Here is a 142,388-nt window from a genome sequence, read left to right on the forward strand (position 1 = left end):
TTGGCCAATAGAGGCAGGAAGATAGGTGGGGCTAGGAGACAGGAGGATTCTGGGAAAGGTAGGCAGAGAGAGACCAGAAGGAGGCGCCAAGTAGCCGCCAAAGAAGTAACAGGTGCAAGCATTCTCTGGTAAGTCAAGACCACATGGAAATACATAGATTTATAGAAATAGGTTAATAATTAAGACAGAGCTGCCAATATGAAGCCCCAGCAATCAGCCAACAGTTTATAATTAATATAGCGTCTGTGTGTTTATTTGGGACTGAAGTGGCAGAACCTGGCAGGACAAGAAAACTCCAGCAACAATACTTTGTCTGAACATTTTTCTTTAATCTTGCAGATCTTTTGTTTATATATTATGGTTTCTGATTTTGTTTTTATAGGTTTTCTGTGTGTGCGATATGTGTGTGCCTCAGTGTCTATATGTGTTGTTTTTTTTTGTACTTATTCTTTAGCTCTTTTTTTCCTGTTGTTTGTTTGCTTGTTTTGCCCTATTCTGGTTTGTTTTTATTTCCTATTATTGTTGTTTGTTTGTTTTCTAATGAGAGAGAGAAAGAAAGGGTGTGGATTTACAGGGAGTGGGGAGGATCTGAGAAGTGTTGGAAGAGGGAAAACCTTAATCAGAATATATTATATGAAAGGAAATCTACTTTCTTTTTCTGAGACAGGGTTCTGTGAGAGCCAAAGTTACATCTTAAGTTTTAATTACTGTGCCTAAGAGCTCCATGCAATAAAAATGCCTCTGATCTTTGAGCCCCTTGCCCGAGGACAGATAGTTCCGGAACGCTATTGTTTATGGAGGTAACAAGCCATACATTTTTCATTCCCCTAAACAAGTTTCTTTTTTTTTTAAAGATTTTATTTATTTATTATGTATACAACATTCTGCTTCCATGTGTATCTGCACACCAGAAGAGGGCACCAGATCTCATAACGGATGGTTGTGAGCCACCATGTGGTTGCTGGGAATTGAACTCAGAACCTCTGGAAGAGCAGTCAGTGCTCTTAACCTCTGAGCCATCTCTCCAGCCCCACCTAAACAAGTTTCTTTGGCTCATCTGCATCAGATGTGCTTGATCACATGTGGGCAGGAGGTTCACAGGTTTAAAGACACATGCTGTCTCTAGTGCACGCCTCTGCTTTGTGCACACTATCCAAGGTGTCACTCTTGTGCCCCTCTCGCTGCTCCAGCTGCCATGCCTGCCACTTGCTGTCATGCCTCTCCATCATGACAAAGGCTTCTCCCTCTGGTACCTAAGTTCCTCCTATAAGTTAACTTGGTCGTGGTGGTTTAGCACTGCTAGAGAGCAGTAACTATAACAGACGCTGGTGCCTGGACTGGGTCACTGTTGTCAAGAAACTGACCAGTCAAGCCAGGCGTTGGTGGCACATGCCTTTAATCCCAGCACTAGGGAGGCAAAGGCAGATGGGTCTCTGTGAGTTCGAGGCCAGCCTGGTCTACAGAGATAGTTCCAGGACAGCCTCCAAAGCCGCAGATAAACCCTGTCTCAAAAAACCAATAAATAAATAAATAAATAAATAAATAATGGCCAGTCTGTGTTTTGGAGGCATGTGGAAGATTTTGGAACTTTGAACTAAAAAAGTGGTTGAACACTGTAAGTTGAACATAATGGACCATCCTAGTAGGATCCAGGAAGACGGTAGTATAGAGAGCCATGAGGACTGTGGAGGTCCAGCCCAAGACGTTCCAGAAAGGAATGATATTAGCAACTAGGCTAGAGGCCATTCTTGTGATGTTTTGGCAAAGAATGTGGCTTCTTTCTGTCCTTGTGCCAAGAACTTGCCTGAGGTTAAATTTTAAAGTAATGGATGAATTTATTTAACAGAAGATATTTCAAGGCAGGCTAATATTGACTCTATTTGCTGTTAAATTAATTAATGATCACTCTTATTCAGGTCTGTAATGAAAAAGAGCAAATGGGGAAGGAAAAAAAAAACACAAAATGTAATTTGGATAGAAAAGCGATGCTTGCAAGCTAAGTGTTACAACCAAGGCTTATGCTTAGAGAGATGTTTTAATTGTTAAGTAGATTGGCACCTTTTTCAGGGGGGATGAGATGGGGGAGTGTTTCAAGACAGGGTTTTGCTGTGTATCCTTGGTTGTACTGGAACTTGTTCTGTAGACCAGCCTGGCCTCAAACTTATAGATCCACCTGCCTCTGTCTGCTGAGATTAAAGGCGCATTCCACTACTGCCCTGGCAAGATTGGCGCCTTTTAGAAGCCTGATCTTCATTAGAATAAAGGGAAGGGTGTCCTCAGGACAAGATGAACACCCACTAAGACTCCAATTTATGAAAGAGAGCAGGAGGCATCTTCTGCCTCTGGGAAGCAACTGTGTTCAAAAGCTGCTGTTAATGTAGTACAGGGGGGCCAGACTCCATCCCACGCTGGCAGCCAAATTTGTCAATGTGGTCCATGTAGCGTTAAAGTTACGAAGGATTCGTGAGAAAAGGGTTTGTGGAATCTTTGTCTGAGGTTTCAGAGAGCCACTGAGGCCAGGCCAGGCAATGTACGGAAGAGGAGCCCAGGGTGAAGGGCTGAGAGGACAAGTCATTGTGTGAGTCTTTGTGTGAAACTGTGAAAGTGAAACCTAGGTTGTGTTGGAGACTTCAGGATATTGGAGATCCCAGAGCTGTGAGACATCTGCCCAAGAGAGCTGCATTCGAGGAGTGGAACCAGCCCGAGAGAGAGAAGTATGTTACAGGTAGCAAAGCTGGAAGGGCAGCAAAGACCTCGGAGTTGGCACAAAACACACCCAGACAGCAGATATTCAGCACAGAGGAGATTTATGACTCTAGAGGGACAAGTTCGTTGCCTCGGGACTGGACACAGACAACAGCAGCTGGCCCAGGGGCGACGGTTTTATGGATCCAGAGAGGGGAGGAAGGGAAGTGGGAAGAGTAGAAGCCCAGCAGGGTCTAAGTGGCAAGATGCCCTTGGCCATGAGAATTGTCACAGGAAGAACCGGAACATAAACCCAGGTGCATTGTGGGAAAGGCAGGAGGGCGCACTCAGGTGCATTTTGGGAAGGAGAAGCAAGCTCACTGCCATTTTAGTGGCCTGAAGCTGTTTAAGGGTCGGGGCTGATACCAAAAAGCAGAGCCATCTCAGCCTTCTGACACTGAACATAGGGTTTGCCCTGCTGGGTTTTAGTCTTGCTTTAGTCTAGTATTTTCTCAGTATGCCACCATTCCTCCTTTGGGGCATGATAATGAATATTCCGTACCATTATATGTTGGAAGTATATAATTTGCTTTTTTATTTTACAGGGAGTTTCAATTAAGAGGTTTCCCTGAGTCTCAAAAGAGACTTTGAACTTTTTTTTTTTTTTTTTTTTTTTTTTTTTGGTTTTTCAAGACAGGGTTTCTCTGTGTAGCTTTGGAGCCTATCCTGGAACTCGCTCTTGTAGACCAGACTGGCCTCGAACTCAGGCTGGCCTTGAACTCACAAAAATCCACCTGCCTCTGCCTCCGGAGTGCTGGGATTAAAGGCATACGCCACCAATGCCCGGGGAAGACTTTGGACTTTTAAACAGTGTTGAAACTATTATAATTTTAAAATGGCGGGAGAGACTCATGCCACCCGTGGAGCTTTTTACTGGTGGAGGGGAATGGGAAATCTGTGTGTGTGTGTGTGTGTGTGTGTGTGTGTGTGTGTGTGTGTGTGTGTGTGTGTGTGTCTGACCTCTGGAGAAGGGAGTAGTGAAAGAGAAGAGAGACTGCTTTTTATGAGGGGACCTAGCACATGTGTACAGAGGCTACCTAGAGATAGCAGGTGATATTGTCAGGACACTGAGCAGGCCTGAGTACTAACAAGTAATGCACGAAGGGATGAAGCATCCTGCCAGGTTCCCAAGGGGCAGGCCAACATAATGCCTGAATGCTAATAGAAACTGTAAAAGACTAGGGGAGTTTTGAAATTGGAATAATTTTGTAATATGATATGGCCACAAGACTATGGAGTCCAGGAAACAGGATGTGGTGGTTTAAATGAGGATTGTCCCACTCGGCATTGATGGTGCACGCCTTTAATCCCTGCACTCCAGGAGGCAGAGGCAGGTGGATCTCTGTGAGTTCAAGGACAGCCTGGTCCCTGGTAGTCTCAGGCATTTGAATAGTTGGTTCCCAGTTGGTGGTGCTGTTTGGGGAACATTTAGGAGGGTGGCCTCCGCTGGGGAAGTATGTCACTAGAGGTGGACTTAGAGTTTAGAGACTTGGGCTTAGAGTTTAGAGACTTGTGTCATTTCTTTTTTTCTCTTCTCTCCTTTTACTTTTATTTAACATATATAGCTGTTTTTGACTGTGTGTATATCTCTCCTTCCCCTTTTATTTTTGTCTTATGTGTATAGGTGTTTTTGACTGCATGTATATCTGTATACCATGTTGGTCTAGTGCAGGCATAGCATGAACAGGGCCTTGGATTTGATCCCCAGTACCAAATAAATAATGCAAAGTGGGATATATCTATACTCTTAGCACTAAGGAAGGTGAAGACAGGAGGACAATTCCCTAAGGAGTTGGAGGTCAGGCCAGGGTACATCATAAAATCCTGTCTGAACATATAAATATTATATATATGTATAATTATAAATATATAATATATATATATTTTTTTCTGGGACTGGAGTTATGGCTCAGTATGTGCTAGAGTTGGGGTTGTCAATACCCACATAAATGCTGGTGGTATGATGACTGATCTGTAATCCTGAGCCTTGAAGGTGAAGACTTGATCCCCAAAGCAAAATGACTACCTAGACTAGCCATATAATGTAGGTTTGGACTGAGGAAGACATCTAACACCAACTTCTTCTAGATTCACCTGACACCAGGCACACATGAGGTGCACATACACATATGCAGCCACTCACACAGACACACAAAATAAAAATAAACTTGGGCCTGGTGGTGGTGGCACACGCCTTTAATCCCAGCACTTGGGAAACAGAGGCAGGCAGATCTCTGTGAGTTTGAGGTCAGCCTGGTCTACAGAGCAAGTGCCAAGTCAGCCAAGGCTACACAGAGAAACCCTGTCTCCAAAAACAAAATAAAACAAACAACAAAAAAAATTGGGGCTGGAGAGATGGCTCAGCAGTTGAGAGCACTTGCAATTCTTACAAGAAAGCCCAAGTTCAGGTCCCAGAACCCACATCTGGCAGCTGACAAAAGATGGTTATTCAGCGCAAGGGGATATAATGCCCTCTTCTAGTCTCTGCAGACATCCACATACACATAATAACTGAGTAAATGTTGTAGAATATTATTTTAAGGTGTGTTACATTTGTTTATGCAGTGGAACATTTGTTTAATGATGCAAAGAGGTGTTGCATTCTTTTAGGTTGCATTTGTTTAACTCTGTGAAACTATGCTACTTTGCATGTCTAAAACACCTGATTTGTCTAATAAAGAGCTGAATGGCCAATAGCTAGGCAGGAGAAAGGATAGGTGGGGCTGTCAGGCAGAGAGAATAAAGGAGAAAAAGAGAGAAAAGAGATTGCGGAGGAACAAGAAAAGGAGAAGGGAGGCAGTAGAGATGGCTCAGAGGTTAAGAGCACCAACTGCTTTTCCAGAGGTCCTGAGTTCAATTCCCAGCACCCACATGGTGGCTCACAACCATCTGTAATGAGATCTGGTGCCCTTTTCTGGTGTGCAGATATACATGGAAGCAGAATGTTACATACATAATAAATAAATAAAATCTTTAAAAAAAAACTAAAATCTTTTTTTAAAAAGAGCTAAAAAAAAAAAAAAAAGAAAAGGAGGAGGACACTAGGTGCCTGCTACACAGCCACATAGCCAGCCACGGAGTAGGAGTGAAAGTAAGATATACAGAAGTAAGAAAAGGAAAAAGCCCAGAAACTAAAGGTAGAAGGGATAATTTAAGCTAAGAAAAACTGGATAGAAACATGCTAAGCTAAGGCTGGGCATAAGTAATAATAATCTTCAGTGTGTGTATTTATTTGGTAGCTAGGTGTGGGCCCCCAGAAGAGTAAAGAGTGAAATAACAGCAACAAGTAAATCTTTAAAAAACAATCATTAAAGTACCTTGTGGTTTCTGGCTAGTGAATAGTTGTAAGTGAAGGGAAGAATGGTTTTCAAACCTAGGGACTGCTAGTCTCTATTTCCTGCTGGTTTGAAGAATGTGTTACAGAAAGTGAGAATAGTAGCAGAAGAAACCTAAGCTAGACCTCAGAAAACCTGTCAAATGACACTCTTCAATGTAAATGTGGGGTGGTGTGAGAGGTTCAGGGTCTAGAGAGGGGAGGCTCCAGTTTCCGGCTCAACATCTACCCTTCCATTCTTGTATTTTATTTTATGCACTCATGTGTTTTGCCTCTGTGTGTGTGTGTGTGTGTGTGTGTGTGTGTGTACCAGACACGTACATGCAGTGCCAGAGGAGACCAGAAGAGGGTGTAACTGCAGTTACTGTATTGTTTTTTTTTTTTTTTTTTTTTGTGTGTGTGTGTGTGTATAAGGAACTAGCCATACCTGCCTCTGCCTCCTGAGTGCGCCACCACTGCCCATTGTTTTTAAAAGGCTGATTTGCTGGTCCTGGTGGTACACACTTGGAACTGGGAGGAAGGAGTAGGTGGCTTTCCCTAGTTCCTGGTACCCTGTCTAAAAAGAAAAAGGAAGACTGATTGTGTTCAGAACTCTCCCCTTCTAACGTTGCCTCCTCCTTTTTGCTATAGGAGATCGGGAGTTGGAAACCTAATCAACAAAGAGCTGGAAGAAGCCTGGGTCCCAGCTGAGATGAAAATCCTCTGCCAAGTTGGCTTGCCTGTTTCAAACATCTCTCATGAAAAGGGAATCATTTTTAGTTTCTTTAAAACTATTCTTTAATTTTGTTAAAAAAAATCAGCCAGTGGTAGTAGTTTATTTTTATTTTTAAGAGCATAGTGTTTTGCTTGCATACAAGTCTATGTACCATGTATGTGACTGGTGCCCAATGAGAAGAGGGGTTAGATCCCCTGGAATTAGAATTACAGACAGTTGTGAACTGCCATGTGGGAGCTAGGATTTGAACCTGGGTCCCCTGAGAGAGCAGTGTTCTTAACCACTGAGCCATTTCTTTACCCCTAAACTAATTTTTGATTAGATTTTAAGTTTAATTTGTCCAAACCTAATCTTAGTGGGATTTACATAGAGCCTTCTTATGCCTTGGGTGTTTGCAGAACGCCTTCCTGTCAGGCATTGTACGTATGTTTTTCCTTTTTATCTTTGTGACATGCAGAAAAGTAGGACAGATTGTTCCTTACAAGATAGATGCCACTAGTAGCTAAGTTACTTAACCTTCGTATCCCTCAGTTCCTTTATCTGTAAAATGAAGACAACAGTAGCTCCTGTTCATATAGCCATAATTGTAATTGTACATATATACACAGTTTGCTAAAACTGGGCTTGGCATACATTGGGTGACCAGTGTTAGCCATTGTTGTATTAGCAATAGCACAGTCATGGTCAGAGGCCTGGCTGTGGCTCAGAAAGCTTCAGCAACTTGTTTAAAGTCACATAGTAGAAGTCAGTGAGATGGCTCAGGGGGTAAAGGCACTTGCCACCAAGTCTAATAGCCTGAGTTCGTTCCCCAGAAAGAAAGAGAGAACTGGCTTGTCCCCTGATCACCACATACTAAGTAGGGCAAGATTCAAACCCTGTATGATGTTTGAGAGTAAGCATTGCCACAGTGCATCCCAGAAGAACCTGATGCAAGGTAGCGAGACAGTGCAAGATGAATGAACAAACAAAAACAAAAAAATGCCAGTACCTCTCATTCTAGTACATCAACAAGCATTTGGAACAGAAGAGCTTCGTGTCTCGCCCTCTTGTGGTCATAGGGCTCGTTGTAGAATCTAGGTTTTTAGAGAAAAGCCAGAAGGGATAGCTAACCCTCCTATCTCTTTGCTCCTCTCTTGGTGAGCTGGCGTATAAGAAGAGAGGGGAAGTTCAAGGGGACCATGCAAAATGCCTACTTCTTTTCTCTCTCTCCCTCTTTCTGTTATACTGGTGACCCAGCCCAGGGTATCACACATGCTAGGCATATACTCGACCAGTGCTTGCCCTCAGTGTCCAACTGCTGAGTCCCAAGTTCATTTACAGGGTAGGAATGTCAAGTCAGCCTGTCATAAAAATGAGGCCCAGAAAATTCTAGGCAGTTGATAAGATTTTCTTAAGGATGATATGGGGTTCTCAAGAGAAGAAATTAGTACTGCCCACCCCCCACCTCACCACATAATGAATCTGTTTGCAAAATCAAGGGGCAGAATGACATGTGGCTAAAAGCAGATTCGAGGGCCAGACTTTGCTTAAATCCTGTTCTCTGTGTGGCCTTGGGCAGGCACCTGTTTCTTCACCTAAGGGCTGGGGATGTAATTCAATGGCTATTAAGGGCTGGGTGGTTCTAGGCTTTCCCTGAGGCCCTGATGTATGGAGAAAGAACACAGTTCCTTCTCTAAATACAGGAATCTGTACATCCAGGCCGGTAATGGCCTGGGGCCAGGGCCTTTGCGGGGGGGGGGGGGGGGGGGCGCGGGGAGGGGGAGCTATGGTTTCAGATCCTAAGAACACAAGGCTTCCCACTGTATGAAGATACAGCTATCAGTCCCAAGGCTGCTGTGTACTCAGTCTGTAACGTTCTTGAGATATCCCACACTCCCTCTGTGCAACAATGTTTGATTAACTTCCTTTGGCGTGGTCCCATTATGTGATAATTTCTGCTGACTCTGTCCCATTTCTCCACTGGAAAGAGTAAATAGGCTGCTGGCCTTCTTAATAAGCTTGCTTGGCATAAGGCATAGCTTGTGCAAGACCTCCCATCCCAACTTATCTATTCCCTTGTCTTCTGATTTCCTGGTCCTCTCTCTCAGGACCTGTCACTGAAGAATGTCCTGCTCATCGAGGTCAAATGGCAGAGTACTTGCCCACATGTACAAGGCTCTGGGTTCAATCCTAGCATCATACATACATACATATATACACACATTCTTCTTCACTTAAAATGGGGTTAATACAGCGGGGCATGTTGGTACATACCTTTAATCTCAGGAGGCAGAGGCAGTTCAAAGCCAGCCTGGTCTGCATGATGAGTTCCAGGATGACCAGGACTACATAGTGAGACCCTGTCTTTAAAAAAAAAAAAGTGGGGGGGGATGTTGGGGGCTGGTGAGATGGCCCAACAGTTAAGAGCACTGGCTGCTCTTGTAGAGGACCGGGGTTCAATTCACAGCATCCACTTGGTGGCTCACAATCATCTGTAACTCCAGTTCCAGGGGATCTAATACCAACTTCTGACTTCTGTGGGCACTAGGTACACAGATATACATGCATGGAAAACACCTATAAATATAAAAAACATAATTAAAATCAGGTGGTAGTGGTGGTGCACACCTCTAATCCCAGCACTTGGGAAGCAGAGGCAGGTGGATCTCAGAATTTGAAGCCAGCCTTATCTAAAGAACAAGTTCCAGGACAGCCAGGGCTATACAGAGAAACCCTGTTTTGAAAAAACAAAAATATGGGCTGGAGAGATGGCTCAGTGGTTAAGAGCACTGACTGCTCTTTCAGAGGACCTTGGTTCAAATCCTAGCACCCAGGTGGCAGTTCACAACTGTAATTCCAGTACCAGAGGACCTGACACTCATGGCAAAGCACCAATGCATGTAAAGTAAAGATTAATAAATTAAAAAAGAAAAACCAAAAATAAATATAATGATGATAATAACAAATAAATAAACTTCCTTAAAAAAGGAGTTAATATTACCTACCTCAAAAGGTCATTAAGAAGATCAAACAAGGTAGAATTTATAAAGTAATTAGAATTGTAGTTAAAATAGCAAGTGCTTTACTTTTAAATAAGTAAGCACAGAGCAATTAGAGATGTTAAAATAACATTTACCAGGTGGCTTAGCTCACAAGGAACTCAGAAATGAGTAAGTGGGGGCTGTGGGTTCAGTACTCAGGTGTAGGAAATGACAGAGAAAAAGAGTGTAACCGATGCAGTGAAACTAAGCGATAGAAGGACAGGGTTGGGCCAGAGGTGAAGGTGAGGACCCATCCTGGAGGCAAATGCAGAGAGGCAGAAACGAGCATGGCTTAGGCATAGATAGCAGATGAACACAACGGGGCTTGCAGAGAGCAGTAGGAAGAAGTCCTTACATTGAGACCCTGCAGATGGGGAAATGGTGATGCATTCCAGAGGGAAGCGACACGGTGGAGGTGGTGTTTTAGGGAGATCCACCTGGTAGAAGCTTCTGGAGAGAATAGAGAAAAGATGAGAAGGGAGGCGGTTAGGAGGTTGCTAGTAATTCTGGTCTGAGGTAGCTGGGACCTTATTTAATGCTGCACAGACATAAGGGAGAGGGAAAGAATTTGGTAAATACATACCTTTTTTTTGTTTTGTTTTTTTTGTTTTGGTTTGTTTTGTTTTTCAAGACAAGATTTCTCTGTGGCTTTGGAGCCTATCCTGGAACTAGCTCTTGTAGACCAGGCTGGTCTCGAACTCACAGAGATCCGCCTGCCTTGGCCTCCCAAGTGCTGGGATTAAAGGCGTGCACCACCACCATCTGGCTAAATACACACTTTTATACTCATGTTCAGAAAATAAGTTTTACTTAGAGTAAAAACATCGAATAGCACATTAAGGTATAAAACGGAAAACAGGGTTGAAGAATTGCCTCAGCAGTTAAGAGAACTGGCTGATTTCCAGAAGCCTGGCCCTGTAACTTCAGATCCAGGGGACTCACATATCCTCTTCCGGCTTCTATGGGCACACTCACACACATGACTTACATTCTCTCCCCCTAGTTCACACACACAAATGCATGTAAATAAAAACATAAAAATAAGCTAGGTCTGCTGGCACATGACTTTAATCCCAGCACTTGGGAGGCAGAGACAGGTGGATCTCTGTGAGTTCAAGACTGACCTGGTCTACACAGAGAAAGTTCCAGGACTGGCTCCATTGCTACTGAAAAACGAAGCAAAACAAAACGCAAAAACTCTAGTCATTAAATTAATTATGGCTGGTGAGATGGCCCAGCAGGTAAAGGTGCTTGCCTCCCAGCTTGGTAACCTAAATTGGGTACCTGGAACCCCTAGGGTGAAAGAGAAAACAGACTCTCTCTGCTCTCCCACACGTGTGCAGCCGTGGGTATGTACCTGCACATGAAAAAGTATTGTGGTACAATTTTTGATTAGGTTTGTAGCTCAGGCTGGCCTTGAACTGGAGGCCCTTTGTAGGTACAAGTATTTCCCAACTGGTCAGCACGTAAGCCGTCCTGTGTATGTTTCTCTCTACATTCCCTTCTATAATGCATTTTGCTGCTTCTCTGACCTCACAGGTAACTCATGCCCGAAGGAAGCTTATCCAACAAATTGAATGAAGCCTTCTTGGGCTCAGGAGCTCTATCTAGACAGCACTTCCACAGGATCGTGAGGATCATTTTAAATAACAGCCCTGCCAAGCATGTGTCACACTAAATATAATCCCTCAGAGAAAGAGATGCTTATTTATGGAGTAAGCCAGGGGCCGAAATGAGGAGCAGAGTTGCCTCATCTGACCTCAGCTGGTAATATAATAGCCGGTGACATTTTTTTTTTCTGCTCTGTACATGTCTATTAATGACCAATCAAGCACTCTGGCACTTGTTTTGGGGGTTTACAAATTTTAGCAAGTTAGATGAATTGGCAAATAGCACGTGACCTGTGACATATCATAGAAGCCCTACTCCAAAGGGTTCCGGGTTTGTCTCAGTGCTTTACCTGTGTTCATATGGGAATTCTTGTGAACAAGGGGCTCCTGTCATGGAGTTTTGCACTGAGCTATAAACTATGATACTATTCTGATCTATCTTTAATGTCACGAATGAGATCATATACATAACACACTGAACTTTGCTTCTCTTGTCTGTTCTTCTGTCTTCTCCTTCTTCAAAGGACTCTGGAGAGCTTCTCTTATTGACAAATGAAAATCTGCTTCCTTCTAGCAGCCGACACCCACAGCACAGGAGCCTTACCATGTATTATTGACTCTCCTGTTATGACTCTGACTCACAGATTTGTTTTTATTTTAGAAATTATGGAGCTGGGCAGGGAAGCATACGCCTTGTGATTCCAGCACTTTAGAGGCAGACAGCAGGATCAGTACAGTCTCAAGGCAGTCTAGTATGTGTAGCCAGCACCATGTAAAGACATACCAACTTAAAAAAAAAAAAAAAGTGGAGCTGCAAAGATGGCTCTGCCGTTAAGAGCATTTGTTACTCTTGCAGAGGACTCAGGGTTGGTTCCCAGCACCCACACAGCTGCTCACTATAGTCTGTAACTTTAGAAGGTATCTGATCCAGTCTTCTGACCCCCACAGGCAACTGGTACACACATGGTACACATGCATGCATGCAGGTGAAACACCCATACACATAAAGTAAAAATAAATAAATCTTTTCTTTAAAAAAAGAAGAAATTACTCTGAAAAGACCACATATCTTCACACACAGTGTGCACTTTGTCATGCCTCAAAATTATATTCATCCACTACTCTAGAAATGGAATTTGTCACTGAGTCAAAACATAATCGTATTTCAAATGAAAGTTACAGCATTGTTGCTCACCAACATTGTGATTTTTCACTCCTACCGAGAATATTTGAGAATGCCTATGTTCTCACAGCTTGCTAACTCCAGAAATTTCCAAACCTAACCCCCCCAAAAAAACTTGCCAACCTGATAGACAAAAAAATGAAAATTTCTCTAATTTGCATCTATTTGATTATTTGTGAATCAGAATGTTTCCCCCTGTTTTTCTGTATTGGCTGTGTTCTTTTTGTGGAACTACTGGTAGGAACAAAACCCCCATCTTGTTTCTGTTCTCTGCTCATTCTCTTGTTAGATTCCTTGTCTTTAGATGTCGGTGTTGCTGGTGCCAGGGACTGTACCCAAGGCCTCGTGTACAACAGGCAGGGACTCTACCACTGAGCTTCAGTGGATGTGACAACAGCAACACCTTGATCAGGCTCCTTCAGCAAGAATGTGAGTAGTGGCAGGTCCTTTCTTCCCTTCCCTTGAACTTAGGGTGACAAAGTCTCACAATCAATAATTCATTAGGGGCTGGGTGATGGTGACAAAAGCCTTTAATCCCAGCTCTCGGGAGGCAGAGGCAGGCGGATCTCTGTGAGTTTGAGGTCAGCCTGGTCTACAGAGTGAGTTCCAGGACAGCCAAAGTTACACAGAAAAAAATCTTTCTCAACTCTCCCCCACTACACAAAATCCTTAGGAACTGGATGGAGCTGGTAGCCCAGGCTGTCCTCAAACTCCCTGTAACTGAGGATTACCTTGAACTCCTGACTTTCCTACCTCTGCTTCCCAAGTGCTGGGATTATAGGTAATAATAACCACCAGGTTATTATCATTTTGTGGTGTGTGTTCTTTAGATGGCTATAGTAGGAAATTACCAATACGGAGTCAGGTAGAAATATAAGGGTATTTAATAGGGAAAAGCCTTACTTACAGAGCGAACCAGCCAGCCGGTGGTAGTCTGTACAACAAGAAACAAAGAGAGACCGAAACCAAAACACAGTCCCCCTACTCACTCTGACCACGCCCTCACAAGCCCTCAGGTACTCCTGTAGCCAGCCCTTAAGAAGGCGTGGCTACAGCTTCCCCTACAGATGGCCTCATTATTAAACCCAATATTGCCCTGAATTCATGAAAATTCTCCTTTCTTGGTCTCCCAAATGCTGGTATTACATCACGCACCATCATGCCCAGCTCGGTTTTCCAATTATTTAATCTTAATCGAATGGCACATTGTAAACAATTACTACTATAAGATAAAGGCCAGCCTGGAGGTGGTGGCGCATGCCTTTAATCCCAGCACTCGGGAGGCAGAGGCAGGCGGATCTCTGTGAGTTCCAGACCAGCCTGGTCTACAAGAGCTAGTTACAGGACAGCCTCCAAAGCCACAGGGAAACCCTGTCTCGGGAAAAAAAAAATAATAAAGGCCAAACTTTATTTTCTTATTATAGTTTTATGTGTTTTTCCTGCATGTATGGCTATGCATCCCTTGTGTGGAGACCAGAAGGCAGCACTGGATTCCTTGAGACTAGAGTTACAGATGGTTTGAGCTGTCGTGTGGATACCATGAATCAAACTCGGGTCCTCTGGAGCACAGCCAGTGCTCTCAGCCCCAGAGCATTTCTCCAGCCCCCTTCATTTCTAACTTAGTGTCTTTTTTCTGTTCCAGGATCCTATCTAGGACATCAAAGTTTCTCATTTTACTGATTTACATTTGTTTCTACTGCTCGGTTGCACAGATGAATTTCTGCTGCTTGTGGACAGTTGTCATTTCCCATCAGCTCACTGAGTGGCCAGAGCAAAAGCCCTTCTGTGCCAGCCCTGTCCAGGACCCAGAATCAGCCGGAGCTTGAGTCCAAGCTGCCAGCCCCATGCCACCTCCGGCCTCTCTCTAGGTTCCCAGAGACTCCCTTCCTCCCTCTCCTCTTGCCCTACAGCCTGACCTATCTGTAGCAGCCGAAAATCTTCCGCCAAGGTCCATGTTACTTCCCAGCCTGCTTTGCCCAAGGTTGGGACTACTCCACACAGTTCATAAAGTTTCACAGCATCAAGCATTTGTTTGTTTTAAATGCCCCATATTTGGGGTAGCTAAGGTTTGGTTTTATTCTTTGATTTTTAAACTTATTTTTTATTTCGTTTGTGTGTGTTTGTGTGCCTTTGAGAGAACATGCATGTTGGGAGTGGGGCATATGCTCATAGGTATGTAGGTGCCCTCAGAGGCCAGATAAGGGTGTCAGATCCCTTGGAGTTATAGTTATAGGTAGTCTGTGAGCTGCTAGATGTAGGTGCTAGGATTCAAATTCCTGTCTTCATGATTGAGTGGCAAGCTCTTTGAGTTACTGAGCCATCTCTGCAGCCCTGGTTTGGTTATTCTTTTGTTTGTTTGTTTGGTTGGTTGGTTTCTTGTTTGTTTGTTTTTTTGAGGCAGGGTTTCCTGTGGCTTTGGAGGCTTTCCTGGAACCAGCTCTTGTAGACCAGGCTGGTCTCGAACTCACAGAGATCCTCCTGCCTAGGCCTCCCCAGTGCTGGGATTAAAGGCGTGTGTCAACACGGACTGGCCTGGTTCTTCTTATCATCACTATCTTGTTTTATGTGTATGGTGTTTGCTTTCATATATGTCTGTACACTGTAGCACGAATAATAGAAACCCAGAGACAGATATTGGGGTTTAAACTGAAGGTCAGAGAAGCAAAGCAGCCAAACCACCAGAGAGCTGTTACCTCTACCAAGGCTGAGGTGATCCTGTCTTGTGGCTGAAGACTAGTTGCCTGGTCTGAGACCCTGTTCCTTTCTTACATATCTCTCTTCTGCTGGGACTAAAGTTATGTACCACCACTGCCTGGCTTCTATGACTGTGACTAGATTTTCATTCTGATCTCCAAGTAAGCTATAGATCATAAACAATATATCACTTCATACCTACCTGGTACCCTCAGAGGTCAGAAGAGGGCACTGAATCTTCTTGAACTGTGGGTAGGTAGTTCATAAACATGAACTGAATTAGTGGATAAATTTATATTGTCAAAGAAAGAACTCATAAGACTTTGTCACCGGGCAGTGGTGGCGCATGCCTTTAATCCCAGCACTCGGGAGGCAGAAGCAGGCAGATCTCTGTGAGTTCGAGACCAGCCTGGTCTACAAGAGCTAGTTCCAGGACAGCCTCCAAAGCCACAGAGAAACCCTGCCTCGAAACTTCCCCCTCAAAAAGAACCCCCCCAAAGACCATCCAAAAAAGACTTTGCCATCTTAATTACTGTTATAGTTGATTTTGTTGTTGTTGTATTTTATTTATTTTATGTATATGCATGTTTTGCCTGCATGTATGTATGTATGTGTGCCACATGAATGCCTGGTACCCAAGGAAGTCAGAAGAGGGCATAAGATCCTCTGGAACTGGAGTCCCAGATGGTTGTGAGCCACCATGTGGGTGTTGAGGAGAGAACCTGGAAGTCCTCTCAAAGAGAAACAAGTGCTCTTAGCTACCGAGCCATCTCTCCAGCCCCTCGGTTTCGTATTTGAGACAGGGCTCCACTCTGCAGCCCAGGCTGCTGTAACTCACAGCAGTCCTCCGATGTTACAGGTGTGAGCCACAATGCCCATCTGGTTTTCCTAATTGCTAGTCTCTAATATAATTTTAACCAAAGAATCACTACTCATATTTGGGTGAGGGTTAGGAGAAGTGGAGACAGAAACTTTGGGACAGAGGGCTAATGCACTGGGGAAGTTCCTGCACCTAGTTTGTGCCCTAATGAGAGGTGAGATGCACAGGTGTGGAGACCCAGAGAAAGTGGGAAACAGATTTGGTTTGTGGATAGGAGTCGAGGTTGAGAGCCATCTTGATTTAGAAGCAAGAGTAGAAAGTATGAAAGTGAATGAGCCCCCGAGGGAAGCACAGACAGAGGAAAAATGTTTCCCATGGTTGGAGAATAGGGAGAGACATCCACGGATGGTTCGGGGACAGCATGGAGCTGGAGAAGATCATAGACACAGCAGCAGTTGTAAAGCCAAGGAGAAAAGATGACAGACACCTGGAATAACCCACAAGTTACCTTTGACAGGTGAAATCAAGAGTCTAGCTTTTGCCAAGTGGTAGTAGGCATGCCTTTAATCCTAGCACTCAGATCTCTGGGAAGCCAGCCTGGTCTACTGAGTGCTGGGATTAAAGGCATGCCCCACTACCATTTGGCAAAAGCTAGCCTCCAAAGCTACAGAAAAACCCTGTCTCGAAAAACAAAACAAAAACAAACCAACAAACAACAACAAAGTCTAGCTTTTAGTTTTCTAGCAAAGGGAAGCCCAAAAGCTCCGTTCAGGCAGGCAGACAGCACTCTCTGTTTTAACTTCTGCTCTATATCTTGATCCTGAAACAGAGTGGCACCTGTCAGGAATTCAGTAAATTCTGCTGAATGATGGAGAAGAACAGGAGTTAAATCTAGACACTAGAAGGGTAGGCTGATAGCATGATAGAAGTCCTTTTCTCCTAGTCCATGGGGAATATTGAACAGCAATATTGACAGGAAGATCTCATGCCTAGCAGACTCTCCCCAAGGGCCAGAGCTATTGGGGAGCCAAGGGCAGAAATCCCTCCTGCGTCCACACTGAGCAGCCAAGAGCTGGCCCGGGATTCCCACTGAGAACTTTCTCAGCCTTCTGCATTCCAGCTGAGCCCTGTGTACAGTGAAGACAGAGAAATGACAGTGTAGTGACAAGATTGTGGTTAATGAGCTACCAAGCACCTGCCAAGTGGGTGGGTAGGAAACAGCTTTGCTTTCCTGACTGCTTGGGCAGAAAAATTTTTTGTAAGTGACTCATCTTGTTTCTTTACTCAGAGTACAAATTTTTAAGCTGATAAGAGGTCAAAACCCAGGGAAAACAGATCCCACCCTGCACTTCCAAATTCTACACTTGTTGTCTGGCGTGTAGGAGGGATTCCATAGATGTATATACATGGGAACTTTCCCACAGTACACTTTTACACTTGAAGTTTTCCAGATGGCAATCATACCTTAACAAGCTATTTTCTAAAAGAAAAAAAAAAAAAAACTATGTAAAAATTTTATATCTTGGATTTCTAATTTATATATGCTTATAATTCATGTTGCACAAACAGAGATTTGTTTTGAAATAAGTTTTTTTTTATGGTGCAAAGGAAGAAAGTGAGAGCTTTTCTCATAGTAGACAAGTGCTCTACCAATGAACACCATAGCCCTAAAATTAAATAATTATTTGGGGGAAAACAAAGGACGGCCCAGAGAGACAAGACACAAAGCATGTCATTGTGGAATTTCTAGCCACATACCAGGATAAGGACCTCTCCCTCCTCCGAGAAGAGAACCAAAGAGGAAAAGTATTTTGTTATTGGGGTGAGAATGTTGTGTTCTTTTTGTAAACTTTTTGTAATTTTTCACTTAACTGGTTAGCCTCCTCTTTGATACCAGTCTTTTCTTTAGGCTACAGGAAGCCCTCCCTTTCAGAGCCCCAAGGGAAGGACAACTTTCCCCTGGGAAAGCCAGACACCCTGCCATTCAGTCACCCCTAGTACTGTTGCTTAGTCCTGATGTGCTGCTGTTGAATGTGAAAGACCAGTGTTGCCTACCCACCTCCTAGAAGGTCCAGGACCCAGGTGTGCCCAGGATGTAGCAAGCAGTCAGACCTTGGCTGAGGAAAACTCACTTTAGACTCTGAAGAGATTTTATAAATTATTGTTCCCAAATTTAAACCCCGGTGACCAAGGATTTAAATGGCTCCTGGTTGGGTCTCCATCATTGTGGTTGTCAGTGTTTTATGCCAGATCACAAATACAAACACTTCTGGGTTCTGTTTTTGTTTTGATTTGTTTAATTGTTTATTTATTTATTTATTTATTTATTTATTTATTTATTTATTTTGGTTTTTCAAGACAGGATTTCTCTGTGCAACAGCTCTGGCTGTCTTGGAACTCAGTTTGTAGACCAGGCTGGCCTCTAAGTCATAGAGATCCTCCTGCCTCTGCCTCCTGGGTGCTGGGATTAGACATGCCCTTCTGTTTCTTGGTTTTGACTTGAAATTTGAAAAGGCGAGAGAAACTCAGCTTCCTGAGGAGATAGGGTAATAAGGCAACATTTACCTTGTGCGTTGGCACTTGTCTGTTTCACATAGCTCATTCACAACTGTGGAGGGTAAAGCTGAGCCCTAGGTAAAACTAATTTCTTGAATCAACAGGCTAAATTTAGCAAATGTACAAAGAATTCCAGGAGGCACAGGGCCAAAGGTGCCTGTCATTATCTTCAGATCTTACAGGCTTTGGCTCAAAAGCCAACTCCACAAAGTGACAGTTCTCCAAACCCCCCCCCCCCCAATATCTAGTCCTCCTGATTTAAGATGCCTTCATTGCACTTATCGGCCTCTGTAAGGATTAATTATATACCTGTGTTTCTGTCTTGCCTATTATAATACAATCTCCACGTGACCTCTAGGAATTCCAGGCTATATAATGAGACCTGACTGAAAAAAACAAAAACAAACAAACAAAAACCCCCAAAACAAAGAAGGAAGCAAGAGAGAAGCTAGCATTGAACTTGCCATAATTGTCCTGCCTCTGCCTCCCTGGTGTTATGATTACAGGTTGCACCCCTACACTAGGCCAGGAACTGAGATCTTACCTCCTGTATCACCTTGGTAGTGCAAAATATTGTCCTCCCAAAGATGTCACTACCCTAAACTCAGGGGGCTCTTCATCTATTATCTTACAGGACAAAGGTATTGTCTGGGTGTGGTTAAGTTAAGGACTTTGAATCTAGGTGTGGTAGCCCATGCCTATAATCACAGTGTTTGAGAGGCTGAGGCAGGGGTATTGCCACAAATTCAATGCCAGTCTGGGAGACATGGTGGGTCAAGGCAACCCTAGGCGACATCTGAAACTCTATCTAGAAAGTTAAAAGGATCTTGAGACGAGGAGGTTATTCCGGAAGCAGCTTCACACTCAGTGACTTCTAGACGCTCCTGAAGCTCTTAGACAAATTAAACTTAGCAGAGTTTATTTGAGCAAAGACCAATTTATGAAGAAGGAAGCACTCAGGACTAGAAGACATTCAAGCTTTTATAGGCTACTCCCAGAAGCAAATTAGAAAAATCACCTGATTGGTCAGAGGCAGGTGTCGGTGTCTACCTTATTTGGGTATGGTGTGACAAGTTGGTAGCCTATGATTAGCTAAGACTGGACTGTATACTCCTAATTTAGGATTCAGTTTACCTAGGCACTAAATTAGGTTACTATTTGTCACTATGTAGATACTCGGAATATGGAGATGGCCTGAGGCTAATGACCTCCTACTTAATTTAACAATGCTTCCTTGATAGATTTAACGATGTTTAAAAGGGCCAGGAATCAAGGAATGCAGGAAGCCAATCCTCCCCAAGAACTTCCAGACTGCACCAAGCCCTGCTGAAAGTGGGGTTTAGGATTCTTGGTCAGAAATGTATGATAAATTTGTGCTTTCTAAGCCACTAAATTTGGCATGATTTGTTGTAGCAACTAAAGAAAACTAAAGCAAATGGACAGTGTTATAAGACGGTGTGAGAGGGACCTTTTGGGGAGCCCCACAGCAGGTGGGGCAAATAGGCCATGCAGACAGAGCTTAAGTGGGAAGTTTTATTGGGGGAAGGGAAGAGAGTGGGGGAAGGAAAAGGAGGGGGGGAGAGAGAGAGAGACAGGCAGAGCTTGTATCTTAAGGGCTGCCTAGAGAGCCAGGATACTGCTTGCCATGCAAACAGGGAGGAGCCACGGTGTTCCTGGATGCTAATAAATGGAGCTTCATGAACACATATTTGTGTTTCTTGACTAACTGTATTATATCTAGGACCTCAGTCAATATTTTAAAGATTATTTTTCATTTCATTTCTTCCCTCCCACACATACAATCAGACAAGGGGGCTTAGGTGTAGCTGTGGCTGGCTTGGAACTCTTCATGTAGACCAGGCAGGCCTCAGGCTCACAATAAGGGTATGTGCCACCACAACTATTTATTTATCTGTCTATCTGTCTGTCTATTTATTTATTTTTAGCCAGGATCTCCTGAATGTTCTGGGACTCACTATGCAGACCAGCCTTGAACTCAGAGGTCTTCTTGCTTCTGAGTCCCAAATTCTGGGATTAAAGGCATGCTCCACCATGAATGGCAATATTTTTAAGAGTGTGTGTGTGTGTGTACACAGAAGATTGTCCCAGGGACTTAAATGAGCGTACTTTCTGGGAGGCAGAAAGGAGTTTTTTGTTTTTGTTTGGTTTTTGTTTTTGTTTTTTGGTGTGGCATGTCTAGGATCCCAGAATTTTGGGGAGACACTGCAGGAGAATCACAAATTCAAGGCCAGCCTTTTGTCACCTCAAAACATCAACAATAAAATAAAAAAGCTGTGTGGCATTGGTGGTGCACAGGAGGCAGAGGCAGGCTGGTCTACAGATCAAGTTCCAGGATGGCCAGGCTGTTAACATAGAGAAACCTGTCTCAAAAACAAACAAACAAACAAACAAACAAAAACCATATATATATATATGATTCTCTCTCTCTCTCTCTCTCTCTCTCTCTCTCTCTCTCTCTCTCTCTCTCTTTCTCTCTCTCCCTCCCTCCCTCCCTTCCTTACTTCCTTTCTTTCCTCTATCTTTTGAATTACATTACTTTTTCACTGGGACACTGGAACACAACAAGAGTTTTATTAGAGGTCATGGGATGACTGCTAAAAGCAGAAGCAGCTAGACAAGGCAAAGACTAATCTTTTGGATCTAACAAGGTCTTAGACAAGGTCTCAGTCAACCCCATGAGAAGTGGTGCAAAAATTGCCAGAGTGGTCTCATGGTGCGCACACCAGGTCCACTTGTTTCTTGGGGGCTAGTAGGAAGAATGCCGTCTTGACTTGAATGTGACAGAGTGGATAGAGTTGCTCTGGAAGAAGTGAGATAAAGACATTCCTCAGAGTTGAACAAAGAGTGCTGTTCTCCGTGTGTGTGTGTGTGTGTGTGTGTGTGTGTGTGTGTGTGTGTGTGTGTGTGTGTGTGTGTGTATGTATGTGTGTGTGTGTGTGTTTCTGGCTTCACCGTCCTCCTGTTTCAAACACTGAGGTGCTAGCTAGAATTACAAGTGTGTACAAGTGTGTGCCACCACATCGAACCCCAAAACACCTCCCCCTCCCCCCTTCCTTTCTCTCTCTGTTGTTTTTTGGAACACAGTTTTTCTGTATAGCCCTGGCTGTCTGGCTGTCCTGGAACTTGCTCTGTAGAACAGGTTGACCTTGAATTTACAGACATCCATCTGCCTCTGCCTCCCAAGTCCTAGGATTAAAAAAAAAAAAAAAAAAAGGCATGTGTCACCACTGCCCAGCAGGATTAAACTTCTAACCCTGAAGAACCATGAAGCACGAGGTCCTGTAGGAAGGAGGTCATCAGGAGTGGTGAAAATGGGTTCACTTTTTTTCTGCACCAGGCCCCCACTTAAAGTGGTAGACTCTTTCTTTTCCTCCTCCTCCTCCTTCTTTTTTTTTTTTTTTTTTTTTTTTTTCTGAGACAGGATTTCTCTGTGCAGCCCTGACTGTCCTGGAACTCACTCTGCAGACCAGACTGGCCTCAGATTTACAGAGATCTGTCTGCCTCTGCCTCCCGAGTGTTGGGATTTTTTTTCCTCATCTCTTTTTATTTAAGATTTATTTATTTATTATGTATATGGTGTTCTGCCATATACACCAGAAGAGAGCGCAGATCTTGTTACAGATGTTTCTGAGCTACCATGTGGTTGCTGGGAATTGAACTCAGAATCTCTGGAAAAGCAGGCAGTGCTCTTAACCTCTGAGCCATCTCTCCAGCCCCCAAGTGCTGGGATTAAAGGTGTGCGCCACCACCACCTGGCTGGTAGGCTTTTTCTTTAATACCTATTTCCTTAGCATCTATTAATTATTATTATTCTGCATCTACACATAATGTCCATATGTGGGTATGATGCTATGACACTCATGTGGATGTGGAGGACAACTTCATGAAGGGTTCTCTTCATCAACCTTTATGTGGGTTCTGGGAATTGAACTCAGTTTGCCAAGCTTGAAAGGCAAGCAACTTTACCCACACAGCTGTTTCCCTGGTCTCAGAGTGACAATCTTTTGGGTGACCAGTTGGGTATATGAGTCAGAGCAGTGTTTATGGTGAGGAAAAGGTTGTCTACAGAACCCAAAGGGCCCTACCAGGTACTGCCATTCTTCTTTGTGGCAGGGACTAAAGGTGCAGCAGTTTGTTTGTTTGAGACAGGGTCTCACTATGTAGCAGTGGATGACCTAGAAATTGCAGAGATCTTCCTGCCTCTGCCTCCCAAGTGTTGAGATAACAGGCATGTACCACAATACCTGGCAGCAATTGTCTTTTACTTTGGAACAGATGTCCCAGCATGTTTCATAAGCACTGGATCCTTAAAAGCTTGGCGAGCATTGAAGGTCCCAATTACTCTCATGCTCAGAAGTCATGTCTTTTACAATGCCAACTACTTTTGCTCAGCCTGACTCATTAGTATGATGCCATCCACAGATGTCCTAACAAGATTGTTCTAAGTAGGGTGACCTCCCTGGCAGCTGGTCTTTGGCTAGGGCACTGTTTGTTACCTGGCCCAATAGGGCTCTAGGTATCAGTGACAGTTTAGATTCTGTGTTCAACAACCTCAAAATGCCTGTGTATCCGCTGCTCTGTGTATAATCAAGAGGAAATATCACAAGCCCCATTCTGGTAGGATGGTGATCAAATCAGTAATTCATTGCTCATACATTGTTAGTGTGACCAGTCTTCATAAACAGTCTATCGGTCAAGGAGTGTGGGGTCTGAAAAGTGGCTCAGGTCAGGAAACTAGTCAAACGGGTATGATTTAAAAAATCAACAAACAGGCTGGAGAGATGGCTCAAAGCTTAAGAGCACTGGCTACTCTCCCAGAGGACCTGAGTTCAATTCCCTGCAACTACATGGTGGCTCACAACTATCTGTAATGAGATCTGGTACCTTCTTCTGACCTGCAGGCATAATATCATATACATAATAAATAAATCTTTAAAAAAAACCCACAGGATCTTTCCTTAGCTTTCTGCCCATCCATCCTTCCTTGCTTTTCTTTTAATTTGTGTGCTTGGCGGCACACACACACACACACAAGTGGAGGCAGAAGTTGACATCAGGTGCCTCCCTCAATTGTTCTTCACCTTATATATTTTGAGACACTGTCTGTCACTGAAACTAGGCTGACTGACCAGCAAGCCTCCAGGCTGCTCCTTGTCTCAGCTTCCCCAGTGCCAGGATAAGTGTCTGCTGCTGTGCTCATCACTATACCGCTGTACCCAGGTTTGTTTTGTTTTCCTTTTTTGCTGGGTGCTAGGGATCCAAACCAAGGTCCTCAGGTTTTTGTAGCAAGCACTTTACATATTCAGCAGTATCCAGCAGTGTATGTTTTCCTGTGAGGGATGCCGTGTTCCATTGCCCATCTATTCCCACTCCTAGTGTCAAACCCCTTTGGCTGTCACTGGTCTTACTAATCACTATAGTAACTGTCACTCCATCCCCAGGATTCTGGTAATTAAGTGCTGTAACCAGCTTCTACCACACCTTTACTATCTCTGTTGGTACACAAGGGCCAGGCTATGATATATATAGTGCCTCCTCCTCTTTGCCCTGGCTCGTAGAGTCTACTGCAAGCTTCTTGGTGCTGTTGACACTTCTCTTACCAGCACATTCCTGGGGCACTAGTAATCAGGATTCTACTGGGCTGTCTTTGGAACATTCTTTGGTAAGGTTTCTGGTCTCTTAAGATCAACTCTGGTTCAAATACTTCAATAGGGTACAATAGGGTCCCCAGTTACCAGGCAATTCAGGTGTTTGACTTTCACTCAGTGAGGGCTTCCTCTATTGGTAGGAGTCACCGAGACATGTCCTTACCAGGATGTTAATTCTATTCCAAGAAATTAATATTCCCCAAACCAGGGTTGGTGATGTGACAGTGTACCCGAGAAGCAGAGGCAGGAGGATCAGACCATAGCTGCATAGTAAACTTGAGGCCAGTCTGGTCTACATGAAACCCCGTCTCAAAACCCAAAAACAAACAAAAGCTCCAACAACAAAAGAAAATGATGTCTACACAAATGTCAGTTCTCCCTTATGCACTCATATTTCATTTTCTATATATTAAGCTCATCAAAATCTAGTCCCTGGGATGCTGGAGAGATGGCTTGGTGATAAAGAACCATCTTAACCTGATACCTATATGGCATCTGTACCCCAGTTCTAAGGCATCTGACGTCTCTTCTGGTGCACAGACATACAACATGCATTCAAGCACACACACACATGCACATTAAAAATTATATGTATGTGTTAAATTATATATAAATAATTAAATTATATAAACTTAAAATCATACCTCATGGCTTTAGTGAATAAACAAAAACAAACAAAGGACAGGATGCTCTAAGGTGTGGTGGAGGAGGAGACTTATTATAGATATGAGGGAGAAAACAGCCAGAGACATCAGGACCGACTGGTGATAAGGACCTCTTTGTAAGCCCTTTGTAAGCCCTCTGGCCCTCACAGTTAATTTTCGATGTTTGTTAACTGCTCTCCTCAGCATTTTATTATCTCGTGGCAAAGCAACTTAATAACAGACAGCCAGTTCCATGGTCTCTGCTATCTCTCCGCTTAGCTCATATGCCTGAATGGCGGCAGGATAGAGAGGGCTCTCCCACTTTACTTCAGGGACAGGGTTAGCACGTGGGCCAACTTCCTCCCAGAGACTATCTGTACCTCACACCATCCAGGAGGCTTTTTGTGTTTTGTTTTCTGGAATCTATGTTGCTTAGCCTGACCCTGAACTCCTAGTCTTAAGACATGCTCCTGCCTCAGCCTCCTTGAGTAGCTGAGACAATAATTGTATTCCAGGAGCTGTCCTGGAACTCACCAGGTAGTCCAGGTGAGTAATGCTCTTTTAGACCTTTCCCAAAACAACTGAATCCATTCATGTGGTCTTTGGAAGCAAGTGCTGAGGCAAAACTAGGGATGAAAAAGCTGTTTGGGCAATAATGTCTGTGTTCATCAGGGAGGAAGCAGAAACAGAGTAAACCTGTGGGTGGCGGCACAGACCCGACACCTGTCATAGGACACCGGAAGCAAACAAAACCAGGCCAAGTGGACCTTAAGACGCGGTGCAGATCCTATCGATGGAAAGCTTTAGAGCAAAGAGAACTGTTGAGGGGTCCAGCAGTGGGCAGAAACCGCCAGGTCCCTGGCAACCATGTTGTGCTCGCTGACTAGAGAGGTCTGGGAAGGTATCTGCCTTTGCTCTGACACTGTAGTAGATCCCAAAGCCAGTGAAGCTGGAGCTGATGGGCAGATTCTCTCTTAAAGGAGCAGTCGCTGCTCTGTCAGGTGTTTCCTCTCTGAGTCCAGTGTCCTCCCAGTGCCCCCACCCCCACCCTGACCCCGCTCTCTTGTGTTATTTGTGTACGTGCACATGTGTGCTCATGGATTTGGAGCTTGCAGGACCTCTCTGGGTATAGTTCTTCAGGAAGCTTCCTCACCTCTTCTTTTTTTTTTTTTTTCTTTTGAGACAAAGTCTCTCATTGCCCAGGAACACCTGGAACACCAGGTAGTCCAGGCTAGTTTCGTCTCCCATATTTCCATCGCTGGGATTATAAAGTATACACACTACTGTACCCAGCTGTTTATCTGGGTTCTGGGGATCGAACTTGGGGCCTCACACTTGCAAAGTGAGTGCTTTACTGACTGGGTTATCATCTCCTCAGCTGGCATAATGTTATTTCTGTATGCCATCTTGCCTCTGTACTATAAAACATAAACTTTGAGAAGGATTCAGATCCAAGCAAATCAAACAAGCAGCATGATTCTGCTAAAACTCTTTGACATAGTGGACAGGGAAGGCTGGAGCAATCCCAAGACTTTGGGAATGTGTGTAAAGGTTTAAGCGGCCAAGCTTGTCTCCTCCACTGACAGAAGGGAAGAGACTGGAGGTGGAATCAGCTGTTGTTTGGGTGTGTGTGGGAAAGCTGGCTCTCTACTCAGAATGTTGTTTTAACAACTCTGAAAAAAAAATGATGTGGAAAGAGCCGGTTCCTTTTAATTCCATCAGAATTGAAGATATATGGTTTTCTTACAATCCTTTTCCTTTCAAAGGACACCCTTATTTTCAGTTTGTACTGGAAACTTTGAAGATACTGGATCTGGTTGCCCAGTGTATTAGTGATGCCTTGGTAGGTGCTGGAGGACAGAGTGGTTAGAGGATGCAAGGCAATGCAAGGAGCTTCCAGATGGGTCTTCACAGGGATTAGGGTGGAAAAAGTGGCTTGGAGGTCTTTGTGCAAAGAGTAATCCTGTTGTGGTTGTATTTACTCATGCTAGCTGAAGGAGGAGCTAGGAAAGAACACATCATACAGGCCCCCAGGAGTTCATAAGAACAGTGTGACTATGAGCTTGGTATGCTTGCACAAACTGACATACTGGCACTTGGGAGATGGAGACAGGGGGATGGCCCAAGACACCAAAATTAAGGAAGTAAATAAATAAAAATATGGATATGAGTTCCAGGACATCAAGGGCTACAAAGAGACACCCTGTCTTGAAAAAACAAAGAACAGCTGAGCAGTGGTGGCTCACAACTTCAGTCCCAGCATTCAGGAGGCAGAGGCGGGCAGATCTCTGTGAGTTCATGGCTAGCCTGGTCTACAGAGCTAGTTCCAGGACAGTACAGAGAAAACCTGTCTTGAAAAACAAAAACAAAAAACAAAGAGAAGAAAAGAAAAGACAAAGAGCAAAGGCTGGAGAGATGGCCCAGTGGTTAAAGAGTACTGGATGCTCTTTCACAGGCCCCGGGTTCAATTCCCAGCACCCACTTGGCAGCTCACTCCAGTTCCAGGGGACCTGACACCTCACACAGAATATTTACCAGCAAAACACCAGTGTACACTAAATAAATAAATCTTAAAAGAAAAAACAAAAAATGGATATGAAATCTTTTTTTTTTTTTGAGACAGGGTCTCACTGTGTAGTCCTGGAACTCACCAAGACCCACCTGCCTCTTCCTCTGGAGTGTTGGAACTGAGGGAGTGTGCTACCACACCCAGCTTGGGCTCATCTTACTTCTCAGAGGAAGCTGAAGATGGCAGAATTTAAAGAACTGTGATGGTTTGACTGGACTATAGCTCTCTGGAGGTAAGTTAGAATATGGGTCTCTTGACTCCAGACTCAGCATTCTTCGTGGTGCTGTCACAAACTGCCACAGTTGGAAGAGTATATGAAGTATTACTATGGGCATTCTCTCTTCCTTCTCCCTCCCTTCCTTTCTTGTCCCCTTTATCTCCCTTCCTCTCTCCCTTATTTTTCCAGACAGTGTCTCTGTCTCTCTTAGTTACATTTCTATTGCTATAAGACACCATGACCAAGGCAACTTATAGAAGAAGAGTTTATTTGGGGCTTACGGTTTCAAAGGGTTAGAGTCCATGACCATTATGGAGAGGAGCACGGCAGCAGGCAAGACAGCATCATGCTGGAACAGTAGCTGGCATCTTGATGTAGAAGTGTACCAGACATTTTCTTTTGGGCCACAAACCAGCTTCCAAATCATGACATAGATGGAGACTTACTATTAGTTTTGAGTGCTTGGCCTTAGCTTTTTTATTGTGGGAAATTACATGAGAAACCGAAAACCCAAGTTAGTCTCTGCAGCCTTTCAAGACCTGACTGGAACCCCAAAAGAGAGCAAGTGCCCCCCTCTCTCAGCCCTTTATTCTGCACGCCCAAAATGGATGTGGTTAGTGGCTCAGGTGCGTAGATCTCTCCCTACAGAGCGATACTGGGAGTGACCAGAGTCTTTTGAAACTTCTGCCCCCAGTGACACACTTCCTCTAGCAAGTCCACACCTCTTAATCCCTCCCAAACAGTTTCACTAACTGAGGATCAAGTATTCAAATATACGAGCCTATTGAAGCCATTCTCATTCAAACCACCACGTTCTCACTCTATAGCCTAGGCTAGCCAAGAACTCACTGTGTAACCTAGGCTAGCCTTGAACTTTTGGCAATCCTCTTGCCTCAGTCTCCTGCATGGTAAGGATATAGACATAAAAAATCATGCCTCCCTCATTTTTTAAAAATATCTTTCCTAGCCACACCCAGAATAAAAATTCAATTCAGTTGGGACAAGCCCATGTGTTAGTTAGTGTAAGTTATTATTGTTAGAGACAAAGTGTTTAGCAGGGCATGATGGTTCACACCTGTAATCTAAGCACCTCTGAGGGAGAGGCAGGAGGATTGTTATGAATTCTCAAGGCCTGCCTGAGCTACATAATGAGTTTGAGTTTTGCCCTGGCTACATAAAGACACTGTCTCCAAAAATTAAATAAATAATAAAATATGTTAAGTAAAAGCTCAAGAAACCTTCTGAAAATGCTTCACGGTAGTGGTCACCTGTCCTGAAGAACTGGCCTACCTCCATTTTAAGCCTAAAAGTCTTTTTTTTGGGGGGGGGACAGGGTTTTTCTGTGTAGCCCTAGCTGTCCTGGAACTCATTCTGTAGATCAGGCTGGCCTCGAACTCGCAGAGATCCTCCTGCCTCTGCCTTCTAAGTGCTAGGATTAAAGGTGTGCACACTCCCCCCCCCCCCCAGCTAAAAGCTATTTTATAGTAAATACAAACCATATTCATTCCTGTTTATGATTAAATCTCTATTTCTCAAGGATTGGGCTATGCCCCACCTGTCACTTTAACTACAAATGGTTCTCAACTGCCTGCGCCAGGAATGGAAATCATGTCTTTGTTTCAAGGAGTTTATAACCATCTTGCAACCCTACCTTTGTTTCAAAAGGTGATGTGACCACCTTGTTATGACCACCTGTTGTTATGACTACCTTATTATGCCCACCTTGCAACTATGTCTTTGTTTCAAGAGGGACTAATTTGTTACGCTTATGTTCTGCTCCTGTAACTCTGCCTATTTTGCCTGCCAAATCCCCCCTTTGGGAACCCCCTGCTCCTGAGCTATAAAAGCCCTGTCTTCCTCATATGCAATGCTGACCCCTAGAACTCTACCTTAGTGGGAAGTCGCCCATGTCCAAGAATAAAAAAGCTTGCTTTAATTAATTGTTTGCTTTAATTTGACCATGATGATTTGGTTCAGTAATTTTGCTCCTCCCATCTTGGGGATTAACAGTCCCCTTCCCTTTGTATTGCTCTACTGTACAAGGCAGGCCACCTCCATCAAGTTTTGGTTTTGTATCTGTCATTTAGACCTAGATTAGCCTTCTGCCAGGCCATTGACTTGCTCAAAAGCCTTCAGTAAGTGGGGTGTCTTGGTGTATTCTTGTAATCTCACACTCTGAAGCTGAAGTCGGAGGGCTGAGAGGGCTATATATAAACTGTACAGTTTATATTATTTTTTTGTTTGTTCTTTTCAAGATAGAGTTTGTCTGTGTGTAGCCCTGGATGTCCTGGAACTTGCTTTGTAGACCAGGCTGACCTCAAACTCAGAGATCTGCCTGTCTTGCTTCCCAAGTGCTGGGATTAAAGATGCATGCCACTACTGTCAGGCTAATCTCGATATTTAACACCTTTTAGTTTCCCACTATTTTCCCGTTCCTTTGCTCACTCTATAGGCTTTCTCTCCTACTGGTCCCTTCAGTAGACAAGTTTTTCTGCTCCTGACCTTTGTACGTTTTCTTATTTGCATTCATCCATCTTTCTCCTTCACCTATTTGTTTTCTAGGCAAGTGCTCCTCCATGACACGCTTCTTCCTACTGGTTAAACCTAGAGTCATGGACATGCAAACACCTTTCTCCTCAACCAAATCCCCAGGACATGCTAGGCAAACCCTCTTTTGAAGCACAACCCCACTAACATACCTGTTTTCTTTTTCTGCACATTTAGAGAAATTTCTCTAGAAATGAACTGTAGAAACGATTCTTACCTGTTTTCTAAAGGTTCAGATTAGGTTTCACCTTATTTGGGTTGAAAGAAGACTTTCCCATAAGTAAACCATATGCCTCCCGATTGGCCTCCATCAAACTCCTTTTACAAACTTGCCAATAATTCCAACAGCTCGAAAACTTCAGCCTCAGAGAGAATCTTTTTTTTTTTTTTTTTTTTTTTTTTTGTGGCAGGTCAGGTCAGGTCCAGCCTTATGGTCTCTAAAGTTTTTTTTTTTTTTTTTTTTTTTTTTTTTTTTTTTTTTTTTTTTTTTTTGGTTTTTCAAGACAGGGTTTCCCTGGCACTCACTCTGGAGACCAGGCTAGCCTCAAACTCACAGAGATCCACCTGCCTCTGCCTCCCTTGTGCTGGGATTAAAGGCGTGCGCCACCAATGCCCGGCCTCTGGTCTCTAAAGTTATCTGACTCAATTTCTTCAACTCTGTTCTTTCACCCCTGCTCTTCCAGAAAAGGGGCTTTTCAACTTTCTTTATTTAAGTTCAGGGAATTTGGGCCTTTTTAGAGTCACACTGCCCCCTCCCACCCCCATCCCAACTATGTATCTGTGGTTGGCTTGGAACTCCCAATACAGACCAGGCTAGCCTTAAATGTATAAATGTATGCACCAAGCTAACTTCTCTTTTGAATTCTGGGGAAAATCGTTTTTGTTTTTGTTTTTGACCTGAAGCTGATAGTGATGTCTCTCTGCTTCCCCCAAGGAGCAAAGGTTGATGGTGGGTGACTCAGAGCGGCCCCCCTTTCCTCCTTGTGTTTTAGTGCTTTAGTACTTCTGTTTACTACAAATACACTTAGTATAGTTTAAGGGGTTACCTAGAGAGTTAATTTACCTTCATTTTTCCAGTAACTGGGCCAATTCACCAGTTCTGTCTGTGTATCTATTATCTATCTATCTACCTTCCTACTTACCTACCTATCTATTTTTAAGATCTCTTCTTCAAACCACCCTTTGGTCTGGAAGTAACCTGATCCAGGAGGGACACCATCTCTGCAGAAGGTCGCTCAAACAGCACCTTCTCTCCGTTTCTCCTTAGGGCTCTATCCTTCACAGAAAGCTTCCTTTGGAATGCGGAGACCTAGCAACCCAGCTACAGAACAGGTAGGTGGACTTTCCCCTCCAGGGTCCACGCCCAGCTTCTGAGGGCTGGGGGAGGGGAAGGAAATAAGCTCCAGCGAACGCCATGGGAATGCTGGCTGTATCGAAGATTTCCTCTTCAAACCTAAATATACTAAAATAAATATTTACCGAACAAATAGAGGGGACAACTATTCAGAGCCCAGCAAGGTAAGCTAAGCCAATCTTCTTTTAACGTACCTCAGCGGTTAACACGAGGCTTTAATGTTAACTGCCTCAGTTTTCAGGCAAAGTACCCCAGACTCTTTTGGTGTAGTGGGACCAAAAGCCCTACTTTTTGACAGGCTTTCAAAAAAGGTGAATTTACTATCAGTGATTGAGTTCCTTTCTGCTTAAAACGAAGGTCATTCTGACGCATGTACATTTACAGCACTCGGTTCCCAAGTCATTCATTCATTCATTCTACACATATTTATTAAGAGCCAAATACGTGCTGCTGGCTTCTGTTATAGACGTTTGAGATGAAGCGAACAAAACAAAAGAAAAAGATCCCTGCTCTGGCGGCGCTTATCATGGGGAGACAAAACGATGAAAATGATTTTTAGAATGATGTAAATTAGATGAGAAATATTACAAAGAAAAACAGTTGCAAAAGGATCATGGAGGCCAGGAGCCCGGGGATGAGAATCCACGATTGGGGTTCTTGTTGGGTTTGCCGATACAGCAGGCGAGCAGAGATGCAGGAGGCGCTGACGTCGGGAGACTAGGAAGAAATTTTCCGCAGAAAGTGACAGAACGGTTTGCCTGCTTAAGCGGAGGGAGATGAAGGGCAGACAGGGCTGTGGACCGGGATTTGCGTAGAGAAGAGCACCCAAGAGGCGCTCCCCACAGAGCCCAAGGGATGCTCTGGCGCTAAGATACCCCTGCCCGCAAAACCCCGATGCCCCCCAAAATGGCCTCTCCGGCCCCTTGGCGCCCCGCCAGCCCACGTGACCCCGCCGCCCCTCCCGCCCACCGTGCTGGGGACCCCGGCTCTGGGTTCCCGCGGTGGCTGCCCCGCCCCTTGCGGGAAGCCGACCAATAAAAGGAGGGGTAAGGCGGGGCGGAAGGTGACGGCCAATGGGGGCGGAGCTCCAGGGGAGTAACAGGTTGGTGGGCGGGGGCGGAGGAGGGAGCTCTGAGCTCGGAGGGGCTGGGCTGCAGCCGCGCGTGCAGCGCGGGCTGACGGAGAGCGAGCCCCTGCGGTGTGTGCGAGCCCGAGAGCCTTGAACCCGACCCGGGTGAGTGAGCCTGCCGGGAGCGAGGACACCTGCGAGGTGGCTGGGCCCTCAGGAGTGTGCCTGAGGGGCGGGGTGGAGGCATCAGTTGCCCTCCTCCTGGGCACAGGTGCTGAGTTTAGGAGGAGGGGCGGTCAGAGTGCGGTGGCAGAACTAAGAGCTGGCCCCTACTCCATGGTACCAGAAGCAAGTGACTGGTAAGGAGCCGGGTGTGGGGCACCTGAGGGTAAGGTTATTCCCAGGGCATGCCTGCGTTTCAGCGCTACGATCTCTGGAGGTCAGGCGCCAGCCCTTGGGGCAGAATTTCTCTTGGAGACCAGCGTGGGGGCGGGGGAGGGTTCGTCGTATTGGAGCAAAAGGAAGTGCCGCCATAGGTTCAGAGACTGAAGAGATATCAGCAGGTGCTGGTTTTGGGGGGGATGATCCCCCCACCCGGGTCAGCCCATGCTGGCCTCTGACACCCTTCTTTTGGCTTTGGAAGTTCTCTCTCTGACCGTTTGCCCACAGGTGAAAGCGGTTGCCAGTAAGACACTCAGGTCAGAACATGAGGGCACTCACCGTCTCTTTGCTAGCTGTGAGATTATTAAAGGCTGTTTCTGTCTTTTCATGCCAGGGAGAATTTTTCCTTCTTCCTCTAGAAAGAACTGTGTGTGTTCTCTAAGAGAGGGGCATCAAGAACCTTAAATCTCTGGATCCCCAAGATGGCTGAAAATGTTTGCTTTTTCGGGGGTGTGGAACGTGGATTGATACTGTGTTTCCTTTGGTGCATGCTGGCTTTGAACTTGCTGTACAGCTGAGGCTGACCTTGAACTGTCTGCCTCTAGCTTGTAATGCTGCGATTACAGGCATGTGCCACCACACCCACCTAGAAATTGCCTTCTTTCCTGGGGCTGATGTCAACCATACCTTTCCTACCAAAATCTTTAGCTCTAGATTGGAGGACAACTGGTGGGATTTGGGAGTGCAGCTAATTTCCTTGAGGCCTCACGGGATCCTCTTGATTCCCTGAAACCCTAGCAGGCATCTCTGATTCATGACCTGTGATAGCTGACTGTAGGCACTAGTGGTGCAAAAACATAGGCAGAACTCCCCAGGAGACCAAAAGACTAGGGGAATTACGTCTCCAAATTCCCAGGCCACATGAGAGGTGTATACTGGGCCCCAGACAGCTTCTGAGGTAGATTTCCTTGCCTTAGGCAGCAGTGGAAGCAGAGTCAACCTTACCTTGGCCCCTTTGATGCTCTGTCTGAAGACAGTTGCTGTAATTGGGAAATAATTAGCAACCGCTATGTTTGTAGACAAGCAGCCTGTGTGTTCCAGGGCACCTTTTCTTTCATCCTGGATATTTGGGAGTTTGGGTCTGGCTCCAGGGGCTTGCCCATTCAGAGATTTGCTTGATTCTAAGAGGATTCTGGCTTCCTGTGGTTCCCAGGCAGGCATGCCTGCCATGACCCTTGTGGGAGGAGAGGGGGTAGGGCTGCTTCTCTTTGTGCCACGGAGGGGAGAACCAAGTGCCTGGGAGTTGACGGAAGGTAAGTGTGAGACCAGGAATGCAACATGGGGAACTTGAGAGGGAGTGGTGGAGGGAGACAAAGTCTTCCTGTCACATACTGGCCTGTCACCAAGTTCTTTGTGCATCTGTAACTCCTGCCTCCTCCCTCCCCACCTTTTGCCTCCTCCTCCACAGCCTCAGCCTTGGCATGTAGGCTGGACAGAGTTTCCACTCTTGTCCCTCTCCCTTTGGTGGGGAACCTCTCTGATCTGCTTTGCAAGCTTCCAGTGTAGCCTCCCAGGCCCTCCCTTCCCTTTGCAGCTCAAACCAGTCCAGCCAGTTTGCAAGGGCCCAGTTCTTCATTGTGTTTTTTCACCCCCACTGGACAAGCAGCTCTAGCTTGGCTCTCAGGTTTCTTCTTTTTAGTGGACCTAGTCTGGAGTCCGATTGGGGATGGTGGGGGGGGGGGGATGTTTGGGCCTACAAGGAGCCTTCTTATCAAATGAAAGGTGGCTGCGTTTTCCTTTTTTATTTTGACCATTTATTTGCTTGTTTATCCCCACTGAGGTGGTTCTAATCAGTGTACTTTTAGTTCTCCCACTTTCCAAACGCTCCAGTTATTCAGCATATTGCCTGGCCCTGTGTGCGCCCGAAACCACCCCACCCCCACTTCCTGCCAGAAGTCCAGGGACCCTGTCACTCCTAGTTGGAAGCCAGATGCTATGGCTGGGCCAGAGGTGATGGAATTGGGGCAGGGCAGGCTAATGAGTAACTCAGGGAGAAGTGACTGTCTGGTACAGGTGTACTGTGCCTTCTCCCTCCCTGTGTTCAGGCAGGAATGGCAGAGGCAGGCAGATGGCACTGAATTAACTTCTGTCCTGGCCTTTTCCCAGAGTACAGTTGGTGAGAAATGCCCTGGGCATGTGCCAGGGGAGGGAAAAGAGGTTCAGGCATCTGGTGAGAGCACAGGCCCCGGACTTCATGTTGTTGGTCCAGATCTTTGTTTACCTGCCTAGGGCTTATGCAAGGCCTTGGAGCTGCCCTGCTCTCTTGGCCCCACCCCGCTGTCCTCTGTAACTGAAGGCGGGTAGGTTTCGGGTTTTCCGTGTTGAATCATTTAGAGCTCTATTTTCTGACCCACCCTAAAGATCACTCAGTCCTGGCCCCTGACCCATGTGTCCTGGAACTGATAGCGATTGAGGGTGGGGGTGTCTTTGTAGGGGAACACTGGGTAGCACCCCTGTGTTGTCTGGCACTCTGGGCTAAGGGGTTGGTCACTTTGCTGTGCCTACTTGGGAGCTCCTTGACCTGATCTGGAAGATCTGCAGATATACTGACAGGGCAGATCGTCATCATGAATAACTCATGTGACTTCTGAGAGCTGGCAGTTTAGGGACACCTGATTGTAAGATCAGGACTGTGGGGCAGAGAGTCCAGACCAGGAAGGCGGCCATTACTAATGCACAAAGAATGCTATGAGACCTTCATGGGCATATCTTTCTGTTGCTGGGAGAGTCTGCCTTGGTTCAGGATACAGCCTTGAGAGATTTATTCATTTACATTCTCCATGCTGCTGAGAGTCTTGGTCTTTGCCCTGGAGGAGCTTATTGTCTAGTGGAAGAGACAGGAACTAATCTCTTCAGTGAATGTACAGAGGTAAACTGAGGTAAACCTACTGGGAGTATATGTAAATGATGGAAGCTCTGCAAGAAGCTATCTGCTTTTCCCAGTGAGACCAGCACAATTTTGCATCTTCTGTTTCTTTTTTCCTTTTAGTTATCTGCCAGAGCTTGGGCATACTTTTCCATACACACTGGGCTTTCTCTTTTCCTCTGAAGCCCCTTCTGCCATGCAGCTGCTTGTCTGCCATGTGTTTGGATGCTGCCCTCTGTTACTAAAGCTGCCTTCTTTCTTAAAGGCATGGCTTTCTCTTTTCCCACTTCTGCCAACATATTTCCATTTCCCTCCTCCTGGCAACTGCTGAGATTGACAGTTTGTCTGCCATGTTGTTTTCCCCCTCAAACTCTAATAAAATTGTTTTAAAGCTTCCTTCTGAGTCCATTTATAAATTCTTGTATTAATGAAACTGAAGACCCCAGAGAAGGAACCTCAATTTCCTCAGCAACAATCTTCAGCTACTTAGTGAGTTCAGGACCAGCTTGGGCTACTTAGACCTATGGACCAGCCTGGGCTACTTAAACCCTGTCTCAAAAAACAAACAAACAACAACAAAAAACATGTTATAAGATTATTGCATGTGGAGAAAGGAGGCAAGCAGTTTGTTTACTATGTATTTTTAGTGAGGCAAAGTCTCGCTATGCAACTGAAGCTGATCTTGAACTCATGGCAATCCTCCTGCCTCAGCCTCACAAGAGCTGACTCTAGCACAGTGATTCTCAACCTTCTTAACACTGCAGCCCTTTAATATAGTTCCTCATGTTGTAGTGACCCCCCAGCCATAAAAGAAGTTTCATTGCTACTTCGTAACTGTAATTTTGCTACTGTTATGAGTCAGGATATGCATGTAAATATGTAAATGTCTATGTTTTCTGATGGTCTTAGGTGACCCCTGTGAAAGGGTCATTTGACTCCAAAAGGATCTCCACCCACAGGTTGACAGTCACTGCCCTGGTGCCTTTTCTTTTTCTTGAGTAATTTGGAGCGCCTCTCCCTTCTGCCCTCAAAACCTTAAAAATTTCTGTGTTAAAACTTTGTGTGGGCTGTGTCATGGAGGAGGTGCATTGCTTTACAGTCCCAGGACCCCCAAAGTAAATCATTCTCAATAAAGGCTTTCCCTTCCATTCATTTTCTCCAGTTGGGAAGGTCTGGGAATGCTAAGAGTGCCCTCAGTGTCCATTTCTCCCCCACACCCTTCCCCACCTGGATTCTGTCCCTCCTGCGCATCCCCTCCCTTCAGCTGCCCGGGTTTTCTGGCTTCCTAGAGCTTCTACTATCTCCGAGAGGGACTTTGCCAAGTTTACTTGGCCCAGAGCCCCGCAGGGAGGTTGAATTGGATATGATTGCATTTCTGTCTGGCACACCTGAGGTTCCTCCCACCAGCTCATTGCTGGGCTCCAGTAGAGACCAGCAGAAGGCATGAGGAAGCTGCATTGGTTGTCCTTCAATTTGCTTGGAACAAAAATCTCCCTCCCAAGTTCCAGGAGTCAGAGTACACCTGGAACACATTCCATTTACTGACTCTAAGCTTAGGCGATGTGGCCCAGGAAGTTGGCCTGTGAATGGCCCTGGCTCTATCCCACAGCCTGTCTCCTATGGGTTCTTGGATTGGCACACTAAAAACCTATTTAAAGGTTGCTAATGCTCTGTTGGTAGAGTGCTTGCCTAGCATACATGAAGCCCTGAGTTCCAGCCCACACTGCATAAAACCAGGCCCAGTGGCTAGCCTTTGTATGCAAGAAGTGGAGATAGAAGGATCAGAAATCAAGGTCCTCAGCCGGGCCTTGGTGGCTCACTCCTTTAGTCCCAGCACTCGGGAGGCAGAGGCAGGCAGATCTCTGTGAGTTCGAGACCAGTCTGGTCTACAAGAGCTAGTTCCAGGACAGCCTCCAAAGCCATAGAGAAACCCTGTCTCAAAAAGCCAAAAAAAAAAAAAAAAAAAAAGAAAAAAAGAAAAAAAAAGAAAAAAATCATGTTTAAGTCCCTCCTCCTTTCTTTTCTCTCTTGGTGCTGGGGATTGAATCCAGATCTCACACGTTAGACAAATGCTATACCACCAAGTCACAACCTGGCTAGAAGTCCTTTCTCAAATAGGCAGTACATCTACACAGTATGAAGTTCAGAAGGACAGAAAGCTACACAGTGGGAAGCCCAGAAAGTAAACCTCCTCTGTCTGTCCAGCCCTCAGTACCTTCACTCCAGAGACATGACTGCTGTATCAGTATCAGTTTAAGTGCCCTCCCAGAGATGGATGCCACATTTTGTGATCTATATGTTTTAATAAACTCTGCAATAGGGGGCTTCTTTTTTTAAGGGAGTTGGAGGAATCAGATAGGCAAGGTTGGGCATCCACCTTTACATGGGAGAGACCCTTGGCTGTGTTGTATGTGAAGATCAGTAGACATCCTCAAAGTCTTAATAAGCCACAATCCCCAGGATTACATCACAGGAAATAAATTATTTTGGGTCTGTGGGCCTCAAAGTATATTACCTGTTTTATTTATATTTTTTTCCTTTTATGTTAGAAGGACCTATACATACTAGGCAAGCTGTCTACTAACGAACTACCTTCCTAGCCTTCAAAGTGTGCTATCTGGACTGGGAGTATCAGCATCACCCGAGAGAAGTTGCTGAGGAATTCAAATTCTCAGGTCCAGCTCCAGGACTAATAAGTCAGAAACTGGGGTAGACTCCCATATACTGCATTTCTATAGAAGAAACAGACAAGGTAGTCAACGTCCTTAAAGCTGGGTGTCTACTTCAGGCTCCTCAGCTAAAAACTGTTTTCTTTATCTTCTAGGACCCCTTCTCCTACATGTGGAGCAGGCACACATGATGGCTGATCCTCGGGGTCCTGTAGACCATGGAGTCCAAATTCGCTTTATCACAGAGCCGGAGGGTGCTACTGAGATGGGTACCCTTCGTCGCGGTGGGAGACGCCCTCCTAAGGATGCAAGAGCCAGTACCTATGGGGTCGCTGTGCGTGTGCAGGGCATTGCTGGACAGCCTTTTGTGGTGCTTAACAGTGGAGAGAAGGGGAGTGACTCCTTTGGGGTCCAAATCAAGGGGGGCAACAACCGGGGGTCCCCAGGAACACCGAGCTCTGATCCAGAGATCCCTGAGAACCCCTACTCTCAATTCAAGGGGGTTCCTGCCGCTTCTCAGGGCAGCACATCTGATGAGGAGCTCAAGGACCACTGGAATGGAAGACTGCTCCGATCCCAGTCGCAAGCCTCTCTGACAGGGCTTGCTTCTGTGAGTCCTACCAATAGGAGCACCAGCTTGTTGGAGCTAGCCCCTGAAAAGACTCCCCCGGTTAACACCATTGACACTGCCCCCTTGTCTTCAGTGGACTCACTCATCAACAAGTTTGATAGTCAAATCGGGGGCCAGGGCCGGGGCCGGATTGGCCGCCGCACGCGGACGCTTCCTCATGAACAGCGCAAGCGGAGCCAGAGTCTGGACAGCCGGCTGTCACGGGATACCCACGATCGGGATCGGGAACACCAGTCCCCCAACCACTGGACCCCTGGCACAAAGTATGACAACCAAGTGAACAGTTCAAAGCAGCCATCCAAGAGCCAGAGCCCTCTCAGCAGCTTTAGCCGTTCCCGGCAGACTCAAGACTGGGTCCTACAGAGCTTTGAGGAACCACGGGAGAAAATACCGGATCCCACCACGGTGCAGGTCAGAAGTCATCCCTCCCCACTGCCAACCCTCAGCTTTGCATCAGCCCACGGAATCCTTTGTTAATTCAGGGCAGATAGTCTCTGCCTTTTGTTCTCCATCTTATCCACTTAGGTGACATACATTCATGGGTAAACTTCTAAGGAAAATGGAAATGAGCATGGAGAAATTAGTCATTCTTCAGTCATCGGCAAAGGTTAATTCTTTAGGTCCAGCACCTTTTGTAATGCAGGCTTGGAGGGTATGGAAGCTCCCCTAATAGTTCAAGTCCACGCTTTCTCCTGGTGGGGAGACAAACTTAAGTGCGTTCTGGAACTCTGTGTGCATTTATAAATTCCAGCACATCTGTTGGTGTTAGTGACATAGCTCCCAGCTGGTTATTGAGAAAAGTGATTTGCATTGATAGCACACAGTGTGTCCTGAGCAGCATTGTTAGTTATGCTGAGTTAGGCTTCGCCTCTCCGCTGTCACCTGTGTTCCATTTGAACCACATATGTACTCTGGCGTCTTCTCTCCTTCCTTTTTTCCCCTTCGTTTCTCCTACAGTTCAAATCAACTCCAGACCTTCTCCGAGACCAGCGGGAGGCAGCACCGCCAGGCAGCGCGGACCATGTGAAGGCCACCATCTATGGCATCCTAAGGGAGGGGTGAGTGGGGTCCCCCCGGTAGTGGGACATACACTTCCTTTCTTGTCCCTCTGCCTTCCCTTCCCATCTCTTTCCTCATCTTCCCTCCCCTCTGTTCACTGTTGCTTCTGTCCTTCTGTCCTCCAGAAGCTCAGAAAGTGAAGCAGCTGTAAGGAGGAAAGTTAGTTTGGTGTTGGAGCAGATGCAGCCTGTGGGGGTGAGTGACCTTCCTGGGGTCAAGACTTGGGCCAGGAGGCCTCTAGGGGTTTGGACTCACTTCCCGCCCCCTTGTCTCCTATACCTCTGGCAGATGGTTTCTCCTGCTTCTACTAAGGCCCTGGCAGGGCAGGGTGAGCTTACCCGAAAAGTGGAGGAGCTCCAGAAAAAGCTGGATGAGGAGGTGAAGGTAAGGCAGGCTAGAGGTGTGGGAGAGGTGAAGGGCCACAGGGAAGATGAATGTCCTGGGGACGAGCTAGACTGGCTCTTTTGTATGTGTGTATGTGTGTGTATGTGTGTGGGGGTGTCTTGCTGAGTAACCCTGGCTGTCTTTGTAGTCACAGAGATCTTCTTCGATTTGTGGACTCAGAGGCATGAGCCACCATGCCCATCTGGCCTGGGTCTCCTGAGTCGGTGCTGTCTCTATGTGTGAGACAGGAAGTCAGTGTCCCAGCAAGGCCTTTGAGTTTCTCTGGGACTTAATGGGTGGAACACATTAGAGGTCTAATTACTTCCTTTTCGTTTTCCCTAGGAGTCCTTGTCCAGGGTCTGCTATTGACTGCTTGTAAAAAGCTTAGAAACTTTCCTTTGTTCTCTGTCCAGGGGTGTAGCTGAGTTGATAGAATACTCACTCTGCATGCATAAAATGTCCCAGGTTCAATCCCTAGTGTGACTACAACCAACTGTGGTACTTGCTTATAAGCCCAGCACTCAGGGAGTAAAGGCAGGAGGATCAAAAATTCAAGGTCCTCTCTGGCTATTTATCACATTTGAAGACAGACTGGGTCACATGAAACCATGTCTCAAAAAAAAAAAGAAAGAAAGAAAATTACTTACATTCTAAGTGTCTTGAGTCTTTTTCTCATCATCATTATGATGGTAATGATAATAATGTCATTTTTTGAGTATAATTTTTATGGCAGATGCTGCCCTGGGTAATACATAATCATTACAGTGGCTGTGCAAGTATGCTATGGATCTTTTCTGATGAGAGACCCTGAACATCAGAGATGTTAAGGGAATTGCTTGTGGTAGTAAGCTGTAGAGAAAGGATGAAACAGTGCATCCACTCTTCCTCTAAAACTTATGGACACTTTTTTATTTTTTCTTTTCTTTTTGGGGTTGGAAGGGCAGAGTCTCAAAAAGACTGGCCCTGAGCCGGGCGTTGGTGGCACATGCCTTTAGTCCCAACACTCGGGAGTCAGAGGCAGGCAGATCTCTGTGAGTTCAAGACCAGCCTGGTTTACAAGAGCTAGTTCCAGGACAGCCTCCAAAGCCACAGAGAAACCCTGTCCAAAAAAAAACAAAAACAAACAAACAAAAAAAAAAAAAAAAAAAAAAAAAAAAAGACTGGCCCTGAACTCACTATGTTAGCCAAGAATGACCCTGAACTTTGAATCCTCTTGCCCTGCCTCCTACATTTGGGATTACAGACGTCCATCACCATGCCCAGTTTGTGCCTAGCTGGGAATGAAGCCCATGGCTTTGAATCTGCTAGGCAGGTACTCTACTGTCTAGCTACTCCCACAGCCCCAGACCCTTTATAAATGCTTCTTCCTCCTTTCACAAAGTTGCTGTGCACATAGTTGGAGTTCAGCTCCTGTTGATTTGCAATCCCCTTGTTAAGGAGAAATCAGTGCAGGTTAATAGTTATGTGGAATCAAACTTAATGGGTTCCAACCTTGATTCCAGTAATTGCTGGCTATGTAACTGATCTTAGTTAAGTTCTTTAAGTATTCAAATCCTGTTTCCTTAACACTAAGTGAAGATAATAATATACTATTTATTTATTTGTTACAAAACAGATTACTACAAAACTTAACAGCCTAAAACAAGCCTTTCTTGGTGTCTGAGGACTGAGAATAGGGATCATCTTCGCTGAGTAATTCTGACTCATGGCTGCTATTACTAGAACACTTAGGAGACTTAAGTAGGTTTTGTTTTTTTGTTTTTGTTTTTGTTTTTGTTTTTTTTTTGACATAAGATTTCACTTTGTAGCCCAAACTGCCTGGAATTCACTGTGTAGTTCAGGCTAGCCTTGAACTCATGTTGATCCTCCTGCTTCTGCCTCCCAAGTGTCAGGATTACAGGCATGTGCTTCCATTTGGAGTTATTCTGGATCTGTCTACAAGCTTTTTGTGATCCCCATTTCTTTTCTAGAAGCGGCAGAAGCTAGAGCCATCCAGGATTGGGCTAGAGAGGCAGCTGGAGGAAAAGGCAGAAGAGTGTAGCCGGCTGCAGGAGCTGCTGGAGAAGAGAAAGGCGGAGGTCCAGCAGAGCACCAAGGAGTGAGTGCAGCTGATGGAGCACACGGGTCACATGGGCCGGCTTCAGGGGCCTGAGCTGGACCTAGAGGTCACTCCTCCCAGGCTTGAAGGAGGCAGAGGGGAATCTTGAGATGCTGAAGGGGCCGGGACTGTTTTCTTTTCTATGGTAATGGTGATAGTGCATGACCTGAAGATGGGCTACCTATTTGAAGATTTGTAAAATGGCCCTAAAATGTTGGCCACCTTACAGGATTATTGTGAGGATTTGCTCACTGGTTTAGCAGATGTCTTCTGTCTGTGACTGATGTTGTTTATATGACAGGCCCTGATGTGGGCTCCTGAGGTACATCAGTGAGCCATGCAGGTAGGGCCCTCCTCTCCAGAATCTTAGCTCCCAGAGACAGGGAACAGAGAGTAAACAAGTAGTGTGTGTGAGTAAATTACAATACTTGAGAAGGCAGTGAGTACTGCAGTCTAGCTCATCAAGGAGCAGGTCGCAGTTCTAACTGAAGTAGTTGTGTATAAATGTTCATTTAAGTTTCGAACAGGGGATCCAAAGCTACACAGAGAAACCCCTGTCTCAACGCCCCCCCCCCCAAAAAAAAAAAAAGATTTGAACAGGGGAGCCAGGCAGTGGTGGCATACACCTTTAATCCCTTGGGGAGAAGGTGGATCTCTGTGAGTTCGAGGCCAGCCTAGTCTACAGAGTGAGTTCCAGGACAGCCAGAGCTGCACAGAGAAACCCTCTCTTAAAAAACAAAACAAAAAAGAAAGAAAGAAAAGAGGTTTGAGCAGAGGCCTAGAGATGGCTCAGCTTGGTAAAGGCGCTTACCACAGAATCTGAGGACCTGGGACACATAAGTTGGAAAGAGAGAAATGACTCCTGCAAGTTGTTCTCTGACTGCCACACAAATGTCTCCCTCATACATATACATACAGTAAACAAACAAACAAAATGTAATAAAAGGGAAGAAAAGATTTGTATAGGAGTGGGGTGTAGTTTATTGGTGAAATGTTTGCCTAATTTGGCAAGGCCCTTCTATTCCTAGTACAGCAAAACAAAATATGCAAGAAATAGATATTTAAAGGAAGTTTAACCAGGCGTTGGTGGCGCACGCCTTTAATCCCAGCACTCTGGAGGCAGAGACAGGCGGATCTCTGTAGTTCGAGGCCAGCCTGGTCTCCAGAGCGAGTGCCAGTATAGGCTGCAAAGCTACTCTGTCTCGAAAAACCAAAAAAAAAAAAAAAGGAAGTTTAAATGAATCAATGTATGGCAAGCCTATACTGCCTAACATAGTATCCAGTGATGCTATCTATTGTTAGGCTTCAGAACATGAAGCTCCTCCTGTGCCAGGAAGAAGGGTTACGGCATGGGCTGGAGACCCAGGTGAAGGAGCTACAGATCAAGCTGAAACAGGGCCAGAGTCCTGAGCCTGCAAAGGACATTCTCATGAAGGTAGGAAAACGGGTGTGTGTATTCTAGCCTGGGTTCCCTGCAGCATCCCCAGGTCTGCTCATCCACAGTTTCCTTGAAGTATGGAAAGCAGGCAGCTTTTCACCAGTGCTCTTCAGTGTGCTTCCAGGCAGACTCTCCCCGGATGGTAGTCTTTTTTATACTACAGACAGTTTAGAGGGCAAAAAGCACCCAATACTATACTAGTATCAAGTATAAGTACGTTTTCTTTTTGGATGTGGGACTTCACTAAGATGTCCATTCTGACCTCTCAATTTGTGATTCTTCTGCCTTAGCCTTCTAGTTACTGGAGTTAGAAGCATATGCCACCCTGCCAAGCTCTCAATAAGTATTTTTGGCTAAATGGGTGAGTTTTTTAATAGACAGAATGAGTCCTAATATGGTCACTCCCGAGCTTCCATCTTCCGTTTCTCCAGGATTTGTTAGAAACCCGGGAACTTCTGGAAGGGGTCTTAGAGGGAAAGCAGCGAGTAGAGGAGCAGCTGAGGCTGAGGGAACGGGAGCTGACAGCCCTGAAGGGGGCCCTGAAAGAGGAGGTGGCCTCCCATGACCAGGAAGTGGAACATGTCCGGTTGCAATACCAGAGAGACACGGAGCAGCTTCGCCGGAGCATGCAAGATGTGACTCAGGCATGTGAGAAGAACTAGGGCTGGGAAAGGACGACACTGCCAGGGAATGGGGCTGCCTTATCAATGTGTTTTGGACTTCTCATAGTTGCAATTAGGAATCTTCCCTCAAAGACACATGTGAGATGTAGTGAGACCCTTGGTTAGGAAACCTACCAGAGCAGAGAGAGGGGTTACAGGCTAGAAGTAACTGTAAGGATGTATGGTCAGACTCCATGGGGAAATAATGGAGGGAGCTTCCTGCCGGTCACAGAGAGGCGGACTGTAGCTTCCTAGTGTCATCCTTCCAGGGTGTTGCTGTATGATGCTCTCTGGGCCTCAGCTTCTTCTTCTTCCTTAAAGTGAACTTTGCCCTCTGGACCTCCTGGTACCCATTTTCCTCCTTCCTTAGGACCATGCTGCCATGGAAGCAGAGAGGCAGAAGATGTCTTCCCTGGTACGGGAGCTGCAAAAGGAGCTAGAGGAGACCTCAGAAGAGACAGGGCATTGGCAGAACATGTTCCAGAAAAACAAGGAGGAGCTGAGAGCCACCAAGCAGGAGTAAGACCCCCCTGCGTTTTGCAGGGGCATTTAACCAGACTCTTGTACCCCACTGCCTTTCTCACAAGCTCTTTCTGAAGCTGCTGTTCTTCAGATCCACTCCTCAAGAGTGAGTGTCTGTGGCAGTGGCCTCCAGAGGGCTGTTTCCTTTGTCCTTTGAATCTTCCGTATATGGGAAGTCTGACCTTGATCTTTTATCCTTTGCTTATAACCTTACTGGGCTCAGACTTCTGCAGCTGCGAATGGAGAAGGAGGAGATGGAAGAGGAACTTGGGGAGAAGATGGAGATTTTACAGAGGGACTTAGAACAAGCTCGAGCCAGTGCAAGAGATGTTCACCAGTTTGAGGAGCTCAAAAAGGTACTTGGCACCTGGGGCACAGGTCAGGGTGACTCCTGACTCACTGATGCACCTCTGCCTGGGCTAGTGGGACTGTCTCCAGGAGCATGGTTTTCAGTTTTGACTTTCCAGCTCTGCAGGATGATCTCCTTGTTGGTTATAGGTGGAAGCTGCTACCTAACCTGCTTGAAGACATCATTAATAGCTAAATACATGTGGATTTGTAAAACTCCGGGGTCATTTTTGCAGGCTCAGAACCTTGATTTCTTTCAGAGAGAAGCTCATTAACTACGTGATGAAGCAAATGTTTTGTAAGAATGCCTGTGTATTAATTTACATTGAGAAATATAATCCCTGGACTGGAGTGCTGGTATCAGCTTGGCTGGCTGACCTACTTTTGGAACCAAATTGTAATCTGAAGGCTGTTTGGACATGGTGTTTGATGTGCATCTCCCCAGTGTCCCAAGCCACAGTCTGTGGCAGGATGATAACACAACACTCCAAGATTCCCTCTTTGATTTTTTTTTTTTTAAAGTCAATCCTTTTTTCATCATGCATGGATGATGTTTATTTATTTATTTGTTTATTTATTTATTTATTTATTGGTTTTTCTGAGATAGGGTTTCTCTGTGTAGCTTTGGAGCCTATCCTGGCACTCGCTGTGGAGACCAGGCTGGCCTCGAACTCACAGCGATCCGCCTGCCTCTGCCTCCTGAGTGCTGGGATTAAAGGCGTGCGCCACCAACGCCTGGCTGGATGATGTTTATAAAAGAGTCATGAGGAAGTCATAAAAATGAAATAAACAGTTTCATACTCTTGTAGTTTATGAAGGATAAGAATGCAGCTAATAGGCCAGGTGTTGGTATCGCATACCTTTAATCCCAGCACTTGGGATGGGAGGCAGAGACAGGTGGATCTCTTAGTTAGAGGCCAGCCTGATCTACAGAGGGAGTTCTACAGAGGGACAGCCAGGGCTACAAGGAGAAATTCTGTCTTGAAACCTCCCCCCCAAAGAATGTAGTTAATAGGTTGGGTATAGGGAATACACCTTTAATCTTAGCAGTTGGGAGGCAGAGGCAGGTGGATCTCTGTGAGTTCGAGGCCAGCCTGGTCTACATAGTGAGTTTCAGGACAGCCAATAGAGAGACCTTGTCTCACATCTCTCCCCAGAAAAGAACCCCCCCTCTTCAAAACAAAACAAAATAAAAACAACCAAAAAACAGCTAATTATTTTTGGATGACATAAAATTATGTTGTATTGTTGTGAAGTTACAAATACCAAGGAGAGTCTGAAACCTATTGGTATATTGGCTGACATGGCCCACTTGACAGTCCTCCAGATGATCTCTATTACTATTATTATTATTATTATTATTATTATTATTATTATTATTATTTCCAGACAGGGTTTCTCTGTATTGCTTTGGAGGTTGTCCTGGAACTCGTTCTGTAGATCAGGCTGGTCTCGAACTCACAGAGATCTGCCTACCTCTGCCTCCCGAGTGCTGGGATTAAAGTTGTGCACCACCACAGCATGGCTATAGGAGGTGTATTTTATCAAGCATTTAAACAAAATATAGAGTAGGGAAGCAGACTAACCAAATCCAACACAGACCAGCCAGCCAGCTCTGTTTCCTTTTTCTTGTAGTGAGTGTGTAGTGTCTGCATTGTAGTCACTGCAAGCTCTGTGGCCCTCCAGTTTTATTAGCTTTTCTAAATTTCCAAAGTGTCTAATAACTAGAGAGGACCATAATTAATATTTTAAATGCCCTTAAAAATATAAGATGCCCCCTTTAATCCCAGCACTCGGGAGGCAGAGGCAGGTGGATCTCTGTGAGTTGAGACCAGCCTGGTCTACAGAGCAAGTTCCAGGGCAGCCTCCAAAGCCACAGGAAACCCTGTCTCGGGGAAAAAAAAAAATTAAGATGCATTAGTATTTATTGTTTTGCATTTTGGTGCTTTTTTTTTAGACTGCCAGTCTTGTTTTAGTCATGTGTTCATCTATTCTTCCTCCACATGGTTACTGTTAGTGTTATATTTTATGTACTATAAAATTCCTCTATTTCCAGTTTTTTGAGATCAGGTCATACTATGTAGACTAGTCTGGCCTTGAACTCGCAGAGATCTGCCTGCCTCTGCTTTCCTCCTGCTGGGATAAATACACCACTACCCTTGGCACAAATACCCTCCTTTTAAAATAGTTCAGTGGTTTTTACTATATTCATTGTATTGTGAAGCCATCACGATTATCTAGTTACAGAATATTTTAATCTTCCCGAAAAGCCCTCGTGCTCCTTAGTGGCCATTCTCGCCATGCCCTGACCATTTTTTCACTCCAGATTTGTGTAACCTGACATTTCATGTCATTCTATCCTATAATATGTGGGTTTTAATTTCTGGCTTTTTTCATCTGAAGTAATTTTTTCAAGACTCAGCTGTGCCTTTATCTCTTTCTTTGTTTATGTGTGTTAGGTTTTAGCGGTAGGGTCTTACATAGTCCGGGCTTGCCTGGAACTTACTATGTAGCGGAGGAGGCCTTGAACTCCTGACCCTCCTGCTTCTGCCTTCTGTGTGTTGGAATACAGGTGTATACCACCACACCTGGCTTCATCTAGTTTTATAGATGTGTAATGTCCTATTCTTGATTAGTGTACTTTGTTGTTTTTTTAATTATTTATTTTATGTGCATTGGTGTTTTGCCTGCATGTATGTTTGTGTGAGAGTGTCAGATCTTGGACTTACAGACAGTTGTTAGCTGCCATGTGTTTGCTGGGAATTGAACATGAGTCCTGGAAAGACAGCCAGTGCTCTTAACCGCTGAGCTATCTCTTCAGGCCTGATTAGTGTATTTTGTTCATTTTCCAAATTTAGGACATGTGGATTGCTTCTGTGTTTGACGTACAGTGGCTGATCTTGCTATATGCATTTCTGAACAAGTTTTTGTAAGAACTGTCAGTTTTCATGGGCATATCGCCAAGAATAGGGTTGCTTTGTCCTGCGGTTAGTTTATGTTAGGCTTTTTGTGAATCTGCCCAATTGCTATCTAAAGTGGCCTTATCATTTGTATTCCTTTCCATGATGTGTGAGAATCTTCTTTTCTCCACATACCAGAACCTCCTTATAGCTGTCCCTACTGTTTTCTTTCCCTTCTAGGAGCTAAGACGCACCCAGGGGGAGCTTAAAGAGCTTCAGGAAGAGCGACAGACCCAGGAGGTGGCTGGGCGACAGCGGGACCAGGAGTTAGAGAAGCAGCTGGCCACGCTGAGGGCTGAGGCTGATCGAGGCCGAGACCTGGAACAGCAGAACCTTCAGCTACAAAAGACCCTGCAGAAACTGCGGCAGGACTGTGATGAGGCTTCCAAGGCAAGGGGAGTGGGCCCAGGGCTCAGGAGGTGGAGGCTGAGGGGTCAGGAGGGCTGAGAAGCCAGAGAGCCTGCAAAGTTACTATGATGGGTATGTACTGAGCCATTCTGGAGGCTCGTGTGTGGCGAATATCAGATTTGGCAGAGTGGGGCTGCATCTATGTAGGGATAGGACTGTCGGGGAAGTCCTTGGCTAGGGCCACCCCTCCATGCCTGGCTCCTGTGAGCTTTTGGTGAGTTCCTAGGTGGCCGTTTTCCTGGATATGCATGTTTACCCATCTGAGCCCCCATGGTCTGAGCCGATTCTCCCAACTGTCCGCAGGCTAAGCGGGCATCAGAGGCAGAGGCCAAGTTGCAGGGGCACCGTCGGACAACAGTGGAAACCACACTACGGGAGACCCAGGAGGAAAACGATGACTTCCGAAGGCGCATCCTGGGTCTGGAGCAGCAGTTGAAGGAGGCCCGAGGCCTGGCGGAGGGAGGGGAAGCGGTGGAGGCAAGACTTCGCGACAAAGTGCATCGCTTGGAGGTTAGCGCTCCTGTCTGCCTCCTCGTCTCCCTGTTCTTCTACCCTCAAGCCTTCCTTCCACCTTAAACTCCCATTCTCAGTACTCCGCCATTGGTTTTAGTGTGTCAGCACATACTGCCCCCCACTTAGTGTCTGTCTGTCCCGTCCCCCTGCCCCACCCCACGGGGGCGTGGGCCCCACCCACCCACCCACCCCAGGATGCCACTTTCGGTTTTACCACCAGTGTGTGCTGTTCTTTGCCCTCACTGTTAAGCTTGGGTTTGTTTGCTGGAGTGACTCGGTGTAAAGGTTTTACTTTGCACTGGTATTTTTGTCTCCTCTGTCCCATCCTTTGCATGTTCTGTGCTTTGATTTTTTTTTTTTTCTTTTTTGGCTAGTTCTTCTGAGCCTGTTTTCACTGTCCACTCTTTGTTGTTTTTTGAGACAGGGTCTCATTATATAGCCCCATCTGGCCTGGAACTCTCCATGTAGACCAGGCTGGCCTCGATCTCACAGAGGTCTGCCTGCTTTTTCCCCACAAGTTCCGGGATTAGAGAGGCATGTGTCACCACACCCAGCACTACCTTTCTCATTAAATAACTCCCCTACCTTTCCCATCCACCTACCTCCAATGTCTTCAGCCTAAATTCTGCCTTCTCTCAGCCCAACCTCTCCTCCCTTCCTCTCCCCAGGTAGAGAAAGAGCAGCTAGAGGAAGCTCTGAATGCTGCCCGGGAGGAGGAGGGGAGCCTGGCAGCAGCCAACCGAGCTCTGGAGATCCGGCTGGATGAGGCCCAGAGGGGGCTGGCACGCCTTGGGCAGGAACAGCAAGCCCTGAACCGAGCCCTAGAAGAAGAGGGGAGGCAGAGGGAGGCTCTCCGAAGGAGTAAGGCAGAGCTGGAGGAGCAGAAGCATTTACTGAACAAGACCGTGGACCGATTGAACAAAGAGGTAAACATGGGCTGTATGTACCCTCAGGAAGAGGTATGAGCCCTGAAGAAACCAACCTGGAAGTGGGTCAGGATGTGTGACATTCATTTTTCTCAAATTTTACTTTCTAAAAAAGGCTCTTATTATTATTATTTATCATCATCATCATCATCATCATTATCTTGGTTCGTTTTTTGAGACAAGGTCTTTCTTCGTAACCCCAGCTGTCCTGGATCACTATGTAGACCAGGCTGGCGTTGAGCCCACAGAGAGCCACCTGCCTCTGTCTCTCAAGTGCTGGGATTAAGGGTGTGTGCTGCCATGCTTGGCCCTAATTATTATTTTTAAATTAGGTCTATATATCTGTGTCTGTGTGTGCATGTGAGTGCAGTATCCCAAGAGGTCGGAATAGGGCATCAAGACTCCTGGAGCTAGTTACAGGCAGTGTGGGGCTGCCCAGTATGGGTGCTAAAAACTGAACTCAGGTCCTCTGGAAGAGTGGTATGTACTCTTAACCACTGAGCCATCTCTCCAGTCCTCCCCCCCCTTTTTGGGGGGGGGAGGCAGCTCTCATATAGCTAAAACTAGCATTGACCTCTATAGGTGTGTGCTACCATGCCTAGCCAGAATGTGATATCCTACTTATGTGGCAGTCATTTTGTCCTGGGGCCTTCATTCTTGGAGTTTGCTTTAGGAGTGTAGAAGACCTAAACATAAGAATTGTCCCTAAGCCGGGCGTTGGTGGCGCACGCCTTTAATCCCAGCACTCGGGAGGCAGAGGCAGGCGGATCTCTGTGAGTTTGAGGCCAGCCTGGTCTCCAGAGCGAGTGCCAGGATAGGCTCCAAAGCTACACAGAGAAACCCTGTCTCGAAAAACCAAGAAAAAAAAAAAAAGAATCGTCCTTAGTAAAGGTTTAACTTCAGGGAAAGGAAGAAGAAAAGAGAGATAAGGAAATCAAATTACTTCTGCTGGCAAGGTTCTTCCTCCTGATCTTATTTTTACAAAACAAGGTCAACTACTAGCAATGTCAATTTAGAAAACAAAACATTTTATTTTCTCTGAAATAACAGTTGAGGGTTTGTCATAATTCAGTTGGCAGATGTTCTTTTTCAGTGGCATATCTTATAACTGTGTCACCATGTTTGCAGAAATATGGTCAGTGAAGGTTTACTTAGTACCAGCCACTGTTAAAAGGGACTGGAGAGATGGCTCAGAGGTTAAGAGCACTGATTGCTCTTCCAGAGGTCCTGAGTTCAATCCCCAGCAACCACATGGTGGCTCACACAACCATCTCTAGTGGGATCTGATGCCCTCTTCTGGCCTGCAGGGATACATGCAGACAGAACACCGTATACATATAAACACTGTATACATATAATTAGCATAACTGGTGGTGCACACTAGCACTCGGGAGGCAGAAGCAGGCAGATCTCTGTGAGTTCGAGACCAGCCTGGTCTACAAGAGCTAGTTCCAGGACAGCCTCCAAAGCCACAGGGAAACCCTGTCTCGAAAAAACCAAAAAAAAAAAAAAAATAAAAAAAAATAAAAAAAAATGCATAAGTCAATATCAACTCCACAATGTAAGCACTGTTGTTATCCCATTTTATAGATGGAAAAATGAGACCAGAGATGATAAGTGAGAAAGCTATGATCCATCCAGACATTTGAATATAACCACTAGCCAGGGATCTAGACCAGGAAAGCCAGAGAAGTCTGCTTGGCAGAGAGGAAGCCCTTGGGAGACATCTTGGAGCTGGGGCTAGAGAAGGGACAGAGCATTTGGTATAGAGTGCAGTGTGAAAAAAAAAACCAAACAAAAAAAAAACCCCTTTACTCTGCATTCTAGTTGGAGCAGATTGGGGATGACTCCAAGCTAGCCCTGCAGCAACTCCAGGCCCAGATGGAAGATTACAAGGAAAAGGCCCGGAGGGAAGTAGCCGATGCCCAGCGCCAGGCCAAGGACTGGGCCAGTGAGGCCGAAAAGAATTCAGGGGGGTTGAGCCGGCTTCAAGATGAGGTAGGAGCCTAAGTGACTGGAGTGGCATATGAGGACAGACAAGAGGGGATTTGTCATCCATACAGCAGGGGCTTTCAAACTGTTGCTGCATATTAGAGCCACCTGGGAAGGTTTTTAAGACAGGTTTCTCTGTATAACCCTGGCTATCCTGAAACTCACTCTGTAGGGAGGCCTCTGCCTCCCTAATGCCAGGATTAAAGGTGTGTGCTACCACCTCTCGTCCAAGATTTTTAAAAATTTTAATGCCTAAACATCATTTCATATTACCTAGATCATAATTTGGGACCTAGGATTGATAGTTTTTTGTTTGTTTGTTTTGAGATAAGGTCTCACTGTGGCTAGCCTTAAACTCGCAGAGTTCTGTTTGTCTCTGTCTCCTAAGTGCTAAAGGATTTAAGGCATGCACTACTATATTTGTCAGGATTGGCAGGTGTTTTTGTTTTTCAAGACAGGGTTTCTCTGTGTAGCTTTGGAGCCTTTCCTGGAACTCCCCGTGTAGACCAGGCTGGTCTCAAACTCACTGAGATCCACCTGCCTCTGCCTTCCAAGTGCTGGGATCAAAGTTGTGCACCACTACTGCTTGGTGCATTGGAAGTTTTAAAACCTCTTTAAGTAGGCACAGTGGTGCCTGCTCCCCAGTAAAACTCTCAAGTAATTCCCATTTGTGTAGAAAGTTTTAAGACAATAAAGAAAATGAACTAAAAGCGTTCTTCTGTCACCATGAGCTGGCAGTTCTGGGCAAGCTCTCTACCACTAAGCTGAGGTCCCAGCCTGGCTCTAAAGAATGTCAGTGTGAAATAGTTCTTCCCTTGGGCAGACTGGGCCCACTCTCCACCCCTACATTCCAACTAGGCTGAGCTGTTGTATGTTGTCTTTGGGTCCAGCTGCAAAAGTTGCGGCAGGCCTTGCAGACATCCCAGGCTGAGCGGGACACAGCCCGGCTGGACAAAGAGCTGCTGGCCCAGCGACTGCAGGGGCTAGAGCAGGAGGCTGAGAACAAGAAGCGCACCCAGGACGACAAGGCTCGACAGCTGAAGAACCTCGAGGTAAAGGCACAGACAGGCTGGGTGGGAAGGGGGGTTCTGGGCTGGCACAGGTGACCAGGCTGTAAGCAGGGAAAAGAGCCAGTGTATCCCAAGCTTTTTTTCTATACTAGAGAATGAAATTTGAGAAGCCACAATGGATGGTTTTGCTGGGTTACTGTGTTTTTTAAAGTATGAACTAAATGCAGCTGGTGAAAAATGTATAGATGCCATGTAAAATTTTGGATTTCTGTCATCTTTTGCATTTGGACAGGGTTAGCATTGACCTTCTTAGACCTGAGTTCTGCATGTCACTAGTTGGCAGGAGCTGAGCATGGCTCTCCTCCCTTAGAGTGAATGATAGTCTCCAATTTGCTGTACTTGAAAGTAAGAATAATAGCAACAAGCGTATAACTCACTGTGGGTTAGACCTCAGAGTCTCCCTGTGAGGTAGATGGTCTCATCTCCATTTTACAGATAAGGAAAACTGAGATACAGAGATAAGTAACCTCCCAGTGGAGTGCATTCGGTGTCAGAAGGTGGTAGGTCTGATTCTCAGGCCCAAGTGGTTGTCCCGAACCCATGCTCTTACTTCTGCATGGTACTGCGTGGCTTAAATTTGCCCCACACTGAGGAAATGCTGCTTTGAACGATTCCGTCCTGGCCTCTGCTGGGAACTTGTTTCACTTTCAGTTTTTCCACTAGTTCTTCAAGAAGGAATGGATCCCAGGGTTTGCCTTCCTGGTCAGCAGAGGGCGCTGGCTCCATGGTGGCTTTGAGCATTGAGAAGGTTTCTGGAATGTGCTGGGAGGAATGGGGCCTTGATCTGAGTTTGTTGTTCTAGGGCCCAGAATTTGGGACAGAGTTGACCTTTTGTCCTTCTGCCTCAGGAGAAAGTCTCACGGCTGGAAGCAGAGTTAGATGAAGAAAAGAACACAGTGGAACTGCTAACAGATCGTGTGAACCGTGGCCGGGACCAGGTGACACCCCCTGAGCCCTCACTGTGCCTACTCCCCATTCCCTACACCCTGGCTCTCTCAAAGACAGCTTTGCTCTCCTGTCTTTTATAACCTGGACGGTTCTGGCAAGGCAGTGTGCTTCAGGTTCTCATTGGCTTTGGAAAGAGTAGACAGGTTTCCTTAGGTGAAAGGAAGCGGAGAATTAGAGTTGGCTACAGTCCTGATGGCCCAGACTGTGCTGACCCTAGTGAAGACTATTTTAATTCAGAAGTGCTGGTTGTGGGATTTGGGGAGCCTTCTTTCTAATGATTCTTCCCATTTGAGTAGCTATAATTTCTTCTTTTAACATGACACCCAATCATCACTTTTTTGTTTGCTTTTGTTGTTGTTTTTTTTTTAAGACAGGGTCTCCAATGTAGCTCTGGTTGGCCTTGGAACATGCTATGGGGATCAGGCGGGCCTCATACTCACAGATCTGCTAGCCCCTGCCTCCCAAGTGCTGGGATTAATCTATATTATTCTACTGTTTCCCCTCCCATAAAACTATCAATATCATAATACAAAATGCATTTGCTCTAATTTCAAATGTCCCTGTAGTCTTCCAGTTCTGATACTGTGCCGAAGTCCAAAGTTCAAAATCTGTTCTGAGACTCAAAGCAGTCTTTTAATTGTAAGCTCCACACCCACATCTAGCATCCAGGGCTCATGGTGACATCATCTGGCTCTGTTGGTCTTGGGCAGTCTTTCCCCTCCAGCTCTGCTATCTGAAGCACATGTAGCCTTTCTCCTCTTACCAGCCCTTGGTGCCTGCATCTTTCCACTGCAAATGTACCGCATTCCTGGCACCTGACACCTTAGGTTCTCCAATGCAATTTGGGCTTCACTTTCACAGATTATGCAGTAGCTTTTTGGGGCCACTTGCAGGAAACTGATTTTTGGGGATACAGTCCAACATAATGAGGAAGGAGGATGAAGAATGTATGATGGCTGGTTAGGCCATTGAGAGTGGAACACTGGTAATTCTAGGCTGAGAGTACTTAGTTGCCTGAGAATTTGGGGGACCCAGGGTTCAGAGATCTGCTTCTGTTGATTCACTTTGCTGGTTTAGCATTAGTCTTTCCCAAGTCTAATTCTTCTCTCCCATCCCTAATAGGTGGATCAGCTGAGGACAGAACTTATGCAGGAGAGATCTGCTCGGCAGGACTTGGAGTGTGACAAAATCTCCTTGGAGAGACAGGTGAAAAGGAGTCTTGGTGATGGACTGGGGTGGAGGGTGGGAGTGGGGGTGCGTGGGGGGGGGAGACGACGGACAGACATAGAACCACCTGGAGTGCTAACCAGGGGATCTTCCCATCTTTCTCAGAACAAGGACTTGAAGACCCGGTTAGCCAGCTCAGAAGGCTTCCAGAAACCCAGTGCCAGCTTCTCTCAACTTGAGGCCCAGAATCAACAGTTACAAGAGCAGCTGCAAGCTGAAGAGAGGTGATACAAACCTGTCATTCATCCCTCTTCCCCTCCCTTTCTTCCTCTGGGTTTTTCTTCTCTGGGTCTCCCTTCATCTTCCATCTCACATGTGGCCAACCTGGCCTCATCTTCTGGGAGTCCTCCTTGCTCCTGATATAGAGCAGAGTTGTGGAAATTCTGGATCCTCCCCATCCACCAGTGAGGCTCATGACAGAAAAGTCCTTGGAGGTGGTACAGTGCTAAGTAAAGGTTCCCTTAGGAACGGCAACAGCCATAGACCACCTTTCCTGCTCTCTCGTAGAGAGAAGACAGTTCTGCAGTCCACCAATCGGAAGCTAGAACGGAAAGTTAAAGAGCTCTCTATCCAGATCGAAGATGAGCGTCAGCACGTCAACGACCAGAAGGACCAGGTGAGGACATGGCCCTCTGTGGACAAGCAGCCTCGGGGCAAGTATATGTTCTTTTCAAGGCCAGAGGAGGCCACCATCCCCAATGTCTTCCGCACTTAGAATTTGCTTGTGTAAGGATGAGATTAGCTTGAGAGGTCTAGCCTAGAGTAGTCATGCCTCTGTATTGAGTGTGCTAGTTTTTCTACATGTTATATGTACATGAACTCATTGAATCCCCAAATAACCTTTGTGTTATGCTTGTATATACGGTGTATATATGTGTACTCCCGTGCACAAATGTGCACATGTGTGTAGAGGCCAGAGGACAACCTTGGGCGGGTGTTACAACCTTGGGATGGTGGGGTTGGGCACCATCCAGCTTTATTTTTTTTTCTTTTTTTTTTTTTGAGACAAGGTATCTCACTGGCCTGGAACTTGCCAAATAGGTTAGGCTGGCTAGTGTGCCCTAGGGAGATTATATGGCAAGCACTTTATTGACTGAGCCATCTCCTCCACTCCCTAACCTCCTCTCAACAATTCCCTGAGGCTGGATCACAACATTTTGGGGGTGATGGGAGCAATTGTCCCCTGTCAGAATCGTTGCAGGGGAGGTCCCAGCCCTCAGGAGTAAATGCTTTTCTAATGTGGGGACATGCTATCCGGTTTAGCTAAGCCTGAGGGTGAAGACTTTGAAGCGGCAGGTGGATGAAGCTGAAGAGGAAATTGCGCGGCTGGACAGCCTGAGGAAGAAGGCACAGAGGGAGCTGGAGGAACAGCACGAGATCAATGAGCAGCTCCAGGCCCGGATCAAAGCCTTGGAAAAGGATGCCTGGTATGGCCGCCTTTCTGTACCTTGCTCTGCACCATGCTCCTGACGGGGGTGGGGATGGGCCCTGTGAGCCACGTGAGCAGCTTTAGGTCTTTGTGTGGAAGGGTGATGGTCTCAGTCTGCTCCGTCTCTCTCTGACTCAGGCGAAAAGCTTCCCGCTCAGCTACCGAGGCAGCCTTCAAACAAGAGGAGCTGAGCTCTGATGAGGAATTTGACAGTGTCTACGACCCCTCATCCATTGCATCACTGCTCACGGAGAGCAACCTGCAGACCAGTTCCTGTTAGTGCATGCTCTGCTAAGATGCCTGCCTCCAGAGTCTTCTTTTCCTATGGGTGACCCAATTCAGACTTTGGGTTGGGAGGGGTCAGAGTGTCGGTGATAAACACGACGGTTAGCCACGAGCTGGTGGGTGGGCTTGTCCTTGTCACTGGAAGAGTGGGCAGGCCTGCTGAGCCCTCCTATAGGTGCTGACCTCTCCCTCACATCCTTAGAACGGGACTTATGGTCGGAAAGGATGGGTATTGCCATGTATGTAGAGCTTTGTTTCTTTAATATTTAACCATATGGCTCAGGGAAATGCCCAATATTCTGCTTCCTGGATCCCTGCAACCTTTTTTCCTCCCATTTTGAAGCAGGGGAGGGAACATTATGGGTAATGGGCATGCAGGCATGGCTCTACCCACTTTTCAGATACTTTTTTTTTTTTTTTTTTTGGTTTTTTGGAGACAGGGTTTCTCTGTGTGGCTTTGGAGCCTATCCTGGCACTTGATCTGCAGACCAGGCTAGCCTCGAACTCACAGAGATCCGCCTGCCTCTGCCTCCCAAGTGCTGGGATTAAAGGCGTGCGCCACCAATGCCCAGCTTCAGATACTTCTTTTTGCACAGTCATGGGCCCATGAGTAGTCACTAGCATCTCTTCAGTTGCAATATTTTTGTTTTCTCCAAGTCACTGGGTCCAGGAGACCTCTCGCCTTCTTTCCATCTTTACCATCCCTGCCTTGCTGCTGTACTCTCAGTGCCTTAGCAGTGTGAAATGAGGATGCTGTTCTTGCCTTTGTAAACCCACACATTCATACCTCTCCAAAGACCAGCCTATCCTCACAGGGGCCCTCAGCCTGTCCTCCTTCCCTAGTGACTGGGCAGGAGAGCGACAGTCTGCTCTGCCAACCAGCCCCCTGGGAAGACGGGCTTCGATGGGCCTTGGTAAGGTGGTGGGAACTAGTTCCGCTCAGGGCTTTCATCTTTCTTCTTGCCCTCTGTGACTGGATGCTGCCATAAAGTGGTTGTACCTGGGAACATGAGGACTGTTTATACAGGTTCTGAAAGCAAGCATCTAGTCCTTGTGGCTTCTCTGACCGGATGTGCCCAGCCTCGATGGAAACCAACAGATCCCTGCTTTTCTCAGGAAGTGGGCCCTGATTCAGAGCTTTGCCTGGGATTAGAAGCTGACTGTCAGTATGATGGGAAGGGGCAATGGAGAATTTATTTCTCCTTTGAGTCAATTTTCCGTGTGCCAAGCTCTGGGGGGTGAAGGTAACCGGTGGGGATGGTTCACCTCTTATTTCCAAAGTAAGTTCTGTTCTCATCAATCACTTGTAATTTCATGAATTGAAAAAAAAAGATATTCTGTAAATCAGATATTTTCTCCTAATCTAATCCAGCTTTGGTTTATTTTAAATTAAATATTAAAATGGCATATCTATATTAAAATTCCTGTCTTCATTTTCCTGGCTAATTTGAGGGTCTACTCTAAAGTTGTTTTTTAAAAAAATAATTTATAAAAAAAATAAAATAATTTATTTAACTTTATTTTATGTGCATTGGTGTGAAGGTATCAGATCCCCTGAAACTGGACTTACAGACTGTTGTGAGTTGCCATGTGGGTGCTGGGAATTGAACTCAGGACCTCTGGAAGAGTAGCCAGTGCTCTTAACCACTGAGCCATCTCTCCAGCCCCAAGTTTTGTTTTATAATTTTTTAACATTTGTGTGTGTGTGTGTGTGTGCATGCGTGTGTGTGTGTGTGTGTGTGTGTGTGTGTGTGTGTGTGTGTGTATAGAAGTATGTGTGTATAGGTCAGAGAACAACTTCTGAGAGTCCTTGCTTTCCACAGCATGGGTCCTGGGGATTGAACTCAAGTTGTCAGACTTGGCAATAGGCACCTTTACCTGCTAAGCAGGCCTTATTTCAAGAAGTCATTTAAACTGTACATTAAAATGAGACTTTAGCTCATTTTCAGAGGATCTAGGAAACATGGACTAATGGTAGAATCATTCTTTCCTAACAACCTCTGGGAAAAGTAAGGAATGCTGCCTTAGTTATTCTTCTGTTGCTGTGATAAAACACTGTGACCAAGGCAACCTAGAGAAAAGTGTTTATTTGGGCTTACAGTTCCAGAAGGCTGAGTCTCTCACCATCATGATGGGGAGGCACGGTGGCAGGCAGGCAGAAGTTGATGGCTTAAGTCCCAAACCACAAGCAGAGCAAACTGGGGATGGTAGGAGTCTTCGAACTCCGAACTCTAGAAGCCTGCCCCAGTGATAGAATTCCTCCTCAACCTCCCAAACAGTGCCTCCATATGGGGGACTTGCTCACCAAACCACCACGAGCGCCTCTTTGAGGGACAGAGAAGAGCCCAGAAATGGGTCACTGGTATCGCCAGCTTTTATCTTCCGGGTGTAGAGCAAACATCTAATCTAACTGGCAAGTGACTCAGACCAATTCCAGTCCCCCTCACTTGAAGGAGCTAGCTGTTCACCAAAACCAATTCTAGCTGTAGTTGTCCCCGCCTAGTGAAGCTGGTCAGCCCTTACACACTGCCTGTCCTATCTGTAGATCAGCTAGTGGGATAGCCATCTACCAGAGTTCAGCCCTCAAGATTCCAGCCTAGACTTAAGAAGCGAATGCCGTAGGTGCAGTTGAGACTCACCTTTTAAGGCAATGTGTCCCGCCTCTCCCCACCATATAAGGGCAGCTTCTGCAAAACAAGCCCCACCCAGAGCTTAGTTGGCTTTGACTTCGGCCTGGGCGGCTTGCCAGGGATAAGCACCTGCCAGACTGGCTTAGACTAGTCCTAGTGAGCTGGCCCTTGGTGCCTGCCTTTTTACCACGGAGGAAAGATTTACTCAGCTCTAAAAACCCGTTTAGGAAGAGGAGAGACCATAGAAGCATGTGCCGGCCCCAACTCACTATTTACAGAGGACCACACAGGTTCTTTCCCTGCACCGATCCTGGAGAACTGAAAGAGGACAAGACTATTGAAGAATACTGAGATACCACCAAAGACACTACCTCATCGTAGCGGAAGTAAAACTCTTATTAAGCGACCACCCAACCTTCACTCCCAAGCCCCCCCTTTATGTAAATATGCGACAGCGCTAGTAGGCAAGTCCTGAAGCCTCTTGGCACCGCCCCACCTCTCTCTTCCGCTCAACTCATTGACAAATACCGTGTTGGGCGTGGCCCGCTTAAGCCCCGCCCAGACGCGCCTGTACAAGGGGGCGGTTCTGCGCGCGCCCGCCCAGTTGTCGCCGGACCTCAGAGTTGAGGACGCTTGTGCGACCTCCGTGGAAAGATGAACGGGACGCGGAACTGGTGTACCTTGGTGGACGTGCACCCGGAGGGCCAGACCGCGGTAGGTCCTCGCGCTCACCCCGCCTTCCCGCCTGGGCACGGTGGCTTTCCAGTCGCGTCGCTCCCGGGTTCATGCTGAGCTGGCCGACATCACCTGACGCCCGACTTGGTGCGGTCAGTCGCCGGTCGCCCCGTGCGCTTTCTTCCTTTGCCGTGTGGCGGATGGTGGCGTGGGAGGCACGGGACGAAACCCTGGCGGCTCCTGGGCTGGGGAGTACCTGTCCTTGGCGAGGACACTGAAGCCCCGGCCCGGGGACAGGGCGCGTTACTCAGGCGTCTGGTGGGCAGCTAGATAGGGTCGTGGGAGACGCTCAAGGGCCCGGATCCTTGTGGGGGCTTCGGCACATTGTGCGGGTCCAGGCGGGTTAGGCTTTTCCGCGTGTCGCGATGGCCTCCAGAAGCCCTAAAAGACTTTTATGGTGCTTCTGGTGATCCTTTAACTAGGAAAGGGGGCAGAGGGTGGAATCCTAGGGCTGGGAATTGGTCAGAGATTCTACCTTTCGCTAAGAGAATGGATTGAGCTTTCCACTCGACCGTCCTCTCTTTCGGATTTCTCCTTTTTTTCTTCTTGTCTGTTTGATCCCCTCCCTCTTTCGGTCAACCGGTAGCTTCCTGGGTTTTGCTTCCGTGTCCAGTTGCCAAGCCCCGGGAGGGGATGAAGGTGATGTCTTGGAACCCAGGCGGAGACGGGAACCCTCCTGGAGAGGGTTAGGGAGAGACAGAGAGCGTTCTCCAGTGCAAGCCAGTTTTCCCTGGTCCCCCCAAGTCCTCCCCACTCCAGCATCCTTAGCTGACCGCATGATTTTTCTCTCTCCAGAGGGAAAAGCCAGTAATTTGATGCTGAATGTTTCTAGGCGTTGCTGGGGGATCCAAATACACCATAGATCTAATTAATTGATTTCCAAGCTATTGTTGGAGAGTGAAATGAGAGCCAAGGTGATGGGGGGGAGGGTTGATCTCCCCCACATCTGATTCCTTTGCTTCTGCCTGTGTCAGCATGTCCCTGAGGCAAAGCTAACCCGGCCACAGCTGGATTATGGCTCTTCTTCAAAGAATAGCTGTAGAATAGGTGCTCATTTGAAGTTTAGAGTACAGCTGATCACTGAAGCCTGTTCAGTGTCCCCTTGACATTTTTGCCTAGAAGTATGAATGTTTCTGCCACATTACAAGTCTTGACACGCCCAAACCTCAGACACCCCACCTCCCCAGGTAAGAGATGCTGACCAAATGGAAAAAACAAAAAAAAACCCTACAACCTATCAGCCTCAAGTCCTCCATGCTCTTGCTGTTTTGGAATGGTTGAGACAGGGAAAGAATGTGGAATGAGTAAGAATGAGGGGTCGTGGGCTTCTTTTTGCTTGGTGTGGAAAAAAGACCCACATCATATAGGAGAAAGATATTTAAGACCATGGCAACACGGAGAAGGACATGCTGCTGTCCCTTGATTCCTTTGTTGCTTGTTCGGTGGGATAGAAAACAGAGATGGAAAATAGCAAGGAATTTGCTCTCGGCCATGAGTAGGTTTAGAGTTAACTAGAGAGCTTTGTATCAGAGGGGAGTCAGACCAGACTTGAGGCTTACTTTGCTGGAAAGCCAGGAATGAAATAACCATTGCCTGGGTTTCCTCTTGGAGACATTCCTGAGTTCTTGAGAAGGAAGGGCAGATGGTAAACAATCAATCAGTCAGGAGACAGGCTGTGTCCTGGATTCCTCTCCTCTGAGCCAGTCTGCAGATAGAATTTATAGTTCTGGACAGTCCCTGGGAGCCTGTCATGCAGTCATGCACTCATACCACTGAACGGTGCTCAGTAAGGATGCAAAAGGTTCCAGTAAATAAACGAATCGACGGATGTCTGATTTATATGGTGTGTGTGTGGGGGGGGGTCCAACCCAGGACTTTGGGCATGCCAGGCAAGCATTTAGCTAATTGAGCAATGTCCCCAACAAAACCCCCACCCCCATCAGGAAAGTACTGTAGGTACTGAAAATTGAACCTGGGCTTCATGCCTCCCCTCTACCCCCTAGCCCCCACAATTTGGGAGTGTAGATGGTTGGAGCCAGAATCCTGGTACCACGTGTCTTTTAGTGCTTCACACTTGATGTGGAAGTACAGCTAATACACTGTACTGCTTTTATTGTTGAACATTTGTAAAGGCAAAGTCTTTCAAAACTGCAGACCATAGCCACTATTCGGGTCTGAAATCAACATAGTGGGCAGAAAGCTTTTGAGCTTTGGTCGGTTCCCAGCACTGTACCCCACCTTTGTGTTTTGGGAGTGCCTTTCTCTTGCTTAATTGTCTCTATTCCTGTCACTAAGCAAACATAAACAAAAACATAGTGGGAAGGATGGGCATAGTGGCTCACACCTTAAATCCCAGCAGATGGATCTCTGGGAATTTGAGGCTAGCCTGCTAAATATCAAATTCCAGGCCAGCCATGCCTACGTACATTGCAAGATCTTGCCTCAAAACAATAAAACATAGTGGAGGAGAAACAGTATTTAAAAAAAATAGAGCTCATATCCCTGGAGCAAGGTCTTTTGGACAAAAACATTGTGTCCGATATATGTGAGTTTGAAGGGTTTAAAGGTGCAGCCCACCTTGTCTGGTTGTAAATGTATTTTAATGTCAAAAGTGTTCATTTGAAAGTGACTTTGGTAAATTATACTGGCATAGAAAGTACAAATGAATATCAAACTCATTCTTATTAGACATTTCTAAAACTTTCTGTTGCTTATAGTAAACGGCACAAAGTGACCTAACTACCTTAAGAGGAATTTATTAGAAAGTAAAGCTTAAAATCTCCAAGCAGAGGGAGTCCTGGGAAGCAACATGGATGCTTTCTACTCCTGGGTGGTTCCAGCTGTTTTAGGTCCTTTGACATTCTTCTGAGATTCCAGGGAGAGGTACCACTGTCCCCAGGCATTCTCCTTACCTAGGGTAGAGCAGGGTTCCTGGACTGGTAGGTTTACAAGGTTGTCGGGTCAGGACTGGGTGCTGCAGAGCAAACCCAGATGTTGTCACGAGTGCAGGACCATGGGGTTGTGCGTAAAAGAGCACATGTCTGTGCCTTAGACTCTGGCATGGATGAGATCATGCCCACCTTCCTCCTTCCCTCCCTGTCTCCCTCATTTCCTCCCTCCCTTTGACTTTATATTTTTAGTTGTGAGCCTAGTCTTTAACAGCTGAGCCACCGCTCCAGCCCCCTTTGACCTTTTCAATGAAAAGCATACATGTTAGAGAGATAGAGAGATGGCTTAGCTGTTCAGAGCTCTACTTGATTTGATTCTCAGCACCCACTTAGTAGCTAAAACCATCCACAACTTCAGTTCCAGATTAGATGCCCCTTTCTAATCTTTCGTGGGCACCAGGAGTGTGGTGTATATACATCCATGTAGGAAAAGCATTCATATGTATAAAATAAATAAGTAAATAACATTTAAAGAATACCTGTGTATAATTGATTTTTATTTTTATTTTTTGGCACTTTGAGGCAAGGTCTCGTGTACCCTAAGCTAACATGAAACTCCTGGTCCTCCTGTCTCTACCTCCCAAGTGATTTTAAAAAACAAAACTAATATCAAATGGGTTTTGAAAGAATATAGTTGTTCTCTCCTTTAAGTTGTGCTACATGGAAGTGGCCACTTTCAGTTCTTACCTGTTTTGTCTGATGCGAACCTCTGTTTCTAAATAAAATGCTTATCGTAATGTTTTTCTTTTCTCTTTTAAAAGTTGCATTTGTTTATTTACTTGGGGGGCAGGAGCAGGAATATGTCATGGGGCATGTGTGGAGGTTGGAGGCATGTCAGGGGAGACCGTTCTCTCTTATCACGTGGGTCATGTCATCAGGTTTGGCTTCAGACACCTTTTTGCTAAGCCATTAGTTGTCTCCTTTTCCTCAATTTCTTGTATTCATGCTGTCCTCAAAGCCCAAGACGATGTCCTTAAACTTCTGCTCTTTCTTCCTGCCTTCACCTCCTGAGTGAAGGTTGCAATCATTTGACAACATGCCTGTTTCATGTGGTGCTGGGGGTGGAACCCAGGACTTTGGGCTTGCCAGGCCAGCTTTGTCTAGTTGAGCTACACCCCCAGTCCAAGCCACCTCCAGGTCCCACTTGGAAAACACCTCCAGGTCCCACTGGAGGTACAGAGGCTTGTACCTGGGGCCTCATGAATGCTGAGCAAGTCCTCTACCACAGAGCTGTGCCTCCACTCCCCACCCCCATCAGTTTTAAATATCTATTGACTTGTAGGAATTATAAGGAAGTTATATTCTCATTTTTTTAGACGCCCCTTTCTTGTGATTTCGGTGTAACCACAATTTGTAGTTAACCTGTGATTTCTATTAATAGCATTGCAGTTAAAAGAGCATGGCTTGGCCGGGCATTGGTGGCGCATGCCTTTAATCCCAGCACTCGGGAGGCAGAGGCAGGTGGATCTCTGTGAGTGAGTTCGAGACCAGCCTAGTTCCAGGACAGCCTCCAAAGCCACAGAGAAACCCTGTCTTGAAAAACAAAAAAACAAAAAACAACAACAACAACAACAAAAAACAAGAGAGCATGGCTCTGGGGCTGCTAGATTGCTTGCCTGGCATGCATAAGGCCCTGGATTGGATTACCAGCACTATGCACACTGGATGTAGTGGCACATGCCTATAAAGCCAACACTTAGTCAGGAAGATCAGAAGTATAAGGTCATCCTTGCCATGTAGGGAGTTCAAGGCCAGCCTGGGAAACATGAGGATTTGTCTCAAAGTAAATAAATAATTAATAATTTAAAAGCTTTTAAAAAGAAGGCAGCATAACTTTGTGAGTCTGACTAAGTGCTTTGCTAGAGTACTTTGGTAATCAATTTCTTCATCTTTGGTTTCCTCATTTGTAAGAAGAGAATAATCATGCCTTCTCATAAGATCATTATGAGGACTAAGTAAGATAATATGTATGAAACATTAAACATAGCGCTTGGCACGTGGTAAGTGTTCAGATGTTAACTATTATTTTCTGTTTGTTACTGGTGTTGACTGGATTGTTTTAACTGCATCTGGGCACCCAAGCCTACAGAAATAGGAGGATTCTGTGTGTGTGTGTGTGTGTGTGTGTGTGTGTGTAGAGGCCAGGGATACTTTCTCAATCTCTGGGGTTCTGTATTCTGCTTATCATTGCTAACATAGCAAGCACTTTACCCATAGAGTCATCTCCACTTCCTCCACGCCACCTCCTTTTTGAAGCAGGCTCTCATACTGTACCCAGGCTGGCCTAGAACTGAGGTAGCCTCAGATTTGCTGTGGTCCTCCTGCCTCAGCCTCCAAAGTTTTGTGATTGAAGGCATATGTCACTATGCCTGGCCTGACTTTGGTCAAGTTTTGCTCCTTTTCATTTTGGCATTTGCTGCAGCTTCTTCTTCCTTTTTTTTTTTCTTTTTAAATTTTGTTTGTTCTTTTTTAAGATTTTTATTTATTATGTATACAGTGTTCACCTGCACACCAGAAGAGGGTACCAGATCTCATTACAGATGGGTTTTTTGAGACAGGGTTTCTCTGTGTACCCCTGGCTGTCCTGGAACTCGTTCTGTAGACCAGACTGGCCTTGAACTCAGAGATCCTCCTGCCTCTGCCTCCTGTGCTACCACTTATACTTATTCTTGCCTTGTCCTTTCCCCTTTCCTTGATATTCCAGGTCCCTTTGCCAGTGTAGAGTGGCAAGAGTAACAGAGGGGCTGTGGGTATACGCAGGATCAAGAGCTGAGTGACTTCTGCTAGTCAACAGGGCTGGGCTTTAACAGCCATATTGAAGGTTAATGATCCCCTTTCTATTTCTTTCCATTTCTCCTGGCCAGGGACCTGTTGTATTACAGGCTCTCTGGGCTGTTCTTTTTTTTTTATCTCTGTGTTACCTTTCCTTATACACTGTACTTTTCCCCCATCCTCCCTCCCTCCCTCCTTCCCTCCCTCCTCCCTCCCATTTTATTTGTTTCTTTTTTCTTGTTTTGAGACAGGATCTCTTTTTCTATTGCCCTGGCTATCCTAGAGCTTGCTATGTAGTCCACAGAAATAGCCTGCCCCTACCTCCCAAGTGCTGGGGTTAAAGGCATGCACTACCACACCTGGCTTTTTTTTTTTTTTGTCGGGGGGGGGGTGTCTTGGCAAAACTGGGTAGATTTGGAATTTGTTTTACCTGCTGTATTATGAACCTTTGTCTTTACTATGGATTAGATGCTTTCTATGAGACTTCAAAAGCTGAAATAGTTTAATGCCTAAGGCCTACTTTTACTCTAATTAAAAATTTCACTGGCTCCTCTTATAGAGGACCTGGGTTCAAGTCTCAGCACCCAGATGGTAGCTCACAACCATCTGTAACTACAGTGCCAGGGGATCTGATGCCCTCTTCTGGCCTCTGGGCACCAGGTACTTGTGTGGTACACAGATACACATGTAGGTAAAATATACATGTACGTGAAACAAGCAAAGGTAAATATTTTAAAAATTGGGATGTGATTTATTGTAAGCATACCATGAATTTTAACCATTTTTATAAGCTTTATTGAAACTATTACGCCACATGATTCACCAATTTAAGGAATATAACTTTTTTTTTTTTTTAGTGTATTCAGAATTTCATGGTCATCACTGAACCAATTTTAGATCCTTTTGCTCACTCCATAAAGAAATCTTCATCTATTGGCAGTCACCCATTACCCATATCCCTCCTCCCCCCCCCCAACTCTCCAACTTCAGGTGGCTTCTAGTCTACCCTGCCTATGGATTTAGCTCTTTGTTTTTACATTTCCTACAGAAGAAGTGGTGCAGTCTGGGGCCTCCTGACTGTCTCCCAAGGTGCATGCTGCCTTAAAGGCTCATCATACACATATGACACGGCAGTTCCTCATTCATTTTTAGAACTGAATGACACTCATATTTAACTATAGTATCACAGATATGTTAATCATGGACTAAATGACCTCTGAGTTGTTTCTACTCTTTGGCCATTGTAAATATTGCTGCTATGAAGTTTTATATAAGTTTATGTGGACTTATGCTTCCTTTTTACTTGATTGTTAAATACCTGGGAATGGAGTTGTTCAAGTATTCTTATTCTCAAAGAGGACTGAGAAGCGAGGGACATAGTTTTCTTGTCAGAGTGCTCAACTAGCATGCATGAAGTCCCTGTGTTCAACTCCTGGTACCACATAATCCTGGTATGCTGGCCTAGCACTGGGGAGGTGGAAGCAGACAGATTAGAAGTTCATCCTTGGCTACATAGTGAGTTTGAAGCCAGCCTAAGATGCACACAAAAGATGAGTGCCCTGTGGTCATTGGTGCTTACTTCAACGGGATGAATTCTAAAATGATGAAAGCCCTGTCTCCGTGACACTGGGGTGGGGAAGAAACTCTGGGGTGGAGGAATCTTTCAAGTTTGTGGACTATTTCTTCCAGAGCCTGCCCCAGACTCATCCAGTCTGAGCTTCTCCTCACACCATTCCCCCTACCCCTTTTATTGCCAGCTTTAACTTTCCAGTGAGGTCTCCAAGCCTGCCAGGAATTCAGGGAGAGCCTGGCTTTCTTGCCTGGCTTGGGAGGGGACGATGTGAGAGAGGAAGGTTACTTAATCATTAGGCATGTGGCACTAACATTGCCCATATTTCTCTGGGGTGGAGGGAGGTATGCACTGGATGGTTTCGGTTCCAGGACCTGTGCTCAGATCGGGTGGGACGAGCTTCCCCGCCTATTGGTAATTATGGCATGTGCCTCTTTGGGTCACGGTACAGTCTTGTGAAACACCTGTTTCTTAGGGGTGGGCAGGCTTAGTTGGGGTAATGGATGTGTGCCAGGAAGACTATTGGCCCAGATTTAAGCCTGGGCAGCAGAGGCAGGAAGAGAGGAGAATAAGGGGTGGGTAGAATAGGGTGGAGATGATAAACGAAAGAAGAGTATAAGAGCAGGAAAACCAAATCACAAGGCAAGGTGTCCGAGACTAGAGAAGCTTCAACCTTTGGTGGTCTTGGGTCTGGGGAGTTCCCCTTCTTCCAGTCCAGCTGGACTTGAGGCATGTGTCCTGGAGGGAGACTAAGTCAGCAGCAGGTAGCTCTCCTTCAGAGCTGGGGTTTGGGAGCTCACCCCCATCAGTGTACATGGTCTCACTACCAGGCACCAGTGTAGGGCTCTAGATTATGAGAAATGGTGCCCCATCTAGGGTGTTGCTCCAAGTCTCATTTTATTTCCCCATTAGAGTGAGTTCCGTTGTGATGCTTGTCCAATCTGTGCTATGGGTAGGCTGCCAGATGAAAGATAAACTCCCCTCCTTTTCTGTTGGTTTACCTATGAGGAGGAGGGAAGGGAGGGAGTCTGTCTCCTAAAGGACCAGGCACACCAAGCCTACATACCCAGTGAACTGGGAGCCTTCACTGAGAGAGTGTGGGCACCTAGCCATCCCATCTGTCCTGTCCTCTTCTGTGACTTCATGGGGCTTCCCTCATGTTGGCTTTACAGGAGCCAGTGTTATGAGAAGGTGGCATTCTCAGTTTTCGGATGGAAATAAGCTGGACAAGCCACAGACAGGACTGGCAGTGACTCAGATGGTCGCTACAGCAGCTGCTTGTGACTATATGTGCTTGCAGGAGTTGGGTACAAGGTGAAGGTGACTTAGAGGTTTTCGGTTAGAGACCATTTCTATTCACCTTCCCTGTTTGACCCAGGCATCTTACCCTGAACCTCTCCCAGAATTAGTGGCTCCTTGGATGCCTGGAGAGTGGGTTCTAGGGAAACTGGCTGTTCCCATGGATCTTTTCCCACTCAGTAAGCCTGTGCTGTGAGAACCCCTGGGGCCCCCTGTTTATCTCCTTGGGGCCTCCCTATTTATCTCCTATCACCTCTTTCTGAGCCTCTTGATCTGTTAAGCCTTTAGCTATGTGTTTACCCCCTCCCTGCTTTGAGGAGTGAGTCATGCTGCTGGTTTGTTTGAACAGGGCTCAGAGGCTGTTGTAATTGGAGGTAGCTCGGCTTCTCTACAGAGTGTTTATGAGGTTAGAACCCTGCTCACCTTGTGATTAGTACTGCTCTGTTTCCCTGGAGAAGACTCCAAGTCCCCTGTAGCCTTGCTGAGGCCCCAGTAGGGACACTTTGGGGGTGTTTCTAAAGGTCTTTTCTGCCCCAGCACAGCCCTGAGGTCACTGCAGTTCCAGAGTACAGCTCTTCTCACCAAGCAGAGAGGAGCCCTAGGTTTTTCATCCTTGGCACTGTTTTGGAGTTGTGGGGTGAGGTCTGTGGCTTTGTGGCATCCTCAGAGAGCCCTGGAGTTTCCTCCAGGGCCCTCTTCCCTTACAGTGCTGCTTCCATACTTTTGAAATTATGGGTTACTGATACTTTCACACGGCCCCATACTGAGCAGGGTGAGTATGATCACCCCCATTCTACAGACCGTAATCAGGGTCCAAGGAGCAGGCGCTTGCAGGACGAGTGGATGCCAGATGGAATTCACATGCTCCATGCCTCAGTACCTTTCTTCCTGTCTCTTCACTGTAATATTTACTATAGGAGTGTTAGGCAGCATTCCATTGGAAAGTTTAAAATATCACAGAAGGGGCTGAGGAGATGGCTCAGTCAGTAAAGTACTTGCTGGGCATGCTGAAGACCTGGGTTCTATCCCAAGAACACACGTGTATAAAAACCAGGCATGGTGGCGGGGGCCTTGAAATTCCAGTGCTGGAAGGTGGAGAAGGAGGGACCCTACACTTTACTGGTCACAGTCTGTGAGCTTCAGGCCAGACCCTGTCTAGAAAGAATGAAGTAGATGGCTACTGAGGAATGACACCTGAGGTTGACTTTTGGCCTCCATATATATACATACCCATGGCATGCTCACCTACGCTGATATACACAGACAGACACGCACATGTGTAAACCCCAAACCATGGAACTACATGGAACAAAAGGCCTTCCACACCCCTCCACCATTCTCCTTTCCCTTGCCCCACTGCGCTGCGCTGCGCTTTCTTCCTTTCCAGGTTAACCTCAAACTTGTATGTAGCCAGGATGACCTTGAACTTCTGGTTATCCCCCGCCCCCCCCCTCTCTCTGTGTGTGTGTGTGTGTGTGTGTGTGTGTGTGTGTGTGTGTGTGTGTGTGTTCAGTGCTTTTCCTGTGTGTTTACTACAAATGCCATGTGGCATCTTGGTTAGAAGCCCAGACTAGAGCCACAGGTCTTAAGTTCGAATTCTGGTTCTGTTTCTGATTAATTGTATGACGAGACTTTTAACTTCTGAACCTGGTTTTAAAATTGGAACATTGGTGCCTACTGTATGATATTGTTAGGATTAAATGAGTGAGCACATGTAACGTCCCTGGAATAGAGCCCAATAGTGTCCCACACATAGTAATTGCTGTGTGTAGGAGTTGGCAATTACTGTGTGTTCGTGTACTTTAGCAAATGAAAAGCCATGTTTTGTGAATTCGTGTTTAGTTTTCTTTCTTTCTTTTTTTTTAAATTTAAGAGCCCAAGCTCCCTTCAACTCACTGTGTAGCCCAGATTGGCTTCAGATTCTTGTTAGTCTCTCAAGGGTTGGAGGATCTGTCTTAGTTGGTGTTTTATTGATGTGAAGAGACACCATGACTACCACAACTCTTTGTTTTTATTTTTTTTGTTTTTCGAAACAGGGTTTCTCTGTGTAGCTTTGGAGTCTATCCTGGCCCTCTCTCTGTAGACCAGGCTGGCCTCGAACTCACAGAGATCCACCTGCCTCTGCTTTCCAAGTGCTGGGATTAAAGGCGAGCGCCACCACCACTCGGCTGATCTTGTAGCTATAGCAACTTCATGAGTGCAAAGGCTTGTCATGTCCTCAAGACAACGTTTCCCAGCACTCTTCCCAGTCCTCTGTTACATTCTACTGCCTCTTCTGTGGTTATTTTATTTAAATTTGTACTTTATTTTTACTTATTTATTTTTGTTTTTGCGACAAAGTCTTACTCTACAGCTTTGGATGGCCTGGAATCTTTAAATGCCTCCCGAGTGCTGGGATTAAAGCTGTTGCCCAGTCCAGATAGATGGCCCTGTAGTTAGGAGCACTGGTTGCTCTTCTAGAGGACCTGGGCTTGACTCTTAGCATCCACATAACAGCTCACACAGTTCCAGTTCCAGAGGAGCTGGTGCCCTCTTCTGGCCTACTTGGGCACAGCATAGTATGATACACTCACATACATGCAGGCAGAACACCTGCATGACCTTGAACACTAAATAAAAAATAAAAGCCATTAAAAATAAAAATTTAGGCAAGGCAGTGGTGGCGCATGCCTTTGTTCCTAGCACTTGGGAGGCAGAAGCAGGAGAATCTCTGAGTTCAAGGCCAGCCTGGTCTACAGAGTGAGTGCCAGGATAGCCAGAGATACACAGAGAGAAAAAAAAAAAAAAAAAAAAAAAATGAAGGCATGTTTCATCACACCCAACCTATTGATTTAATATTATATTTAAAGACAGTGTCTCTTGTGGCCCAGGTTGGCCTTGAACTTACTGCAGATAATCTTGAACTTCAGATCTTCCTCTGTTTCTACCTTCTAAATGCTGGGGTTCAGTTGTACACCTTTATACCTGGTGTATATGGTGCTAGGGATCAAACCCAGGGCCTTGTACATGGTAGGCAAGCATTTTACCAGTTGAGTTACATCCCTAAACTTCAAGTTGAGCCTTGAAGGCTGAGTAGGAATTCTCTAAGGAGATGGAGATGGAAGGGGTAGGGGTGGAATTTAGTTAAAACTGTTCCAAATGATGTTCCTTTTCTGCAAGGAGATGGAAAAGTGACCCGGGTACTGTTGTGGATCATTTTCATCTATCAAATAAAAGATTTTTTAAGGTTTACTTATTTTGTATCATGTGTACGAGTGTTTTGACTCTCTCTCTCTCTCTCTCTCTCTCTCTCTCTCTCTCTCTCTCTCTCTCTGTGTGTGTGTGTGTGTGTCTTCACTGTGTATCTGAATGTCTACTGCCCATGGAGGCCAGAGAAAGTGTTGGATCCCTGGAACTAGAATTACAGTTGGTTGTGAGATGCCGTGTAGGTGATAAGAACCAAACCAGTGCTCTAAACCACTGAGCCATCCATCTCTCCAGCCCCAATGTTTTCAAAAAACCTGTTTTATTATTTGTGTGTGTGTGTAGGTTTGTGCATGAGATACAGTGTATGTGTGTGTGTGTGTGTGTGTGTGTGTGAGAGAGAGAGAGAGAGAGAGAGAGAGAGAGAGAGAGAGACAGAGAGAGACAGAGAGAGACAGAGAGAGACAGAGAGAGACAGAGAGACAGAGAGACAGAGAGAGAGAATAAATGACAACCTACATAGGGGTTGGTTTGAATAAATTAATTTATCCATTAAATAGAGCATTAGTAAGTATTAAAAGCAGTTTGGGCTGAGGCAACAGGATCACAAGTTCAAAGACAAGATGGGCCACCAAATGAGATCCTGTCTTAGAAAAGAGATTATTGGAGGTCTGGAGAGATGGCTCAGTGGTTAAGAGCACTGACTGCTCTTTCAGAGGATTCAGGTTCAATTCCCAGCACCCACATGACAGCTCACAACTTTCTGTAACTCCAAGATCTGGCACCCTCACACAGACAGTGAAACACCAATGCACATAAAATAAAAATAAAAATAAAAAATAGTTTAAAAAACAGTTGATAGGATTCTCTGTACCTATTAACTCAGTTTCAAATTCCAGTACACAGGATAGTGACATGGAAACCAACTGGCTGAGCTCCCCTTCACCACATTGTGGTCACACCTGCTCTTTTCCCCACCTTCCCATTAGTTCCCAGCAATCCTCAGTCTGTTCTTTCTGTCTCTTTCTTTTCGCATTTATGTTGTGCTGAATTTATTCCCAGTCTGTAAGTTTTTGTTGTTTGTGTTTCTTCTATGAAGTATTTTTCTTTTGTGCAGCCCCTTCTGGCTTAAACAGTTTGTCCCTTTTCAGTGAAAGGTCATCTCCATGTGGCAGGGGGAGCTCATGTATGGATTAATATGATCATGAATTCTGATAGTGGGTGCTTTGCTCACCTGGATGTGCCCAATGGCTGGACAATCCACAGCTAAACCCTTAAGTTGAGCATTACTCTACATTTTTAAGCACGTGAAACAAAAATTAAGCAGTGCTTTTAGCCACCAACCCTGGCCACTGTTTGAGCTGGGCACATCCACTGATTCCGCCATTATACTGCCAGAGTGGCACGCATTGCCCCTTTAAAGTGAAGTCTTTCAGATGTCACGGTTTCCCATGGCTTTCCCATAGGCAAACTCTGGATGTCCTAGGCAGTTTCATGGGTGTTCTTAAAACGAATACAGAGATTTAAACCTCTTGAATTTCGTGATTGTGTAGGGGTTTCTGGATCAAGAAAGCAGTGAATCATTTTCACAGGTCACCCCAGATTGCCTACAGGAAGAGGATCTCTCTGTTTCTTTACTTGTTCATTCAAGAATATTACATAAGTGGAGTTGTATGCTATCTACTTTTTTTTAAAATTGTTTTTGTTCCTAGTTGTAATTCTCTGTAGAATATGTTCATATATTCTACAAATATAAGTACTTGTCTCCTTTTATTTCTGAGGAATGTTCTAAAATAATGGATTTACAAGTTTAACAGTTCACAGGGCTGGAGAGATGGCTCAGCAGTTAGATAGAGCACTAGCTGCTCTTCCAGAGGTTTGAGTCCCGGCACCACACGGTGGCTCACAATCACCTGTAACTCCAGTTCTAGGGGATCCAACAACCTCTGCTGGCCTCCTTGGTCATCAGGCATGCACGTGGCATGCAGATGTAGGGGCAGCAGAACACCCATACACATAAAATACATTTTTTTAAATAAAAAAAAAACCACCAAGTTTAACAGTTTGTCTGTTGAAGGGAAGCTTCCGGGGAGTGGGGTGATGCTGGACATTGGCTGCAAGGCCTTGTGCATGCCACACAAGACCTTCACTACTGAGCCGTAACTCCTATGGATTTTTCTCCTTGTTATTATTTTGAGACATAGTCTCATGGCAGCCAGGCTGGTCTTGAACTTGAGATTTTGTGTGAGTCCGTTCACGTATATGCCATGGTGCATGTAAGTACGGAGAGCACCTTGCCAGAGTGGTTTCCTTGTCTCCACCATGTGGGTCCAGGGGATTGAACTCAGGCCCTCAGGCTTGGCAGCAAGCACTTATAACCCTGAGCCATCTCACGGGTCCTGTTCCAGTTTTACCATATGTACTGTCAAAATGAGCACTATTTCAGTAATTCTGATAGCTAGCTAGTGGTATTCAGTGTGACTTTAATTTACATATGCTTAAATTTAATTTTAATGATGTTGAATATATTTTTATGTGCTTATTTTCCACCTGTATCCCTTCATTAGTAAAATGCCTCTTCATGGCTTTGTCCAGGCTGTAATGAAATATTAGGGAATAGATGATATTTGTGAAAGGTCTGGCCAGTATCCCTGTGTCTGTCATGTTGTCCCATGTTGTGTGTCCCCCGCCACACATGCACATCTATTTTTGTCTTTGTCTGGTACTGGGCCACACTAGCTCATCAAGTGAGCGGTCTTCTGTTCTGTGGGTGAGACTACATAGAGTTGGCACTACTTCTCCAGTCCATGAGCTGATCAGTGGAGAATTCCACCTGGAGATTTCCGTATTCGCTGTAGACTCACGTTACTCATTTTGGTTTGAGTGACTTGTAGTGATGGATGTTCTTTTTCTCAGTGTTAGGAATTGGTCCATTAAATGATCAAATTTATATTTAGAGTTGTTCATAGTATTATTTTATTCTTTTGATGGCTATGGGGATTTCAGAAATAGCTGTTTCATTATCTTTTGAAACAAGCTTTTACTGTGTAGCCTAGGCTTGAACTTGTGATCCTGTCTACTTCTCAAGTGCTAGGATTACAGGTGTCCTCCACCCTACCAGGTTTCATGCAATGTCAAAAACTGACCTGGGACTTCATCTGTCCTTGTCAGGCATTCTACCAAGTGAGCTACATCTCCAGCACATAAGTCCCATGGTTTTGTTGTCATTTGGGGCTTTTTCGAAATAAAGTTTCTCTGTGTAGCCCTGACTGTCCAGTAACTCACTCTGTAGACCAGGTTGGCCTCAAACTCTGCCTCCTAAGTGTTGGGACTAAAGGCATGCACCACCATGGCTGGCTTAATCTAGACAGTTTCTCATTGAGCCTCCTTTCCAAGGTGATTGTAGATTATGTCAAGCTGACAATTAAAACCAGCATCACAATTTACAATCTGCTCTCCTCGTTACTAACTGCTAAGACTAATGTGTCTCAATTTGAGATTGTCTCAATTTTCTTGAGTAAGATTAATGGCTCTAATCCCAGCACAAAGATGGGCAGATCTCTGTGAGTTCAAGGCTAGCTTGGTTTGCATAGCAAGTTCTAGGCTACATAATGAGAACTTGTCTCAAAAAGATGTGTGTCACCACGCCTGCCATGACATTTTTTTTTAAGGACAGATAAAATTCTATGTGTATTTGAAGTATGTGTATAGTGTGGAATGATGCCATCTAGCTAACCAGCATAGGCACAGCTGAGAACCTGGGCCAGGGAGGCTGGAGAGAGGCTCAGAATTTAAGAGCACTGGCTGCCCTTGTAGAGGATCTGGGTTTGGTTTCCAGCATCTACATGGAGACTCAGAACTGTCTATAACTCCAGTTCCAGGTGATTTGATGCCCTCTTCTGGCCTCCAAGGGCACTGCACACAAATGATGCACATAAAATAAAAATAAATCATTTTTAAACAAATGAACTTCTGGGGGTGGGGTAAAGTGCTTGCCATGCAATCATGAGGACCTGAGTTTGACTCTTGGTTGTCGCACATGGCTATAATCACTGCTGCTAGAGGGCAGAGACGGAGGATTTGGGGGTGCTTTACTGGCTTTCCAACCTAGCCAAATTGGTGAGACCCAGGTTCAGTGAGTTTACTTTGTCTCAAGAAATAAGCTGGAGTTATGTAGGCCTCTGTGAGTTCAAGGACAGTCCGTTTTAAATAGTGAGTTTCAGGACAGCCGGGGCTACATAGTGAGACCTTACCGGGGTGGAACGAGGGAGTGAGGAAAGTACCTGATGTTAGCCATGGGCTCCCACATGCACGCACCACACCACAATCTACTCTCCTCTCTACTCTCTTTTGCTTTTTCATGTGTGTATTTGTTGGGAAGAGCATATTTGAGAAATGGAGATCAGAGGACGTCTTGCAGGGATTGGTTCTCTCCTACCATGTTGGAAAGCCATGTGGATCATGGGGGTTGAGTTAGTTCACCAGGTTTGGTGGTCACAGCCCTTACTTGATGGGTCTGCTGACCTGTTTCTTTGTTGTTGTTTTTTAATAATTGGTTTTTATTTAATTTATTTATTTTGAGACAGGGTCTCACTCTGTAGCTCTGTGGCCTGGAACTTGCTATGTAGACCAGTCTGACCTCAAACTCAGATCTACCTGTTTGTGACTCCTGGCACTAGTTCAAGGTCACTTTCCTCCTTGCTCAATACACCCATCTTCTCTTGAGGTTTGGGGTATAGCTGAGTGGTAGAGTGTTAACATGGGAAAGCAGCCCAGGTTCCATCCCCAGCACTGCAAGAAAAACAGAAAGAAAACAGGAGTTTCCATCTCTATTCTCCAATCTCATGCTGTCATGTCTGACAGTCAACACCCTCGGAGAGGCATTGTCACCCTTATGGAGTCACACTCTGATAGTCAATCCCCTTGGAGAGGCATTGTCACCCTCATGGAGTCACATTCTGACTGTCAAGCCCCTGGGAGAGGTGTTGTCACCCTTATGGAGTCACACTCTGACTGTCAACCCCCTTGGAGAGGTGTTGTCACCCTTATGCCCTCACACTCTGATAGTCAACCCCCTTGGAGAGGTGTTGTCATCCTCATGGAGTCACACTCTGATAGTCAACCCCTTGGAGAGGTGTTGTCATCCTCATGGAGTCACACTCTGATAGTCAACCCCTTGGAAAGGTGTTGTCACCCTTATGCCCTCACACTCTGACTGTCGACACCTTATTTTTTGCCATTCGAACTGAGACTCAGAATGGCTAGGTCCCTTGTGCATCCTAAATTTCTAGCCTCCTACTTTCCTCTCACTTTTGTTTTCTTTTCTAAGGTGTTTTAGTTGTCCCCACAGGTGTTTAATTTACCCTGAGTTAGGAAAGAATGTCTCCCTTGTCCTTTGAAATTAGGCTGATCTCAGAATAAATGCCCATAATCTTGCCTTTTATAATTTGGATCATTTTTATATGGCTAATAGAGGCTTAGTTAGATTCAGGTTTTTGTTTCTTTGTTTGCTATTTGCTTATTTTGTTTTTTGGACACGTCTTACTTGTATACTCCAGGCTGGCCTCGAATTGATAGTCTTCCCGCCTCAGCCTGTTAAGTGATGAAATTATGTGAGTGTGTGTGTGTGTGTGTGTGTGTGTGTGTCCATTCCTAACTTGGAATTTAGGGTCTTACTGTTTGGTTCCAGAAGGATAGCCTAGGCTTCAAAAACTTCCCAGCTGGTTGCCAGGGGTAGAAATTCTGGCTTTAAGACCGAGTGCATTTATGTACACCTGTAATCTCAGCTTGGGGGAAGTGGGGGCAGGAAATTCAGCAGTTCAAGGCTATCCTGGGCAACATGAGTCCCAGTTTTCAAACAAACAAGAATTTTGGCTTGGAGATGACTGTCTGGGGATAATTTCTCTGTTCTCTGGGGAAGGAGGATTGATACCCTGTGCTCTTGTGATCTGAGAATCACGGTAGGTCCCTGGGGCCACATGGAACCGTATGCTTATATAGTCAGTGTCAGGTGTAGTGGACAAAGGGTACTGTCAGAGACACGCCAGTACCCAAGCTGACCTTATAGTGGGCAAGCCGAGAGCATTTCTCTGGACTTGTCTTTGACTTGGTGATGGACAAGGCCTGACAGAGAGTACATCTTAGCTGGTTGTTCTTGTAGGTGTTAAAGGTAAGGGGTCACTGTTGCTGTTGTTGTCATTATTAGGGCAGCGTGGACATTCTCAGGCTGACCCTCCAGAGTGAGCTGACAGGAGATGAACTTGAGCACATAGCCCAGAAGGTATCACGGTGTCTGTTGGGGCAAGGCGTCCTCTCAAGCCAGTTCTCCCTTGCTGCTGACCCTTCACCCTAGTGTTGTCTGGAGCCATGTCTGTTGCTGCAAGCCTGAGAGCATCTCCTTTCAGACCCACCCAGCTAGCTCAGCCTAGTGCTTTGGGAAGTGGGAGACCCCACTAAAATGGAAGCTAACTCAAGTTTTCTACTAACATTGCCTGCCTGGTGTCCTTGTTGCTATATGGCTGCTCTTGGGGGGGGGGGTGCAGAGCAAAGAAATGAGACTGAAGCTTCATGTAGGGCTCTGTGTGGGTGGAGGGCAGGAGGTCCTGGTTGCTGTGTGGTTTCTAAGTCGCTTCTCTCTGTCTCTCTGGCAGGCGGGCAGGAACACTTACGCCATGGTGTCTGATCGCTCCTCTGGTCATTCTCTGGCTTCAGAACTGGTGGAGTCCCATGATGGACATGAAGAGATCATTAAGGTGAGCTTAGTCCACTTTCTCCTTTTCTTTCTGTCCCCCTGCATCCCCACCCTGAAGGTACACCAAGGGAGCTGCTGATTGACAGCTTATACAACCACTGGAGAGATCAAGAAGATGCTAGCTCCTGGTCATCTCCTGCAGGGGTCCTAACACACAGAATCCACCCTGCAGTGAGCAACTTTGGCCAAGCCTGGCCCCAGGCATGGGCATGAACAGTTTTTCTTCTTTTTAAAAAATAGCTTTAGAAGAAGCTGGAGAGTTGATTCCGTGGTTAAGAGTGCTTACTGCTCTTGTAGAGGACCTGAGTTGGGTTCCCAACACCTGTGTCAAGTGGCTCAAAACTGCCTGTAACTCCAGCACCAGGGAATCTAATGCCCTCTTCTGGCCTCCCCATGCATCTGCACTCATGTGCACAGTCTCCTGAAACTTTTACTTATATTGTTTTATTATTAATAAAAATTCGGGATAAAAACACTAGAAGAAGGGGAGAAGGGACCAATGACCTCCTCTCTCTCTCCTTCCCTGATCCAAAAGGACCCCTGAATCTTTCTTTTTCCTTTATATATATATATATTTTTTTTTAAAGATTTATTTATTATGTATACGGTGTTCTGCCTGCACACCAGAAGAGGGCACCAGATTTCATTACTGATGGTTGTGAGCCACTGTGTGGTTGCTGGGACTTGAACTCGGAACCTCTGAAAGAGCAGCCAGTGCTCTTAATCTCTGAGCCATCTCTCCGGCCCCCATAAATCTCTCTCTCTCTCTCTCTCTCTCTCTCTCTCTCTCTCTCTCTCTGTCTCTGTCTCTCCATCCATCCATCCATCCATCCATCCATCCATCCATCCATCCTGGGTTCTCCAAAACCTCTATGGCTAATTTTGGTCAGCTAGTTGCTAACTCTGTCCTCTGATTCAAAGTAAGCTTTATTGGCAGTTTTGGGGTTTCAGTGTGAACAAATACCCTGCATCAGTCTCCTATACAGACATACATACATATACATAATTAAAAATTTAAAAATATGTGGCTAGAGAAATAGATTAGTGGTTAAAAGCAGGATGCTCTTCCCAAGGACCTGAGTTTGATTCCCAGAACTACATGGTAGCTCACACTGTCTGTAACTCCAGCTTCAAGGGATCTAATGCCTTACAAGCTGCCAGACACATGTGGTATACAGATATACACACTGGCAAAATTCCAATGCATGTTTAAATAAATAAATAAATTTTAAATAAAAAATACTTTAAAATTAAAACTAACTTTAGAACAAATATAGAGTTAGAAAATTTGCACATGACACAGTGAACTCAGTTAAAATAGTCAATCAGTGGTTTTTACTGTTGTTATAGAGTTGTGGAACCATCACCACTTTAAATTCCAGGGGTTTATGTTTTTGTTTTTATTAAATACCAGATCAGCTGGGTGGTGGTGGCACTTGTCTTTAATCCCAGCACTCAGGAGGCAGAGGCAGGTGGATCTCTGTGAGTTCGAGACCAGCCTGGTCTACAAGAGCTAGTTCCAGGACATCCTCCAAAGTCACGAGAAACCCTGTCTCAAAAAACCAATAAATAAATAAATAAATAAATAAATAAATAAATAGTAAAAAAAGATTTATTTATTTTTATGTGCATTGGTGCTTTGCCTGCACATATGTCTGTGCAAGGATGCCAGGTCCCTCAGAACTGAAGTTACAGACAGTTGTGAGCTGCCATGTAGTTATTGTGAATTGAACCAGGGTCCTCTGGAAGACCAGCCAGTGTTCTTAACTGCTGAGACATCTCTCCAGCCCTTCTTTACATTTCTTTATGAATTGTAGGCTTGATTTACCAGTTTCTGTGAAGAAGCCAGCTAGAGTTTCAGTAGGAATGTGTTGAATCTGTTGGTCACTTTGGGAGGGATTGCTGTCTTCATCTTCTTGTAAAGAAAGAAAGATGGGGTAAACCATGAAGTTAATTTTTTAAGGTTTTCTTTAATTTTTTATAGGAAATTTCAAAATAGAAAACTTGAATTTATTTTGCTATTTAAAGTATTTATTTTAAATTTATGTGTTTTATTCTATGTGCATGGGTGTTTTGCTCACATTTATGTCGGTATACTACGTGGGTACCTGATAGCCACATCCATCAGAAGAGGGCATCGGGATCCCCCAGAACTAGAGCTACAGATGGTTTTGCATTGCCATGCTGAGAATCAAACCTGGGTCCTCGGAAAGAACAAGTATCAGTTATTGATCTATCTCTCCAGACCCTTATTTTGCTATTTTTTGAGATAAGTAAGATTTTACATTATAGGGCAGGCTAGTTTAGAACCTGGTATATAACCCAGGTAGGTTTCAACTCTGTAACTTCCTGCCTCTGTCTCCTGAGTGCTGGGTTTAAAGTCATATGCCACCATTCACATCTTTGGGATATTTCTCTCTCTCTCTCTCTCTCTCTCTCTCTCTCTCTCTCTCTCTCTCTCTCTCGGTTTTTTGAGACAGGATTTCTTTGGCTGTCCTGGAACTCACTTTGTAGACTAGTCTGACCTCAAACTCACAGAGATATGCTTGCCTCTGCCTTCTGAGTACTGGGATTAAAGCCAGAACACCTGACTTATTATTATTATTATTAGTAGTAGTATTTTCCTTAAAATAATGGAGCTTCATTTGTTTTATTTTATTTATTATTTGGGAATCTCACATCATGCACCCTGATTGTGCTCACCTCCCAGTCTTTCCATATTCATACCCCTTCCCCTGTGACCCCCTCAAAACAAAACAAAACAAAACAAAACAAAACCAAGTCCATTTTTGTTGTCCATGTATTCACAGAGCATGGTCAAATTCTTAGTGTCCAGCCCCCAAGGGAGGATGAGTCTTTCTCTGCCTGCATCTGCACCAGAAGCCACGAGCTGAGGAGAGCTGAGCAGTGCCCAGAGTGGTTCCCAGAGTGGTGCCTGTGTCCACACCACCACCTGCATGGCAGTGCTGTGGGCCAGCAAGGGTTGGGGTCAGCACTTCCTCACCACAGACATGAATATGGCTTCCGGTGACAGCCCAGGCCACAGGCATCAAATGTGGCCCTTGGCCTTATCAGGACCACTGACCCACTTATGGTCCTCAGCAGCTGCAGGGACCACAAGCCTCGGCATGGTCTCTGGTGGCACATGCCACTCACCTCAGTGTGGCTTGTTTGGGTGGGTTTCTGCTGCCTCTATTAATATTTTTAAGATAGGATTTCACTTTGTTCAGACTAGCCTGGAACTCCTACCTCAGCCTCTCAAGTGCTAGGATTACAAGTGTGTGCTACCACACCCAGCTGCAAATGGAATTTTGTTTATTATTTTATTTATTTTTTGTGTGTAAATGTGTGAGAGGGTTCATGTACCTGTGTACCTCTGCACATGTGCAAAGGCTAGAAGAGGCCTTTTGGGTGTCTTCTGTTACCATCTGCCTTTTCCCTTGAAGCAGGGATCTCTCCCTAAACCGAAGGCCTGTCCCTTCTCGGCTAGACTGGAAGCCCCCAAAGCCTGGGGATCTTCCAATCTCTGCCGCACTTGAAGCTGCGTCACAGGCACTGGTGGGGAAGCCAGTTTGTTACTTTGGTGCTGGAATCTGAACTCTAGTCCTCCTAATTTCAGAGAGGTGCTCTTAACCATTGAGCTGTCATCTCTCCAGCTCCTGTCAAAGAGGTTTCATCTTTGGATTGCTAATTGCTAAGATGTAGGAAGACGGGCTGGAGAGATGGCTCAGAGGTTAAGAGCACTGGCTGTTCTTCCAGAGATCCTGAGTTCAATTCCCAGCAACCACATGGTGGCTCACAACCATCTATAATGAGATGTGGTGCCCTCTTCTGGTGTGCAGATATACATGGAAGCAGAATGTTGTATACATAATAAATAAATAAAATCTTAAAAAAAAAAGATGTAGGAAGACAACCAATTTGTACATTGAGGTGGTGTCCCTCAGCCTCATTACTCTAGATCTGTCATTCTGTGGGGTTTCTTAGGCCGTTGTCTATGCAAGGTTATGTCATCTTCAAATAGGCATTGTTTTACTTCTTCCTTTCCAAGCTGGATGCCTTTAATTACTTTATTTATTTTCCTTATTTGAAGTAATTGGATGCCTCTTGAAGAAGGCAAAGCTACCCCATAATCCAGCAGGATAATCTTTGTTGTATACCCTCCCAGACATACATACATATGTGCTTTTTATAAAAAGAAAATGGAATTGTATTAGTACACTCAATTCCATCATCTCCACCCACACTGAATGACACATTGTAACATCTTCTGTGTCTATAAGTATCTGGCATTTTAATGGAGGTGTAATATTACATTAAACACATAGCTGTAATTTATTGAATTGCTTATCCATTGTTGGACATTTTGTTTATTTGTGTTTTGCGACCACATCTAATTCTTGGCTGAACGTAGATTCCATTGAGTGTATGTATCCTAACAGTCAGAGCTGTTTCATCAGCTGGAACAGGCTGAAAAGTGTGCAGAGCAGAGCATTAAGTCCTCCTCCAGACCTCTTCCCATGGGAACTGCATAACTGGCTCAGAGTTCAGCCTTCCACTTTCCATAAAGTTACATGGCGTGGTTGAGTGTGCCGGTGTGGTTGTGTATGGTTTAGCTGAGTTTGTTGTCAGGATAAATTTCCAGAAGTAGATTAAATAGGTTCAAGAATAACACATTTGGGGCTGGGCTGGAGCTTATCTAGCATGCATGAAGACCTGACTTTGGTCCCCAGCACTGCTGAATCACCAAGTTGTCACCTGGTAAGTTGATGGTAACCATAGTTCCTCCCTCCTGGGCATGGGGCTGTGAGTCCTTTAACTAAATAGTGCTTTCCTTATTGCAGGTGTACTTGAAAGGGAGGTCAGGAGACAGGATGATCCACGAGAAGAGCATCAACCAGCTGAAGAGTGAGGTCCAGTACATCCAGGAGGTGTGGACCCTTTCCTTGGAGGGAACACCTAGATTCCCAGAACCTTACATTTCGGGGGTTCCCTTTTATGGGTTCTGTTTTTTTTGTTTTTTTTTTTTGTTTGTTTTTTGTTTTTCTGTTCCTTTTATGTCACTGAAATGCCCATGGCCTCCTATGTGTCACATAGTATTTATTTATCCATTTCTATTTGTTATCTGTTTTTTGAGACAGGCTTTCCCTATGGAACCCTGGCTGCCCTGGGACTCTTTGTGCAGACCAATTCCTGCCTCTGTTTCCCAAGTGCTGTCAAATGGCATTTTTGACCTTCGGGATCTAACCCATTAATCAACAAATAATCAAGTGTCCTGCACCTGGCCAACTCTATAAGCTGTTTGGTCTGTGTGGTTAGCCACCTTCCCCAGTGTTTCCAGCCCTGCCTGGCTCATGCTTCTCCCTAGCACTTACCACTGGATTCCACACTACACATCCTATTTGTGTTTTGTGTCATGGGTCTTTTCAACCAGCAAGCATGTCAGCGCTGCCCTGGGACGGGATTCATTTATCTTGTTGCTTGTACAGGAGAGACTGACTGAGCTCCTACCCCACAATTCCTCTGTCTGCAGCCACTGTGTAGCACAATGTCACACTGAAAGTGGTATGGGTTGGGGATGTGACCCAGAGGTTTGCCTGCCCTGCCCTGAGTCTCGAGTCTCTCGGCTCTCTTTCCCAGGCCAGGAACTGCCTGCAGAAGCTCCGGGAGGACATAAGTAGCAAGCTTGACAGGAATCCAGGAGACCCTCTGCAGCAGCAGGAGATACAGGTACTTCGGAATGGTGTTGTCTCTCAAGCCCTGGCCAGGAGGGGACACCGTAGAGGGGCTTCCTGAGAACTCACAGAAATAGGGTCCCAGCATTCGTGGCCTTGGACAATCACCTATGCACCCAAACTTTTTATAAGTTGATCTTGCCGAACTTGGGTGAGCCTAAGTAGAAATGGAAGTTTTTTTTGTTTTTTGTTTTTTTTTTTAAATAAAAATTTATGCTGGGTGGTGATAGGGCACGCCTTTTAGTCCCAGCACTCAGGGAGGCAGTGACATTCGGATCTCTGTGAGTTTGAGGCTGGTCTGGCCTACAGCATGCATTCCAGAACAGGCTCCAAAGCTACAGGAAAACCCTGTTTCAAAACAACATGGAAAAAACAAAAAAAATAATTTATTGTTTGTATATTTATTTATTTTATTATTTTGAGACAGGTCTTTCTATGTAGACTTAGCTATCCTAGAATTCACTATGTAGACCAAGTGGCCTGGAACTCACGGAGATCCTCCTGCCTCTGTCTGTCAAGTGCTGGAATTAAAGGTGTGCACCCGACACCACATCCAGCTAAGATTTTTTATTTTATGTGTATGAGTGTTTGCCTGTCTGTGTGTATATGTACCATGTATGTGCCCAGTGTCCCAGGAAGCCAAGAGTGTCAGATTCCTGGAACTGAAGTTACAGGTGGCTATGAGCTGCCATGTGGGTGCTGGGAATCACAGCCAGGTCCTCTGCAAGAGCTGCCATCTTTTCAGTCCCAAAATGGAAGTCTTGATCCAATCCATTATTTGTATATGCTGTTATCACAGTCTTGGGCTGGGACTCCACCTGTCCCTGTGTCCTCAGCTTGGCCGAGATGTAGGATGCAGAGAGAGGCATCAGCAATGTAGGAGCAAACACTGTATAAATCTTCTCTGGGAGGGTAGTGTGGGATTCTGCTGTCTAGTGTTTTCAAACTTCCAGGACAAGGAATGTCCTCAGAAGCAGAGCAAGCTCCTCTTGACTTCTCTCTCGATCCTGAGACCTGAGTTCTGTCTCCTTCATTTGCCTTTTGGTTTGAACCAGATGGTGTTTATCCAGCAGCCCCCTCCTTGTTCTGAAGGGAATAGTGGCCTAGCAGCTGGTGCCAGAAGAGTTCCTCCTTGTCTTGACTGGGTTTCATGTGCTGGATGTTTCCAAATTTACTTTTCTTTGGCTGAAAGTGTCACTGTTGAGGCCTGATGTCACACCTGGATGGCGGAGGCACCTTGTCGTGTGGCACCAGTCAGAGTCAGGCCGAAAAGTCCAGGCCCTTTGTTAGCACAAACCAGTAGTCATGTGACGAATGGTCTGGCTTCAAGTTAAACAGAATTGTAGCAAAAGCTTTTTCCTCTCTTGATTATGATTTGTCAAAACCTGTCAGGATCCTCACTGGGAGGGAAGCACAGTGTTGATGGCAAGCAGCAACTTGCATTCCTGGGAAGGATGTGCCTCATACATTTTCCAGTCTGCTGCAGGCTTTAGCTTGAGGTCTATCATCCACCTCACAGGCTATAGTTCCCTCTCAAGGCCATCTTGCTACCCTGTACACTCTGTTTTCTCAGGAGGCACCGGAAATCTATCTCCCTCCCTTGTTCCTTCCTTCTCTTCCTTTTCCTGCTTCTTTCCCTCCCCCCTTTCTGTAAAAGGTAAAATAAAAATGTTTTTACATTTATTTTTCATGTGAGCATGCACACATGTGCAGTGTGGGTGTGCATGCTTTCGTGCCGTGTCATACATGTGCAGTGTGGGTGTGCATGCCTTCGTGCCGTGTCACACATGTGCAGTGTGGGTGTGTATGCATTTGTGCCGTGTCATACATGTGCAGTGTGGGTGTGCATGCATTCGTGCCGTGTCACACATGTGCAGTGTGGGTGTGTGTGCATTCGTGCCGTGTCACACATGTGCAGTGTGGGTGTGTATGCATTCGTGCCGTGTCACACATGTGCAGTGTGGGTGTGTATGCATTCGTGCCGTGTCACACGTGTGCAGTGTGGGTATGTATGCTTTCGTGCCGTGTCACACATGTGCAGTGCGGGTGTGCATGCCTTCGTGCCATGTCACACTTATGGATGTTGAGACAACTTGTTGGAGTCAGTGCTCTCCTCTGCCAAGGGGGCTCTGGGGATTGAACTCAGATTGTCAGGTTTGGTGGCAGGTGCCTCTGAGCCATCTCACTGGTCTATAGGCTTTGACAGCTTAGAAATATAATGCATCAAAATTGTCTGCCTGGTTGGTTAAATTGTTTTTAACTCCTGATTTTATTTTTCTTTGCACAGGTGGTACTAGAAAAGCCAAATGGCTTTGGTCAGGGTCCCATGACTCTCTACAGCAGCCCACCTGAGGTAGGTAACGGGGAGACTGTGGTAAGCAGAGCTTACATGCTCTCTGGCTGTCCTCTCTCACTTACTTGGTACAAAAATCTAACAACAGGGACTGGAGAGATGGTTCAGAGGTTAAGAGCACTGGCTGCTCTTCCAGAGGTCCTGAGTTCAATTCCCAGCAACCACATGGTGGCTCACAACCATCTATAATGAGATGTGGTGCCCTCTTCTGGTCTGCAGGCATACATGCAGACAGAACACTATACATAATGAATAAATAAATCTGTTTCTAAAAAAGATTTTTAAAAAATCTAACAACAGAGCCAGGAAAAGCGGAAATTCACTGCTTAGAAATGGCCACTGTGGCAGACTGAAGTGTGGGTCCCAGAGGATGTTTGGCTTCCTCTTGGATGAGCCTTACAAGGGTTAAAGGAGGCGATACCTGGGTCCCATCCCTGGAGATGTAGAGTCATTGTTCTTACATGTTCATGCACATTTTTCCAGTGTGTATATGTGTACCACATGGGTGCCTGGTCCCCACAGAGCATAGAAGATGCTATTGGATGTCCTGGACCTAGTGTTACAGTTTTGAGCCATCATGTGGGTGTTGGGAACTGAGCTTGGATCCCCTGGAAGAGCAGGAAGATCTCTTTTTTGTTTGTTTGTTTGTTTTCCAAGACAGGGTTTCTCTAGCTTTGGAGCCTGTCCTGAAACTTTCTGTGTAGACCAGGGTGGCCTTGAACTCACAGAGATCAGCCTGTGTCTGCATCCTGAGTGCTGGGATTAAAGGTGTGCACCACCACTGCCTGGTTTTGTCTTTTCATGTTAGTCCATAGAGCTGCTTTCTCCTCTGTTACTGTGCTTTTAAAACATGATACTTGCCGGGCGGTGGTGGCGCACGCCTTTAGTCCCAGCACTCGGGAAGCAGAGGCAGGAGGATCTCTGTGAGTTGGAGAACAGCCTGGTCTACAAGAGCTAGTTCCAGGACACCCTCCAAAGCCACAGAGAAACCCTGTCTCTTTATCCAGTCTCATCTCCAGAGCGAGAGAAGTTAGACTTTGGAGAAGTTTTCTCTGTCTTTTCATCCATGCAAACATTTAGTTACAATTTTGAGATTGCACCATAAACCACATTTCTTTGTTTGCCTCCTGTTTCTTTGGTGAGTGGCTTTTGTTTGTTTGTTTTGTTTTTAAGGGCTTCTCTCTGTTTGGTGCTGAGGATTGAACCTGGGTCTCTTCAACAATTAATTATGGTCTCTACCACTAAACTGCACACCCAGCCCCAAGGACAGTTTTTTGGGGGTTGGGTTTTTGGCCTTCATGTTTAGAATTGAATCACATCTATCCATTAGTCACAGTGTATCATGGGTCTATTAAGGCCTGTCACTAATCGTACTGCTTTTTTTTTTCTTTTCCCACTAACTATAAAATACTTAATATATGACTTTAAATAAAATCACTATGAAGTGATTTCAGTTTATATGATAGGCTTGTATCTTTTAAATCATTTTGCTCAAAATACATTTTTTAAGATCTATTTGTATTACTGTATGAAAATCTGGTTTGTTGAGCCACAAATGATGGCACATGCCCGTAATCTCAGGACTTGGGAGACTGAAGCAGAAGGATCAATGTCTGCTTGAAGCCTAGTCTGTTATTTGTCCTTCTCACATATAGTTTTATAACTGCATTTTATTGTTGTTTTATATTGTATTACACGATAAAATCAATCTCTCTCTCTCTCTCTCTCTTTCCCTCTCTAGTGCTGGGAATTAAGCCCAGGGAATTAAACCCCTTACACAGTAGCAAGCAATCTGCTACTGTGCTGAGCATAGTTTAATTAATGAAAAGAATCTCCATGTCATTGAAAGGGTCTTATGAGAAGACAGTTGAAATAAATGTGCCGGGGCTGTATCCCAGGAGCCTGTTGCAGTGTTTTTAGTTGGCCTGTGTCCTTCCTTGAGTAAGGCTGGTGAGGAACTGACAAAGTGACTTAATTAACGTCCAGGTTCAGTTGTTTCTTTTCCATGAAGCACCATATTTGGCAAAGAGGTTATTGGTAATAAATTACAGTAACACCTGGCAATGTCTGCCTATATTCTTATAAGTTCCAACCCCCACCAGATATTGCCTTCCCAACTTTGGAGACAGTCTATGAGGCAGGGCTTGGTGACGAGTCATCCCCATTTCACACGCATAGAAATGCATAGAAATGGAAGCCCACAGGAGCCAGGAAGAATGCAGAGGCTGGGAATGTCTTTCTGCACCCAGTTGAGAGTTCTGTGCTGGGGTCAAGGTCTTGCTGTTTCCTACTGTGCAAGCCCAGGAGAGTCTGTGCCAACTCCAGGAGTTATTATGCAGTGTTTCATGCCTTTGTAGCAGAAATGAGAGCGAGACCCTGCACGTCTGCTCAGCCTTACCACCAGCCCACGGCTGGGTGTGTCTGGGAGGGACGGCTAACATTCACCTCAGTGAGACACCTTTTTCTTCATCACATCAAATCTGTGTGCATTGTGCTTTTGCTCTGAACCTGTCTATCCAGCAACAGCCTTTTTCATGGGGATCTATGTGTGAGTCGTGAAAACAGCAGAAGATGTGCCTTTGGCCTTCCATGTGATGGGAATCAAATAACCACTGTCCTTGGGAAGCCTCGCCCAAAGGGAGCAAGGTCATTGCTCTAAGAGAACTCTACTCTGAGCCTGGGGCTGGTAGTTCCTACCTTAAATCCTAGCCAAGGAAGGCCAAGGCAGGATTGCCACAAATTTGAGGTCAGACTACATCTATATCCAGTGGGTTCCAGATCAATCTGGGCTACAGAATGAGACCTTATGTCAAAACAACAACAAAGCATTCTAATCTGGAGGAATGCAGGACATGCCCATAGAGACAGCACACACACACACACGTGCGCGTGCACATGCATGCACCCTGAAGTCATTCTGCTGAACCATTGAGATGATCAGGTAACACAGCCTGTAGCCAAGTCTGGATTTGTCCTGAAGTCCCTGAGACCCACCAGATGGAAGGAGGGAACCACCTTCGACGAATGGTCTTCTGACCTTCATATATGTTCAGCAGTACACATACCCGAACACATAAGATAAATGTAAAAAATTGAAGCATTTTAAAAGAAACCATTCCCTTGGTGTGTGTGTGTGTGTGTGTGTGTGTGTGTGTGTGTGTGTGTTTGTTGTTGTTTGGTTTTTCCAGACAGGGTTTCTCTGTGTAGCTTTGGAGCCTATCCTAGCACTTGCTCTGGAGACCAGGCTGGCCTCGAACTCAGAGATCTGCCTGCCTCTGCCTCCCGAGTGCTGGGAATAAAGGCTTGTGCCACCAATGCCTGGCTCCCTTGATGTGTTTAAAAATTACTGTGTCCTAAATGGTTGTGATTTGAAACTGGCCAAGTCCCTTAGGGATAAGGGAGAATGTTTTTGTGTACCCTGTGTGATGCTAATTCTTTGGTGAGGGTGGTCCCCACAGGTGGTCCCAGTGTTGGGCAGGGAGGGGGCCTTGTCTCACCAAGTCCTAGATGTGGCAGCAGCTTTCCTTTCCTTTCTCTGCTCCTGTTCTAGGCTGACACCTGCATGACTGATGATGTGGAGAGCTTGAAGAAGACTGTGCAGGGATTGCTTGCCAAGCTGCAGGAGGCTGAGCGGCGGCACCAGTCAGACCGGGTGGCTTTTGAGGTAAGATCTTGGATCTGGAGAGAGGGTGTCCTAAGAACTGGTTCCCAGGTGCAGTGCCAGTGACTTTCTCAGCGTGGACATCGTTCTTCTGGGTGGACCACCAGAAATGCCAACAAGAAATGCAGTGCTTTGAAGCCTGGCACACCCTCTACACCCTCTGTCTGCCTCTGCCTCTGCTTTCCCTGGATGCTAAAGTGCTTGCTAGCTGTCCAAATCTGGCTATAGTTCAAAGGTCAGGTCTTTTCTTTGCCTTTCCCTGCAGTGCTGAGGACGATGCCTTCCTTGTGCAGTAAAGCAGAGTACCAAGATCCAGCCTTCCAGGGCTGTGCTGTACCTCTGGGCTACGTGCCTAGCCCTAGAAGGTTGGATCTTGCTACTCTGCTTTACTGAATTTGAGTAGTAGTTCTGGTCTGGGACAGCTAATAATTCATAAGTCATTGCTGTGTGTACCGTAATGAGAATCACGGGACTGTTACTGTCACATTCACAGAACCCCAGTGCGTGGTATAATACATGGCATAAGTCATAAATGTACGCTGAGTGAGTGAGTAAATCTGTGTTGTCAAAGAAATAGCTCTGCTGGTAGACACACAGGGCTTTGTCACCTTTATCATTGTTATAGTTGTTTTTCTCTTAGATTTTATTTATTTTATATGTATGGCTGTTTTGTCTAGGTGTATGTGTGTCACATGATGCCTGGTGCTGGAGGAGGTCAGAAGCCAGCATCAATCAGATCCCCTGGAACTGGGAGTTCTAGATGGTTTTGGATGATGGGAATCAAACCTAGATCCTCTGGAAGAGCAGCAGGCCCTCTAATCCACTGAGCTGTCTCCAGCCTCTGTTGTTTTTTACTGTAGCCCAGGCTGGCTTTGAAAGGCTGATTCTCTACCTTCCCAAATGCTGGATTGTTTGATTATTTTATTTTATTTTATTTTGTGGTCCTGGAGAGGAATGTTCCCTAGGCAGGCACACTTCCAGTGAGGTACATTTCTGGCTCTGTAGTTGATTTTGCAGAAAATTATGTTTATTTATTTATTCATTCATTTAGTCAGTCAGTCATTTGTGCAGTGGTTAGAGGACGCTTGACTGCCATGATGTGCATATGGCAGTCAGAGAACAGCCCACAGGAGTCAGTTCTCTCTTTCCACCTTGTGGGTCCTGGGGATTGAACGGCATTTACCCTGCTGAGCCATCTCACCAGCCCAATCCCCACCCCCAGTAATCTAGATTGTTTTAGAAGAATTAAAAAAAAAAAAGTCTATAAACAGGAAAAAACCCTTTCTGTTAAGAGTGTGCAGGGTCTTCAGTTCACTGCGGAAAATTCTTTGGGTGTATAATGAAATGCACAGGGCAGTTTTCTGTCTGTTCTGGGCAGTTACCCTTCTGTTACCTGTTATTATTTACTCACAAATAAAGTATGTTATGATAGGATTGTATTTGTCACAGGCACCCTGGGAGCTTGTGGAAGGAGGAACACCAGCCTGAACTCTTTCATGGAGCTAGAAAAGTTTTTTTTGTTGTTGTTTTTTTTTTGTTTTTTTTTCCTGCTTCTTCATTGTGGGTGGGTGGCAGGTTGGATTTCTCTTTGCTGGAGTTGCGCCCCCCCACACACCTGAGTATGGCTCCCTGACATCAAACTCAGATCTCCAGGCTCAACGGCAAGCGCCTTTACCTGCTGAGCCATCTACTGACCCTAAACAAGGGGATTTTTGAGAGGAGGACTGAGGATAAAGAAGAATAGCACTGAGCCTTGGGGTTAAGGAACTTGGGCCATGACACAACTTCCCTTTGAGCTGATTCAGGTTGTATTGGAAGGATTCATGACTGACCAACCCTGTGAGGTTGTGCGTGAGCACTTGCTTCAGGAGGGCCTAGAAGAGGGAGAGAAGCTTTGTTTTTCTAGGTGCTGGGTTTCTGAGTAGACTTTCCTGGTGTACACAGTTTGACTTGGTGTCCCAAGTGAGCAAAAGCAGCCATTTGGTCAAGGAGTTCCCAAACCGTTTCCTGTGACACAGTTTAGATACTTGGGTTATTGATGTATCAGTTTGATGACCACCTGTTTCCTCTATTCTCTGGAAGAAATACAAGGAAAGGATGTTGAAGCTGTAGCCTTGAGCAGGTTTAGGATCTTGGAAGGCCTTGAGAAGTTGTGGCATTCCAGACATACTTGTCATTTCTGACTGTGTGGTGGAGCCTGCTGCTTCTAAGGAAGAATTGCCTGAACATAAGCTGCAGGCACAAGGCCCGGGATAGCCTTGTGGGTTTGGGGTAGTGGGACTGACTGTTCTTTACCATCTGCAGCAGGTGCCCCTCGGGTCAGGTTCCTTGCTGTGTGAACAGGGCAGGCTGAGCTGCTGGGACAGATTTGGAAAACAAGTCTGGTTGTTTGTTTTTCCATTGGGCCTGTTGGTTGTTGTAGGTTTGTTTTTGCATCTTTGTGATTCTGTGATAGACACTGGGGATTTAGATCATGGCTCTGTTAACTGCTCTGACACACATCAGCCTGAGCGTGTGGTGTTTATGTACTGAGATGAGAACCCTTTTTCTAAGGTCCTGCTCAAGGAAGCCACCCTGTTTTAGGCTAATATACATTATTGAAGGTGTTCTTAACCTGTCCTGATGAATGAGATTTGTCCAGTCTGCTTTTCTGAACCTGAGGGTATGAAGGGCAAGATAGACAATTATCGAAGTTTCGGCTATTATTAAGCATGGGTTCCTATTCTACTAGCTGCCTGCTGTCAGGAGGAATTGGCAGTGAATTTGCTTGGCTAGGACAGGTCCCATCACACATTTTTCTGCACTGGGTTTTCTCTTCCCTGATTCTGAGATTGGAAAAATCCAGACAAACTGGCTGCTTTCTGTCTGTCATCCAGGCCTTCCAGAGTTTATCTGGATTCTCTTTTACCAAATGATGAGGTGTCTGGGGTGAGTGGGAAGCAGAGAAATGGATGGTGACATTCCTGGTGGTCGCATGGGCCCTGGCATTCTCTAGCTTTATTTGTGACAGGGAGAGTACTGGACTAGAAGAATGCCAGTGCCGCCCCAAGCTGTCAAGCAGTTGCTGTAAGCAAGGAATCTGAGGCTCTTTGGAAGTGTGGAAGGACCCTAGGGCCTGTGTGGCATGAACTTGAACTAGGCTCAGGGATACAAAGAACCTGAGAAGAACCTTCTCAGGTCTAGGAGGATGTTTAGAAGGGATATCTGTGAGACTTGAGGGGTAAGCAGGAGTTGGTGAGCTGTAGGAAGAGGAAACAAGGCAAGTTCGTTCTTTACTTTCTCATTCTAACGATTGAAAATTCTGCTGCTCTTTCCAAAGTGCTTTCTTATCTGCTGAAGGGCAGATTCTGTGTGCTGCAGCACCTGGCACAGGCGCCGTGATGGTCTTGGTGTGGAGGTGGAGGAGTGGGGAGATGGCAGACTAGGAGCGTGTCTCCTGGGCTGTTTGCTTCTGATTAGCAGGGAGGCCACAACATTGGGTGAAGCTTGGCCAGCCCTGGAGGGTTGTGGAGGTGTTGAAGATGTTGACCAGGCGATCTTGATGAACTGTGTGCCAGTTGACCTTGGAGATGGAGTTAGTCTTTGAGGGGCCAGCTAGTCTCCACAGTAGTCCTGGATAGAGATGGGGAGTGACAATGTGCTCCTTATAGTCCCATTGTGCCTCTGAAGCCACCCCAGGTTCTCTTTCTAAGCCTTATCTATGTTTGCCTTTGTTTCTTCCACCTTTGAACACGTGTCATAGGTTACACTCAAACAGTATCAGCGAGAAGCCGAACAGAGTAATGTGGCCCTTCAGAGAGAGGAGGACAGAGTGGAGCAGAAATCTGCAGAAGTTGGGGAGCTACAGAGGCGCTTGCTGGGGATGGAGACGGTAATGGTGACGTTTCGGCTTCAGGGTCCAGCCCTGGGACCCAGGACTGCTTTCTCTAGTAGCTCAATAGCGTCCCTTCTTAGCAGCCATGCTCATTCATTCTGATACCTTCCAGCACTTTAGGAGTGGAGGCTCGGACATCTAGCCTCTGTCTCCTTCCACTATCCACTACAGGCAAAACTATTCCCACCTTAGACCCGTTCTTACACAGATGCCCCCTTTGGGTTTCCGAATACTCTTGTTAGCAGCCAGTCACTCTATCTGGTTCATTCAGGGCTGGCAGGTGGGTTTGCACAACACAGGGCCTAGTTCTCCCTCGGGCAGCTGGGTGAGGCTGGGAAGTTTCTGTTTGCTGAAAGTGGAAAAGGCTATCCCTGACAGAGGAGGGCGCCCATCAAACCAGCTTGGCCTGCTGCTCTTTGGCAACAGTCCCAGGCCCAGTAGCAGCCAAGTCCCTGTTCAGGTACCCATTTCACCCCAAGCACAGACTTCTGTTGTTGTCCATTCCTGCTACAATGCCTTTTCTTTTGCCCCACGCAGGAGCATCAAGCCTTACTGTCGAAAGTCAGGGAAGGGGAGATGGCCTTAGAGGAGCTTCGGATCAAGAACGCTGACTGCCAAGCAGAAAGAGAAAAGTAAGTAAGGGTCCTTGTTCACTATGAAGTTGGGTGTAGGAAAGAGAGGGCGGGCGGTGTAGCCCGCTGCCAGGGCTGGAAGGAAGCTGGCGCTGAGGTCAGACCTTCCAGCTCCAGCTCAGCGTGCTCACAGAGGGTGGAGCCCCACCCAGGCTGCCTTCTTCTTCCTAAGCTCATTTAGCATGGGGGCAGTGACCTAAAGAAGATGATTTTCTGTCTTTAGAGCTAAGGTCAGGCGGAGCTGAGGAAGCAGGGGCTGCTGCAGCTCTCCCTGCAGGGGCTTTCACAGGGCGTTGCTCCTTGTTTCTCACTCCTAAAGCAGAAACTCTGAAAGTTCCTGAAGTTCATGTAATTTCTCCAGTCTGACAGAAGGGCTAGACTTCATGAGGACTTCCTGTTGCTCTAAGCAGTTCAGATAGAAACCAAGAACTACCTGCTGACTTGGAGGCCTGTAGGGGATTACTGAGAGTTTTCTGCTTCCAAGGTTAGAGGTTTTGAAAAGTTTGCTCCCAGGAGAAGGGATCAGAAGCCCCAGATCAGCGGGACCCACAGAGCAAAGAATGCCTCCTCAATCTTCAGGACCCCAATAGGATGTTGACAGGGCGTAGAGGCACATGCCTATAATCCTAGCGCTTGAAAAGCTGAGTCAGGAGGATTGCTATGAGTTCAAGGCTAGCTTGTACTGCAGAGTGAAATTCTCATTGGGTGCAGTAGTGGTAGTCTGTACCTTTTATCCCAGGTACTCAGGAGGTGGCAGAAGGACCATGAGATCCAAGCCAGCCTGGGCAACTTCTCAAGATTTGACTCAAAAATAAATGAACAACAAACATCAAACAGTTAAATCTCAGTAGGCCATTGTGGGTCTGATCGCCATTTATAAGTAACCTTTTTCAAACTTGGTAGGCATTACCCGAGGGCCAAGATCAATAGACACTGTCACAGCCCCTCTGTCTCTTTAGGACAACCCAGGTTTGGCCTTCCTGGCATGGAAAATGCAGGCATCTTTTTTATTGTTGCCCCCTTTCTGGGTTGACTTCATAGCAAAGTAGCTTTAGAAGAACAGTTGAAGCTGGGAGTGGTGGCTCACACCTTTGATTCCAGCACCCAGAAAGTAGATACAAGTGGATCTCTATGAATTTGAGGCCAACCTGGTTTACATAGCAAGATCTATGTAGTAGACTATATAGTGAGACCCTGTCTCAAAGGAAAAAAAAAACAAAACAATTGGAAATTGTCTCTTTATTGAATATCTACAGTCTCTTTTTTTTTGCTATAAATATTTTAAATCATTTTCTCTGCTATCAGAAATCTTTTTTTCATTATTTTTTTCTTTCTTTTTAAAAAATATTTATTATGTATAGTGTTCTACCTGCATATCCGCCTGCACAGCCAGAAGAAGGCAACAGATATCATTACAGATGGTTGTGAGCCACCATGTGGGTGCTGGGAATTGAACTCAGGACCTCTGGAAGAGCAGTCAATGCTCTTAACCTCTGAGCCAGCTCTCCAGCCCCTTTATTATTTCTTCTGTTCTCATATTAATTACATCTTGAGCACCATTCCACCACCCCTGTCTCTCCCCCTTCCCACCTACCCTCTGCCCCAGATCCAAACCCCTGTCTGTCTATCCTCAGAAAAGAGCAGGAGTCCTTGGGATATCAACCACTAAACAATTATTTGAGTGGCATCTGTATCAGGCAGCCTAAATAACATAGAGGTGAAATATCAGGGAGGGTGCACATGTATAGGACGTGTGCAAATACTGATGAGGGGCCGGCTTCTATAATCATTCTCCCTCGGCACTGAGGGATGGCTGCGTTCAGACCTCCCACCCCTTCCTCTTTGTGGGACATACTCAGGACGGACTAAGAGAGAGGAACAAGAGAAATGAAGGGTGAGATGATCCCAAACTAATGCTCTGGAATGTTTGACAGCTGCATGCCCTCCTGTGGAGTGGGATTTAGAATGAGGTTCAGGAAGGATGTGGGCGCAAGGGCATTGTAACCACCTCACCCTGAGTACCACCCATTTCTGGCGGCAAGCACTTGTCTTCAGGCAGAAGTGGGAGTAACCAGTGCCTGTGGCTCTTCCGGGCCCTCTGGGCATTCTCAAAAGTGACTGACTAAGAAAATGCTCAGAGTATTGTGACATCAAGCAACTTTCTACTTCTCTCTTGACACTGATTGTGCATCCCACAATCTAATTCAAGTCTGTGACTATCCAGAGTTAATGCAGGCCCCACATGCCAAGGGTTCAGTTCTGCTCCCACTTTAGCTGACAGTCAAAATTAGTATGCTCAAGGCTACCCCATGTACCTTTCCCATTTACCTACAAAATACATGTGGGGGGGGGGGGGATTCTTCCCAGTTGCTTCCTCAGGTTCAGGATTTGTTGTAGTGACTCATGGAACTGATGTAACAATGTTATTATGTTCTTAAAGGATTCAGATGAACAACAGATGAAGTGGCATAAAGGGTGAGGTCCAGAGGGGACAGCTCTGCTGTCCCCAGGGGATTGGTGTATCTGTCCTCTTGACATGCGTATGCATTCCTGGATCCAAAAGGTTTTGAACACTTTGACCAGTGATTGCTGTCTCCCCCAGAGGTTGGAGAGGGGCTGAAGTTTAACTAGCCTCATGCTGCAGTTATTTTACAAACCCTAGCGAATATTCCCTTTCTTAGTGTGCTTGCTACACTCTTAGCATTTCTAGAGAGTCTAGATATCTTGTTAGGGGCTGGAAACCCAAGACCAAATACTGCATAGTCAAACATGTCTCTGTCACTCCTGCGTTTGGGAATTTATAAGGGCTTGAGGAATTCTCTTAAGAATTAAGGATAGGACTGGAGAGTTGGCTCAGTGGTTAAGAGCACTGGCTGCTCTTCCAGAGGACCTGAGTTCAATTCCCAACAACCACATGAAGAAACCTTGTCTTGAAAATAAAGTTAAGGACAGGGTAGCTGGAGAGATGACTCAGAGGTAGGACTGGATTCAATTCCCAGCCCCATATGGCAGCTCACACCTGTTTGTAACTCCTATTCCAGGGGACCCAACAAACATACATGCAGGTAAAACACTGCTGCATATAGAATAAAAATTAAATCATTAAAAAAATTTTAAAAAATAATCAAGAGAGCAAATCTTTCTTATTGAGGATCTTGGCTTTGTTTGCTTAGAATAATTCAAGTCCCTACTTAAATCCTTGGAGTAATCAGAAACTTCTAACAGTCAAGGCAGCCAGCTTTCTCCTGGCTTTAATACTGAAAAAGTTTAATAATAACGTTAATAAAAAACAAAAATCTTGCCCCTGGAAAGACATGATGGTGCATGTCTGTAATTCTTGGGAGGCTGAGGCATGACAACACCTGTGAGTTCAGAGCTAGGTTTCAGGCTACTCTGAAGTGTGATTGTGGTCCTACCTTGTAAAACAAAAAAGCTGAAACAAAACCGTCTGCCCCCTAGTGGCATACAAATGACTTACGCTACCTCTCATTTGGAGCAGACATCTCTAAAGTGGTGATGACTTGTTCTTTAGGACAGGCCACCAGGGCACAGGGACTCACTCACACTTGGTGGCAAGTGTGACTTCACCTCAGCCTCCTGGTCTTTATCCCCAGGGCTGCTGCTCTCGAAAAAGAAGTGGCTGGGTTTCGGGAGAAGATCCACCACTTGGATGACATGCTCAAGAGCCAGCAGCGGAAAGTTCGGCAGATGATAGAGCAGGTAAAGGCGGTCCTATTTTAGCTGCCCTGTGTGCATTCAAGCCTGTGCTTTCCTTACTGACTCCCTGGGCAACTGAGTTTAAAACTGCTCACGATGGGAGCACACGTGGAGTTCAGGTGTTGCCCTCCCTCCATCCTTCCTGACACTGTTTTTGCATTTAGTTTCTGCTTTCCCACTGGAAAAGGAAAGAAGCTGGTCTCACTTAAACTCTAAATCTTTTTGGTAAGTGAGTCATAATAAACCCAGTTGTCTGTGAAGACCATCAGTGTTGGTGCCTCTGCCTGAGCTTCAACCCTGTCACAAGACCGTTCTGAGACCCTAAGGTTTCCCTGAACCTGGAAGGATCATTTCCTCCCTTCCAGCCAGCCCCCTTTACATGTGTTTGTTTACTGCCATTTCTCATTGTCTAGAACAGTATCTGTGATGTGGTAAGCACCCAGTAAATGTTTCCTAGACGAATGAATAAATAATTCACACTTGCAGAACCCAAAGGACTCTGCTATGCACTTTGGATTTACGGATGGCACTTCCTCTCACTCTACCATCCCCGTGTCTGGATTCATTAGTGATAAAAATAAATGTTTTATAGAAACAGAAATGAAACTCGAGAGGAGCAGAACTCTCCCTTCTACTCTGCTGGCTTCCCTCGAGTCAGGGTGGAGTTTGGTGAGTGTGTACTGAGTCTTTGCAGAATGAACTCCATGTTTTCTTCGTCTTCACAGCTCCAGAATTCAAAAGCTGTGATCCAATCCAAGGACACCACCATTCAAGAGCTCAAGGAGAAAATTGCCTATTTGGAGGCTGAGGTTTGTGTACGGGACAGCCCCCAACAAGGAACTGGGCTCTTGAGAAGCCTGGCAGGGGGGAAGTAGGGGTACTTGGTCCTGTCCAGCAGATGCTTGTAACCGAGTATCTGGGAGTGTTGCTCCATGGTCAGTTGAATTGAAAGCTTCCATGGAGCAGCTGACAATGGTAAGGCCTGTCCCTGCCAGACAGGGCAGAGCATCATGGCGCAAGCCACCTCCCATGGCACATCTTGACCATGTGAGCTTTGCTGACAGTGGAGCCTGGTTTGAAGGAAGAGGGCACATTCTATAGTTGGCGTATCCTCGCAGCTGTGGGAATGGGTCCAGTCAGCTATCAAGGTGACTTCGTAGTCTAATTTCTGCTTTGCTGTAGAACCCTTCCTGTCTGTTGACTGCCTTCAGATCACTATGCATACTTCTGTGTGGAGATTCCTGTAATAGGGGAGACATATGCGAGGCAGGGTATTTAGAGAAAGTATGGTCTAGAGTTAAGATAAAATATAATGGGGAAAAACTAAACAAAACCAAAATTGTATAGGTTGGAGAGATGGCTCAGCGGTTAAGAGCTTGCTGCTCTTCCGGAGGACTTGAGTTCAGTTCCCAACACACACATCTGGCACCCACAATCACCTGTATGTCTAGCTCTTGGGCATCTGGCACGTTCTTCTAGATTCCGAAGGTACCCACCTGCATTCATGTGGCATACACTCACATAGACATACATATAAATAAAAAGTAGGAGTAAAAGCAACAAAAAACTACAGATATTTTAAAAACTAGGCTGTTGACAAAGGCATATGACTTTCAACTGAAGACAAGAAGTTATGTACAGGAAATGTATATAAGGAGGAGCCAGAAGTGGCTAGTGTTGCTGAGGAGGCAGAGAGTGATGTGTTATGATGAAGATGAAGGGAGAGGACACCCCTGGCTGGTGTCCTCCTGGTAGAGATGGAGTTAACAGGAGCATCAATGCAAGTTAGATGGGGCATGTGGCAAGCCAGAGAGACACATTGTAACCCATGCTCACATTTCAGAACTTAGAAATGCATGACCGCATGGAGCATCTGATAGAGAAGCAGGTCAGTCATGGAAACTTCAGCACGCAGACCCGTGCCAAGACAGAGAACCTGGGCAGGTGAGTACATGCAGAGAGTGGGCCCAGGCAGGACAGGAGAGAGCAAAGGAAACTTGTGAGGCCTTCAGGGCTGAGGAAGGAAGGCTTAAACCCAGCTTTCTGCCCAGTCTCCAGTCTGAGTTCATTCAACAGACTACTTTCTAGCCCGGGAGGACCATGCTTGGCTTCTAGAACCCCTGAGACTGTTTGTAAATTTTATTTATAATATCTGCACACTGCAAATTTGTACATATGTTTGCATATTTCTAGAGGAGAGTCTTTTGTTTCTAAGAGATTCACAAAAAGGCCTCCGATCTTGGGGGAAAATGAAGAATCTCAGCTACACCCACTTTGCAGTTGTTTAACCACCCCTATCTTTGTCACCCTCGTCACCAGATAAATACATCATGGCATAGTCTCTCCTCTATATTACTGAAAATCACTGCTTCGAGCTCTTATGGAACTCAAGAGACAAGTCAGCCCTGGAGTGTAGTGCTGCAGAGGCACCGTGGAGGGGAATCTCTGTGAAGTGGGATGCAGTAGCACAGCCCTTAGTGTTTACTCCTTTTTCCCCAGTGTCCGGATATCCAAGCCCCCCAGCCCCAAGCCTATGCCTCTCATCCGCGTGGTGGAAACCTGAGCTTCAGGAGATGGATGCTGCTGTTGCTGCTTGGACCTGCAGAGAAGCCCACCACCCCTGTAGGCTGTTGATACTGACTCTGACTTCCTGACCGTACCTTGGTGGCCCCAGGTCTTGGGCTCATGCCCCAGGCTCCTGTCCTCTGCTTGCTGGCAGGTGGAGCAGAAGTGTCTGTCTCCTCCGGACATCACAGGCCTTGAGAAGACATTCTCCTGCTAGCAGGAACAGGACAATATCCTTACTCCCAGTTACTGTTTTTTCTGGTGTAACAGAACTCCCCTGCTGTGTATACTGGAATCTAGCTGCCCCAAAGCCAGGCCCTCATCAAGTCCAGAGAAGTGACAAAATTTGTCTTAGTCCCCAAAAAGCTGGAAGCACAGATGTATAGTGATCGGAGCAAGTCCTGAGGGAATGAAGTTCCTTCTGCAAACACAGCTCAGTTCTTAGCAACAAACTGTTTGTTTTTCTACTTGGCTCCACCCTTGTGCCATGCTGTCCAGGGCCTCCCACAGACAGTCAATGGAGGCCAGCTGGCCAGACCTGGTCTTAACCAGTGAACCTAAACTAGATACCCTTGCCTCTCTGGGAACAAAGGAATATGCATTCAGGGAGCAGGTTTTTTAGTAGGAAGGTTCTTGAGGCCATAAATAGTTGACATGACTTCTCCCCGCTGTGGAAGCTCCCAGTCTTCAGGATTTCCCCTGTGGTGTCCTGAAAAGCACACCTCAGCCTTCCTGACTGCTTCCTCATCAGTCCCAGCAAAACCATCACTGTATTTATTTTGTTAAGTTATTGCTGGTTTTGCTTACATCTCAGAGTTGATTTAGTACCAGTGCTCTGCAGTCTCCTGCTGAGGTGTTTGGGCTTACCTTGATGTGGGGAGAGTATTCTGGTTGGCTCCCTGCGCCTTCCCTCTAGCTGCTGCTTTTCCTTTCTTCCTCCTGAGTCAGCTCACAACTCAGGAGGCTAGTTTCTGTCCCCAAGTGTGTGCTGTCCAGGGAATAGGGCAATCAGGAGTGTTTTTTTCGGGGGGGGGGGTTGTTCTTCTAACCTCTCTGAACCCTCCCACCCCATAACCAACTGTGTCCCAGCCCCGAATGACCCTGCAGCTCATTGTGTTTCTTATAGTGTGCTCTAGTAGCCTCAAGAGCATTCAAGCTCCCGAATGTGGGGCCATAGGAACAGCTTTAGTCCTCAAAAATCTACTCGGTTTGCAACCAGAAGCCTTAAATCTGTGTGTTTCTTTGTCAGGACCAGGCAGGGCCTGGCTTTGTCTGTACACTATCCTGAGACTCCAGACAGTCTCTCCACAGAATGAGTGTGTGGAACATGGTCTCCATGCCCCTTCAGATTCTTTCCCTGTCTGTCTGTGACACAGTCGTTGTATGGTGACTTTAATAAATTATGCTAACATGCCTCTTTGCTCCATGGGCCTAGTCGCCTTTTACTTCTTGAAGAGGATGAAAGAACACAATATACTGTATCTTGAAGGTGGCACCCTGTTGTCAACACCCGAGTATTAGAACTCTCTCAGACTGTGATGTATGGGTGTTGTGGAGTTTAGAAGTTACAAGCCACCAGGTCCCGTGGTCTCTAACCCTAGCTTTGACCCTGTTTGGGGCGGTGGCCTTGTGGAATCTTGAACTTGGCCATTCTGTGTCCTGGTTTGGAGGAGCGCTGCCCAGCGTTATGGGTCCTGAGTCTGCACAGAAGGACACAAGTCACAGCAGAGGTACGTGAGGAGCTCACAGCCTTTGCAGAAGTGGCAGCTCCCTGGAAATGCTCACAGCAACTCTTCAAGGGTTTATTAGTTTCTGGCAGTCTCTGGATATCATTGGGTTAGTAAAGCATTTGGTTTTTTTTTTTTTTTTTTTTTTTTTTTTTTTTTTTTTTCCCTTTCTGCAGGAAGCTAGTTGGCTGCAGGGCCAAACAAGACATAGCTGAATTTACACAAACTCTCCTGGGCCAAGGAAACGGGAAGCAACGCTCTCCTGGCCCCTCTGGTTCCCCTTTCTCTTTCAATGGAGAATGTAGGTTTTCTTCTGCTTCTGCAGCATCAGTGTACCCAGAAAACACCCCACCCCAGATCTGGATCTGTCTCCTGACTCCTGGGTTTCTCTTGCCCTGGCAGTCTTGCTTGGCACAGGTATATCCAGACTGCTTGTCTCAGAATATTAGCAGGGTGGGGTTGGCAAGGGTGCCAAGAAGACTGGCCTGGCTGGAGGATGCAGGAATGAGTGTGCTGCCCTGCAGGAAAGGGAAGCTCTCCCGCAGGGCCTGCTGGGCTACATGGGAGGAGCAGAGATGTGGGGGGTACAGATAGGAGGTGGGCAGGAGACATTCTGGAGACCAGAAGCAAGGCCCTAAGAGATTTTTTTTAGACAAAAAAAAAAAAAAAAAAAAAAGAAAGAAAAAGAAAGTGTGTGTGTGGAAGGCATCTCTGGCATCTGCTTCGTATGCCACTGTGCGCTGCTGCTGAAAGGAGCAAGGCCAAGGAGGATGCAGGAGAGTGGCTCAGCATCTAGACAGTTTCCAGTTAGAGATGTCAGTGGGACTGGGGGTGGCAAGCTCCTGGCTCCAGCCGTTTTTATTGCCTGAGCTTTATGGTGTTTTAAGCCAACTCCTGTGTGCTGCTGAGGGAGGCTTTGAGTTCTGCCTCTCTGGGACCTTTGCCATGAGGGTGTTAAGAGCTGCCCAGACATGCAGCCATCATTGCCAGCCTCCTGTAAACGTGGGCTACAGACCTGGTGTGGGAAAAGCAGCCCACAGGAGCACTTGTTCCCTGCCTTCACAACAACTGCCCATGTTCCAAGTCTTCGTTTTGCCTTGCACTGAATGGGAAGGAGCCTGGCAGCACATACTGTTTCGTCCAGGTGGAGTAGGTTAGCCTCAGCTGCTTTGGTGATGTGGCAGGAGGACTGAAAATTTAAGGGCAGCCTAGTCAACTTAGTAAGACCTTGTCTCAAAATAAAAGTCTACCAAATTAACAAAAAGAAAAGAACCCTGAGCATAGCAGAACACGCCTTTAACCCCAGCACTTGGGAGGCAGAGGCAGGTTGATTTCTGTGGGTGTAAGGCCAACCTGGTCTACATAGTGAGTTCCAGGCTAGACAGGTTTCTAAGGTTCAAAGATGATTTGTTCATTTTTCTTTGTGTCTCTGTCTCTCTGTTTCTTTGGGTCTCATTATGTAGCTCAGGCTAGCCTCGAAGTCACAGTCCTCCTGCTTTACCCACCCCACTCAAGTGCTTGGATTTTAGGTGTGCACCACCATGCCTGCCTGGCTTTGTCTGTTTTAAATCACTGTTCACGGTTCACCATTGCATCGTGGAATGTTTCCACACTGGGAGGAAGCTCTGCCTGACAGGTTTCTCCTTCACCAGCTCCTGGTTCTGAGCAGCTGTTTTCTGTGGGGCCTGTGTGATCTTGAGTTCTCTGCTTCCTCAGAGACACACTGCTGAGCTAGTGCCTGCGTCTATTCAGGCTATGACTCAACAACAGATGTTAGCCTAGGGCCCTTGGCCTCTTTTCCACACTTTGGTTTAGAGCTTTGACTTTGCAAGGAGCAATTGTTCCCTCTGTTCTGTCCCAATTATAAACACGTGGTCTTGAAACTCAAAAGTTGGAGACCCAAATATCTCCCCTTTCCCAAGGAAAATTCGTATCCAGGCTGAATACAAATGAGCATGAAAGGGGCGTTCTTACAAGTAAGTACTTTCCAGCCCCCTGAGGCTGACTTGGGACTCAAGATGTGTGTGGCCTTTATGCTAGAGTCTCTTTTCCTGGAGTGCTGTGGACAAAGAAACTGAGGTAGATAGTGGCAGGATAATGAATTTCCCCACAGGTTGTTGGTCACCAAACCTTAAACCACAGGACCTCAGAGCACTGAAGGAAAGGAAATCATTAGTCCTTATGACCTGAGCTGTCACAGGGCCAGCCCTTTCCTCCCTGTCACTGGGGTTCTGGGCCCAGCCTGACCCTCTGTCTGTCCTGTAACTTTCAGTGTGGTTTGGCGCTTTGGCTGACATGCTATGTAAAATATATTACTGGAGCTGGGGGGGGGGGCGCGGATTTTTGCAAAACATTGGTCAATAAAAAAAAAAATGGACTTTTCTCCTTGGCCAAATAATCTCAGGGTCAGGAGGTCTGTAATCAGCTTTCATCTACTCTGTCCCCCTTTACAATCCCTCCCTCCCTCCACCCCCTCCCTCCACCTCTCCCTTCCTCCCTCCCTTTATCTGTCCATCCATCCCTCCCTCCTTCCATCCCTCCCCTCCCTCCCGTCTCATGTAACCCAGGCTGATCTTGAACCCTGATTCTCCTCCTATGTCAGCCTCCTATTTGCTTACAACAGGTGTGAGCTATCGCATCAGACTTCAGTTTCTCTGCCTTCTCTTAGTAGAATCATAACCCATCAGGCTAGACATTTTCAACCATTTTGACTCCCCTTTCCATTTCATAATCCAATTATATCTGGTTTGTCAACATGCCAAAGTTCCCTCTATTGAAAAATCTCCCTTGTGGCCTGACCCATAGTAACAACCCACCCTTAGCCTGTCGCCTTAAGCCTGGATTACTACTGAAGCCATGCCTTGCTGCTTTGTGTCTCTAGTTACCATCAAAGATTTATTTGAATCTTGTCTAAAAGTACCAAGTACTTGCCTAAGGCAGCTCACTCACAGCTGCCTGTAATTCCAGCTTCAGAGGGTTCAGTGCCCCTGGCCTCTGTGCACAGACCCATACACATAATTACAAATAATAAAAGTAAGTCTTTTAAGAAAAGAAAATACAGAGGTTGTTATTGCTAGGAGAGGGAGAAAAAAAGAGGTAAAGGAAGAATTTTAGCAATAAATAAGGGGCTGGAGAGATGGCTCAGAGGTTAAGAGCACTGGCTGCTCTTCCAGAGGTCCTGAGTTCAGTTCCCAGCAACCGCATGGTGGCTCACAACCATCTGTTATGAGATCTGGTGCCCTCTTCTGTCATGGAGGCAGAACACTTGTATACATAATAATAAACAAATCTTAAAAAAAAAAAAAGGAAAAATTCATCTCTTTTCTATGTTCAGTATTGAGCTAGGTGCTCTAGGACAGGGCTGTGTGGGGTGGGTAGGTCCAGGATCTTGTAGCTGAGGCTTTGGAGAACCTCTCAGTGTCTCTGAGGCAGGAAGACATCTTTTATTTCCCAGACCAATTGTAGTGGCATTTTTCTCTGAACTGCCTCCTGCCTTATTATCCCACCTAACATAAGATCTCCAAGGGCAAGAACACACTTGTTTTACAGCTACAACCCTTCCTAAATCCTCCAAGGCATGGTGCCCCACAGAGGGGAGGACCTTAATGAAAAAAAAGACTGTGACCTCTCTTGAACTATCCTGACTATGAACTTAGTATTCCTTGTTTATGTTTATCAGCTAAATGTTGCCACTGTTTTTTGTTTGTTCTTTTATGCATTGGTGTTTTGCCTGCATATGTGACTGTGAGGGTGTCAGGTCCCCTGGACCTGGAGTTATAGACAGTGCTGAGCTGCCATGTGGGTGTTGGGAATTGAACTTGGATCCTCTGGAAGAACAGCCAGTGCTCTTAACCACTGGACCATCTCTCCAGCCCCAGCCACTGTCTTTTCAACTTCATTACTTAAAAATAATTTAAAAACTCAGTTTGTATTTTTGAGCTAAAATGTTTTCCTTTGTGATCTTGATAAAAGCATTTTTTTTAATTTTACTTTATGTGTACAATTGTTTTGCCTGTGTGTGTGTGTGTGTTTGTATGTGTATGTACCAATCCCCTGGAGCTTGAGTTGTATAATGTCTTACTATTTGTTAAGCCTAACTCTCTCTCTGTCAAAGGGTTTGCATCAAGCCTAATTCTCTGTCAAAGGGTTTGCTTTGCTTTGCTTTCTGTGTGGTAGTCAGACCCAGGGTTTCACACAATTGAGGCAAAGGCTCTCTAAAATGAGGTGTGTCCCGTGTCTTTAGGAGTTGCTATTTTTTTCTGCTTATTTTTCCAGATTAATTTTAAATAATTATACCCTAACTCTAAATAATATTATATTGAATTAAAATATAATTCATTGTAACTATGCAAGACAAAAAATAGATAAATTTTAAAAATTAAACAGCTTTATAAATTGGCTATTCCCATCCAAGGAAACTTTTTGGTTTTGTTTTAAAATTGTGTGTATGTGTGTGTGTGTGTGTGTGTGTGGTTTGGGGAAGCAAGTTTAATTATTATTGTATATCAGATTACAAATATAAATTAAAAGTCACATAATGAACCGAAATTTTCTTTATACAACATATTAAAATATAATTTCATTTTAAATGAAATTGTATGTGTACAGTTACACTCTTAAGTATGCTAGCTAAGTCAATGACTGTACACAATGAGAAATAATGGGAGCCGGACGTTGGTGGTGAATTCCTTTAATCCCAGCACTAGGAGGCAGAGGCAGGCGGATCTTTGTGAGTTTGAGGCCAACCTGGTCTCCAGAGCGAGTGCCAGGATAGGCTCCAAAGCTACACAGAGAAACCCTGTCTCGAAAAACCAAAAAAAAAAAAAAAAAAAAAAAAAAAAAAAGAGAATAATGGGACAAACTTAAGCGCAAATGAACATTCCTGAGTTCCCTTGTCTCGCTGAACATCAAACCCCACCAATCTTAGCTCCTATTCACTCTCTGCCCATTAATTCCTAGGCATTTAAAAATAATTATCTGAGCCGGGCTTTGGTGGCGGCACATGCCTTAAATCCCAGCGCTGGGGAGGACGAGTCAGGTGGATCTCTGACCAGTTCGAGACCAGCCTGGTCTACAAGAGCTAGTTCCAGGAGACCCTCAAAGCCACAGAGAAACCCTGTCTCGAACCCCCCCTCCCCAAAAATTATCTGTTGTTGAGACAGGGTCTCACTGTGTAATGCTGTGCTTTGCAAAGGGTCTGGAGAGATGCCTCTGTGGTTCAGAGCACTTGTTCTTGTAGAGGACCAGCTTTCAGTTCCTAGCACCCACATGGTGCCTCACTATCATCTATAACTCCAGTTACGGATAATCTGATGCCTTCTTCTGGCTCCTATGGGTACTGCGCATGTGTGCATGAGCATACATTCAGGCAAAAGCACCCATACAATAAGATAAATAGATCTTTTTTAAAAATTTATTTATTAGTTCTAGTTAGGGAACAAGCTTGTTTCACATGTAAGTCCCTTCTCCCTCTCCCTCCCCTCATCCCATCCCTCCTCCCCCACCCCCAGCCTACCCTAGATCTTTTTTTAAAACCATATGCAAGGACCATGTGTAGCATGGAGTATGTCTGGAACTCTGTGGACACTGAATACATGAGTTATTGTGACTAAATATTTCTGAGAATTAAATATGTCAAATATGGCTATAGGGTTACAAGGGAAATTCAGAAAACCTGTCCTTAAATTGCTATTAATCTAAGTAGTGCCATGAGATATCTGTATGCCAACAGGCATACAGTCATGCAAACACTTCTGAAAGAAAACTCAGGAAGAATACAATCCAGCTTTAAGGAAACAGGGCACAAGGATGGGTGTGGCTACAGGTGGGCGTGGGCAAGTGTGGGCTACTTTAAGTTAGAGTTGGGATAAGAACAGGATCCACAGTAGAGGCTTTGTTCTTCTTGTAGGAAGAGCGGAAGAGAAGTCTCTACCCTGAGCTGGCATAGCTTAGAGTCCCAGGTGTGGAGAGTGAGAAATGGGGAGATACCCTGCATTCCCCAAGCCACTCCTGATCCTTTTGGCTCACCTGACCCCCAGCCCCCGAGTTCCAGTTCTTGGTATGTGTGTGTGTGTGTGTGTGTGTGTGTGTGTGTGTGAGGGCGCTGGGGACTGAGCCCAGGGCCTCACGCATTCTGGGCAGAGCTTTACTACTAAGCTGCATCCCCAGTGAGTCCACATTAATTTGTTTTCCTTTGAGGCTTTATTTATTTCCATGTGTGTTAGTGTTTTTCTTGCATGTATATCTATGCATCACGTATGTGCAGTGTCCTCAGAGACCAGAAGAGGGTGACAGAGCCCCTGGGACTGGAGTTACAGATGGTTGTCAGCCACCATGTGGTGCTGGGAATTGAACCTGGGTGTGCTGGAAGAACAGCTAGTTCTCTTAACCACTGAGCTTTCTCTCCAGCCCCTTGTGTTTCTTTCTTTTTTAAAGAGAGAGAGAGAGAGAGAGAGAGAGAGAGAGAGAGAGAGAGAGAGTGTGTGTGTGTACACGCGCTTGCATACACCTATGTACATAAAAAGGCAGTTGCCTGCAGAGACCAGAAGGGGGCACTGGATCTCCTTGGAGCTGGAGTTACAGGTGGCTGTGAGCCCCTGACATGGGTGGTGAGAACCCAGCTCCAGTCCTCTGCCAAGGCAGGAAGCACTCGTAAAACTATTGAACATCTCTCCCCTCAAGTCCCAAGTTCCTCAGTGCCATCATGTCTTTTGAAGAGGTGACCATTTCTCCTTGCCTGTCCTCTAATGAGTGCGCGTGCGGGGCCCCTTGCCTGGCTCTTTCTTCTTCTTCTTCTTCTTCTTCTTCTTCTTCTTCTTCTTCTTCTTCTTCTTCTTCTTCTTTTCTTCCTTCTTCCTCCTCCTCCTCCTCCTCTTCCTCCTCCTCCTCCTCCTTCTCCTTCTTCTTTTAAAGATTTATTTGTTAGCCAGGCATTGGTGGCGCATGCCTTTAATCCCAGCACTCGGGAGGCAGAGGCAGGTGGATCTCCGTGAGTTCGAGACCAACCTGCTCTACAAGAGCTAGTTTCAGGACAGCCTCCAAAGCCACAGAGAAACCCTGTCTTGAAAAAAAAAAAAACAAATAAATAAATAAATAGGATTTATTTGTTCATTATGTATACAGTGTTCTATCTGCATGTATCCATGAAGACCAGAAGAGGGCCTCATTATAGATGGTTTTAAGACATCATGTGGTTTCTGGGATTTGAACTCAGGACCTCTGGAAGACCAGCTAGTGTTCTTAACCACTGAGGCCCACCTGGCTCTTTCTCTAACCTTACTGTGTCCTTACTTGAAAGTTCTAACACCTCTGAACTTCTGGTTCTCTTCTATTAGAAAGAAAGAAAGAAAGAAAGAAAGAAAGAAAGAAAGAAAGAAAGAAAGAAAGAAAGGAAGGAAGGAAGGAAGGAAGAAAGGTTGGTGCAGGGAGAGGTATCCTCCCTTTCAACAAAGAGTTTTGTGAGCCAAATGGAGGGACTCTGCACCTCAGGTTGGAACCAGTAGAGGGCAGCATGTCCTCAAGCACCTGGGCAGGTGGCCTCCATGAGCCCCATAGGACAAGCTGGAGGTCTCAGGAGTTAAAGCAAAGGGCAACAGCTGAATTAGTGTTTTTGCAAATTAGGTCCAGCACCAGAAGAATAAAGGCAAGGCATAAAAAGAATTTGGATTATAGGAAAGTAAATGTTTTTTGTTTTGTTTTTAAATTGAACACGTCTCCCTGTCCTGGTTTTGGATGCTTGCTTGTATCATCAGAGGCAAACCTCTGGGAACATTTTAGAGGCTGGTAACCATTTTGGTAAAATGGAAACTGGTTTTAAAACCTCATTTGTAGTTGGACAGGATAGGACATGCCTGCAGCCCCAGTGCTTGGCAGGTGGTAGAGGTGGAGGCTGGAGGATGCAGAATTCAAGGACATCCCGACTACATATCAAATTGGAAGACATCTGGGCTATATGATATCCTGTCTCAAAACAACAACAAAAAGATCTCATATATGACTGGCAATGGTAGTGCACGCCTGTAATCATAGCACTCAGAAGGTAGATACAGGTGGAGCTCTGAGTTTGAGGCCAGCCTGGTCTACAGAATGAATTCAGGATAGGCAAGGTTACACAGAGAAAAAAAAAAAAGAAAAAAAAAAAAAGAAAAAAAAAAGACTTGGTGTTTAACCTCCTCATAAAGTTCCTGGAAAAATGCCAGTTTATCTGCTCATATTAAATAAGTTCTTGCTCATGAGACAAGGTTTCAGAAAGCTCTGTCAAGCCATTGGCTTTCTCCCTTTTTTTTTTCTAGAGAGGATGATATTGCTGGGATTCTTGTGTGCTCACTGGGTGAAGATCACCAGCCTGAGCATGCTCAGGAGATAGCTCAGTGTGGGTGTTAGGAGGGCTGGGTGCTGGCTTGGCTTTCCCTGCGGGGATGTGGTAAGGCATCTCACTAATCTGAACCCCAGGTCCCGCTTCTCTCAAATAGAAGGCTGTTTGAGTTCCAGTCATCAACTGTTACATTTTGTATAATCACAAACTGCCTGAGGACTCAATCTGGGTGTGGTGGCACATAATTGTAATGCCAGCACGTGAGGGAGTGAAGGACAGGGGATCAAGAGATTAAGGTTGGGGGCTGGAGAGACAGTCCAGTGGTTAAAAATATATGCTGCTCTTACAGAGGACCCGAGTTGAGTTCCCAGTATCCATATAGGGTGGCTCACAACTGCCTTTACCTTCCGCTCTAGGAGATCCAACACCTTCTACTGGCTTGTATGGGCACTCAACACTCACATGTGCAAACATGCACATACACACACCCCATGAAAACCACACATAAAAATAAAATACATTTTTTTTTTTTAGCCTGGTGGTGGTGGCACATGCTTTTAGTCCCAGCACTCAGGAGGCAGAGGCAGACAGGTCTTTGTGAGTTTAAGGCCAGCCTGGTCTACAGAGTGAGTTGGAGGACAGTCAGGACTACACAGAGAAACCCTGTCTCAAGAATACAAAAACAACAACAAAACACAAAAACAAAAAGTACATGAGTTTTGAAAAAGGAGTTCCAGCTTGGGCTAGGGGGTCAAATCATTTGTCCTCTGCCCTTCACATGTGCATGTCCACTCCCAGATAAAGGAAGAAATAATAAACACCTGCTCAAAAAGTGTGACCACCTGACATGAGTGCCTGGAACCCACGGAAAAGCAGAAAGAGAGAAGCGACTCCACAAAGTTGTCCACAACTACGCTGCCTTGTAATCTTGTAGCAACCCCCAGAACAGGTTAATAATGTGATGGCTGCATAGACAAATAATGTTGCTCACTCAGCAACAATGAGGCCACACACACACACTCCCCACTCCTCCCCAGGCCATGGAGATGGGACAGCTGAGATTAAGCCTTACTCACTCTGGTTTCTGGACCTTGCTACTGTGCCGGTTGTTTTCTGAGATACTGAATACCTTTCCTCACTCTTCTCTGCTGTATTTTTTTCTCTTCTTCCAATCCCTACTCAGAGGCCAGGAGAGATGGTTTGGGTTGTGTGTGTCGGGAGGGGTCTGTTGCTGAGTCTAGTGAACCGAGTTTGATCTTGGGGATCCTTGGGATGGAAAGAACTGACTCTTAAAAGTTGTCCTTTAACCTCCACATTCACACTATAAATCAAAACAAACAAAACCCTGGGCCAGCAAAGTAGCTAGCAGGGGGAAAGTGCTTGTTGCCAAGGCAGGAAACTTGAATTTGGTTCCTGGGACCCATATGGTAGAGAGAAGCCATTCCCAAATGTTGCCACAGAGACACATGGCAGGAACACCCCCACCCAAACAAATACATCATGTTAAAAACAGTCCTACACAGTAATGACATGTGCCTATAACCCCAGCACTCGAGAAGAGAAGGCAGCAGGATCAGGAGTTCATGGTCAGCCTTGGCTACATACTTGGAGCCTGGCTTAGTTGGAGGCTGGCTTAGGCTACATGAAACACAGTCTCAAAAAACGAAAAACAAGGGTTGTGGATGCAGTTCAATTGATAGAGTCTTGCCTAGCCTGCACAAAGCCCTAGGTTCAGTCCCTAGCACCCCGTAAAACCAACCTATGTAACAAGTTTGAGGATAGCCTGGTATATATGAGACCCTTTTTCAAAAACAAAGAACACCCCCAGAGCTGACACCTGTTGGTGAATCACCGCTCCCCAGGACGCCAGTGTTTATCGTCCTCCTCTTCTGTGCTCCCTCAGCACCTGGTACATAGTCTCCCACGATACAGTACCTGTTGGTCATCTGTCTGCCTCTAGCTAGGCTGAGAAGACCTAACTGGCAGGGGTTGTTTGTCTCCCTGTCCCAGCATTGGTCCGGTGCCTAGTGGCTGGTGGGCACTGCACCAGTTGGATGAACGGCAGTGAACTCGACTGTGACTAGCAGGGTGTTTTACAAGGTGGATGTCCTGGATCACTGAAGAAAAGATAATGGCCCCTGGAGTGAGCCCTGGGGCACTTGCCTGGCACCAGGAGCTGAGTGGAGAGCACTGAGTGCTGATATTTAATGTCTGTGCACTGGAGGGCACATATTATTTAGAAATGATGGAGCTGGGTAGGGTGGCTGACACCTGTAATTCCAGCCAGTTGCTCGGAGACACAGTGGTTATGAACTCCAAGCCAGAGTGAGAATGTCTTACAAACCAAAACCAAGCACCAGATTAGTGGGGACATAGTAAGTTCCAGGCCAGCCAGGGCCACATGGTTCCAGAAAACCAGCACCAAACAGAGCAGAAAACTTAATAGAAGCTGATTGAAACATATTTTAACTCCAGAAGAGGATTAAATGAACTGAACTCTTGGGGTGGGGGTGGGGGGTCGGGGCTGGGGCGATAGCTCAGTGGTTAAGAGTCCACTTCCAGAGGACCTGAGTTCAATTCCCAGCACCCACATGATGGCTCACAAACAAAAGCCAGGCAGTGGTAGTGCATGTCTTTAATCCCAGCACTCAGGAGGCAGAGGCAGGCAGAGGCAGGCAGATCTCTGTGAGTTCAAGGCCAGCCTGGTCTAAGAGCGAGTTCCAGGATAGGCTCCAAAGCTACACAGAGAAACCCTGTCTCAGAAAAACAAAACAAAACACCCCGAACTTTCTCAGAGTGTGAATGAGCTCTAGGGCTTGAGTTTGAGGTGCTTAGTCAATGATATTTTCCAGGAAAACTGTCTGGAATTACTGGATTGAAGTAAATCGGCAATCTCTACTTCCAGGTTTATAGACTGGAGCCAGATAGGTCTTTTGTTCAGCTCTGGGCATGAGACACAGGCCAGGTTCCAGCAGTGTCCTCTGGAGTGTCCTGGAGCTCCCTGAGTGCCTGTTGGGTCAGATCCTCACAGCCATTCTCAGTATGGCTCACACAGCTTTGCCTCATGTGCAAACTTCTGAGGGACTGTAGACATTAATACATATATGTTGTCAGTAAATAGACTTTTCGAGAGCTGAAAACACCCACTCACCCAGGCATTGTTCCTGGGCTTCTTTGTGGCTCAGAGACTTCCTCTCTGCCTGCCTGTCCCAGGTATGAAGTGAGCCAGCTGTGTTGGAAGAGAACAGAAAACAAAGGAATAAATGAGCGGTGACCTTCAAGGGGAACTGAAAGTGAATACGATAGTTGATTCCATGCTGCATACATCATCCCTTACAGTGCTTGCATTATTTTCTGTGTATTTTTTATCTTTATGTGGCTTTTTTAAAATTACTTTTACTTTCTTTTGTTTCTTTTTTTCTGAGACAGGGTTTCTCTGTGGAAATCTGTCTGCCTCTGCTTCCTTCAGCAAATCCTACCGGTGTGCGCCATCACAACCGGCTAATCTATTTCTTCCTGTTATTTTTTCTCTCACAAGCCTACATATATTTTTTAATATAGTGTAAACCTTTAGAGGTTTTTCTTTATCTGGATCTGTCTTTATCATCTTGGGAGTGCCGAGTCTAAACCCCAGAAGCGCTGGGATTGCGCGAGCATATGGAAGCTGATCTGATGCCTCTCAGTGGCCCGACAGGGCAGACTGTGGGGGCAGGTTTACCTCTTTCTCTGGAATCCTTGGGGCATGGGGTCATCCCACTTCTGACACCATTCTGTTACGATAAATCTTTCCGCCAAAAGCTGCCTGAGCCCCACCACCACGTGTGAGCTTTACGCCAGCCGCCTGCCCGAGTTAGGCCCAAATGAATACACAGAAACTTGTATTAGGTTCAATGCTGCTTGGCCAATGCTAGGATTCCTCATCTGCTAGCTCAGTCTTAACTATCATAAATCTATATATGTTATAAGACTTGTCTTATTGGACGCCTTATTGGCGTCCCTCATTGCCGGTGGATCACATCGTGCCACTGGAGCAGGAGCCAAGGGGAAAAGAGAGACGCTTCTGGTTTTTCCTTCTCTAAATCTGAGTCTCCTTGCTATGTCACTTCCTGCCTGGATCATCATTTATCTACTACATTTCCCAGAATCCTCTTTGACTCATAGCCCTGCCTAACTTGCCGTTTCATTGGCCAAACCAGTATTTTATTTAACAATCAATAAGATAAACATACACAGAAGTACTTCCCCCATCAATTTACAATTTTAAGGGTAGTTTTTGAATTGCATTTCAGTCCAAACAACTTTGGAACTGTAACTGGGTATGGTAAGCACTCACCTGTAATTCCAGCACCTGTGAGGCTGAGGCAGGAGGATGACTTCAGTCAAAGAATGTGAAGCCATTTAGAACCCATCTCAAATAAGATTAATAATAACAATAAACAACTCTAGGGCTGGAGAGGTGGCTCTGTGGTTAGAAAGCACATACTGTTATTCCAGAGGATCTGGATTCAATCCCTACCACCCATACATAAGTAAAAATAAAATAGATCTAATAATGATAATAATAATAAGAAACCACATGTCTTAGTTACTTTTCTACTGCTGTGACAAAACACCATGACAAAGGCAACTCATAAAAGAAAGCGTTTACTTGAGGCTTACAGTTTCAGAAGGTTAGAGTTCAAAATGACCATCCTGGTGGAGAGCATGGCAGTAGGCAGGCAGGCACTGGTGCAATAGCTGAAAGCTCACAACTTGAGACTCAGGCTCAAGGCAGGGAGAGCTAGCTAGAAATGACATGACCTTTTGAAATCACAAAGCCTGCCCCTAGTAACACACCTCCTCTAGCAAGGCCACGCCTCCTAATCCTTCCCAAATGGTTCCACCAGCTAGATACCATTCTCATTCAAACCACCATATCCTATCACTCAAGAGGCAGAGGCAGGAGGTTCAACATAAGTTTGAGATCAACCTGGTCTACAGAGTTTCAGATGAGCCAGATCTAAACAGAGAAACTCTGCCAGTAAATACATTAAGAGAAGAAATAAGGCTGGACACAGTGGCATATGTCTTTAATCCCAGCACTCAAGAGGCAGAGGCAGGTGGGTCTCTGTGAGTTTGAGGCCAGCCTGGTCTACAGAGAAGTTCCAGGACAGCAAGAGCTGTTTCACAGAGAGACTATGTCTCCAAAACCTAGATAGATGGATAGATAGATAGATAGATAGATAGATAGATAGATAGATAGATAGATGAAAAATTAAAAAGCCCATGAAACTCAACTGTGATTCTGAGGAAAGCAGAAGATGGTACAAGGTTGGGAAACAGCAATGGCTGATGCTGGTAAATGGTTATCATTCACAGATAAAGGTGGGTGAAATTCAGCATAAATAGTTGTTAGACACAATCATGAACTAGCACAGTTTTCAAGCTTAGAAAAATTCTTTTGCTTTATATCTTGCATATTTTCACAGCTTTCTCTATGTAGCTCAGGTTGTCCTGAATTTTGCTCTGTAGACCAGGCTGGCTCAAACTCACAGAGATCACCTGCCTCAGGCTCCAGATAAAGTCTCTCCTATTACAGTAGGTTACAAATGACATAAAATTTAACATTTAACCAATTTTAAGTGTGTGATTGTGGCATTAATTACTTTCTCAGTGTTGTGAAACCACCCCACTCCCACCCGTCTCTGGAGCTTGTTCACATCTTTCCCAATCCAAACTCGGTGCCTCTTACAGCTTTCCTTCCTGTTCCTCCCTTTCTCAAGTGCTGGTAACTACCGTTTCACTTTCTGTCCACACCACACACAAAAATAATCACATCATGCTATAACTGTAAAATTGTGTTTTGTAAATGGTTAATTTCATTAAGCATCGTCTTACTTAGGGTTTTCATTGCTGTAAAGAGACACCATGACCATGGCAACTCTTTTTTTTTTTCCTTTGGTTTTTCGAGACAGGATTTCTCTGTGTGGCTTTGGAGGCTGTCCTGGAACTCACTCTGTAAGCCCGGCTGGTCTTCAACTCACAGATATCCATCTGCCTCTGCCTCCCGAGTGCTGGGATAAAAGGTGTGCGCTGCCAACTCCAGGCTACCACGGCAACCCTTATAAAGGCAACATTTAATTGGGGTGGCTTGCTCACAGTCTCAGAGGTCAGTCCATTATCATCATGGTGGAAAGCATGATGTTAGGCAGTCAGATGTGGTGCTGGAGCTGACGGTCCTTACGTCTTGACTCAAAGGCAACAGGAAGTCGACTGACAGTCACACTGAGAGAAGCCTGAGCAAACGAGACCTCAAAACCCACTCCAATGGTGACATACGTCCTCCAACAAAGCCACCTCTCCTAATAGTGCCATTCCCTTTGGGGGCTATTTTCTTTCAAACCACCACATGCACCGTCTTCAAGGTTTACCCTGTTGTGTAGTATGTATTTCATTTTTAAAAAAATTAAAGTATTTTTTGTAAGAGTGATCTATAAACTCGTATATTTTTTGAAGTACCTACATGAAGATGAAGTGGTACCGTGTGGCCCCTTATCCAAATCCACCCTTCTTGCTGCCACCCTTTATATTTGCAGAGCTTCCATTTGATTCTGGTATTCACTGGAAGCTATACATGCAGTGACAGGAGAAAGTCTTGACTGAAACTAGCCATGGTAGTTGTTTTTGTTTTTGTGTGTTTGTTTTGTTTTGCCAGTGGTTGGCTTAGTATATTAGACATGAGACAGGAGAGAATGCTGAAGAGAGGCAGCTGCCTGGGAGCTTGCTTGCTGTCCTTTCTGTGTGAGTTTCGCCTGTGCAGTACTTGCAGGTCTGGTGCCCTTGGATGTCAGAAGAGGGTGTGGGACCCAAGGAACTGGAGTTATAGATGGCTATGAGGCACGATCTGGATTCTGGGAATTGAACCTGGGTCCTCTGCAAGAACAAGTGCTCTTAACCACATGTGGTCGAGTTCATTGTTTCCCAGAAGCTTGCATTCAGCTTGGGAAGGGATAGCCCAGCTAGAACCTGGCTGTTGTGTTCTAAATGGAATTGTGCTGACTGTAAATGCAGTAAGGGGTTATATTGAATTTTCTTTTGCTGTGTAACAAATTACTACAGACTAAGCTGCTTAAAACTGCACAGGCCCTCTGCTGAGATCTCACTGGCAACAATCAAGGTTCTGCTGGACTCTTCCTTTATGGAGCTTGCATCCTCTTCCACGTTTCCATCTGTGTTCTTGTTGGCAGAATTTCAGGAGGTTATGTGAAGGGACTTTTTTTTTTTTTTGTCCCCAAGAGCCTGAAGTCTCCTGAAGCTTTTTCACATATGTGGCTCTCCCCTTAGATGGTTCTCAACCTTCCACAAAGATAACAGGACCAGTCTTGCTAAGAAGGAACATTACATAAGGCATTGGAACCATGGGTGTGACACAGCTGTCACCTTTGGCATATTTTATTGCCCAGAAGCAAGTCACAGGCTCTACTCACCTTCAAGGGAGGGGGTTACACAAGAACATGACTCATCTGGAACTGTATTTGCCTCAGGAATTTAGAAAAGGAAAAAGTCCGAAATAGCTGGAGTCTTCAGGGACACTGGAGGAAGATTCCAGCTAGGGCTTGGATGGGGAGAATTCAGAGTAGCAAACAGCTAAAACATAAGACCAAAGGCTGTCTGGGTGGTGGTGGCGAACACCTTGGATTCCAGCACTTGGGAGGCAGAAGCAGGCGGATCTCTGTGAGTTCAAATCCAGCCTGGTCTACAAGAACTAGTTCCTAGACAGCCTCCAGAGCCACAGAGAAACCCTGCCTCGAACCCCTCCCCCCTAAAAAAGACCAAAGGCTGTGTGAGTAGAAGTGTAGAGGTGGGTTTTCCACCTAATTGTCCATGCTCGAAGGGTGATGGGAACCATGGCCTCTGCAGGGCACAGGGGGTAGGGAGAAGGTATTTAACCAAAAAGAAGGTGGACAGAAGAAAGAGAAAGGCCTGGCTTTGGCCAGAATTTTGGGTTCAAGGTTCAGTTCTTGGGTTAATTAGCAGTGTGCCTGTGGTCTGCTGTTATCTGAGGCTAGTTTCTTGGGATGATTTCTGTTTACACTGTTACTGTGAGGGTAAACTGAGCTCTGAGGTAGGACGTGCTCTGCAAACAATGAATGGTCCAAGTCTGATGCTGAAGACTGCCTCCCTGACTTCCCAGACTCCACTCTGTCTGAGTACCCAACCCAAGTCTCCGACCCCTCTTAGACTTTCACTGATCTCTTTCCTCTTTGAGTCTTCCACGTGGTGGCCAGAGGGAGAATTTCTTGGGTTCTGCTGTCAGCACTCTTGGCTCACTGTATGGTCTACCTTAGTCTGTCATTTATCGTCACCCAGAGCCAAAGACTCCCAAACCTGTGCTGTGGCCCAGTGTCCAAACAATAGGTAGACAACTCCTCTTGGATCTCTCACAGGCCCCTCAAGTCCACCTGGTTCCAAGTAAACTGTCCCTCCTGCATACCTCCTCTTCCTTTTTGTGCCTCATCTTGGGGGACTGTGGACCATCACTTCCTCCCAGGCTCCAAGTCTTTCCTCTCCCATGTCTCCCTCCTTGTATTCCCCACTGCTACTGCCCTAGTTTGAATCCCATTAATTCTTCTGCATCACTGCAACTGCTTTTTAATTATCTCTCTCAATTCATTCTCCACATGTCCTGTATCGTGAACTTCCTGAAGTCCAAGTGTGATAATGTTTGTATAAGCTACTCAAGAAGCATTCAAAGACCCCCCTAAATTCTTAGGCATGAAATTCCAATTCCCAGGCACGAACAATATCCAGTCTCTGGATCCTCCCATGATCTGAGTCCTCCTGCTCTGTGCCCCCTGCCCCAGTCCTACTGAGCCGCACATTCTCACACTACACAGGTGGTCTTCTAGACCTCAACCTCCCCTACCATCATGCTGTGTGTTGTGAATTCTTCTTGTGTATAATCACATTTCTTGTATGTCCTCACCTCCAGGTGCTTGACAGATTCTACTGTCTTGTGCAGGCCTCTGTCACGTCCCTCATTGTGATTTAACTGTTAATATTGTTTTGTCTTTTGCTATCTTGACTGCTAGACTATGAGGTTTTGTTGTTGTTTGTTTGTTTTTGCTTTTTGTTTTTCAAGACAGGGTTTCTCTTTGTAACAGCTCTGGCTGTCTTGGAACTAGCTCTAAATACCAGGCTGGCCCTGAACTCACAGAGATCTGCCTGTGTCTGCCTCCTGAGTGCTGGGATTAAAGATGTGTGCCCTGGTTCTAGACTGAATATTTTAGACATTGTTTCATGTAGCCAAGGCTGGCTCTGAACTCAGTATGTAGCTGAGACTGGCCTTGAAACACTGTATCTACTTCCCCAGTGTTAGGAATACAGGTATGTACCATTGCATGGGTTTGGCAACTTATTTACACACACACACACACACACACACACACACACACACACACACACACACACACACACACTCACACACACAGCCTTTTTTTTTTTTTTTTTTTTTTTGAGACAGAGTTTCTCTGTGTAGTCCTAGCTGCTTTGGAACTCACTCTGTAGACCAGGCTGGGCTTGAATTGAGAGATCTGCCTATCTCAGTCTCCAGAGTGCTTGGAGTAAAGGTGTGCACTACCACTGCTCAGCTAAAAATATTTTCATATTACATTTATTTCTGTGTGTGTCAGTCGAGGAGAACTTGTAGAGTTGGTTCCTTGGTTAGACAGAACTCAGGCTGTTAGGCTTGGCTGTAGGCTTCTTTGCCGCATTACTATCTCTTTGGCTCAGTTTCTAATTTGTGTGATCTGATGACCTCTTCTTTCAGTTTGATCTTTCCTAAAATTAATTACGCTGTATTTGAAACAAGGTAACACCTTGGATTTGTGGTGATCCTCTTGCCTCACCTTTTTGAGTACTAGGATTACAAGTGTAATTAATTAATTAATTAGCTTTTATAAGTCAAGGTTTCTATGCCAGACTGGCCTTGAACTTGCTTTGCAGCCTAGATTATCTTGAGCCTCAGGTCCTCTGCCTCTGCTTGCGCAGTGCTGGGATTACAGATGGTATGAAAGCTGGAACCCAGGGCTTCTTGTATGCCAGGCAAACACTGTACCAACTAAGCTACATACCCTCACTGGTTTTCTGAATAGGGAACACATTCATTCTACTGAAAATTTGGAAGTTAGAATAGTGTTAATGAAAAGGAACAATGTGAAGTCTCTCTCCTACTGCCGCCCAACCCAGCTGTCCAGGCTCCCTTCCTAGCAGCAATCCATGCTATCAATTTCTTGTGAATATTTCTGAAGTTACAGAGTTATATGGTTCCTTTTCCATGTTCTACAGCCTGGATTCCATCTGGTTCTCATGTAACTTTGCACAGTCCCTGTGAGCTCATTTCACACCATGTCATAAAGAGCTTCCTAATTCCTTTTGTTTAAAATGATTCATTTTTAAGTTGCGGATGCATCATGATTTAATCAATGACTGCTGATGGGTGAAGTCCTTCTGTGTTTATGTTTGTCTTATCAGTTGATAAATAAAGCACTGTTGGCCAATAGGAAAGCAAGATAGGTGGGGCTATGAATCAAGGAGGGTTCTGGGAAATGTAGTAAAGAGGAGTCTCGATTCGATCCCAGGAAGAGAGGATAGATGCAAGTCCGGCATCCTCGGTAAGAAAAGTCCTTATAAAAATATATAGATTAGTAGTTATGGAGGCCTGGAGAGATGGCTCAGAGGTTAAGGGCACTAACTGCTCTTCCAGAGGTCCTGAGTTCAATTCCCAGCAACCACATGGTGGCTCACAACCATCTGTAATGAGATCTGGTGCCCTCTTCTGTTGTTCAGATATTCATGGAAGCAGAATGTTGTATACATAATAAATGAATAAATAAAATCTAAAAAAAGATTAGTAGTTGTGGTTGATAATTAAGACTGAGCTATTAAGTAAGAAATCCTAGTCATTGGCCAGCAGCATTGTAATTAATATATAAGACTCTGTGTGTTATTTGGGGGCGGAATGTGTCGGCGGAACTCAGGCGGCTGGTGGAAAGAGTTATCATTACAGACTGCTATTGGGCTGTTTCCTAAGTACTGTGAGAACGAACAATGGGTGTTATTTCCCAGGCGTGCGAGTGGAAATGGGTGCTGAGATGTGGTGCTGCTGCATGAGGGCAGGCGTGGCGTCATGTCTGACTACATCCTACTGGTCTTCTTGGAGTCTGTGGGTATCTCATCTACCTCTGCATCCTTCATCACTGTCCTGCAGCCTAGAACAGAATGTACACTCAATGTGTGTGTGTATATATGTATGTGTATGTTTATATATGTGTATACACACACACACACACACACACACACACACACACACACACACGGGGGGGGGGGTGTCTCATAGCCCACACTAGTCTTGAACTTGATACTTGATCTATAGTTGAGGATGATGCCCTAGAACTTCTGTTTTTCCTAAGGCCTCTTGGGAGTGTATCACATTTTGTTTATGCGTTACTGAAAATTTAAGCAGGGGCTGACATCCTAAGCCCCATTCAGCATATTTTTTTAAAGATTGATTTATTTATGTATGTATATGAGTACTCTATCTGCATGTATGCCTGCATAACAGAAGAGGGCACCAGATCTCATTACAGATGGTTGTGAGCCACCATGAGAATGATAGGAATTGAACTCAGGATCTCTGGAAGAGCAGCCAGTGCTGTTAACCTCTGAGCCATCTCTTCAGCCTCATTCAGTATATTTTTAATAAATAAAGACAACTAGTTTTTGTTTTTTTCTTAGTCAGGGTCTCACCATGTAGCCCCTGGTTGTCTTGGAACTCTCTGTTAGATCAGGCTGGACTCAGCCCACAGAGAACAGTTGGCCTCTGCTTCCTGAATGCTGGGATTAAAGGGGTGGGTTTGGCAGAAGCAACTAGTTCTTTTAGCAACATTCTTTCCCTCCAGTGTTCAATGCAAAGCAAACGATTCCTGTTCAAACAAAGTTCCATCATTATGTTGGAGCAAAACTCATCAAACATTTATTGTTTCAGTATTTGAAAACTAATCAAAAAAAGCCTGGCGGTGGTGACACACTCCTTTAATCCCAGCACTTGGAGGCAGAGGCAGTCGGATCTCTGTGAGTTCAAGGCCAGCCTGATCTACAAAGCTACACAGAGAAAACCTGTCTCGAAAAACCAGAAAAAAAAATTAATCAAGAATCTTCTTCATTAGCTTTGTTGTAAAATAAAAGTCACCTTTATTCCTTTTGTTTATAATTGAAAACATTTTTTTACCTTCATAGGCATGCTCTAACTGTAATGACTTTGTGTCTCCAATATTTTTTGAAACCTCTTAATCCGTCTATTAATTCCTCTATCACCCATAATCCCAAGAACTCTGCATAGCCCATAAACTCTTTTGGGAGGGTGTTTATTGCTTTTATAAATCACCTGCTTCTTTTGGGTTCATGATTTTTCAGTTGTGTAACTTCTCCAAGCATCTTTATTTGTCTACAAAATAGGGAAAGTGATAGTGCTATAAGTAGTTAATGAGTTGTAGATGTGCTTGGCACTTAGTAATGTTGGGAAGGAGAATTCTTGGTGCTTCTACTCATCTTCTGCTGTGTGCCAAGAATGGAGACTCCTGGCTGGTTGTTCTGGCAGAGTTATTTCTCAGAGTTGTGGGGTTGTGTTGGCATGTGGCTTTGAAAGATGAAGTAATGTATCCCTTTAGGGCAAAGAACAAATTTCCTTCCTTCCTTCCTTCCTTCCTTCTTTCCTTCCTTCCTTCCTCCCTCCCTTCCTCTCTTTCTCCCTCCCTCCCTCCCTTCCTTCCTTTCCTTTTTGTTTTTTTTTTCAAGATAGGGTTTCCATTTTTAGCCCAGTTGGTCCTGAACTAGCCCTGCAGACCAGGCTGGCCTTGAACTCGGAAATCCTCCTGCCTCTACCTCTCCTGTGCTGGGATTATGACTAGCCACTAGTTGATGTCTGTGATTCATTGCACTCTTAAATTGCTCATTCATCTATATATTCATCTTGGGCGAGGACCCAGCAACCAAGTGATAAATCTTGAATCCAGTTCCCTATTTCCATCCATTAGGAAACGGAACCTTAGTGTGGCCAAAGTCAGCAATTATGTAACATGATCTAAAGCTCAGTTACTTTTGCACAACTTTCTTTTTATGTATTGCAACTTCAATAAACTATATAAGGAAAACAACAGCCTTTGTGATTTAGAACTGGATATTAGAATAGTCAATAATTTCAATTCAGCCATAGTTTTGAAGTTGCCTTTATTTCATTTCTCCCAAGGGAAGTCTTTGAAAACACAGCAGTTGACGTTTTGGCCACGTGCCAAAACACAAACTTAATGATGTTCAGAGTGCCTAGTCACAGCAAGTAAGAAGAGTAAGCACAGAAAAAATGAGAATAGCAATCTGAGCAATTACCACTTCAGTCCGGTGTTTGATTTTAGCCTTCTGATAAGGTCACATGTTAATCTGTTACTGTTTAGTAGATGTTGTAGAACACACAAGATTCTACAAATCAAAGACAAAGGAAAGTTGATTAGCTTCAGCATGTTAGTTCTTACCCACCAAGCACCATGCAAGAGCTCTGTCGGGGTGTTCTGTGTAGCACAGGCTGGTTGAAGAAATAAGGCACTCCAAGATGAAATTTTAAGGCCTATGTGGCAGCAGGAAGGTCCAGCCTCTCTGATGGTCAGAACCCTCAACAGCTGTACAAAGACATATTTATTGTTATACAAAGTATTTCTTCATACCGAGGTCCCTATAATGTAGTTTATATGTCTTACTAAAGGAGAGCAGCACATGCCCCCATGACTTTAGTCCTTTATTATGTATGGTTTGCAATACACATTAACACTAGTCTTGGTCACTCTAGTATTGTGACCAAAGTCTTGGGATGGCTGTAATGCTCCTTCAGTAAAACAGTTCTACAAATCATGGAAAGCAATTATTGTTTTCCACAAGGATTCTTCTTTTTTTTTTTAATTTCAAGACAGGGTGTTTCTGTATAGCTTTGTAGACCAGGCTGGCCTTGAACTCGCCTGCCTCTGCCTCCTGAGGGCTCCGATTAAAGATGTGTACCACCTCGGCCTGGCCTCCACAAGGATTCTTCAAGGTCAAGTCACTTCTAGAAAACAGCTGTTCATTCTAATGTCTACCTCAGATACAGTGACTCTGCTCAATTCCTACAACACAGCTCAGATGAATGCTGTTCCCTTAAGGGATCAGCGTCTAAGGCACCCAACTTGGAAATGTTGCCATTCTGTAGAAAGGAATAAAGCCATGTGGTTTTAATCCCAGCAATTGGGAGTCAGAGGCAGGAGGATCTTCGAGTTCGAGGCCAGACTGGTCTACGGAGTGAGTTCCAGGACAGCCAAGGCTATATATGGAAACCCTGTCTCGAAAAACAAAAACAAAAACAAAACAAAACAAAATCTGCTCACCACCCCACCAAGGAAACCACTACCAGCGCTCGAAACCCAATAAACCACAACTCCCAGAAGGCTTTGTTCCCGTATGCGTCATGTACCCCCCCAGCGCACCGAACTACATCTCCCAGGAAGCCCCACAGCGCCCAACCGTCAGCTTCCCCCGCCCCTGCTCCCCTTTCCCCCCCGCAGCGCGGTGGCGGTCTAGCTCCAGCGGTCGGCGGAGCGGGCGCGCGCCGGGGTCGCGCGGCTGCCGAAGGGGGCGGGCGCGTGCAGGAGGAGTAGAGGCGTAGGGGGGCGGGGGACGGCTCGCTTGCTCGCAAGATGGCGGACGAGGACGGGGAAGGGATTCACCCCTCAGCCCCTCACCGGAATGGAGGCGGCGGCGGGGGGTCTGGGCTCCACTGCGCCGGGAACGGCGGCGGGGGAGGCGGCGGCCCGCGGGTCGTGCGCATCGTCAAGTCCGAGTCCGGCTACGGCTTCAACGTGCGGGGCCAAGTGAGCGAGGGCGGGCAACTGCGGAGCATCAACGGGGAGCTGTACGCGCCGCTGCAGCATGTGAGCGCCGTGCTGCCCGGGGGGGCGGCCGACCGGGCCGGGGTGCGCAAGGGGGACCGCATCCTGGAGGTGTGAGTATCGCGGCCGCCACTCCCCGTCCCTCCACCCTTCGCCTGTTCTGGCCCTGTCACCCAGGCCGCACCTCCCCCAGCTCGCGAGCTTGCCGCGACCCTCGCCCCCGGCGGGCCTTCGCGGCTCGGCTCGGCGCCTTCTGCTTTCCTGGTGTCTCCAGTTTGTGTCCTTGTCCCACCATCTCAGTGGTCTCTCCGCTGTCCTCATGCCTTTGGCTGTCCCCAACCCCTTGCCTTCTCCTATGGCATGCCGCTTTCTGCTCCTTACTGACGGAGTCTCCTTTTCGACCCAGCCAGTACTGTGTCCTCCCCAAGTTCTCATTTTTAGCATCATAGTTTCCTGGTCTCTGCCACTCCCCTCGGACCCTGTGGATTGTCCCTTCTACCCTTAGACCCAGTAGGACCTGTGGTCAGTTCCTTTTCTTCTGGTGGCATGATCTCTTCCCCCACCTTAACCCTCCCCCCTCCTTTTTTCCTTAGTTACTCCCCCGTTATGGGAAAGCACACCGACATTTTTGTATCCACTGCTTGGCCTTTTCTCCCCTCTTCTTTGTAGTCAAACCACCTTATCATCGCTTGCGTTTTGCGGGGGAGGGGTTGACACTAGTTTTTCTTCTCATCCTGATATTGCAACCTGATTTTCAATCAGGTTTCTCCATGGCCACATTCCTCTGAGTGCGCCCTTTTCTGGCTCCCTGTCTTCCCACGTGCACCACTCCTTACACTTTGAGTGCGGTTTGTGGTAGTGCTTTCCTAGCTTCTTACGTCCCCCCACCCCCCCTCCCGCAATCGCCGTAGGTCTTTGCCTTCTCCATTTTGCTCCTGTTCTGTGCTGTTGCGATCCTACACGTTATCTTAGTTGTTCCTCTAGGTAGCTTTCCCTTCTCTTTTTAAGGCCCGTTCTGCGCGTGCAACCCACCTTCTGCTGCAGTGTCTTCCTTCATCATACTCCTTCAGCCCACTTGTCACCACCACATCCCTTAAAGCTCCCAGGATGTTGCCTTGGCAGTTTGAACACGGACCTCTGCCCTAAGCTGTGTTGTGCTTGTGATTTTGTACTTTGTACTAAATGTGTGTAGTTGTTGTTGGTTGACTTGTTGGTGCTGTATGCACTCATTGTCTCCATTTTCCTTCAATCCCAGTATTTCTCTGCTTACTGCATTTATATTGTGTGCCCCCGACACCCACACACAACACACAGGCTCTCTCCATGATGGGATTTTCCAGCATAAGTCTTTCCTTTTTTGTTCTTAAATTTTAATTATTTAACTTAATTTATATGCATTGGCATCCCCTGGAACTGGAGCTACACAGACAGTTGTGAGCTGCCATGTGGGTGCTGGGAATTGAACCAAGGTCCTCTGGAAGAACAGCCCGTGCTCTTAGCCACTGGGCTATCTCTCCAGTCCCAAGTTTTTCTTTTTAAACATTTCATTTTAATTCTGATTTCCACAGCTGCCTGTTTTCACAGACTTGCCTAAGGTCTGTAGTTACTGTATGTTGAGAGTCTGTCCTTGTAGAGGCATCCTTGTTCTTAATTTTTGTACCCATTACTCTTACTCTGTGGAATCATTTATTCTGCTTCTTCATCTTTCCACTCCCAAGAAAGAGTAGCTCACTAATGCATGTGTTTGGAGATGTTGGATATTCCCTCTGACCTTTCTGGAAATAGATGCTTGCTTTTTTCGTTATTTTATATTACAGACTATTTTCTAATATTCTCTGGCAGTATATTCTTAGTCTTTGTGGGGAGCATTAAAATACTGAATGCAATAATGACTTTTGATGCCTTGTACCTGAGTACATAGGTATTTATTTTCTAGATAACTCAAATGGTTTCTTTTGTTAGAAACTTTTAGAATTATTTGGCTTTTCCTTTGGAGATTTTTAACTTTGATTCACTTTTATTTTTAGATTTAAAATATATAAAGTTATAAGTGTATTAAAGTTGTAGGTCATTTGCTCTGTAGGGTCCAAAACAATGACTACAGCTAGTGTCATCTACCGGAGTGTATAAACCAAGTTACCGGAGTGTATAAACCAACAGACATAGTTGGTGGCTTTTTGCCTTTATGGTAGTCTGCAGCAGAGAGCCCAGCTGTAAACTAGTCATTGTAGGGAAGATAGGAGTGGTCCTGTGGATCCCTGTAATGGGGCTTGCCTTAGGCTGTATTCCAGGTCAGGAGCCTATAGTAGAAGCTAGTGTATTTAGTACTGTCCTTGGTGAGAGTAGTTTTGTCATTTTAGGTGGCAGGGGAAAGAAACACTGCATAGAAAAATTCTCTTTGAAAGGTTGATGATGATAGAAAATCTTCATGGTATTGCTTTTGTACCCTTCCAGCTGTTTGTGTTCTGATTTCCAAATTCTTTGAAATTTCTATGGTAGTGTTGTAGAAGTAGTAGTAGTTAACAGTTCTAAGCTAGTTAATAACTTCTGAGACCTCAGGATCTCCCCCCCCCCCCTTTAGAATATCAAGTAAGAGGAGAAAAATCAGCTACCAATGTAACTTTAGAGGTTTATTTATTTATTTGAGGCAGGGTCTCATGTAGCCCAGGCTGGCCTCAAACTCACTATGTAGCTTAGGAAGACCTTGAACATGTGGTGGTCCTGCCTCCACCTCCTGAGTGCTGGGATTACAGCCACTTCATTGGGTTCATGTGGTGCTGGGGATGGAACCCAGGGATGTAGGGCTTCAAGTTTGGTAGGCAGGCACTCTACCAACTCAACTATATTCCCAGCATGGTCTTCCAAACTTGTCTTCTTACTCAAGTTCCTAAGTCAACCTCTCAGTTGTCCCTGGATGAAATATCAAGTGGTGGGGTCTGAGTTAGACATAGATGGATTATTACTGTGTAGCTTTATGATTGCACACAAGCACAGGATGGTGACTGGACCTTGATATTTGAGGTTTGGGATTTCTCCCTATGTTTAAACTCTTTTCTCTATATACAGCTTTTACTCCAGTTTTCATGTTGCAGTTCAAAGCTGGTAGAGGCGTGAAAGAACAGTAACTGAGATCTAAGTGAGTACAACTTGGACATTAGTAAGAGGATCCATTTCTTTGTGCTGCTCCTAAAGTCTGCTTACCAAGGCTCATTGAATCCTAGGATAATTGTCAACTGGAGCCAGTATTGGCTCACTTTTCTACTCTTTTCCTTTTGAGGCTGACTAGATTGTGACTGGTTTGAGAGTCGTATTGCAGGGTTTGGTACTACAGTATGAAGAAGCCCTCTGGGCTGCAGATTTTCTACAGATTGAACGTTTTCTTGACTAACAATGCTATAATTTTTCCCAGTGTAATGTGTACTATGAGTCTTCCTTTTGATGTGTATGTACCTCGAGGCCAGTATATAAAAGATGCTTTCAATAAATAGAACTAAAGTAAATATATCTTTGTACTAATTATACGGTATGTGATGTAACTGACTTCAGGTTAATTTCTGTAAGATTAAGATCGGTCTGAGGACACATGATTGATTTCTTGAGAGTTGCCTTTAGGAGAGTTTGGGTGTGCAGTGGATATGGATATGGAACTGCCTATGTTTGTTGGCTTTTTTTGGCCCAGTACTGGGATTTTTGTGTGTGTGAAAAAAAAAAAAAAAAACAAAAAAACTTTAAGGAGTTGGGACAAATCCTCCTGTCTTCACCTCCTATCTCTCCAGGGGGTGGCTGGGCTTACAGACATTTTCTCCAGTGCACCCAACTTTGAGGTGGGTTACAGGAATTGGACTCAGGTGGTCAGCCTTGCACGGCACACACTTTTACCTGCCAAACCTGCTCTGGGGAGTGTGAGTTAAGCATGGACCCTTAGGGTTGGCTTGTAAGCATTCAAAATCGTGATATATATATTATATATATATATATATATATATATGATAGTCATAGAATATATGTTTTCCTCCTTAATAGCTATCCGATAGTATACCCATCAACTTTTCCTTGTTAAGGTTAAAGCATAAGAAAAATTATGTTGTATATGACAGTTTGTTTACTGAGGGTTATTTTTTGTTAGCTTTCATGTGAATGTTTGAAAATCATTGGACAAAGAGTTTGATGCAGTATTTTTTACGGTTGAGTGAGTCATGAGACATTGACTGTTAAGTATCTTAAGAGACTTTAAAAAAATTGACTGATTCCTTTTTACTCAGATTTTCCAGGTAGACTTGGATAATAATGCTTGAAATGATTGTTGAGCAAAGGGAATGATTATGGCAAAGTTCTCACACTTTGGTATGCATAGGAATCATTCTGTGTGCTAGTCAGAAACACAGGTTTGCCAGGTACACTCTGATGACTGTGATTCAGTGTCTTGCCTCCTTTGCCTGGTATAGGGAATGTAACTCCCGTGCTGAGCTACATTCTCAGAACAACATGGTAATTGTGGACTGATCTAGACCATTCTCAGCTCATGTGCTTCGTCATTATGGTTACAATGGGAGTCACTATCTAGGAGTTGGCTAACAAATGGTGATCTATCTGTTAAGGGCCTGAACTCTAGACTAAGGGAAGTCAGCTCCTCACCAAGTAGTCTGTCCAGTAGTACCTACTTCCGTGGGTCTTGCTGTCGTTCTGAACAGTTAAGAGACAGATCAAATGATACCGTAAATCATTGTGTCATCCATCCTGCAGTATCTGTGGTGTATTACAGTTTTCAGTGCAGTGTGGATGCATTTGAACTTCAAGACAGCCTCTTGTAGGGAGGTTGAAAGCTCCTCAGGGCAGGGACTGTGTTAACTGTTAATGTGTAGTGGTACCTTGGTTTTCTTCAGTGAGTATTTGCTAGATGGATGGATAGGAGTAAAATTATCCCTGTTTTGTGAGGAGAAAGAGTGCTGCATTGAGGGACAACCAGAATTAAATCCAGGTCTTAAGATTCCCACTTTTTAACTTTGTTTTGGTTATTGACTTAATAGTCAACTTCTTTAATTTTTATTCTTTGGAATATACAATGTATCTTGACCATATCTACCCCAGTTCCTTCCGACTCTACTTAGGATCCCCATGACATCTCCTTCCCAACTTCATGTCCTTCTATAATTAACTAATTACATAATTTAAATTTTTAAAATTTTTATATGAATTGGTGTTTCACCTGCATGCATGTCTGTGTGAGGGTGTTAGTTCCCCTAGAACTAGAGTTACAGTTTTGAGCTGCCATGTGAGTACTGGGGATTGAACGTGGGTCCTTTGGAAGAACAGCCAGTGCTCTTAACTACTGAGCCATCTTTCCAGCCCCCCAAAACTGTTTTTAACCCTCACAGTCCAGTTAGTGCTGTCCGCATGGATGTAGGTTATCCGCTAGAGCACTGGAGAACCTCCCAGTGGCCCAGTGGTGGTTCCTCCCCCACAGCCATCAATTGCCTATAATTCTATAGCTGGGGGGGAGGTCTCTGGATAGTTCACTATTCTTGATGGTAATTGGTCACTTAAAATCAAGTTAAATTCTTATAAAAGCAGATAGCAGTTGAGCTTTGTTTCTATTTGTAAAATGTGACTTACGTTTTTATTTATCCTATATCTCATGTTGTTAATTCGGGTGAGAGGCTGGGGCTAAAGCAAGCTTTTGTGCCCTTGCTATTGCTGGTTTTTCTGTTACCAGCAAAGGGAACATGACAGTCATACTTGTTACTTCAAAATTACTTTTTGTCTCATGTAGTGAGGTTGCAAACAAATAATAGTAAACTTGAAAATGATACTACCTTCCCTCAGAAATCACTTGCATGGATTGCTGTGCTCAGGAAAAGAACTTTCAGGGGATAGTGGCACACGCCTTTATTTAATCTCAGTACTTGGGAGGCAGAGGCAGGTGAATCTTGAGTTCCAGGACTGCCAGGGTTATATATCGAAACCCCATCTAACCCACCCACCCTCCCTGAAAAGAGAGAGACCTTGATTAGTAGCATAAGGGCAAGTTTTTAATTTGTGGTGAACAGTTGTCTTTTCAGCCATCACTAACTACTAATAATTAATTTTAGTTTGTTTTAGGTGAAGGCTTTAATGCCATGCTCTCATGGATAAGTATTTTAGAAGCTAAGCCTCAGTGGGAATAATTCTTATGAAATGGTAGATAAGCAGAGAGAGTTAACTGACAAGCAGACATTTTGATTTATGATCACAGCAGAGTGCTTTCAGAACAGGGTCTGTGGTAAGATTATTCATTCAATGATGGCATTACTGACAGAGACTTGTGGTAGTGTAACCTAGAGCCATCTAGGTTCATTCTATTCAATTGGCAAAGGATAATCTTTAGGCATTGTTAAAAACTTCAAAAACCTACAAGGAGGCTTGTATTCCTAGTACACAGAGGGCTGAGGTAGGTGGATCTTGAGTTTGAGACCAGCCTATGTTATTTGTCTCAGCTAAACAAAACAAACAACCAAAAAAAATAAGACTCCCCCAACAAAATAAATCAAAACAGAAAAACCAGAATTGCAACTCAAAAAAAGGAATACTTTCTGCTTTATAACTCAGTGACACACAAACCAACACTAACAACAAGTGTCAATCAAACCACCCAAAGTGTCACCAAAACTATTTGCTGTTTGGTTTTCTGTGGAGTGATCAAGTTTTTATTTATTTATTTATTTATTTATTTAGCAATGTCTCAAACATTTTCATTTCTTAGTAATGTGCATATGCATGACTGCATGCACACTCTTGTATGGGTATTCATGTGTGTGGAGATGAGAAGATGACTTTCAAGTCCACTTTCTCTCCTTCCACCTTATGTGGATTCTGGGGATAGAACTCAGAACAGACTTTCCAGGCAAGGGTATTTCCCAGTGAGCCATCATCTTGCCAGCCCACTATTCACTGCTAGGGTTTTATTTGTTTGAGTGCTTGTTGGGTCATGTCTATACAGAAAACACTGATTTGTTCATCCTGAGGATGCAGGTGGTCCACCACCCTTAAGCTTATCTCCAGTTCTAAACACAATGATTTAGACATATTTATTTTATTTTATTTTATTAGTTCAAATTAGGAACAAGCTTGCTTCAGATGTCAATCCCTTCTCCTTTTCCCTCTCCTTCCCCCCAACATCCCACTTGCCCCTAGCTATCCCCCCTCCACTCCCCAGGCAGGGTAAGGCCCTCAAAAGGGGCTCCCCAAAGTCTACCACATCATCCTGGGCCAGGCCTAGGCCCTTCCCCATGTCCAGTAGACATATATTTTTTTTTTTTCTTATGTTGGCCCACTTCATGCCAACAGGTTCCACGGTTAGCTACAAAGTGTATGTCAAGTATCACTAGGTTTGTGTATCAGTAGCCTGGCTCTCTGTCCTCTAGAAGCTTGCTTTGCAGTGGGGGAGGTACTAAAAAGAGTTTGTTCTGTAAGAAAGTAATGGAAGTGAATGAGAAACATTGTGGGAATTTAGAGGAAAGAGTGGATGTGCTTAAGATTGTTAAGGGTTAGAGAGTTCATTGGAGGCTTTTATATAGTTAAAAAATGTGTGTTGTGAGCATGTGGCAATCACAGTGCCTGTGTGTAGGTAAGAGGACAATTTTGTCAGGATGGCTTTCTGGGATTGAACTTTGGGTGTTAGACTTCTGAGGCGAGTGTGTTTTCCCACTGAGTCTTCACACTGGCTCCTACCTAAGGCTTTTAAGTTGAGCGTGAAGAACAAGTATAATTTCAGCAGTCGAGAAAGGAAGGGTTTCGTAGGCTGAGGGTTTATGGGAGGAAGATGGAAGAAGTTTTAAGGATAGCAAGGGTCCTTAAATCGACTTTTGCAGTCTGGTGCCTTAGAAACTGGAAGGAAGGTTAAAATGAAATACAAAAAGGCTTTGAAAGTAGTGCCAACAAGTTGGGTCACCTCCTCTCTCCCCAGGGTTTCTCTATGTAGCCCTGGCAGTCCTGGAACTCACTCCATAGACTCAGGGATTTGCCTGCCTCTGCTGGGATTAAAGGTGTTCACTACCACTGCCTGGCTAATAAATTCGGATTTGTTCTTACGATCTAAGAATACAGTTGTATATGTTTGATCCTATAGTTTCCTGCAAATTTTGCTTTTATTTGGTTGAATACATTCCCATGGCTAGAGAGGAAAAATTGCTATTAGAATTAAAAGAATTTCAGACCATTTTTTCTCTTGGACTGTCTTGTACTGTCTAAAGAGGGGAACGGAGAACAGGAAGCACTGACGCAGAGCGCCAGGAGCAGCTGATGAGGGGCTGCTGTCTTTCGTTTGTTTCCTCACTTTCCTGCCCTGGCCAAGGCAGCTTCTGAAATGTCTGTTTCCTGTCACCTTACGTTGTAAATGAATGTGCTTATGCGTATCACTGCATTTTTAGCATTCTCATCTTCATGTGTTGCAGGACCCTGCCTATGACACCTGGTTTTAGCTATGCTTTTCTCTGTCTCTGACTGCAAGATGCCACCTGGAATTTAAATCTTTCCTGTTGGCATTGCTGGACAGATGGCTCAGCGGTTAGAGCAGAAACTTCTTTCCCACAGGGCCAGAGTTCAGTTCCCAGCACCCACATGGCCCCACACAGCCATCTCTAACTCCAGCTCCAGGGGATCTGATATCTGCGTCTGGCTTCTGGGCACCTGTGTTGGCTCTCATTTGTGTGATTACAGAGACCTACATAAAAATAAATCTGAAATCTTTGGTTTTGGTATAGCTTGTTGGGAGTTGAGGTGACTAAAGATGAGAAAATTGATGTTACTGAAGTGTATTCCTAACATCTGTTTTCAACGTGAAAAGGGTGAACTTCTTCTGTGTCAGGCATGTGACGAGTACTTCAGTTTTGTGACATGCTCTTAGTTAAATGTCAGGTAGTGTGCACAGCATTTTACTACCACCTCTGCCAGCCAGGTAAGGTCCCCTTACTGGAGATGTAGCTGTCATTGAGTATTGAGTTGCTGAATGAGGCGTTGTGTTTTGAGTGTCCTTATGTTCGTCCTCCAGTGAACTTCTCTTACTGTGGAAATGTTCTGTGTTGTTTGGGACAGTAGTCCAGGCTGGCCTCAGCTTACTATTTACTGAAGTTCATCTTGAACTCTTGATCCTCCACTTGGATCCCATGTATTGCTACATGCAGCTTTGTGTTATTAGGGTGCTCAAGCTGACCTCAAATTTGCTGTGTATCGAGGTTGCCTGTCCTTAATGTTCTCCCTTCTCTACTACTGAGTGTCAGGATTCAGGCATGAACCAGCATACCTAATGGAGAAACCTATGTGGTTTTTTGTTTTGTTTTGTTTTTTGAGACAGTGTTTCTCTGAATAGTCCTGGCTCTCCTGACACTCGCTCTGTAGACCAGGCTGGCCTCTAACTCAGAGATCTGCCTGCCTCTGCCTCCCAAGTGCTGGGATTAAAGGCTTGTGCCACCACCACCCAGCTAAGAAACATCTTTTTAAAAATGTTTTGGTTTGCTTAATCTATATAAAACTTGTTTTTGTTTTGTGTTAGAGTTGGACTCAGGGTATATGCATGCCAAAACACTCATCATTCTTTTTTTTAAATCTTTCTTTTTATTTACTCTTTGTGTCTTTCACATTATGCCTCCTGATCCCACCCATCTCCCCCAAATAAAATAGAATAAAATTTTAGAGAAAAAAGGAAGAAAGAGAAAAAATTTCATCACAGAAGCCGCAATGTGATGTAGTGAGTCAGGCAGTAAATCCCTTTATCCATACATTTTACACGCAGGCGTTCATCACAAAGAATCTTTACCCATACATTTTACATGCAGGCGTTCATCACAAAGAATCTTTACCCATACATTTTACATGCAGGCGTTCATCACAAAGAATCTTTACCCATACATTTTACACGCAGGCGTTCATCACAAAGAATCTTTATCCATACATTTTACATGCCGGCGTTCATCACAAAGAATCTTTGGTCCGGTTCAAGGCTCTGCTACACCATCAACGCTGGGCCCTCACTGGGATTCTTCCTGGACCTCCTGTAGCTCCTCCTCCCCAAAATGGGGTGGATGTTGGGGTGAACCAACATATAACCCTGGTTCTGGGCCTGGGTAGTTGCAAGGTTGGTCAGACCACCAGCTCTCCCCTGTCTTCACTACCAGGGTGAGCTCTCCTGCATTGCCCTGGCTAGTTCATCCTTTGCTTTGATGAGCAAGGGGAGGGGCCAGTTCTCCCACTTTCTCGTCTTCGGGGTTGGTTCTTCCACACCTACACCTTCAGAGCCAGCTCTACTGTGTTGCCCAGGAGTGGTGTATGATGCTGCCGTTGATGAGGGGCAGGAACAGTTCTCAGGGCCAGCTATTTCACTGGCCTCAGGCATTAATGGGGGGGCATTCCTTCCCCACCCTCACCCCTGTCCCTGCCAATGCCACCACATGACAGATGAGTAATGGGGGACAGCTCTTCCATGCTCACAACTTCCTGCTGACTCACGCATATCTCTGCCAATAAAATCAGCTCTACTATGCTGCCCAAGTGAGGTGCAGGGTCCACTTTCCCGAGTGCTGCACCTGGTAAGAGAGAGGGTCAGCTCCCTTGCCTACCACAGGTGGCAGGGTCAAGGGGGGCATCTTTCCCTTGTCCTCACCACCACCTGGCAAATGAAGGGTGTGGCCAATTAACCCACTCGTCATCTGCAACTCTCCAGTAGGATCAGCTCTACTGTAAAGCACTCATTCTGTTGAAATGTACCCTCAACTTTATTTGTGTGTCAGACCCCAGATCAAGACAGGACTAATAGATCTATGAATTCTATGGACTCCATTCACAAGTGATTGCTTACTTCCCTTTGGAAAAGTACAGAGCTATCTGTAGGAGTTAGCTGCTTGCATGGATACTCTCCAGCTGCTTTCAGGCTCATTGTTACAGAACTGTTCAATGAAATAATAAGGAAATTGCTCCTCTACAGCAAAAGTTTATTAAGTTGGTGTCTGTGCAGGTTTTAGTTAGTGTCTTCTTTAAATTGGGAGATGGACTAAATATTTGGAGATTGTGGAAGATGTGATAAACTTGGAAAGTTTGGAAATGCATTTGTTTTGCTAGTTTACTCACAAATTTTGCAAGGTATTGAATATACTATGAGGGTTATTGTATATATTTACATATGTATATTAAAAGATGCTATTTAGTTGCAAGAGCAGTAAGCCATTAGGGCTGGAGAGATGGCTTAGTGTTAAAACACTTGCTGCTCTTGGAGAAGGGTACAAGTTCAATTTCCAGCACCCACACTGCATGATCTCACAACTGTCTGTAACTCAAGCTCCAGGGTATCCAGAGCCCTCTTCTATACTTGGTGGACACACACGTACACACACACCTAGAGACAACCATCTGTAAATCAAGCTCTAGGGGATCCATAGCCCTCTTCTATATTTTGTGGACGTACATGCACACATACTAACAAGCACATAAATCTTCAAATCAGGTAAGGTGGCATATCCCATTAATCCTGGAACTCAGGAGGCAGAGGCAAGTGGATCTTTGTGAATTTGAGGCCAGCCTGGTCTACATAGCAAGTTTTAGGACATCCAGAGTTACATAGAGAGACCCTCATACCACTAAGCCATGTCTTCAGTCCCTGGAATTTTATATTCTAGTGGGAGTGAAATGAGTGAGTTTAGTTTTATTATTGATAACAAATTTTGGCTTCACAGGTAATTGCCAAACTATTTCTGAATAGCTTGGTTATATTTGTATTGTCTGAAAAATATCTTAAAGCCTTATACTTATTTTCTTGAGTGACAGATTGATTCATTTTTCCAGAAATATATCTGCCTGAATGGATTGCATTTGTAAAGTGATTGCCTCATAATTACAGATTTAAGGCACTTTTCATTCTTTCCTAAGCAATAAATCCCTGTTTGTTCTGCTGGAGGTGTTAGGTTGGAGGGCAGGTGAGCTCTCTGTCCTTTCCTTGCCTCAGGCAGGTGCTTTGGGAGAACAGCTGAAGGTAAAGTGAAAGTGTGGGTAGCACACACTTCTTGTCCAGTTTGGGAGTGGCAGGTGCTGACCACACAGTTGCCAGGGCCACTTTTTACTGTTGCTAAAATCCTCTTGGCCCAGTGTCAGTTTTTCTGCATGGGTACTTTTTTGTTGTTTTTGTTTTGTTTTGTATTAGAGACAGAGCCTCTCTACTCCTGGTTGTCCTGGAACTCACTGTATAGACCAGGCTGGCCTTGAGCTCACAGATGCCTGTGCCTTCCAAGTACTGGGATTACAGGCCTGTGTTACCACCCACCAGCTTATTTTCTTAATTGTCTTCTACAGAGGTGTTTTTAATTTTAGGTAAGTTTAGCTTGCAGTGTTTTTTTTTTTTTTTTTTTTTTTTTTTTTTTTTTTTCATTTGTAGAACATGTCTTTAGTTGGATCTGTAGTCTCATCTTCAAACACCAGATCACATAGATTTTTCAACTTTTTTTTTGAAGTTTTATATTTTTTTGGAGACAAGGCCTTATTCTGTATTTGAGGCAGGTTGTCTTAGTTAGGGTTTCTATGAGAAGAGACATTGTGACCACAGCAACTCTTATAAAGGAAAACATTTAATTGTGGTGGCTAGCTCACAGTTCAGAGATTTAGTCCATTGTCATCATGGTGGGAAACAAGACAGCATGCAGGCAGACATTGTTCTGGAGAAGGAACTGAGAGTTCCGGTATCTTGACTCACAGGCAACAGGAAGTAGTCTGAGACACTGGGTATGGCTTGGGCATATATGAGACCTCAGAGTCTGTCTCCACAGTGACACACGTATCCAATAAGGCCATACTTATTCCAACAAAGTCACAACTACTTATAGTGCTACTCCCTTTGGGGGCCTTTTTCTTTCAAACTACCACAGTGGTCTTGAACTTGCTATGTAGACCAGAATAGCCTTGAAATCAGGATCCTGCTGCCTCAGTTTCCTGAGTGCTAGGATTCCAGCAATGTTCCCTCCCTGCAACTAAATTATCAACCTTACAGTACTTATTTATTTATTTATTTTATTTGGACAGTACTGGGGACCTAAACCAAGGGCATTGTGTATTGATAGATAAACTCCCTACCATTGACTCATAACCTTTGTCTATATATAGTACAGTTTTTCAAGAATTTGTTGATTCAATTGTGCGTGTACACTTGTGTGTGCATATGTGTGTGCATGTGGAGGCTAGAGGACAACTTTGAGTCTCAGCCTTAGAAACACTGTCACAAGCTGGGAAAGGTGGACCAATGGTTAAAGCTCTTGCCACAAAAGCAAGAGGACTAGAGTTCAGATTCCCAGAATCCACAGAAATATCACATGGGTATGGGGCTCACCTGTAACAGCCTTGGAAACTGGAGGCAGAAGGATACGTGAGCAAGTTGGCTAGCCAGACTAGAGTATTGGTGATCTCTGAGTTTGACTGAGAAACTGCTTCAAAAAGAAAAGGTGACTGTCTTTTAAGAAAGATTCCTGACATCAACCTGAGGCCTCCACATGCATATGCATACACAATTGAGCATGTCTGTACTCTCACACATGAAAAAATGATGTTTATTTCCTTTGAGACATTGTGTCTCATTGCTCTAAAGCTTACAGATTAGACTGGACTGGCTAGCCTCAAGCCTAAAGGATCTTCCTGTTTCTATCTCCCTACTACAAATATTATAATTCGGTTAAATTTTGCTCATGTGTCTGCTCTTTGATCTGGAACTCACTATGTAGACCAAGCTAGGCTTGATCTCACAGAAACTCATTGCCTCTTGAGTGCTGTAATTAAAGGCATGTGCCACCACACCTGGGGTGCCTGTGTGTGTGTGTGTGTGTGTGTGTGTGTGTGTGTGTGTGTGTGTGTGTGTGTGTTTCTGGTGTGTTTTGGGAATCTAACTCAGATCTTCATGCTTGTAAGACAAGCACTTACTGACCAAGATAATTTCTGGGCATTAGTTCTTTTTTTTTTTTAATTCTTTTTAACATGTATTTATTTGTGTGGGGTGTGTGGGGTGGGGTGGGGTGGGGTGGGGGGTATATACACTGTGCATGCCACAGTGAGCATGTGGAGATCTGAGGACAGTTTTTAGGAGCTGGTTGTTTTCTTCCACCATGTTGGTTCAGGTCGTCAGGCCTTACAGCAAGTGCCTTTACCTGCTGAGCCAGCTTGCCAGATCACTAGTACATTTTAAACACAGCATTGACACAAACATAGATTATTTTGTTCTTTACGGTTATAATTCTTAATGAATAGCTTATAGTTTATCGTATTATTGCTCTGTGATTTTCTTGACCGCTATTTCCCAGTTCATCCTCAATTTAACTTTTAAAAATAAGAACAGAAATTTAGAAGCAATCTAAATAAGTGTTTTGCTTAACAAACATTTATGAACATTTATGCTTTGGACATATATTTGTGACTGTTTTATGTATCACTAAAAAATATTCTTGCGTTTAGCTGGTCGTAGTAGTCCATGCCTTTAATTTCAATACTTGGGAGGTAGAGGCAGGAGGATCTCTGAATTTGAGGCCAGCTTGGTCTACAGAGTGAGTTCCAGAACAGCCAAGGCTACAAATGAGACCCTGTCTCATTAAAAAAAGCTTATTGAATTTACATTTTGGCGATTTTTAAAAATATATGTTCTCAGAAATGCAATTATAAGTTTAAAGAACATAAGTTTTATGTCTGTAGTACTTTCCTCAAGGATTTTTACCTGTTCATAGTCATCTTATGTTCTGGATGATAGAAGTTGGCATAAGGTAATTGAGATGAGCTGGAAGGGCTCATGCAGCAATAGTAGTGCCTGGAAGGCGAGGGAGGAGGAACACCGAACTCTGAGGCCAGCCTGGGCTACCTACTGAGACACTTAAAAGCAAAACAAGAACAGTAATTGGGATAACTTTACACTTTTAAAAGTTGTTGACTACCCAAAATAGTGTTGACCAGATTTTACTGCTTATTAGAAAACACCTGACTATTTTACAAGCCTTTGGTCACCTTTTTCTGCTTGTGTGTCTCTCAGTCCATCAATAGGATAATCTAAGATATAAATGAAAATAGTATTATTTCTGAAGCATTCCAAAACTTCTTGGACAGTAGTTGTCTGGACTGGTAGTGTTTTAGGCTTGTTCAAACTCCATCCCCTTCATCTAAGTTTTTTGCTTGTGTGAGTTTTGAGTCTCACCTCAAGGCCATTCAGGTGACTTAATTTGGAAAATGGAAAGGGTGGAACTTTGCTTTGTGTAGAGCAGCTCCAAGTTTACAGTCTAGTTCTGGTCTATATAGCTGTCCTGAATGGCTGGGCAGAAGCAATGAAAACTCAAAGAACTACTCTTTTCTGATGTGACAGGAGGCTGTAGCT

At 45.3% G+C, this 142,388-nt stretch overlaps 3 protein-coding genes across 9 annotated transcripts in view; all 3 read left to right on the forward strand.

Annotated features, from left to right (window-relative positions):
• The first annotated feature begins 38,900 nt into the window (after positions 1-38,900).
• On the forward strand, positions 38,901-59,029 carry Cgn (cingulin). Of its 2 annotated transcripts, none has more exons than XM_035451679.1 (20): positions 38,901-39,764; positions 40,311-40,411; positions 40,538-40,607; positions 40,701-40,796; positions 42,767-42,894; positions 44,197-44,329; positions 44,764-44,976; positions 45,365-45,513; positions 45,740-45,872; positions 49,005-49,214; positions 49,536-49,742; positions 50,414-50,671; positions 52,499-52,669; positions 53,554-53,715; positions 54,582-54,671; positions 55,804-55,887; positions 56,014-56,132; positions 56,416-56,524; positions 57,172-57,335; positions 57,476-59,029. In XM_035451679.1, exons 1-20 carry the CDS (start codon positions 38,910-38,912, stop codon positions 57,615-57,617), a joined length of 3,594 nt encoding a protein of 1,197 aa, XP_035307570.1. In that variant the 5' UTR covers positions 38,901-38,909; the 3' UTR covers positions 57,618-59,029. The 2 variants fall into 2 exon arrangements, with proteins under 2 accessions (XP_035307570.1, XP_035307569.1); XM_035451678.1 differs by having other exon boundaries at positions 38,913-39,764; positions 40,725-40,796.
• Positions 59,030-60,810: 1,781 nt separating this feature from the next.
• On the forward strand, positions 60,811-103,473 carry Tuft1 (tuftelin 1). Of its 2 annotated transcripts, XM_027393544.2 has the most exons (13): positions 60,811-60,966; positions 78,965-79,039; positions 79,410-79,511; positions 84,355-84,441; positions 85,151-85,240; positions 87,533-87,598; positions 91,149-91,262; positions 95,002-95,130; positions 95,671-95,765; positions 99,380-99,485; positions 100,208-100,291; positions 101,326-101,426; positions 101,982-103,473. In XM_027393544.2, the coding sequence occupies exons 1-13, from the start codon at positions 60,907-60,909 to the stop codon at positions 102,043-102,045; spliced, it is 1,173 nt and encodes a 390-aa protein (XP_027249345.1). In that variant the 5' UTR covers positions 60,811-60,906; the 3' UTR covers positions 102,046-103,473. The 2 variants fall into 2 exon arrangements, with proteins under 2 accessions (XP_027249345.1, XP_027249346.1); XM_027393545.2 differs by lacking the exon at positions 78,965-79,039 and having other exon boundaries at positions 60,814-60,966; positions 101,982-102,121.
• A 23,353-nt stretch (positions 103,474-126,826) lies between these two features.
• Positions 126,827-142,388, forward strand: part of Snx27 (sorting nexin 27) — a 78,381-nt gene continuing 62,819 nt past the window's right edge. For 4 of the 5 annotated variants that reach the window (XM_027393542.2, XM_027393540.2, XM_027393543.2 and 1 more), the window contains exon 1: positions 126,827-127,146. In XM_027393542.2, coding sequence (XP_027249343.1) covers positions 126,842-127,146 — 305 coding nt within the window. In that variant the 5' untranslated portion in view covers positions 126,827-126,841. The remainder of the gene's footprint in view (positions 127,147-142,388) is intronic. The other variant, XM_035451915.1, reaches the window with a different exon arrangement.

This window comes from Cricetulus griseus (assembly GCF_003668045.3).
Source record: "Cricetulus griseus strain 17A/GY chromosome 1 unlocalized genomic scaffold, alternate assembly CriGri-PICRH-1.0 chr1_0, whole genome shotgun sequence".
NCBI classification, from domain to species: domain Eukaryota; kingdom Metazoa; phylum Chordata; class Mammalia; order Rodentia; family Cricetidae; genus Cricetulus; species Cricetulus griseus.

What these genes read in the sequence shown, in the direction of transcription:
- Tuft1 (XM_027393544.2), top strand. Translation starts at nt 60,907, where the DNA reads ATGAACGGGACGCGGAACTGGTGTACCTTGGTGGACGTGCACCCGGAG. An exon ending in AGGTCCAGTACATCCAGGAG is followed by an intron (nt 84,442 to 85,150) that starts GTGTGGACCCTT and finishes TCTCTTTCCCAG; the next exon opens with GCCAGGAACTGCCTGCAGAA. An exon ending in TTCGGCAGATGATAGAGCAG is followed by an intron (nt 99,486 to 100,207) that starts GTAAAGGCGGTC and finishes TCGTCTTCACAG; the next exon opens with CTCCAGAATTCAAAAGCTGT.
- Cgn (XM_035451679.1), top strand. Translation starts at nt 38,910, where the DNA reads ATGATGGCTGATCCTCGGGGTCCTGTAGACCATGGAGTCCAAATTCGC. An exon ending in ACTGTGATGAGGCTTCCAAG is followed by an intron (nt 49,215 to 49,535) that starts GCAAGGGGAGTG and finishes AACTGTCCGCAG; the next exon opens with GCTAAGCGGGCATCAGAGGC. An exon ending in CAGCTGCAAGCTGAAGAGAG is followed by an intron (nt 56,133 to 56,415) that starts GTGATACAAACC and finishes GCTCTCTCGTAG; the next exon opens with AGAGAAGACAGTTCTGCAGT.